Genomic DNA, 144,179 nt, shown 5'->3' on the forward strand with positions numbered 1-144,179 from the left:
CTACGGTCGCAGGTCCGAATCCTGCCTCGGGCATGGATGTGTGTGATATCCTTAGGTTAGTTAGGTTTAAGTAGTTCTAAGTTCTAGGGGACTGATGACCTCAGATGTTGAGTTCCATAGTGCTCAGAGCCATTTGCACCATTTTTTAAAAATAATCACTATAATTTTTTGCTGTCTTCGTTGAGCTTTGTACATTTCTCATAAAACGTAGGTGACTGTCGGTAGCTTTCTCACGTTATTTTCTTGTTTAATATGATGCGATTGGCGTTTTCGGGCCCTCTCTTATATCGGACCAGGTTTTTGAAAGCATGCGGAGACAATGTGAACAAATAGTGCTAACTAAAAATTAACTAAGTTAATACCAGCAGTACCACTACTGTTGCTAATAACAGTCTTAGTGTCAGATACAAATTATATTTACAAGTGAACAAAAAGTAGACTTTCTGACATAGCGGTCTATGACCGAGAGAGACTCTACCAGCTAAAACCATAGGAAAATGAGGAGGATCTGGCTGGAAAGAAGGATATGTCGGGCTAATGACTGCGTACGAGGACAAAGGTAGAGTCCGCAGCTCGTGGTCGTGCGGTAGCGTTCTCGCTTCCCGCGCCGGGGTTCCCGGGTTCGATTCCCGGCGGGGTCAGGGATTTTCTCTGCCTCGTGATAACTGGGTGTTGTGTGATGTCCTTAGGTTAGTTCGCTTTAAGTAGTTCTAAGTTATAGGGGACTGATGACCTCAGATGTTAAGTCCCATAGTGCTCAGAGCCATTTGAGCCATTTGACAAAGGTAGACATTATTGCCGTAGTATATCTGTCATTACCTGTTTTCTGAGGCTGGATATGTTATTCAGTTCTCTGATAGAATTAAGGAGGTTGTATAACATCCTGATTGCGGCTACCGAACAGGCTGAGTGATGGAATGGGACGGAGAGAATTTTGCTCTGATGGGAACGTGTGTTTCTGCCGTGTTGTTCAGACGAGAGCGTCAAAGTAGAGGAGAGGTATGAGGTCCGTGTACGTTGGTAGTAGTTGAGAAGACAGAAGGTGTGGTAATCTGAGCTTGTCTGCACGCAGTCAGGATTGCTGTGTCTATGTTGCTGCAGTATGATGTATGATCAGAGTCGAACATCTCATATCTGTCGAACGCAGCCATTCATCACAAATTCCAGGCGCTGTGAGTTTTCCTGAGAAACAACTTGCGGGATAACATCGCAGCAATCAACTGGAGCTACAACAGCTTGGTTCAAAATGGCTCTGAGCACTATGCGACTTAACTTCTGAGGTCATCAGTCGCCTAGAACCTAGAACTAACTAAACCTAACTAACCTAAGGACATCACACACATCCATGCCCGAGGCAGGATTCGAACCTGCGACCGTAGCGATCGCTCGGCTCCAGACTGTAGCGCCTAGAACCGCACGGCCACTCCGGCCGACCAATAGCTTGGATTAAGTTCCTTTTCACATAAAAAGGAAAGAGTTTTTCATATTTTTTGTAGGGAATGGAGAGATGCTGAAGCTGTGTTGCGTATTCCACCCCTGTCTTCAGCCCTACTTAGCTTTTCGTCTGGTATTATTATTGAGTTCTTTGCTGAGGGAGGCGATATGTGTCCCATTCAGGCTTAAAGAAGCTAGGGATTCGTAATATTCTGCCTCCTCTGCGACGTGGTGCATAGCTGGCGAAATGTCAGGTACAGTCGAAACTATTGCACTGCGCTTAGAGAGAAGCTTAGGCCGCTATATGGATTCTCATCGTTTTTCTTCGTGCTGATATGCTTCATGCTACTATAAATTCAAAGGATATGAAATAGATTGGTTTTGAAATAATGTAAACAACGCATATATGTGACGATTCAACTTCTGTTATCACTGATCTGTTACAAATACCACCACGTTTCTAGATTTGCGTTCGATCTACAAGTCGTCTCTTTTTTTGTTTTTTCCCTTTTTTAAGAAACACGCCGCCAGTTGTCTGTTTTAGTGTTTATTTAAGCCAATTCAGATTCCGGCCTTTTGTGCCATTTGCAAGTATTAGATTTCATGTTTCCAACATATTTTATAGGACAATTAGCATTTTGTCAAGCTCAAAGTTAACCATAAACTAAGAAAAATATTGGCTTTCCAAGAAATGTTGCATGTAAAGTCACCATCTTGTAACTAATCTAATAAAAGATGGTGATGGCCAGCTCTGAGCTTGAGAACATGTCAGGTGTTCCGCAATATATGTTACAGACGTAAAATCTAATACTTGAAAATGGCATACCGGACAGCTACAAAGCTGCAACTGCTTCGCCGTTGATGTCGTGAGCAGTGGAAAACAAAACGTTGTAAGGGTATCGTCCAGGACATCAAAAGTTGTTTAGTAGCAGTATTTATTCCATTACTTTCGTCTAAGAGTAAACGGAACTAACTTTGTGTTCGTTTGCTGCCGTCACCACAAAATCTGAAATGTTCCTAATTTTCAGTTTCTTCATTCTGAGTAGCCCCACTAACCTTATTATGCGGAAAGTATACTTGTTTTAGACTGTGCCTCGAAGAAGAACACTAATGGGTCGGCCTGAAAGACGAAGAGCTATAGATATTTTTTATATACAAAAAGTAATACGAATAATGTGGGCATTGATAATGATAATCCTGTCGTTGTTTTGAAAGATACATTTAAATGTGGACTGAACGCAATTCTAAACAATTGTTACGGCTTGATGAATTTGCTCTGCAGCTTTTGTAATGCAAATAAATTCGCAAGTGAGGTTACTTTACGTGATACACATTGTCTTGTCATAAGTTGATCTGCCGTCGTTAAGACAAAATTAATTTTTCAGCACACATTATCAAAGACACTCTTCAAATGACCGGACAGTTCAAGAAAAATCAAAGAAATATTTCGAGAATATTCGTAATACCAATGCAGTGTTTGCTATAGGTCAGTTCTGAGGTAGAAATTTCGGTTTTACGTGGATTGTATCACTATAAGACACAGGACTTTTTTTTTTATCACAGATCAGGTCCACTGAATTTCGAATTTCGACCGGAGGTGATACTATTTACCATAATATCTACATCTACATGAATACTCTGCAAATCACATTTAAGTGCCTGGCAAAGGGTTCATCGAATCACTTTAACAATAAATCTCTATTATTGCAATCTCGTATAGCGCGCGGAAAACGCGAACACCTATATCTTTCCGTGCCAACTCTGATTTCCCTTATTTTATTACAGTGATCGTTTCTCCCTTTGAAGGTGGCGTCGGAAAAATATTTTGGCATTGGGAGGAGAAACTTTGTGATTCAACTTCCGTGAGAAGAATCCATCGCAACGAAGAACGCCTTTGTTTTAATGATGTCCACTCCAAATCTTGTATCGTTTGAGTGAGACTCTCTCCCATATTTAGCGATAATACGAAATGTGCTGCACTTCAAATTTTTTCGGTGTACTCCGTCAATCCTACTGTGTCTGCTAAGGATCCCACAGCGCGCAGCAGTATTCTGAAAGAGGACGAAGAAGATTAGTGAAGCCAGTGTCTTGCTATGGGTGAGTTGTGAGGTAGAAATTTCGTTTTTATATGGGGTGTATCACTTTGATACATTGTAAGTGTGTTGCCAATAAAACGCGCGTTTGGTTAGCCTTCCCCCACAACATTTTCTATGTGTTCTTTGTTCCTATGTATTAAGTTGAATCTTCAGATTTGTCTGATTTATCGTGTAACCGAAGTTTAACAGATGCATTTTAGCGCTCACTTTTCGTTATTTAGGGTCAATTGCCAATTTTCGCACCATAAAGATGCCTTTTCTAAATCTTTTTGGAATTTGTTTTGATCTTTTGTAGACTTCAGTAGTCGATAAGTGGCAGCGTCATCTCCAAACAACCTATGACGGCTGCTCATATTCTATCCTAAATCGTTGATATAGACGGGGATCAGCAAAGGGCCTATAACACTACCTCGGGGAACGCCAGAAATCACTTCTGTTTTACTCGATGACTTTACGCCAGTTACTACAACTGTAAGGTCTCTGACGGGGAATCACGAATGCACTCACATAAATGAGACGATATCGCGAAGGGCCATCTGCGAATTTCCTTTTACCTCGTCTGTCGTTGCAAATCTCCGTCCTTTCAACGGCGTTTCCAACTTCGGAAAACAAATACCCGCAGGGCCAGGTCTGGAGATTACGGAGGATAAGACAGCACGGTGATTTAGTTTTTTGTGCAATAGCCGGGCACCAACAGGGATGAATGTGCGGGTGCGTTACTGTGACGCAAGAGCCATGAACTGTCTCGCCACATTTCAGGCCGTTTCCTGCTCACATTTTGTCACAGGCGTCGCAACACGTCCCGATACTGTAATCGATTAACAGGTTGTTCCTGTGGTACGAATTCACCGTCATGATGAACTAATCATTCAGAGTCAAAGAAAACTGTCAGCATGGCTCTGAGATTTGACCTGACCTGACGAGCTTTTTTCGGTCTTGGCCCGACCGATTGTGAAGACAACCTTCGTGTCAACATCATAAGCGCAGACCCACGTTCCGTCACCAGTTACAATTCTCTTAAGGAACATCTCGTTCTCATTTGCGCGGTCCAAAAGCTCTAAACAGATTGCGAGTCGAAAGTATTTCTGGTCTTGACTCGTGAGCCGTTGGACGATGCATTCCAAGGTTCTGTGTCAGGATTCGATGACATCATCCGACAAATGTCACATTCTTCTTCAATCAGTCAGTCAGTCTTCGATTAGCACGCACAATTTCCTTGACATTCCTGACACAAGCGTCGTCGGTATACGTCCTGAACGACGGTCATTTTTACCTTCCTTTCGACCATTTTCAGACCGTGTGAACCATTCGTAACACCGAGTACGACGTAAGCACTTACCACCGTACACTTCCTGCACCATTTGGTGTGTCTCTGTAAAGGTTTTCTTTAGTATCGCGTAAAATTCAACTCGGATGTCTTGCTCCTCTAAATCTGCCTTCGAAATTTGCAAACTGTGGGACACAACGTTCTACACGATGTAATGTTGTTACTTTAATTTTCTATGAAAGCAGTGGTGACAGACAATAAAATCGGGTTAAAAGCTGTGAGCTGTCTGGGGAAGTTAACCTTGCATTACCGCGCAACTGTTTCACCAGGTATCCTGTCTAGCTTACCAAATTCGCAACCAGACTAACATTAATTATAATCTTTTAATAGTCATACGACAACCGGTGATATATATATAAAAAAGAGAATTTAAATAAAAAGAAATAAATCAGTTTATATTTGGAAATTTATTTTAACATTGATCATTGAAATTTCAGCATATTAAACGTGAGTCATAACTAAGCTGGTGCCTTATTTAGGACTGTGAAAATGTGAGTTTGTAATCTTACGGAACACATCAAATATGGAGCCAAGATTGGGAGACTGCATACAACACTGCATTCATAAAATAACACATGAAGAACGTTGAAACATATGCAAGAAGAAATTAACCACAACCAACCGATTCAATTTTCACCCAAAGAAGTTACGTTCGTAGCACAATCCTGTCCGTCATGTAATTACCACACACTGGTATACTAAATTCATACTAACTCTCTGTGAAATCTTCCCAAAAAGAATAGCTGAGGGCTACTTTGATGATTACACCACATGCTTCACGTGGTCAACTTGGTTTACACAAAGAGTGTAACTCCAAAATAATTTTGATAATTAAAATAAATTAGATCGAAAAGCAATTTACAAAAAAAAACCTCGAACTGGTTACTAACGTCTTACTTTTAACCTGACGGGTCAAACAGTTATATAAGCACGTGGTACTGGTCCCGCAAAGTACACCCCACGTGGGTTGAAGATAAAGAAAAGTTGCTATGTTGAAAAATATTTTCAAGACGAGACGTTATAATCACACAAGCATTCGCATTTAAGATTGATCTTAGTTAGAGTTACTGATCAACACGTGGTTCCACTTTACTCACAAAGTACTGACAAAGCAACTACCGGAAAATAATCTGAACTTCACACGAGAATTACACTGCGCTGCAATTTAAGATAACATTAGATATTTTGGAGCTAAACCTGAAATAAAAGTGATTAAATTTTCAGTTAGGCTGAACTTATACCAACATGACAAGAGACGGACAGGACCATACTAAGGATAGAAACCTCTCTGCTTTTAGAAAGCGTAGCTACCTGTTCCGACGTTGGTCCTACTGTTCTCTAGCAGACAGGCTTGTCTGCTACCCTCAAGCATGCAACTAGAAATACATTTGCTCATTCATCCTCTCACACAGAAGGGAAGGGGGATGACAGTATCTTATCATATACAGTATATAAAAGAAAGCGGATGTAGGTTCCGTATGAGACTGTGAGACATGAATTACATATAAACTGTGTTTTAAAGTGTAGTAGTGTGACAGATCGTTCTTGTTTATGTGTAAAAGTAACACGTTCCACTACTCAGTCTCCTCCCAGATAGTCAGAAACGCCACAGTCAATTTAGAAGTGGAATTTATGCCGTAAATGACAACAGATTTAAGCAATCAAACATGAAAGGAATCCAACAGAGACCTTTCAACGATACAGCACTGAACAACTAACAGACGCACAATAATGAAACTTCCGGCAGTTACACATTAAACAAAGGCGCGTGCAGGGATGCCAACCGCATTTCGCTCCCACAGCCATTGGCGTGAAATTACGAATATTCCTGAATTTCTTGAGCAGACCTCGTATGAATGGATTTTAGGTTGCGTTTAATGGTATCTGGATTATTAATCGTTCTACAGTAGTTACAGCAAGTTTTATACAAACACGTGCAATTATCCAATACCAACACAAAAATGAGGGAACCATATTTTCTGTCATCCCTCTTTTAAAAGAGGTATTTTGCCTTTAAACGTTTACTCTGTCCTGTTCCACGCTCTAGGCCACTCTATGCTTTCTGGCCCATACTCAGCAGTACTTTCTGTTGAGTTACACCCCTTTCCCCAAAGCATCCATCTATCCCTGCTCCTTTTATCCTAGGTAGCTCTTCGGCAACCATGCAAATCACATACCGGCATCGTCTAAGTGTATCGTTTCAAATGCCATGTAAACTGCATCCGAAGCCAGTTTACGACATAGACTCCTGCCATTGGCTCTTCCGATCGGTGCCAGCTAAGATATTCCGAGCTTTCATGTCTGAGACGGGTGTTACGATTAATCAAGGAAAACCGCCAGTTGGGAACCGGGGCCAAAATTAGTTGGTTACTGTCGAGTTGTAATTTACAATTTCTTTATTGATTACTTCAATCATTAAGTCATTTCTTTATCACTTGACCAGGAACAGATCTAAAAAAGCTAGTAGGCACGAGTGCCTTTTCAAAACAATTTACTTTACATTTAACGGTGAAGCCATTTTACTTAAAACCGACTTTGATAAAACATTTTATAACAAATCAAAATTTTCCAAGTAATAAAATTAAAAACCTTACTTCGCCGTTAATAGCCAAGCCATTTTACTTAAAACAACTTTGATAAAGCATTTAATAACAAAATTGAAACTTTCCAAGTAATGAAAAAACAAAAAACAATTTGCATACAATTTCGCTACCGAACATATAGGGAGCCAACTTCTTTTAAACTTTGGCACAACAAGATATTAAATTACAAGAGCTCGCTAACAGGCGAAACTAGCATTTTCAAAGGATGCCAAGTAGATTAAAACAAAGTAAAGATACAGTCATTCACCTTTTACAATAACTGACAATTTTAAAGCCACGTAATTTTAAAAACCCACCAATGTAAGGCAAACTTAACCTTTTTAAACAGTGGCCAAAAACAGACTAAAATACAACCATTTAACATTTTACAATAACCAACAACTTTAATACCATGTCCTGCTACCAAAATGTCCTGGGATGGAAATAATTAACCGACCGGGTGTAAGGGCGGCCACAATTGTCTCGCCAAGGATGCTCACGCTAGAAGCGGACTAACAGACTCACAACGCCTCACATTCAGCAATCACATCGACCTCACTCGAGGCCAGGGGAGGAGGAGGAATCAAATTAGGAACCATAATCCCTGCCCAAAAGTACACTTCCTCCCAGGCAGTACTAATAAGAAGCAGAGAAGATCACTGTCTATAATTACACCGGCGACGGGGACAGGAAATCCGAACGCAGGAGGCCACAAGGCAGAAAAGACGCTGGTTGCACAAACCAAAATTCTTCAGTTAACATCTAAACCTTTAACCAACTTAACTTGCAGTTTATCAGAGAAACAGCAGGTGAACTCCGATGCAGAGGTTCCTCACACCCGACCGTGTCCACGTCGCCAGCGTACCCAACTGGGCACAATCACGCAGCCACGCGCTCTGTCACCGGAGCCCTCGTCTTCTCTGCACCCACGGCGGCGAAATACCACTCCTCAGGTTAGGCGAGTTACAAGTCCATCATTCCCGCCTCCAGACGGAGAATTTAAAGACATCCTTTGTCGCTCCCACCAAGTCGTGACTCGGAACCACAGCCGTGGCACCCGGGTGTTCACAGCAAGAGCTTACAGTCTTGTCCCCCTCAGCTCGTCCCACTCCTGTCGCACCCCCAGGATAGAGGAGGAGGATATTAGTGTTTAACGTCCCGTCGACAACGAGGTCATTAGAGACGGAGCGCAAGCTCGGGTGAGGGAAGGAATGGGGAAGGAAATCGGCCGTGCCCTTTCAAAGGAACCATCCCGGCATTTGCCTGAAGCGATTTAGGGAAATCACGGAAAACCTAAATCAGGATGGCCGGAGACGGGATTGAACCGTCGTCCTCCCGAATGCGAGTCCACTGCGCCGCCTCGCTCGGTCCCAGGATAGACCACGCGGCTTCTCGGAGCAACAGCCAACTCTCCACCGCCACTCTTGAGCAACAGATCTAATTTCTTCACTACTTTTCTTAGCACAAGTCTCAATTTCCTCACGTAATTGTACTTTAGTATCATGACATTGTGCGGCAACGGCTGTAATCTGTTCACTAAGCTGTCTGGAATTGTTATCTAATTTTTCATTAAGCTGTTGGTTGAGATTTTCGTTATTTTCATTAAGTTGTTGTTTGAGATTTTCACTAAGTTGTTTGTGCTTGTCGTCTTGTCTTTCATTCTGTTGTTTGAAATCTTCTTTAAGGTTGTCTTGTTTTTCACTAAGTTGTTTGAAATTTTCACTATATTGCAGCAATATTGCCATAATTTGATCCAACCCAATATTACCTACTCTATTCTCTGTGCTGTTTGATGGCGTATCTGCAATTGTCACGTTCTGTGTAACCATTCGGTCATTTTGTGATTCTTGAAAATGTTTGCTAATCGGATGTGCACTGTTAGTCGCTACACCGGAATCAAATGAATCTGTCGTACTCTGATTACACTGTTCATTTTCATTAGAAAAATTTGTCTGTTCGTCACGTAAATCCTGCGAACCGGGTGTGTCAAGCTGGGCAGCGCCCATTGCAACAGAACGTCCCGCATCATCAGTTGTCGTTAAATTAACAGAGGACACAATCGAATTCATTTGCTCATCATTAGCAATAAAATCATTACCGGTGATCGGTACGCATTGATTGTCTATAAATGGGGAACTGTCATTATTACACTGCGTGTCGCAAGTACTGTCGCTCAAATTATTAGAGTCGGCTATTTCACTCATTATACTTCGCGATGTACTGTTAACAGTCTTTCGCGGCATTTTTACACAAATGAAACAAAGACAATGCAAAATCCAACAAACACTATTATAACTAAGAGCAACAAATTGCCGATGATCTGTGGAAGAAAGAGTGACAAATTAGTAAATGCGTTGCGTCAAATCCTAATTATATTTAAGTAAATAAGAGCAGATATATGACTACTTATCAGAATATTCACAAAGAAATACGATCCTGGTTCGGATGTCGCCAAGTGTAACCTCCCCGCAAAAAAGTTAGTCAATATTAACTGAATAATAAAATGAGCCAACCGTAACCTCCTTGCAAAATTAAAGAATAAAAATTGCGCAAATGTAAACTCCCCACAAAATATCGTTAAGGGATGAAGATTGATCACAAACCCACAATAACATTAATTAAATAATGAACCATGAACTGAATGTAACAACTCAACAGCAATAATTAAACCTGACAAATTTTATAAGGATAGCAGTGCTGACCTACGGCCCTGTGAAATAATTAAACCAAAATTCTTACCTCAGTAAAACTGCATCTGTATCTGCTCTTATTTTTCGGCATAGCTTCGTGCAATGCTGGCTTATATTTAATTTTGATTCTTGGAGGGAATGCATAGGAAATATTATTTAGCTTGAAATGAATCTCTTTCTTTAAATGAGTTACTTTATAAAAAGTTATTATTGGGGCATCATTTTGAACAAATTAATTACAATTAACATACGTTATTAGCTGAGGGCAATGCTGCTTCATTACCTTCTACAATAATATACATGTCGTCCACCACATTTCTGACCAGACTCGTGGGCAGAGCACACCGCGGATGCATGCCGACTCGCTACACACTAGCACTGACTGACAAGGGGAGGCCGCCAATTGTGAAATTCAGATTCGATTGATACTGCGCATAATAAAAACTCATGGCCAGAGGTGTAATGTGGCAAAGCACCAAGATGCACTTCTCAGCCGTTGTCGAGAAAATCGAAAGTTAAAAGAAACCGTTGCGGTGAAATACTCTCTACGATTAATAGTTTTATACAGCGTCGTGGCGCAGCGGTAAGCGCTCGGGTTCGTAATCCGAAGGGCGCCGGATCGAATCTCGCGCCATGCAATTTTTTTATTGTTAGTTTCTTGTAATTCATATATATATATATATATATATATATATATATATATATAATGAATTGCTTATGCATGTTGATGAAGGCGGATCGCTCTCCAATTGTACCGCCTCCATTTTTCCGTTTTTTAACAGGGTGTACCAAAGCTCTCCCGTCCGCACTGATTTTCGACGATGTTATAAGCTGCGCTGGGGACCGCATCTACCTTCTTTCGAAGTTAGCAGGCAACTACGCTGTTATGCGGCGGTTCGTTTCGGCCCATTCAACATCTGCCCTTCAAGTGTAACGAGCGAGTAACGGAGTTTATATTTCATACCTGCCACAGCGAATTTGTGTTCGTGGGGTCTATATTCTAATTCGAACGTTTGACTTGCGCTATACGTATTCGTTTCGGAATATCGTTTCTACGTCTTCCGTTAACTATACGTGGTTAACATTATGAAGACAATTAATAACATTTGTGAAATACAACATTGTTTGTGGAAAACATAATGATGTTCGAAGTCGCCAGTTTTTTCACGACAAACGACTTTCAACAACTTATTATATGCATAATTGTTGCAACTGATTGCCGGGGATTATATATATATATATTTGAATAACAAAAAACCAATACCAAAAAACAAAAGTTGCATGGTGCGAGATTCGATCCGGCGACCTTCGGATTACGAACTCGAGCGCTTACCGCTGCGCCACGACGCTGTAGAAAATTATTAATCGTAGAGAGTATTTCACCGCAACGGTTTCTTTTAACTGTCGATTTTCTCGACAACGGCTGAGAAGTGCATCTTGGTGTTTTGCCACATTACACCTCTGGCCATGAGCTTTTATTATGCGCACTATCAATCGAATCTGAATTTCACAATTGGCGGCCTCCCCTTGTGAGTACAACTATCCAACTGTCTACTCCCTCTGCCGACTCGCTACACACTAGCACTGTCGTCTCGCGCGGTCAAGCGCAGACTAGCCACGATAAATAACTCTCTGGTCAGAGATTCTGTCATGCCTCGCCATCGCTGGTAATGAATACATATGAAACGTACGCGTTTCAACTCGTCATCGCTAGGCAACCAACCGGCCATCCCCCCAAAGATCTTATTCCCTTACACAAGGCTAACAGGAAGCAACGACTGGAAGATCGATAAAACCAGACACGCCGCCAGACGGGAATCTCAACAAAATAGTACGCAGCTTAACGATAAATATGAAAGAATCAATTAACGATGGAATGGCAGGACTCTTTACAGAGCGATATTTGTTGAGAGCCGACACACGCCTCAATGTCAATGAGAATTCTTTCTAATACTACGTAACTAGTAGCCCTACCAATCCAGCCCTACCAATCCACGTCACATGTAAGTACGAAACTGCTACGTTTGTTCCACTCAGCGATCAATGTGTCAGAACTGGCGTATTTCCATTGTGGTCTTTGTAACTATCGTCGCACAAAAGTTGCTAAGAGTTCAGCGGCGCACGCTCCAGCTTTCGCTAAATGTTTGGAAATGCAAGGAGATCGCTTTGAGAATTTGCTATGAACACTACGTATGTTTTATGAGAAGCACGCTGTCGGTGATTGTGTACTTAAATATTATAACTCATAGCTCTCACTGAACGCAGCATCTCCACATTCACAGGTTTTCTAGTTACTCCGGTCCTGTGGCATGAGGTGGTGAGTTTTAAACCTGCCACGTCACGCTTTCCGTCACACTGGATTATGCACTTCATCCTGTTATCAGTGTCAAACTCTGCCATGTGCTGAAAAATAGTCGTGCATAAGCCAACCACTCGATATAATACAGGGTCTCGACTATTGGGGTGAGTCTCAAATCCTGCTACGTGTACAGATCTACTTCAGTTTCTCCCTTCCAGAACCTTCATTGTGTATGCACCTGTCACAATGTTTCGCGCCAGGTCACGCCATTTTCGATCCCTTGCGTATAGAGTCTTAGAGCAAGAATCAGTCTGTGTTTTGTGAGCTGTAGTTGTGCTTAATGAGTGTGCTGATAGCAATCACTGAGAGCGCGTGAAGTGCCACATCATGTAGCCCAGGCTACGCGAGGGAAGAGCCTCGCCAATCATATCCTAAACAAATACAGAACACTGGCTTCCATGCACCCGAACCCAATGCCTGTTGCAGAGGCAACGGTGGCTGACGTTCAAAAACTGTTGATGAAGCATTTTGGTGCACAGTGAGCAAATTATACTCGCCCGCAGTGCTGTAGGCCAGTGACTGAAACCAGCAAAGTGCTTAAAAATGTGAAGAGAGGTATGGATGACTAAATGTATGAACAAAGATCTGCAGAATAGAACAACAACATTGATTTTTTGTAAAAATATAGCTTAATGCTGAACTTGTACAACCATTTACGTTTTCACATCGTTAATTCAGAGAATAGAATAAAGCATTATGTTATTAATTATGGAACGTGTACTTGCTCTGAAAAATGCTGCACACATTTTGTCACTTAGCTTCAATTTGGATTTCAAATTTGTAAATAAAGAGATAAAATACACAGAATTGTTGGCAACAATGGCTTCATATCTACGGATATTCTGGATACTCATACAGATTACGAATGGGAATTAACTTACGAAATTTGAACTTCAGTGTACTAAAGTTCAAATTTAGTATACAGGGTGTTACAAAAAGGTACGGCCAAACATTCAGGAAACATTCCCCACACACAAAGAACGAAAATGTTATGTGCACATGTGTCCGGAAACGCTTACTGTCCACGATAGAGCTCATTTTATTACTTCTCTTCAAATCACATTAATCATGGAATCGAAACACACAGCAACAGAACGTACCTGCGTGACTTCACACACTTTGTTAAAGGAAATGTTCAAAATGTCATCCGCTAGCGAGGATACATGCATCCACCCTCCGTCGCATGGAATCCCTGATGCGCTGATGCAGCCCTGGAGAATGGCGTATTGTATCACAGCCGTCCACAATACGAGCACGAAGAGTCTCTACATTTGGTACCGGGGTTGCGTAGACAAGAGCTTTCAAATGCCCCCATAAATGTAAGTCAAGAGGGTTGAGGTCAGGAGAGCGTGGAGGCCACGGAGTTGGTCCGCCTCTGCCAATCCATCGGTCACCGAATCTGTTGTTGAGAAGCGTACGAACACTTCGACTGAAATGCGCAGGAGCTCCATCGTGCATGAACCACATGTTGTGTCGTACTTGTAAAGGCACATGTTCTAGCAGTACAGGTAGAGTATCCCGTATGAAATCATGATAACGTGCTCCATTGAGCGTAGGTGGAAAAACATGGGGCCCAATCGAGACATCACCAACAATGCCTGCCCAAACGTTCACAGAAAATCTGTGTTAATGAGATGATTGCACAATTGCGTGCGGATTCTCGTCAGCCCACACATGTTGATTGTGAAAATTAACAATTTGATCACGTTGGAATGAAGCCTCATCCGTAAAGAGAACATTTGCACTGAAATGAGGATTGACACATTGTCGGATGAACCATTCGCAGAAGTGTACCCGTGGAGACCAATCAGCTGCTGATAGTGCCTGCACGCGCTGTACATGGTACGGAAACAACTGGTTCTCCCGTAGCACTCTCCATACAGTGACGTGGTCAACGTTACCTTGTACAGCAGCTACTTCTCTGACGCTGACATTAGGGTTATCGTCAACTGCACGAAGAATTGCCTCTTCCATTGCGGGTGTCCTCGTCGTTCTAGGTCTTCCCCAGTCGCGAGTCATAGGCTGGAATGCTCCCTAAGACGCCGATCAATTGCTTCGAACGTCTTCCTGTCGGGACACCTTCGTTCTGGAAATCTGTCTCGATACAAACGTACCGCGCCACGGCTATTGCCCCGTGCCAGTCCATACATCAAATGGGCATCTGTCAACTCCGCATTTGTAAACATTGCACTGACTGCAAAACCACGTTCGTGATGAACACTAACCTGTTGATGCTACGTACTGATGTGCTCGATGTTAGTACTGTAGAGCAATGAATCGCATGTCAACACAAGCACCGAAGTCAACATTATCTTCCTTCAATTGGGCCAACTGGCGGTGAATCGAGGAAGTACAGTACATACTGACCAAGCTAAAATGAGCTCTAACATGGAAATTAAGCGTTTCCGGACACATGTCCACATAACATCTTTTCTTCATTTGTGTGTGGGGAATGTTTCCTGAAAGGTTGGCCGTACGTTTTTGTAATACCCTGTAGAAGCTCCACATTTTTCTCGTTTTTCTTAAATCATTGAGGAAGTCACATGGCAGATATTGCAGCTCACCCCCCCCCCCCCTCACATGTAATTTATACTGATCTGATTATTACTCCTCGTGAGTACTTTTGACATGTCTGCCCAATAATTGTTACGCCTAGCGTCAAGGAAACTGTAGTTGTAGGATATGCATCGTTAAAGAAACAAAGTTACTAGAGACTGTTACACAGATTAAAATTAGGAAAAAAAATATCCGCAACAGAGCTCTCGAACTCGAGTGTGTTAAAGCAAAACCTGCAGAATTCCAGTCACGTTACACACACCCAACAGCCATCACGTACTTATACAGTTTTTCATCTTCAGGTGTGGCTTTCTTAACGACTGCGAACATTGAAATTAATCTCGCATGAAGATGAAAGTTTAATCATCTCGCAGGCATCAAAATTATGGGGTGTCATTTAGGTAGAGATTCTTCAAGGCGATAGCGCTGTAACAGTTCCTATGTTCTGTCATTTGCCATTAGAGTATGAGAAGGTAGTTGGCCCAGAGGATCGCCAGGTTGTTCTCCGGTAACGGCGTCTTCTCTGAGCCGATGCCTCGCAGACTGCTCAGCTCCGACACGGGAAGTGTTTTCCTGTGATCCCCTGGCAGCTGCCGCCCCAAGTTCCCAAACAGAGTTGAGACCCTCCCTCAAACCCTCTTCCGGACATCAAAACAACTTGCCGCAGTGTCTGCGTGCCCTTTCTGCTCCCAATCTGGTCCCGGCACGCTGCAACTACAGCCTCTGTTACTGTTGTAGCGACGACTGCGCGGACACAACACGTGGGAGGGGTGGCGACCGGCCCAGGACTCGCCGGGGCCGCAAAACTTTGGCAATATCGGGGGCTGGCCGGCGTCCGGCGTCAAGGCGGGCGCGCCGAGTAAAAACTTGGCTGCCGGCTTCCGGCAGAAGGGTGAAGGGCGCGGAGGAGCCCTGTGCTGCGACGGGAGGGGGGTTAGCGGGCGCAGCTGGAGCCACCTGGAGCGCGCTGGAAAGGGGTGACTGATTGGTCCGGTAGCCGACAGCGAGCGGCGCTAAACTTAGGAACCGGGCTCCCGCAGGGATTCGTACTGGGGCCGTCGTTTTCCGTACACCTGCAGATGAAGCCACAGCCTGACTGACAAACATAGTTGTCCTTCACAAAGTACGGCCAGAACAATAGGCACTTACAAGTTTATTACAGAAAATGTGATACGTTCCCTTAGAAAAATTATAAATGGCTGTGCTTAAACTGACACACTATTTTTAGCGCAACGCAATCTGACTTTTAATAATCCCTACAAAAGAATGTCCCTGACTAACAATAACCTATACCTTTCATGAATCACTTACCTCACAAAAATCTTGGTTACTCGAATTACTGCAATACAGCGATCGCCAATACTGCCAGCTAAATAAAAGATTCTAACTACTGAAGGTACTAACTACTGATAGGCATAGTTAGCAAATGAAAGATTTCGATAAAGAACAAACAATGTATTTACCTTAATAGTCTTCTAAGTCATAATATATATATCAGTTCATGACATCCAGTCTTACAAATTTACTGTCTCTGTCCAGATCGTCCGCTCTCATAACTCCGCCATCACATTCCCCACATCCACCATTGCTGGCGGCTCACCTCCAACTGCGCAACGCTACGCGCTGTTAACAGGCAACTGCCCAACACTACAATAGCCAACAACAATACAAACCAGCCACAGACTGCACACAGCACAGCCAGTGATTTTCATACAGAGCGCTACGTGGCGTTACCAATAAAAAAACCTGTACAGCCTACTTACAAATGGTCGATCATTAACTAAAGCAAGCAGTCGCTTCCAACATCTTTTAAACGAGAGAGATATCTAAAGTTCTTGGCATACTAAAACTGTATGCCAGGTGGGAGCCCGGACCGGGAACTTCCCCTTTCACGGAAATGTTCTTTAGAACTGAGCTATTCACACACTATTCGCTTCTTGCGGTCACAGCTGTACTTTGACAAGTACCTCCTTACTACTTCCAGTAGCTCGGTCGGGAAGAGCATCGCCTGCAAAAGGCAAAGTTCTGGGTTCGATTCCCCGTCCAACATACACTTTTAGGCTACCACAAAGTTTTATGAAAGCACACACTCCGCTACAGAGCGAGAGATCATTTATTAAAACAATCGTCTTCGTGAGACCATTACCGTGGAATGCAACAAACATTTTCTTAACACCTCCATCCTCCCCCCCCTCCCGCCTCCTCGGAGGCGTGTATTGATAAGTGCACTGTCGTACCATCTCTGGAGCGACCAATGGTATTTCCGGGTCGTGGTGTGTCTGGCAGTGCAGTCGGGACGCAGCAGCAGGGAAGTCGGGGACGGAGCGCCGGTGAGGCGCCGACAGCCAGTGCTCGCCGACCGCTGGCGACACACATCAACTGGCCGACGGAGGGAGATTGGAGCGGGACGACTGTTGGTGGGTCGTTCAATTTGTCGTCTCATCGGCCAACCGTCATCAGCACCTAACTGAATCTTAGAATGACAAAGAAGTTTCTTTGAACACTTTTATTACTAAAATGACGCAAAATAAAGGTATTTAATTTTTGTAGGGATTTTATTAAACCACGAAAGAAATTATTTTTCTTGAAACCGTTTACATGTATATCTTACAGAATAATGTGTACACATACGAGTAAGTAATAAATATCAAATTAAATACTAGGTGTTATATTGTGATATAAAATATGTAACAACCTCATATGTGACTAAAAACAGTAACTCTGTTTTCTTTACTTTACATTCACCATACATGTAAAATTATATGACACGCCCTATACTGTCAGCTCAAAACCATCCAAGGGCAAAGAATAAATAAGTAAATAAACGTTAAACAACTGGTACTGCTTACTTAAAACAACTTTTTTACAGGATGCTGAGGAGTCAGTTTTCATTGCATCACGAATGCTACCTCCAACCACTTCGGAAAAGAAACCTAGCAATCGACAGTGACAGCGGACAGTTGTTGTTGTTGTTGTTGTTGTTGCGGTCTTCAGTCGTGAGACTGGTTTGATGCAGCTCTCCATGCTACTCTATCCTGTGCAAGCTTCTTCATTTCCCAGTATTTACTGCAACCTACATCCTTCTGAATATGTTTAGTGTATTCATCTCTTGATCTCCCTCTACGATTTCTACCCTCCACGCTGCCCTCCAATGCTAAATCTGTGATCCCTTGATGCCCCAGAACATGTCCTACCAACCAGTCCCTTCTTCTTGTCAAGTTGTGCCACAAACTTCTCCCCAATTCTATTCAATACTTCCTCATTAGTTATGGGGTCTATCCATGTAATCTTCAGCATTCTTCTGTAGAACCACATTTTTAAAAGCTTCTATTCTCTTCTTGTCTAAACTATTTATGGTCCATGTTTCACTTCCATACATGCCTACACACCATAAAAATACTTTCAGAAACGACTTCCGGACACTTAAATCTATACTCGATGTTAACAAATTTATCTTCTTCAGAAACGCTTTTCTTGGCATTGCCAGTCTACATTTTATATCCTCTCTACTTCGAACATCATCAGTTACTTTGCTCCCCAGATAGCAAAACTCATTTAGTACTTTAAGTGTCTCATTTCCTAATCTAATTCCCTCCGCATCACCCTATTTAATTGGACTACATTCCAGTAGCCTCGTTTTGCTTTTGTTGATGTTCATCTTATATCCTCCTTTCAAGACACTGTCCACTCCGTTCAGCTGCTCTTCCAAGTCCTTTGCTGTCTCTGACAGAATTACAATGTCATCGGCGAACCTCAAAAGTTTTTATTTCTTCTCCATCGATTTTAATACCTACTCCAAATTTTTCTTTCGTTTCCTACACTGCTTGCTCAATATACAGATTGAATAGCATCGGGGAGAGACTAAAACACTGTCTCACACCCTTCCCGACCACTGCTTCCCTTTCATACCCCTCGACTCTTATAACTGCCATCTGGGTTCTGTACAAATTGTAAATAGCTTTTCGCTCCCTGTATTTTACCCCTGCCACCTTTAGAATTTGAAAGAGAGAATTCCAGTCAACATTGTCAAAAGCTTTCTCTAAGTCTACAAATGCTAGAAACGTAGGTTTACCTTTTCTTAATCTTTCTTCTAAGATAAGTCGTAGGGTCAGTATTGCCTCACGTGTTCCAACATTTCTACGGAATCCGAACTGATCTTCCCCGAGGTCGGCTTCTACTAGTTTTTCCATTCGTCTGTAAAGAATTCGTGTCAGTATTTTGCAGCAGTGGCTTATTAAACTGATTGTTCGGTAATTTTCATATCTGTCAACACCTGCTTTCTTTGGGATTGGAATTATTATGTTCTTCTTGAAGTCTGAGGGTATTTCGCCTGTCTCATATATCTTGCTCACCCGATGGTAGAGTTTAGTCAGGACTGGCACTCCCAAGGCTGTCAGTAGTTCTAATGGAATGTTGTCTAGTCCCGGGGCCTTGTTTCGACTCAGGCCTTTCAGTGCTCTGTCAAACTCTTCACGCAGTATCTTATCTCCCATTTCGTCTTCATCTACATCCTCTTCCATTTCCATAATATTGTCCTCAAGTACATCGCCGTTGTATAGACCCTCTATATACTCATTCCACCTTCCTGCTTTCCCTTCTTTGCTTAGAACTGGGTTTCTATTGAGCTCTTGATATTCATGCAAGTGGTTCTCTTTTTCTCCAAAGGTCTCTTTTAATATAGAGAACACTTGTTACTTATTACGAAATATGCTTGGAAATTTATGGTAACTTCCTATATGATGAAACTGTTGAGGTCATCGGTCCCTAGGGTTACACACTGCTTAATCCAACTAAATCACTCTAAAGACCACACACACACACACACACACACACACACACACACACACACGAGGTACGACTATAGTCTCCGACGGGGGAGCCGCACGAACCGTGGCAAGGCGCCCCCTGACTGCACGGGAGCTACTGTATCGTTACGATGGAATTCGACTCATTGTAAGAAACTTTGATGGCGAGGACAAATGTCACCCCCCTGCCCCCACCCTCTCCCCAGCCCCACCACGACGTTTTCCTGCTGACACCCAGTATGGGCGATCATGACTGTGTTGTTGAGCGCTCCTGAATCCCACACGTCGTCATCAACAGTTCGTAGTGGGAGATGCAGAAGAAAGATATTTCTTCATATTAATGGCCTTACTCACAAAACTCTAAAGGAACGCGTCTAAGAGACAGATCACCTGCTCCAGAGCCCGCAGCTCGTGGTCGTGCGGTAGCGTTCTCGCTTCCCACGCCCGGGTTCCCGGGTTCGATTCCCGGCGGGGTCAGGGATTTTCTCTGCCTCGTGATGGCTGGGTGTTGTGTGATGTCCTTAGGTTAGTTAGGTTTAAGTAGTTCTAAGTTCTAGGGGACTGATGACCATAGATGTTAAGTCCCATAGTGCTCAGAGCCATTTTTTTGAACGTGCTCCAGAACACATCTTGCGTAACTCTGACGACCCTAAAACAGGAACATTCGAGACGGGAGCGTACATTCTTTCTCCTCGTATACCTTCTGTGAATGCAGTGGTAAAGGGTCAGGGGGGTGCAAGATTCAGAAATGTACCGAGTACCCTCCGCTACATACAGTAAGAAGGCTTGCGGAAAGCAGGTGTCGATCTGATAGAGCCACTTTTCCCAGTCGTGTACAAACGCCACAGAGATCATATACAGATAGACAAGGGGAAAGTGACACGCCACTACACTGCCATATTTTGTCCAAAATACAAGTACGACAGAACGTACGAACGGGAGACAGCGGAGTGCGAAACTTGCTGTTATACCTCTGCCGCTAAGACAAAAAGACGAGATGAAATTTCCAAAAAAAATAAGCTAGTAAACGTTTTCTGAACATCCGATGCTTACTAGACCAATAACACATCCCGCTAGCGTTACTTACGCTTCAATATATGGAGTTAATACGAGCGGCGTTGAATAAGTAAGTTTCCCTGTTTTATGAAAAACATTGAATGCAATTTATCATCTTGAAATGATGTTATTGACATTTTACAATGCTTCTGCTGCTTTTCTGCACGGTCACCATTTTTTCTCAAGCATTTTTGCCAACGTCACACAAGTTTTTCAAAGCTATTTCGTACCAAATCGGGGCCTGTCCCCGTAACCATTTGTTCATTGTTTGGGTTGGAGGAACATGCGAATATCATTTAGAGCAAGATCTCGTTAATATAGAGGATCCGGGGACACTCCTCAGCTGAATCTTGTGAGCTCCGCCAGGGTCATTTGAGCAGCTTGAAGCCAAGCATTGTCGTGAAGGGAGACAACATTGCGAAAGAAACGTCCAGGACGTTTTCATTTGATGGCAGCTGGTAGATTCCTCAAGACATTACAGTACCTCTCCGCATACGCTGTGGTGTTTCGCTGCCGTTGGTAAACTGTGAAACCTCCTTGACAGTCCCTAAAGATAGTTGCCATAATTTTCCCCGCCGAATGTGTGACCTTTGTCTTTTTGGGTAATTTCAAATGGTTCAAATGGCTCTGAGCACTATGGGACTCAACTGCTGAGGTCATTAGTCCCCTGGAACTTAGAACTACACTCCTGGAAATTGAAATAAGAACACCGTGAATTCATTGTCCCAGGAAGGGGAAACTTTATTGACACATTCCTGGGGTCAGATACATCACATGATCACACTGACAGAACCACAGGCACATAGACACAGGCAACAGAGCATGCACAATGTCGGCACTAGTACAGTGTATATCCACCTTTCGCAGCAATGCAGGCTGCTATTCTCCCATGGAGACGATCGTAGAGATGCTGGATGTAGTCCTGTGGAACGGCTTGCCATGCCATTTCCACCTGGCGCCTCAGTTGGACCAACGTTCGTGCTGGACGTGCAGACCGCGTGAGACGACGCTTCATCCAGTCCCAAACATGCTCAATGGGGGACAGATCCGGAGATCTTGCTGGCCAGGGTAGTTGACTTACACCTTCTAGAGCACGTTGGGTGGCACGGGATACATGCGGACGTGCATTGTCCTGTTGGAACAGCAAGTTCCCTTGCCGGTCTAGGAATGATAGAACGATGGGTTCGATGACGGTTTGGATGTACCGTGCACTATTCAGTGTCCCCTCGACGATCACCAGTGGTGTACGGCCAGTGTAGGAGATCGCTCCCCACACCATGATGCCAGGTGTTGGCCCTGTGTGCCTCGGTCGTATGCAGTCCTGATTGTGGCGCTCACCTGCACGGCGCCAAACACGCATACGACCATCATTGGCACCAAGGCAGAAGCGACTCTCATCGCTGAAGACGACACGTCTCCATTCGTCCCTCCATTCACGCCTGTCGCGACACCACTGGAGGCGGGCTGCACGATGTTGGGGCGTGAGCGGAAGACGGCCTAACGGTGTGCGGGACCGTAGCCCAGCTTCATGGAGACGGTTGCGAATGGTCCTCGCCGATACCCCATGAGCAACAGTGTCCCTAATTTGCTGGGAAGTGGCGGTGCGGTCCCCTACGGCACTGCGTAGGATCCTACGGTCTTGGCGTGCATCCGTGCGTCGCTGCGGTCCGGTCGCAGGTCGACGGGCACGTGCACCTTCCGCCGACCACTGGCGACAACATCGATGTACTGTGGAGACCTCACGCCCCACGTGTTGAGCAATTCGGCGGTACGTCCACCCGGCCTCCCGCATGCCCACTATACGCCCTCGCTCAAAGTCCGTCAACTGCACATACGGTTCACGTCCACGCTGTCGCGGCATGCTACCAGTGTTAAAGACTGCGATGGAGCTCCGTATGCCACGGCAAACTGGCTGACACTGACGGCGGCGGTGCACAAATGCTGCGCAGCTAGCGCCATTCGACGGCCAACACCGCGGTTCCTGGTGTGTCCGCTGTGCCGTGCGTGTGATCATTGCTTGTACAGCCCTCTCGCAGTGTCCGGAGCAAGTATGGTGGGTCTGACACACCGGTGTCAATGTGTTCTTTTTTCCATTTCCAGGAGTGTATTTACATGGATATGGTGCCTGTCCGTTCAGACATGTGCGAAAGAACAGACGCCATATCCATTTAAGTATATATCTTGTCTCAGTGGTCGAATGATGGCGTCTGGTCTCATTGCCATTTGAATGCTCATCCAATCTTCCCCATAGACATAGATTAACTCCGGATGAATATCGACGGCGGGCAGTTATTTTGCTGCGAAAAAACGAATTACACAGCGCATCTCTCAAGCGGACACGCTTTCTAGTCGTAACTGCACGCTAGCTGGCGGCGTACTTGGCAAGACACTGTGGTATGCGTCGTAAGGCGATGTGCGCGTTGTCAACACGTACCGGCGGCGCGGGGTAGCCGTGCGGTCTGGGCGTCTTGTCACGGTTCGCGCGGCTCGCCACCCCCGTCAGAGGTTAGAGTCCTCTCTCGGGCATGAGTGTGTGTGTGTTGTCCTTAGCGTAAGTTAAAGTTAAGATAAGTAGTGCATAACCCTAGGGACAGATGACCACAGCAGTTTGGTCCCGTAAGACCTCACCGCAAATTTCCAAATTTTTCCGTTGTAAACACGTACCAGTCTGACTCGCCAGCCTTCACATGCCACGAGCACAATTTATTTTGCAGAGAAATAAAAGAGGGAATCTTACGTATTGGACGAATCCCGTACAATGAATTTTAAACTATTGTTTCTATTCTGAAGCTTGCTCAGGAAACAAATCACTGCGTTACCAAGAACATACACTGCAAATTTCGGTTTTGTATGATTTGTTTTCCATGTCAATCGCAAAAAGCTAAAAATGAAACACATCTTACGCCAGGTAAGACAAAATCGTAAGCAATCGTCTGTTCCTGATGGACAGAAAGTAATAACACCGTGGTTTTCTCATTCACGGATTCAAGCTGAAGGTCATTTATGGAATCCCATATTGCACTATACTGCAGTAATGAAATTAAAGAACAAATACAACAAGTAAACTGTGTCAGGTCCGTGATCAAATTTGTCTTAATACAGACAGCAAATCTGCGTCTGTGGTGCGTCATGAGACTCTCAAGTATTGTAGAGGTGATATCTTCAGCAAAATATCTTCAGGTCGTCTGTTTGCAGTGAACAGTGCTACAGCGACAAACTACAAATGCGAAGAAATTTTGCTCCCCATTTACCCGCACCAACAGTCACCGGTAGTACCGCAACCGAAACATTTCGCGTTCTGTATCGTAATGAAACAGAGATTGAAACTTTACGTCATCAACAAGAACTGGCAGAAACAGGCTTCATGAAGATTGTGGTTGCGCGTATACAATTTTAAAGGAATGTAGAACACCAAAAAATCAGTACATTGCAATATTTGGTGGGGCGAGTTACGTTTGCGGTAGCAAATTAAAACCTTCGGGAGACGCTGAGAGTAAACAAAAAGGCAAAAAATTTTCGTGACAGGCATTCCTTACAGGAGTCATGTAATAGGTTCTTCTCTTGTGAAAGAGATTCAAAAGGCTCGGCAGTATCTACAGAAAGATATTCTAGTCAACTGCAAATTTTTCTTCCTTGACATCTTATATGTTTTCTGTTTATTACAAATGAGAACTAATTTCTTTTAAATAAGAACATACGAAATGCAGCAGCCGTCGTCGTCGTCGTCGTCGTCGTCGTCTTCTTCAGTCCAGAGACTGGTTCGATGCAGCTCTCCATGCTACTCTATCCTGTGCAAGCTTCTTCATCTCCCAGTACTTACTGCAGCCTACATCCTTCTGTATCTGCTTAGTGTATTCATTTCTTGGTCTCCCTCTACGTATATTACCCTCCACGCTGCCCTCCAATACTAAACTGGTGATCCCTTGATGCCTCAAAACATGTCCTACTAACCGGTCCCTTCTTTTTGTCAAGCTGTGCCACAAACTCCTCTTCTCCCCAATTCTATTCAATACCTCCTCATTAGTTATGTGATCTACTCATCTAATCTTCAGCGTTCGTCTGTAGCACCACACTTCGAAAGCTTCTATTTTCTTCTTTTCTAAACTATTTATCGTTCATGTTTCACTTCCATACATGGCTACACTCCATACAAATACTTTCAGAAACGACTTCCTAACACTTCAATCAATACTCGATGTTAACAAATTTCTCTTCTTCAGAAACACTTTCCTTGCCATTGCCAGTCTACATTTTATATCCTCTCTACTTCGACCATCATCAGTTATTTTGCTCCCCAAATAGCAAAACTCCTTTGTTACGTTAAGTCTCTCATTTCCTAATCTAATACCCTCAGCATCACCCTATTTAATTAGACTACATTCCATTATCATCATACATTGCTTCAAATTCTTCATCTGCAGAGCTGGTTGGCATATGAACTTGTACTACTGTAGTAGGCGTGGGATTCGTGTCTATCTTAGCCGAAATAATGCGTTGACTATGCTGTTTGTAGTAGCCTACCCGCACTCCCGTTTTTTAATTCATTATTAAACCTACTCCAGCATTTCCTCTATTTGATTTTATATTTATAACCGTGTAACCATCTGACCACAAGTCTTGTTCCTCCTGCCACCGAACTCCACCAATTCCTATATGCATTTCCGTTTTTAAATTTTCCAACCTACCTGCCCGATTAAGGGATCTGACATTCCACGTTCCGATCCGTATAACGCCAGATTTCTTTCTCCTGATAACGACGTCCTCTTGAGTAGTCCCCGCCAGGAGATCCGAAGGGGGGACTATTTTACCTCCGGAATATTTTACCCAAGAGGACGCGATCATAATTTAACCATACAGTAAAGCCGCATGCCCTCGGGAAAAATTACGGCTGTAGTTTCCCCTTGCTTTCAGCCGTTCGCAGTACCACAACAGCAAGGCCGTTTTGGATAATGTTACAAGGCCAGATCAGTCAATCATCCAGACTGTTGCCCTTGCAACTACTGAAAAGGCTGCTGCCCCTCTTCAGGAAACACACGTTTGTCTGGCCTCTCAACAGATACCCCTCTGTTGTGGTTGCACCTACGGTACGGCTATCTGTATCGCCGAGGCACACAAGCCTCCCCAACGGCAAGGTCCATTTATTTCATATGAGTAATAAATAATAATAAAAAGTTGTTGTTTTGTTAGAAAATTATGAGTCATTATTTGACAGTAAATATAGGAGTTAAATGAAAGTAGGAACAAAGTTGCTGGTTCTAATGGCTCTGAGCACTATGGGACTCAACTGCTGTGGTCATAAGTCCCCTAGAACTTAGAACTACCTAAACCTAACTAACCTAAGGACAGCACACAACACCCAGCCATCACGAGGCAGAGAAAATCCCTGACCCCGCCGGGAATCGAACCCGGGAACCCGGGCGTGGGAAGCGAGAACGCTACCGCACGACCACGAGATGCGGGCCAAAGTTGCTGTCAACATGATTGGAACAAGAGACTGTTTGACCACCGGACGTTAACGCTATGTACTGAGCTACCGGCGCCTCTGTGAATTCGTGCAAAATGCTCTGCACTTAACAGTATCGCGTCTTTCTGCCTAGGAAAATTGTTTTGGGACGACTGTTCAAACACGCGTCCGGCCATCCAGACTTAGGTTTTTCTTGATTTCCCTAAATCGTTCCAGACAAATTCCGGGACGGTTCCTTCAAAAGGGCACGACCGGTTTCCTTCCCGAATCCGAGCTTGTCCTCTGACTCCAATGACTACGTTGTCGATGGTACGTTAAACGCTAATCGCCTCCGCCTCCTCCTCCTCCCCCAGCAACCAAAGTGCGAACGCATAATGGTGCTTAACAAATTCAAAAGTATCTCAGAAGCACTGTAGTCAGTTTCACAAGTACTAAAAACGAAGTTCCAACGCGGAAAAGCCCTGCATAGAGACCCGCCGACGAAATTTGGTGTCGCTGCTGACCTCTCTCCCCCTCCCCTCCCCCTCCCCTCCCCCTCCCCTCCCCCTACCCCTCCACCTACCACTCCCCTCCCCCTCCCCCTACCCCTCCACCTCGCCCTCCCCCTCCCCCTCCCTCTCCCCCTCCCCCTCCCGCTCCCATCCCCCTCCCCCTCCCCCTCTCCCTCTCCGTCCCCCTCTCCCCCTCCCCCTCCCCTTCCCCATCCCTGTACGTGCATAGAGTTAGGGAAACAGCTCCTTAAATTGTTGAGGAGAAAAGGACTTTCGCCTGTGGATCGATACTGACAACAAATCCACGCTATTTATTACTTACTACCTACGTCTGTGCTACACATTCTTCGATAGAAAACGCTGGTAATGGGCAACAATGGCAAGGTAATTACCGTCTATTCGCGAAATGCGTCCATTTGAAAAGCGGCAGCTGGTGTCGTAGTTGAACAAACTATTTGCCTGTTGTCTGTTGACGCGTAAAACTTGTTCGTTAATTTCGTACACATGTTTCCGAGCGTTTTTACTGAGTTTATTCGTGAAAGTCTGGCATTAAGCAGAGAAAAAGCAAATCCTGAATGTCGCCAGTTCCCGGAGAAATGGACAGAGCTTTATTTCTTTGCCGTGAGCAAAGATAAACCTGTTTGCATCTTAGTTAGTGAATCGCTACCTGTTGTGAAGGATTATGACATGAAAAGACACTTTCGTGCAAAGCAAGTTGCTCAAAAATAGCGTAAAGGGCAGTTGCGGAAACACAATATTAAAATATTAATTTCTGATATGGACAAGCAACGGCAAATGTTAGCAAACCGAGTATACAGTATGGCAAATCGGTTAACGCTAGTTTTAGAGTCAGTACAAAACTTGCAAATCGTTAAAACCTTCTAATATAGTGAAATAACAGTTGAAAATGTGTGCCCTGACCGGAAGTCGAACCCGGGAACTCCTGCATACGTGGCAGACACTCTATCCACCTTTATTTATTTATTTACTTTGATGTCATTTTGTTCTATATATTGTTCGTCGAATTTGTTCGTTGCGGACGTGCGATGACACTCGTTCAGGTTTTTCGTTGATCCGTTCACTCAGTTTCTTTTATTACAGAGAGCACGCAGCCCTCTGACCGAACACGCTGAGTTACTGTGCCGACTATCTGTCTGAGCCACCGAGGACACAGAGGATGATGCGACTGCAGGGACTTAACTCTGGCACGCCCCCCGTGAGACCCACATTCACAACTTATTGTCCCGCACTACATTCGTAGTGCCCCTGCACATTACACTCATTGCTCGCGGCGCTTTGCCGATTCCCACAAGAGTTCGGGCACTGTTTGTGCATCCACACAGAAGATGGTCAAGTGGCAGGCGTTCCTTATACAGGGTGAGTCACCTAACGTTACCGCTGGATATATTTCGTAAACCACATCAAATACTGACGAATCGATTCCACAGACCGAACGTGAGGAGAGGGGCTAGTGCAATTGTTTAATACAAACTATACAAAAATGCACGGAAGAATGTTTTTTAACACAAACCTAGGTATTTTTAAATGGAACCCCGTTAGTTTTGTTAGCACATCTGAACATATAAACAAATACGTAATCAGTGCCGTCTGTTGCATTGTAAAATGTTAATTACATCTGGAGATATTGTAACCTAAGGTTGACGCTTGAGTATCACTCCTCCGCTGTTCGATCGTGTGTATCGGAGAGCACTGCAACATACATCGCGTTTCTACAGAATGATCTGCCGACGTTGCTCGAAAATGTCCCACTGTAAACGCGTCGACGTATATGGTATCATTCCGCAATGAACACTAGGCTGACCCTTGACAGGATGTTCGACGGGCGTTTCATAGGACGTGGAGGACGCATAAATTGGCCAGCCCGTTCTCCTGATCTTACACCTCTGAACTTCTTTCTGTGGGGTACGCTAAAGGAGAATGTGTACCGTGATGTGCCTACGACCCCAGAGGATATGAAACAACGTATTGTGGCAGCCTGCGGCGGCATTACACCAGATGTACTCCGGCGTGTACGCCATTCATTACGCCTGAGATTGCAATTGTGTGCAGCAAATGATGGCCACCACATTGAACATCTATTGGCCTGACATGTCGGGACACACTGTATTCCACTCCGTAATTGAAAACGGAAACCACGTGTGTACGTGTACCTCACCCCTCATGGTAATGTACATGTGCGTCAGTGAAAAAGACCAATAAAAAGGTGTTAGCATGTGGACGTAATGTGCTGTTCCAGTCTCTTCTGTACCTAAGGTCCATCACCGTTCCCTTTGGATCCCTACGTAATTCGGTGCTCTCCGATACACACGATCGAACAGCGGAGGAGTGGTACTCAAGCGTCAACTTCAGGTTACAATATCTCCGGATGTAATTAACATTTTACAATGCAACAAATGGTACTGATTACGTATTTGTTCATATGTTCAGATGTGCTAACAAAAGTAACGGGGTTCCATTTAAAAAACGTAGGTTTGTGTTAAAAAACACACTTCCGTGCATTTTTGTATGGTTTGTATTAACTAATTAGGCCGGCCGAAGTGGCCGTGCGGTTAAAGGCGCTGCAGTCTGGAACCGCAAGACCGCTACGGTCGCAGGTTCGAATCCTGCCTCGGGCATGGATGTTTGTGATGTCCTTAGGTTAGTTAGGTTTAAGTAGTTCTAAGTTCTAGGGGACTAATGACCTCAGCAGTTGAGTCCCATAGTGCTCAGAGCCATTTGGACCATATTAACCAATTACACTAGCCCCTCTCCTCACGTTCGATCTGTGGAATCGGTTCGTCAGTATTTGATGTGGTTTACGAAATATATCCAGCGGTAACGTTAGGTGACTCACCCTGTATATATAAGCAAACAGTTTCACAAACAGAAACTTTACCGCTTTCTGGCACTACAAGGGAAGGCCACCACGTTAGGGGTCAGAGATTTACTTAAAACTTTTTTTGCACTTTTAGTATTCCATTAAAAACAACATAATGTGTAAGCAGTAAGGTGTACTACTCTGGCAATTCGGAGGAAATTACAAGGCTAAGTTTTACGCATGTATTATGTACTGGATGTACCTGTGCTCAGGTATTGTGCATGATAGTTTGTGGTGCCATGTGGTTAGCGTTCACGTTACGTAAGACGAATGTGTATGAGATGTCTGTTCGATTCCCGCTCAAACGTAAGTGTTCATATTTGTTTTCATCTCCGGTCATTTTATTTACTTTATTTGACATTTGAAATATAAAATAATTTTAAAAAGCCACGTGTATTTCGATAAACTGAATTTCATGTTATCTAACTACTCATTAGTTGTAATTAAATTTAATTATTAGAACAACCATATTTATATCGACAAGTAAACGAAGAAACGCATAGAGTTTTACTGAGAATGTATGCCTGTCGTGATTTGCGAAATCCCTTATCCATGCAATCTGGTAAGGTACGCAGACCTACTTTGCACCTCGATGCTTCGAGCAGCAGACACAGAGGCAGCCCCCATCTGGCAGTTAACCTGCGTAGTGGTGAGACGTTGCTAATGTAGCAGGAACGAATAGTGTAGGTGGAAGTTTTTTGAATATCAAAGAATTTACACGTGTACTGCAAGAATAAAGGTTGGAACCGGAGCCGAACCATCGCCTCGTAGAACCTCGTCTCACGAAGCTCGAACGCCAGTCACTTGACGACCACGGACTTTATGCTCTGGTACCTAGGCGCAGATACATCAGTTACATAACAGACGCGTAAAACTTCTCCTGCGATTTTCGCTCAATTGTCAGAGTAGTTCACCTTATTAGCTGTACGTTACATTGTTTGAATGGTGCACTAAAGGTGTACAAAGCTTGAAGTAAATCGGTGATCCCAACGTCGTGGACTCCTCGTCTTAGAGTACTGCTTCAGGAGGTTCTTATGCTTATCGCGTTATTTGCGAATGTCAATAATAATGTGCATGCAGAAAAATGCCATGGTCCTAAAAGCTATGCAGGAACTGTTGTGGCGTAACAAGACAGCTACGCCACACTGAAGTAGCCGAAAGGCACGCGTAATCTCAAGTAGGCTAGATAGAGGTCTGAAACAGGATACTTATTAATGTTATAAAGAAAAGAACGTAGCTACTAGAACACTTAACTTTTATATCGTCCTTTGGTATACAGCATTCTTGATGATACAAGTGAGACTCTATCTTGAGGTACATGCAATGTTACAAATGGCGCCTTGCTAGGTCGTAGCCATGGACTTAGCTGAAGGCTATTCTAACTGTCTCTCGGCAAATGAGAGAAAGGCTTCGTCCGTGTAGTCGCTAGCAAAGTCGTCGTACAACTGGGGCGAGTGCTATTCCGTATCTCGAGACCTGCCTTGTGGTGGCGCTCGGTCTGCGATCACACAGTGGCGACACGCGGGTCCGACATGTACTAATGGACCGCGGCCGATTTAAAGCTACCACCTAGCAAGTGTGGTGTCTGGCGGTGACACCATAGGAACAGTAAGTAATACAAAAAAATGGTTCAAATGGCTCTGAGCACTATGGGACTTAACATCTATGGTCATCACTCCCCTAGAACTTAGAACTACTTAAACCTAACTAACCTGACATCACACAACACCCAGTCATCACGAGGCAGAGAAAATCTCTGACCCCGTCGGGAATCGAAACCGGGAACCCGGGTGTGGGAATAAGTAATACAATACAGTATCAATTAGCACAGTAAGAGCTCTTAGATGCCTACATGTATTCACAATGTCGGCAACCGAAGTAGAATGATCACTGATGACATTAAAAAAGCTTTGTGTAATCATCTTACCACATTCTAAGTATTTACGAATGATTTGGAGGAGAACGCTGATTTTTCAAGCACGACTCGGTTAGCAATTAGTGATAGATATGTTAACTACGACACAACCGCGTGGGTCGCCGGAAAGAGTTTCCATTGCATCGGTGCGTACCCCATATTGGTTTCTGGGACGTGTCCATTCAGCCATCTGGACAGTGGAATGCCATTTACGACGTATTAACGTGAAGCAACACAACACCCAGTCTCCGAGCGTAGATAATCTTCGAACTGGCCGGGAAACGAACCCGGGTGCCTCCGTTTAGCAACTCGTCGAACTGACTGCGCAGTTACCGAGGCGGACTATCTCATGAACATTTAAATCGGGGACGCTATAGTTCTAACTTTGCGTGCTAGGAGCGCTGCTGTCGCGGCACGTGTCGAGGCTGCCTGCCAGCTTAAGGGATAGCGCTCTCTTAACGCATGAAAAATAGGCGATTTTCGTAATTTTTTCAAGTGAAATGAAAAGTTTGTTATGAATTGGAGTAGGAGGGAATAGAATGGAAAGGAAAGTAAAGCGAAAGGATTATTGGTATTCAGGACTTCGTGCCGTATCAGCGGCCACAAGTGGAGATGTTTGCCGGTTCAAAAAAATGGTTCAAATGGCTCTGAGCACTATGGGACTCAACTGCTGTGGTCATAAGTCCCCTAGAACTTCGAACTACTTAAACCTAACTAACCTAAGGACATCACACACATCCATGCCCGAGGCAGGATTCGAACCTGCGACCGTAGCGGTCGTGCGGTTCCAGACTGTAGGGCCTTTAACCGCTCGGCCACTCCGGCCGGCATGTTTGCCGGACTAGAATTCGAACGCGGGGTATCCTGATTACTAGGCATGTCCAAGCGTTCATTTAATTCATATAAAATAAAAACTAATATCAAAAACGGCGATATAGTTTTATTCCTAACACTTCTGTTTTTAAAACAAATCATTTTTGTGTGTAGACTCAACGGTCCTGTCGCCACTGTACCAGATGGAAGAACCTCTTGCAGCCAGAACATGGGTCATCAGCCGAAATTCCTGAAGCCTTCTTATTGGTCCTGTAACAAAATTATATTCTGTAAGACATTTTCAGCATATTTTCTGTCAGCATACATAGTTTAATAGGAAGATATTTAGTTATAACAAAACGGTGATGTGTTGAAACAGATGTCATTTCTTTTCGCTCACAAAAGTTTGCACCGATAATAGACTTCCGAAGATATCGCAACGCGGCTACGCGCGCTATTAGAGAATGCAGTTCAAAATCGTATTTAGCGTTCTCAAGCTATGTTTCCCGCCAGTTTGCTCAAATGGCTCTGAGCACTGTGGGACTCAACATCTAGCCGTAGCGGTCGCACGGTTCCGGACAGAAGCGCCTAGAACCGCTCCGCCACACCGGCCGGCTCCCACCAGTTCGAAAAGTACGGTTTCGAGAAAAACGCGTATAAAGCTTCCGATTAAATTTTTTTTGTAGTTACGTTAAACAAGCCTCTAGTAAGGAAACCTACCAGGTCCAAAGTGAGGTCCTCCTCCGTCTTCTCCGTGGCCTTGGCGGCCCTCCGTGCCTCTTCGGCAGCTTCTGTCATCAGCTGCTCTTCTCACTCGATACGCGTTTCGTCCGCTTTTGCACAGAAGTAGAAACATGAAACTTCCTGGTAGATTAAAACTGTGTGCCCGACCGAGACTCGAACTCGGGACCTTTGCCTTTCGCGGGCAAGTGCTCCACCATCTGAGCTACCGAAGCACGACTCACGCCCGGTCCTCACAGCTTTACTTCTGCCAGTATCTCGTCTCCTACCTTCCTAACTTTACAGAAGCTCTCCTGCGAACCAATCTACCAGGAAGTTTCATATCAGCGCACACTCCGCTGCAGATTGAAAATCTCATTCTGGAAACATCCCCCAAGTTGTGGCTAAGCCATGTCTCCGCAATATCCTTTCTTTCAGGAGTGCTAGTTCTGCAAGGTTCGCAGGAGAGCTTCAGTAAAGTTTGGAAGGTAGGAGACGAGGTACTGGCAGAAGTAAAGCTGTGAGTACCGGGCGTGAGTCGTGCTTCGGTAGCTCAGTTGGTAGAGCACTTGCCCGCGAAAGGCAAAGGTCCCGAGTTCGAGTCTCGGTCGGGCACACAGTTTTAATCTACCAGGAAGTTTCATATCAGCGCACACTCCGCTGCAGAGTGAAAATCTCATTCTGGTAGTAGAAACATGTTGGTTAGATATGAAGTTAAAAAAAAAGTTCAAATATGTGTGAAATCTTATGGGACTTACTGCTAAGGTCGTCAGTCCCTAAGCTTACATACTACTTAACCTAAATTATCCTAAGGACAAACACACACACCCATGCCCGTGGGAGGACTCGAACCTCCCCTGGGACCAGCCGCACAGATCTGAAGTTCGAACACGTTCATAATTTCCGTAAAGCCTCTTCAGCCGTCTTAGAAAATACAAGTCGATTGTTCCACAAAATTTCAGGAGAACTGCCGGATGTTTGTAACTTCTTGCCACAATATTTCGCCGCTGAGTCTTCTGGCCATCTTCAGGTGATACTGGCGAAAACTCCCCGGTATTTAAGGCCCCTCCGGCACATGCGTGGTGGATTAACTTGGCGTTGCGTGTGCGCAATTTGAGAGCATTAGATTCTGTTGCGCCGCGCGCTCTCCGTGGTTAAGACTCGCGGCATCGATATCAATTCGATTGTCTTCTCACGGTTCCATCACAGAACTACGCCGACTACGGAGGACCCGAAGTTCTTCGGCGATAGGATTCCATGCCGGATTTAATCGAAACCCGCCATCTCGAGTAATATGAGACTCACTGTCAGACAGCCGTGTGTCCACGGATTCCTTAATCCTACAACTCCCAGAGTTAGATCGTATTGTAGAACATCAGCGGCATACTCGCCTTCTTCAGCCTTGTAAGTCTATCATCGCTGAACACCGGTTTTTCACTGCTCATGTCATGAATTACAATGAGAGAAATATTGGGGCCCATACGTCTAACTTCTGGAGTTCTAGGATTAAAGAATCTGTGGGCATACTGCTGTCTGACAATGAGTCTCGTATTAATCGAGACGACGGTTTCCAAAAAATCCGGCATCGAATCCAATCGTCGAAAAGCTTCGTGTCTTCCGTAGCCGGCGTAGTTCTGTGATGGAACCGCGGGATGACAATGTGATAGAACCGGTGCCGCGAGTTTTCACCACGGAGGGCGCACGTCGCGGCAGAATGGAACGCGCTCAAGTAGCGCACGCGCAACGCAAAGTGAATCCACCACGCATGTGCCGGCGGGGCCTTAAATACCAGAGCTCACTGTGTTTTTCCCGGTATCACCTGAAGATGCCCAGAAGACTCAGCGCCGGAATATCGTAGCAGGAAGTTACAAACATCCGGCAGTTCTCTCGAAATTTTCTGGAACAATATGTACGCCGGGAAAGTTTTAAATCTTACATGTCGACTATTTTTTTCCCGGTTTGTATGGTTTTCGGAGGAACTTTCTCACTAATCACCTTGGAACTCGATAACGGAATTTCTGACGAACTTCGGATGAATACAATAGACATCCACGAGAACATTTTAATCCCACAATTAAAAAAAATGTTTTCTTTTTGATTTTGAAAGAGGTCTTCCGTCTTAAGTACGTGTGTAAGCTTATCAGTCCGTCGCTGACAAAGAAGACTGAAACCTTCTTTCCTTCCCGTCTGGGCAAGCTGTGCAGTGACTAGAGTACATGTAAAGCTTACTGGGACAGGGTAGTACAATGAAGTCGATAATTCGATCGTAATATTGGTATTTTAATTTGATATTCCCCACAACTGACAAAATTTACAAAAAAAATGTGAATTTCTTTGTCCACCCACACACTCCTGACAATGGCACATTAACAATTTGCAAGCTGCGTTGATAAATACTCGGCACCTCGCAAGGACATCTTCTAGATCGAGAATATTAGGTACGTTGTTGGATGTGGTTAGGCGTTGGTGAAAATCTCGCTTCTGAGCACACAAAGAGCTCTAACCGCAGAACTCTGCACGGAACACGCGTTGGTGCAGTGCTGCCTTACAGACCGTATATCTCCTTTCGAAGACGATGGCCAAGACGCCGCCCCGAAGTCCGTACCGCTCGATGGCTGAAGGCGAAGTCGTCTCTCTCCACAATTCTCCCGTCTGCCACGCGTACGAAAACGCGGCGGAAGAATACTCAGTTTCGGCCAATGTCGAACGCTCTATCATCGCCGAAATCCCTCCACTGAGATCTACCCAATGATCGAGTAGGTCATAACGCCCCTAGGCAAACGAAATTCCCGTCTTCGCCACGTGTTGCCCAGCACAGGTGGTTTCGGATGTAGGGCTGTCCCCAAAAGCTCCGTATTGTCCCGCGTTTTCGGTGACCGCTACCTGCCGCCCACGGCGACCCGGCGAGCTACGTCCATCTGCAGACACTATATTCCACAATTCTCAACTTCCGATGCTTTTCACCAACGCATTTAGTGGCTCAATCCTGCAGGCGTGCAGGGAGTATTGCTCGAGAGAGCCTCATATTTATGATAATTCAATAGAGTAATGATCTGATGCCCTTGCCAGACCCTTTGTTATTAATACTAATGTTGATAAGCTAACGTGTTAAGTGCCCATGTCCTGGCACCATACACGTGTATCAGGCCGGCAGGTTGCCAGTGGTTCCCGAATGCGTGCTGATATACTCTCCCTTTACAGAGAGACGGTTGTGTACTCACCTCTGGAGTAGTGCGCGGTAAGTTGGCAGTCCTGGCGCGGGCACCCACGGCGCACCTCCCGGGTCGCCGTGGCTCGCCGCGGCCTTCCCTCGGCGTGCCTTCCTTTCGTAGCGCGGCCCGCTATCTGCACGGCTGACGTCAATGGTAGCCCTGGTGGAGCAGCTTGCGCAACCGCCGCCATCTCTCCGGGGTCACACCGGGACACGGGCCGCGCGATCGCCCGAGCGCCGTGCGCTGTGCTGTGCGGGCAGCCTGCTCGCCTCTCTGCAGGCGCACCTTGCCACACGCAGCGCCGACGGAGACATATCGTTCTCTGACATAGGCATATTGCACTGCTTCTGCACTGTCCTGTCACGTTGTAAGATGGCAAGATCTATGCGCCTTACATGAAGTCATAAGATATCACCCAACCCACGTTCAGCGAACAGTAGGGCTGAACAAAAATGACTGACAAGGCACAATGCATCTTGTAGAGGGCATAGTATGGGCGTATTGAATTAATTAATGTCGGGTGATGGTTTTAAAGTAATTCACACGACATGAAAACTTACTGGAGGCTAGTTTATCCCAGGGAAGTATTCAGAGTTGATCGTGGCCGGCCGGGGAGCGGCGAAGGGAAGCGACAATAGGCAGCTTACGGCGGCTCAAGCTCTGAGAAAGCGGTAACAGGGCGCGGCCTCCAGCCGCCTTAAGATGGGTGTCAGTGAGTGGGTGGTTGACCCCGACTCAATGCTGGTGTACCGGGAAACAGACAGAGAACTTGTATGCCTGTTGATAAATGTCCGTCCTCCCGTTTTCAGTGAAACATGCGAGAAAGCCGCGCAAAGCTACGGTGGAGCGGTCAACAGAGGCCAAAATATGCGTGTTCGTGACTATAGCAACTTCACGCTGAATTCACAGCCCGCAGAGTCTGAAGTAAATCGGGTGAACAGCGACAGAACGAAATACGCCGGCCTCCAATGGGGACATAGGACCGAGGAATTTGAAGTACTCTCCTGAGAGTCAGAATTCCGGAAAAATTGGGGGTTTTGTGCAGACGCTAACCTTGATGGGTCGCCTGGGAGCACTTAAATAGCAGAAGTTGAGAGGAAGGGATATTTTGTGGGAATTTGTTCACTTCCCAGAGCAGGCATTGGTCGGCACTGGGAAGCGACGCATAATTAACGTGGCTTGCACTGCAATTGGTGTAAGTGATTTTGCTGGAGGGGAAACAGAGGCGAAGAGCGGACTGGCAGAAATCTCAGTAGAGGTCTTCCGTTCCCAGCTTGCCTAGAGTGCGGACGTGTCATTCTTTACTCAGCTTGCCTGAGAAAGAGTGAGCATCTCTGCAGTTTAGGACTTAGCAAACGGAACGACTCAACTTGGAGATAGGAAGTTTTGGTTCACCTATGTGCTGAGCAAGATAGCTAGGAGTGAATAGACGAGCGCAGCCTTGCAGCACCATGAGGCCGGCCGACGTCCGCACAACGATGACGCCCTGCCACGCTGAATTTGGTGATATTGCGCTCGCTCCGGCTGCTGATTAATTTGTTGGATCATGTCGGCAAAGTTTCCACGAGGGTTTCATGAGCCGTGTATTGTAGAATTCTTCTTGCATTTCGTATTACGCCTTGGTCAGTCGATAGGAATTAATTTTGATTTATCGCACTTTACTCCACGTAAACGCAATTTATTACCACTCCCTGTTAGGAGAGTCATGTAATATGATGAAGTTCGTGAGTTCAAATAAATTTGTACTAATCGATTGCATCTGTTTTTAATCAAGTAGTTGAAATCCCAAGTCATTTCCTTAATTAATTTTATGTTCAACATTTGCATCTGATGTTCAATAGCTGACTATAACATCAATGTGCACCCCTTTTTAATTAAAAGTGATCAATTCTGAATCAATTAATGTCAACACTGCCACCGCAGTTCAATCAGGAGTCACAGGGCCTTATTACTTTCTTTGCGTTATCCGATATTGCTGCAGTCTTGTACTCTCTGTTGATCTGTTAGTCAATTAGCTGGGGTGAACACACGCCAAAACCAGATAAGTGGCGGGTGGGGTGTTACAGCGTTAATGTAATTGTCTGTTAAAAGCCTGCTGAGGCCGCTGCGAGACGTGTAAGAAGAGACTCAGTGAGGTTCTGCAACGTGGCGTCAGGGATTAGGCCCCATGCCGACTTCATTGCTGTGGGCAGACAGGTCACATTTCTCGGTTGGGGGTCTATGGCACTAACAGTCCGGTCGGTTCCACAGATTCTCGACTAGGTTTACAACGGCGAAGTTTACTGTCTTAGGGACTACGGTAAACTAATCTTGGTGCTCCTGCATGGGGGCTTAATTAATAAGAAAAGACTAATATTAATGAATAAATGCAATAATTCTAGTAGCTGTGTGACCGGTTACGAAGTCTCGTTACCGGTTGGCCCTGAGCAGTATTAGCACGCAATCTCATTGCATTAAATAAAAAGAAAGAATGACAAGGAATTTCCATCAACACAATTGATTAATTAAGTCCCCTGCAACTATAAAAGCTACGAAACAACGAAGCTCAAGTGTAACTGTTCTGTGTGTGGTAGTGTGACTCGACGTACATGTATCTGGCTCGGTTCTTTCTCAATGCGACAAAATATGTTAAACACCATTTACAATGAACTAATCGGAAAACCAGAAACACTGTAACTGCACATAGAAACCAGAATTAAAAGTCTAATAAATGAACACGTGCCAGATGCTTTGTTGACTATACCTGTGAGCAAGAGGGATTGTGATTAAAGTAAACTGTAATACCTTTTTACCTCATTGACGAAAATATTCCATTACACCAGCATCATAAATCAAAAGCCCGTCTCCTTTCTCAAATATATTCTGACAATTGCAACTTCTTCCATCTATACATTACACCTACCGAACAGCGTCTACTGTCTCGCCCAACAGGACAACTGCCGTCGACATCCTCTGAACTACTACTGCCCAGTGTAGGCGGCGGAATAATAACCTTTGGAGCAGTCTCTGGCACTGTGACTCAGTGTAGCCACCTTTCACCCTTCGTGCCACGGACGTATACTGCGAGCTGTGGGACACGTCGCGTCGTCTCTGCAGACCATAATGTATGCAGGGTGCTTTCAGAAGTTATATGCTGGGCACACCATCCGATGGAGCATCAAGCGTGATTCATCTGAAAAGGCGACCTGTCGCCACTCGGTCAAAGTCCAGTTGAGGTACTGGCGCGTAAATTCCAGCCTTGGTGGCCGATGAGCAGCAGTGAGCATGGGTGAATGAACCAGGAACTTACTCCTAAGGCCTGAATCAAATTACAAATCTGGTCCGACACACTGTAATCACGTACTTGATTAAGTGAGGAACGGTATCGAATGCCTTCGAGAAATCAATGAACTTGACTCTCTGCCATCGCCTCTCCTAAAATCTGACATTTCGGCGTCCATGCGATACTTCAAAGCAGTAACCCTTTTACGTTCTTCCGCGACGAAGCCAATACGGAAGACTGAATTCGGCATTTCGGTTTTCTCTCTATAATCATACGTTCTGGTGACGATGCTGTCAACTGAAAAAGACAATTCTGCGGGAATTACAGTATGAAATGAGTATCTAGAAGTTCAAACGTCCCCTTAGAAAAATTAATGAATTACTGTGCTGGTAAACCCCTTACGTTATTCGATTTTCAAACAGCTGAGCGAAGCTGAACGTACTCAGACGTTTCTCTCTTTACTTATTCTGATCATCACTAAACTGACGCACAATATTTTTAGCGCAACGCAATCTGACTTTCAATAGTCCCTACAAAGGAATGGCCCCGACTAACAATAACCTATACCTTTCAAGAATCACTTACCTCACAAAAATCTTCGTTACTCGACCTACTATAATACAGCGAGCGCCAATACTGCCAGCTAAATAAAAGATTCAAACTACTGAAGGCACTAACTGCTGATAGGCATAGTTAGCAAATGAAAGATTTTCGTAGAGAACAATCAATGTATTTACCTTAACACTGTTCAAAAGCCCTAATATATATATAACAGTTCATGACATCCAGTCTTACAAATTTACTCTCTCTGATGGACAAACGTCCAGATCATCCGCTCTCATAACACCTCCATCTCACTCCCCACATCCACCACTGCTGCCCGCTCACCTCCAACTGCGCAACAATACAATAGCGAATATTACAACAATGCCAACCAGCCACAGACTGCACACAGCACAGCCAGTGATTTTCATACAGAGCGCTACATGGCGTTACCAATATAAAAACATAAACAGCCTACTTACTATGTAACAAATAAGGTCTGCTATATGAGCAACAAAGTAGTTGACGATGACCCAAGTAGAAACTACATAAAAATGGTTCAAATGTCTCTGAGCACTATGGGACTTAACATCTGAGGTCATCAATCCCATAGACGTAGAACTACTTAAACCTAACTAACCTAACGACATCATACACATCCATGCCCGAGGCAGGATTCGAACCTGCGACCGTAGCATCAGCGCGGTTCCGGACTGAAGCGACTAGAACCGCTCGGCCACAGCAGCCGGCACTACATAAAATGAAATGTTGTAATAGCAAGGAAAGCTTCTCTTAAACGAAAAATTTGTAACATCTAATCTAAATTTAAGTGTTCGCTTTTTTTTAGGATAATGACTAAAGTGCAGCCCTGAGCGGTAGTGAAATGTGGACGATAAGCAATTAGATGGGTAGATCGACTGATTAGGACAATGATTGATACTGCAGAGAGAAACAAAAGTTCATAGTAGAAATTAAACAAAGGAAGGGTTCGTTTGATAGGACCCATGCTGAGACATGAAGAAATCGTCAAGTAACGGAGGGAAGTCCCTGGGGTAAAAACTGTATAGGGAGAACACTGACTACAGCGTGCAGGTTCAAATAGACGTAGGTTTCAGTAGTTATACAGAGATGAAGAGGTTTGCGCAGAACAGAGCAGCGTGGGGAGCTGCAGAAAACGAGACTTCAGACCGCGACAGTAACAGAAGCTTGTCATATTCCAAATGCATTCTGTAAGCTACAAATTTCCATCGTAATTACTGAAAAGAATTACGTAATGTTTTCTACGGAATATAAAATAAAGTTTTCTTCCAAGTCGTCGCCGCGTCACGTTAAATTTTAGCCATATAGTTTGTTTATGAAATGTACGTCAATTCAGGACAATTCGAAAGCTTCCCAACATGTTACACTTGTCAAAGTACTAAGGACTGCAGTGTGTTCATTGCGACACTATCTAAAGGTTACTGTTAGTGCGTTGGCTCTTCCAAACAGTATCCCACATTAGCAAACAAAAGGCGCCTCGCACATTAGGTACTTGGGCTATGCAGGCTCTATTTAAAAAAGAAGAGATCGATGTCACAGGGTCGAGCCGTGTATGTCTGCTTTCATGCCCCACAGCTAATCGCTGCAAATAATCACCAGTAACTGTGATCCTGCAGTGAAATATTCTATGCATTGGCTATATGTACGAGTTAAAATACACAGAAATAGAGATTAAAAGTTAAGTGAATAATTCAGTAAGAAAGATTCTATTCTAATTCCTGTAATTGATGTAGACGATAGCGAATGTTTGACTATGTTGACGGAACCGCAACCTCGCATTTCCAGGCACCGCTTCATCACTATCAAAGAGAAGTCCTCGAAGATGTTCTTCACGTTTTGGAGACAGATAAAAAATCGATGACAGCGAACGCAAGGCCTCGGACTGTTGCAGATATCCCATCGCTCATGTGTGGTTTGGTATTCTCATGATGAACAAGAGGTTGCGCCACGTGTGGACGAACTCTTAGAATTAGAAATTCGATTACAGCACGTTGTTTACCACGCACCATCATAGCTGCCATGTTACACGCTAGCATTCGGAGACCGCTGGGGGCAGAGGGCCGCAAATACGTAGACATGAGGAATAACGATGTAGAACGATAACATTTGTTTTGTTTACAAAGCTGTAAGAAGTTTCACATAAATAATAGGAGGTATTACTTTTAGCGGGCCTTACTGTTGACGACCTACCTAATTATCTAATGCCAACGGCCTTGCCGCAGTGGTAACACAGGTTCCCGTCAGATCACATAAGTTAAGCGCTGTCAGGCTGGGCTAGCACTTGGATGGGTGACCATCCGGTCCGCCGGGCGCTGTTGGCAAGCGGGGTGCACTCAGCCTTTGTGAGGCAAACTGAGAAGCTGCTGGATTGAAGTAGTGGCTCCAGTCTTGGAAACTGACACACGGCCGGGAGAGCGATGTGTTGACCACATGCCCCTCCATATCCGCATCCAGAGACGCTTATGGACTCAAGATGACACGGCGGTCGGTCGGTGCCGTTGGGCCTTCATGGCCTGTTCGGGAGGAGTAATTATCTAATGATGATGTACGGCATGGTGAGGCTCTTCGCAGGGGATTCTGCTATAGGAAGGTTGCATACCCAGAAAACTACACCGAAATATAGGAAGATCTGCAGAGGGTGGATGGCAAATGCAGGGCCTTGCAGATGAACGTAAATAAATCTAACGTGTTCTACAGGAATAGACAGACATTCACTGCCGTTTCATTAGGCTTTTGGAGCAAAAAACTATTGAAATTAGTAATTACCGTTAAATATCTCGAAGTATCCATGCAGGATGAACTAAAGCGAAATGATCTGATAAAGCTAATTCCAGGAAAAGCGGATGCCACACTGTATTGTTTCCCATTCTGGGAACCCAACCATGTTGGATTAATAGAAGAAATCGGGGGTATCCGACGAAGAGCTGCACATTTCGTCACAGGGTAGATTAGTAAGCGCGAGGGCAGACGCCGCAGGAGGTGCGTTGCCTAACGCTGCGGGATGTACTGCTGCAATTCTGACTGCGTACGTTTCAGTGGGAGACGGACAACATGATACCTCCTCCCACAGCTGACTCCCGAAATGACAACGAGAAAACGAGGGAAATTAAAGCACGTATGGAGAATTTGTAGTAGAAGTTGTGCTCTGCATCACGAAAGACATAGCCTGACCAAGAGCCATCAATTTTCTGCTGGACTAATATAGGGCAGACACGCCCATTATCAGCGGATCTTATATGTATGTACTGTTTTCTTACCACACTCCGAAGACATTCACCAGTAAGACATATATCGTTATTATATCCCAGTGGCAATCAGCTTATATGTTTCAACATTGTGTAACTATGAGTGATGATGTGCTCCACACCTAAAGATTATTCCACTCTATAAAGGGTGTTTATAATTAAAGTTACAAAATGTTCAAACGTGTGTGAAATCCTATGGGACTTAACTGCTAAGGTCATCAGTCCCTAAGCTTACACTCTACTTGACCTAAATTACCCTAAGTACAAGCACACACATCCATGCCGGAGGGAGGACTCGAACCTCCGCCGGGACCAGCCGCACAGTCCATGACTGCAGCGGACCCTAGACCGCCCGGCTAATCCCGCGCGGCTTAAAGTTTGTTTCCAAACGTTGGAAAAAGAGAATTAATGCTAAGAATTCAGTGAAATGAAATGTGAATAGAATATTATCGAGGGAGGTGAAACTATACGAAAAGAAAGAACTGTGACTGACGTCCGAACAACAGGAACTTACATGCATTGAGAATAGAAAATAGTACAGTGAGAATGGCTAGCTACTAGCCGAATTCTGGAATTACCTAATAAAATCTAGGAAAGTGCGACTGATTTCTGCACTCTATAGTTTATAACACAAAAAGACTTATGAAAAGACTCGCCTCTAGCTGGCTCTTCCAGCGCACAAGATGCAAAGTAATAGACGCGGTTCTAGGCGCTTCAGTCCGCAACCGCGCTGCTGCTACGGTCGCAGGTTCGAATCCTGCCTCGGGCATGGGTGTGTGTGATGTCCTTAGGTTTAAGTAGTTCTAAGTTCTAGGGGAGTGATGACCTCAGATGTTAAGCCCCACAGTGCTCAGAACCATTTGAACCATTTCTGAATAGACGGCTGTTGCTCAGTTTGCGTCTGACGTGAGACTGTCCTCATGACTGTCTCAATCCCGAATCGCGCGCTGCTGGTAAAACTCTTTTAGAAGAACGGCGACTGTGAGCCAGTATTTCTGCCGAAGTTGTGGACAATGAGAGTGTTAAAAATTGCGTTGGTAGGGTATCTGAAAAGCGTCTTGTAACGTCCCCACAAAATTTCATTCACATTTAGTGTAACCTCAAAACAGAAAAATTCCTTAACCTCTCAACGGTAAAAAATTATTATGTCGTTCACATACAGTGTAACGTCCTAACAAAACATAAATTCAGTATCCTGGTAATAATACAATGTAACTAACCTCTCAATTAAATTGTCGCTCACTTATAACTTTTCAATAATTGACTGTGAATTTAACCTGGTAGATTATGGACGTCAGCAGTGCTGCGTCATGGCCCTGAAAGGTTATTCTGAATAAAAAAGAAAAATTCTTACCTCAATGAAGACGCCGGATAACGCATATATATCTGCTCTTACAATAATTTTTTCTGGCACAGCCCTGTGCAATGCTGGCCGATAGATTTGTCATTTATGAAAGGAAGCAACTGATTTTTCTTTTGCAATAATCGGGATGATCATGGATGGGAGAAATTAGTAAATTCTTTAAATTGAAATGAATGGTTGTTAAAAATTACTTTATATGAGAAAGATTATTATTAGGACATTTTTAAAACATTTACATGGGACTTCAGATAACATTACTACATATGCGCGAGGCTGCTTTTTACCTTATACAATAATACTCAGGCTCCGGCATCGCTGCACCACGACCGGGCCAGCCAACACGATACACCAGACCAGAGCAGAGCAGACTCCAGACTAGCAACAACTTACTGCTAGAGCTACACAGTTCCTACTGCAGTCAACACTGCTCTCTAGTCTGAGATTCTCTTATACCTTGCATATCGCAGGCAGCGCATGAGCAATACATCGAAATTACATCTGCTCGGACCTCTTACAGTCTGGAGAAAATGATTACCAAATTCGAAAAAGACAGGTTGTGTTAGAGCGTAATGTGGCAAGAGGGAGGACAGCTATTGACCAGACATCAGTACATGTTGTCAGAACATTGGCGGAGGGGTCGAGTGGTGGTGTGCAAATTTGCAGTGGATCGGGAGTTTCCCGAACTTCGCGCATGCCTGTGAGCACTGTGCATAAAATTCTACGAGACAATCTGCGTTGCTATTAACTCAAAATTACCCACGTTCAGGAGTTGGTTCATTCCGAACTGACCTGCCGGTAAGACAACCGTTTATTCTAGAATTTATTGCTCTGGTGCAAGTGGACAGTGAATGGCTGTGGAACGAAGCCCATTTCCATCTCCAAGGACACGTCAATACACAGAATTACAGAATTATCGGCAACGGAAAATCCGTTCACTCATCAGATGGCACCGCTTCATTCTATAAAGATGAGAGCGTTGTCTCGTTGATGGTAAGGTTCACCGCAGGGACATATTTTGTCGAGGAAATGAATCTTGCGGCTACTGCAACCTGCTCCGTCCTGGTAATCGCTATGAGAGTCTTTTGCGCAGCAACGTCATTCCAGTCCCTCAACAGCGCGTACGTGTGGGCAGGATCGTTTTTTACGCAAGAATGCGCTACATCGTACAGTCAGTGAAGCGAAGCGGCTGCTGCAGAGGCATTTCGGAAATGCTAGAATTATCAGCCGTCATTTTTTTTTACAGATATGGCGTCCAGAGCAACTGATTTTAATCGACGTGACTTCTGGTTGTGGGGTTATCTGAAAGATGTGTTCAGTGCTCCAGTTACGAACGTAACTGAATCGAAGGCACGCTTTGTGCAACGCATTGTCAACCTGACCCCTGAGACATTCCGATCTGTTGGCGAACATGCTGTTTCTCGATTTTGGCTTGTGGCAGAAAGTGCAAAACATACTGGACATTCCTTGCGCCAGTCTCACCAATTCCAGTCTTGCTTTTTATGCGGTTTTTGTCCCGAGGACAATTTGGACCGTACTTTTCGCTTCCGATGTGGTACGACCTTGCCATGGTGCATAGGCACACTTAACAGTGCCACAATTGTTGAATGCTGAACATGTGCAGTCATGGACACTGCACACTGCGGTTGGATTACTGTGCAACTCACGCCATAGCCATCTTATTGAGATTAATCTGTGATTTGCAGCCGAACCCGTTTACGCTAAGGTGCTTACAGCGCCATCTAGTCAAAAAATTTTGTTAAATGTTTTGGTTTCCGTAACGTCTGGCGCCTCTTCCATAATATTCATATTTGATGTCAATCTAACCAGCGCCCCCCTTTTTACACTGTTTTGAAGCTGGAACTTCACGTAATGACTCTGTATATAATGCCATACAATGAAGAGCGAAAGAAACATTTACACCTGCCTAATATCGCGTACGGCCTCCGCGAGCACGCAGAAGTGCCGCAATGACGTCGCATGGACTCGACTAACCTCTGGAGTAGTAGGGTTCAAACGGCTCAAATTGCTCTGAGCACTATGGGACTTAACTGCTGAGGTCATCAGTCCCCTAGAACTTAGAACTACTTAAACCTAACTAACCTAAGGACATCACACACATCCATGCCCGAGGCAGGATTCGAACCTGCGACCGCAGCGATCTCGCGGTTCCAGACTGTAGCGCCTAGAACTGCTCTGCCACTCTGGCCGGCGGAGTAGTCGGGGATTGCCGCTGTCTGTAAATATGTAAGACCTCGAGGCGATGGATAGCTCTTCTGAACATCACGTTGAAAGACATTCGAGATACGCTCAATAATGTTCATGTCTGGGGAGTCTGGTAGCCAGCGGAAGTGTTCAAACTCAAGAGTGTTCCTGGACACACTCTGTAGCAACTGTGGGCGTGTGGGGTGTCGCATTGTCCTGCTGGAATTGCCCAAGACCGTCGGAATGCGCAATGGACGCGAATGGCTGCATGTGATAAGACAGGATGTTTACGTAAGTGTCACCTGCGAGAGTGCTATTTACACGTATCAGGGGTCCCATATCACTCCAACTGCACACGCCCCACAACACTACAGAGCCTCCCCCAGCTTGAACAGTCCCGTGCTGACGTCCAGGGTCCATGGATTCGTGAGGTTGCCTCCGTACCTGTACACGTGTATCCGCTGGATAGCATTTCAAACGTCCGACCAGGCAACATGTTTCCAGTTTTCAACAGTCCAATGTCGCTGTTTATGGGCCCAGGCGAGGCGTAAAGTTTTGTGTCGTGCAGTAAACAGTACACGAGTGAGCGTTCGGCTCCTAAAGCCCATATCGATAATGTTTCGTTGAATGTTTCGCACACTGGCACTTGTCCATGCCGCAGCATTGAAATCTGCAGCAATTAGCGGAAGGATTGCACTTCTGTCACGCTGAACGATTCTTTTCAGTTGTCGTTGGTCCCTTTCTTGCAGGATCTTTTTCCGGCCGCAGAGATGTCGGAGATTTGAAATTTTACCGGATTCCTAATGTTCACGGTATGCTCGTATGGGAAAATCCCAACTTCATCTCGGAGATGCTGTGTCCCACCGCTCGTGCGCCGACCATAACACCACGTTCAAACTCACTCAAATCTTGATAACCTGCAGTTGTAACAGCAGTAACTGATGTAAGAACTCCGCCATGCACTTGTCTCTTACGTAGGCATTGCCAACTGCAGCGCCGTATTCTTCCTGTTTGTATAACTCTGTCTTGAGTACGCATGCCTGTACCAGTTTCTTTGCCGCTTCAGCGTATATGCATACAGAGGGTTAACGTCATTTGTCTTTCCCATGCACCATTAACGAATCGAACAGGTAAGAGCATAAATGACAGTGGTATCACAAGTACTACTATCTCCTACCCACTGGGGAGGAGGGGGAGGGGGTAGAGGGGAAGGGGGTCCGCGGAATTTTCGTCCAGATGTTTGTGTACCACGAGTTTCTGCGTTCCTTGCTTGCCAGAAAGAAATGTCTATCGGTGATAGGCGCGTGGCAACGGAGCGGGAAAGTAATCTCCAGGGCTCTGCTGTGCCGATAAGTGCAAATCTCCCGGCAGTTGCGGCGAACCGTATGGACTGCTAGCGTAACGGAGGTCAGGTGACGTATCAACGAAGTGGTGCGTCTCGGTGGTCCGCAAACAAAGCGCCTTGCTGTACCACTGGCGGTTCTTTACAAAGCGTGTGGGACACGTTATCAAACAGCGTGGGGCGACTGTCTGTCTGTTGGTCTGTCTGTTTGTTTGTTTATTTGTTAGGTGCTGTAGGGCGATGCGGCAGGTCCTGCGACAAAAGGCGTCTGTTTGTTTGTCGCTAATCTATAGCACCAGTGCGTGCCGGTTGTAACTCTGTTGTTCGGTTGACAGGTTTCAAAGATAAGACGAGATTAGGAAAAGTACTACATGACATACTATCGGGTGATCGGTAAAGTACACCCGTGCTGACGTAAGGTCTCAGATATCCTGCTGTTTCAACTGTCAGTTAGCCAACGTCTAAATAAAATTTGTACTGTTAGAAGCCAAGGTCGCTTGATGTGAAGTAGTTTTTCATGACCAGTTTCGACATCGACGAGCTGTCATCAGATTCTCAGATCTCCTAGAAAAATAACTACATATCAGTCTCGTCGACTAAATGAGAACACGCTCCAATTACAATAAAAAAACTCCACACTTGTTTGTCAAATATGTAGAAGTTGTTGAATAAAATATCCATTGCACCAGTAAGGAGTACAGGGGCAAAAACAGGTACATCAGTAAAGATGATGCATCGACCACAAACTACACTCCTGGAAATGGAAAAAAGAACACATTGACACCGGTGTGTCACACCCACCATACTTGTTCCGGACACTGCGAGAGGGCTGTACAAGCAATGATCACACGCACGGCACAGCGGACACACCAGGAACCGCGGTGTTGGCCGTCGAATGGCGCTAGCTGCGCAGCATTTGTGCACCGCCGCCGTCAGTGTCAGCCAGTTTGCCGTGGCATACGGAGCTCCATCGCAGTCTTTAACACTGGTAGCATGCCGCGACAGCGTGGACGAGAACCGTATGTGCAGTTGACGGACTTTGAGCGAGGGCGTATAGTGGGCATGCGGGAGGCCGGGTGGACGTACCGCCGAATTGCTCAACACGTGGGGCGTGAGGTCTCCACAGTACATCGATGTTGTCGCCAGTGGTCGGCGGAAGGTGCACGTGCCCGTCGACCTGGGACCGGACCGCAGCGACGCACGGATGCACGCTAAGACCGTAGGATCCTACGCAGTGCCGTAGGGGACCGCACCGCCACTTCCCAGCAAATTAGGGACACTGTTGCTCCTGGGGTATCGGCGAGGACCATTCGCAACCGTCTCCATGAAGCTGGGCTACGGTCCCGCACACCGTTAGGCCGTCTTCCGCTCACGCCCCAACATCGTGCAGTCCGCCTCCAGTGGTGTCGCGACAGGCGTGAATGGAGGGACGAATGGAGACGTGTCGTCTTCAGCGATGAGAGTCGCTTCTGCTTTGGTGCCAATGATGGTCGTATGCGTGTTTGGCGCCGTGCAGGTGAGCGCCACAATCAGGACTGCATACGACCGAGGCACACAGGGCCAACACCTGGCATCATGGTGTGGGGAGCGATCTCCTACACTGGCCGTACACCACTGGTGATCGTCGAGGGGACACTGAATAGCGCACGGTACATCCAAAGCGTCATCGAACCCATCGTTCTACCATTCCTAGACCGGCAAGGGAACTTGCTGTTCCAACAGGACAATGCACGTCCGCATGTATCCCGTGCCACCCAACGTGCTCTAGAAGGTGTAAGTCAACTACCCTGGCCAGCAAGATCTCCGGATCTGTCCCCCATTGAGCATGTTTGGGACTGGATGAAGCGTCGTCTCACGCGGTCTGCACGTCCAGCACGAACGCTGGTCCAACTGAGGCGCCAGGTGGAAATGGCATGGCAAGCCGTTCCACAGGACTACATCCAGCATCTCTACGATCGTCTCCATGGGAGAATAGCAGCCTGCATTGCTGCGAAAGGTGGATATACACTGTACTAGTGCCGACATTGTGCATGCTCTGTTGCCTGTGTCTATGTGCCTGTGGTTCTGTCAGTGTGATCATGTGATGTATCTGACCCCAGGAATGTGCCAATAAAGTTTCCCCTTCCTGGGACAATGAATTCACGGTGTTCTTATTTCAATTTCCAGGAGTGTATATCACATCAACCCATCTTGGCTTCTTATAGTACAAATAATAACATTACATGTGTAAAATATAATGGAAAGGCTAAACCACGGGTGAGACCAGGAAGACCGTGCGATGCCGTCCGACCGCCATGTCATCCTCCGCGGTGGCGCAATTTAGGTGTGGTGTGGAGCGGCATATGGTGAGCATACCGCTCTCCCAGTCGCCGTCGGCTTTCTTGACCATCGAGCCACAATTTCGCACTCAAGTAGATCCTTAGCTGGCGTCACGTAGTTAACACCCTGTTCTAATTTTCCCACCAAGCACAGATCCACGGCAGCGAAGGGAATTGAATCCAGGTATCCCGTATGCCAGTTACACGTGCTGACCACTCAGCAGCGAGTAGCCCGATCAAGGAAGGAAAATTAGGGGAATAATCAATATAGTAGCAAATTTTAGTACAGTTGCAAGGGGGAGTACCATGAACAACATACTGAAACTCCTGGTCAGTGACGGGTGAGCACTGGGGCGTTTAAAGGTCACATTTTTACGTTTTCCTTGAATAAATGGAAAACAGCTGCGTCTGGTGAAAATGATTCCCAGTGGAAAATTAAACTACATTAGAGTTCCTTCAAATTGGTTCTGTTCATTTTTTTTTCTCTGGGACTGATTGCTTCCGCGTTTCGTGGGTGGAAGCGTCGCACATTAACTACTGCGTTTCAACGTCATAAAACTAATGTGCATTTTCAACTTCTCGCGACACGCAGCCGTGCAAATAAAATTTCATCCACTGACATTTCGGCCGCGTATCGTCCGGTCATCCTCAGAGTGAGTCAGAAGACTGGCGACAAGATGCCAAGCGCGGCCTTGTATGCTCCATCGCGGCGGTACTGCGCGTGCGCGTCACAGATGCTGGACGGCGGCAGAGAAGTACTCTTACACATGCGCCGCCTGTGGCGAAGTCTTAAGAATTCTCTGCAGTTTCATTAGCCCAAGGGCCGGATTCCATGCTTTGTCCAAATTAAAACCACTATCTCTATTTATTAAACTATTAGCTAGTCTAATCCCTCTAGCTTTCTTGAAGACAGATTCCCAAAAGGAAGAGATCGATGTTAAAATCTTCTCATCACTGTAATTCACGGTATGCAGTGTATCAATACAATGTTCGGCCACAGCTGACTAGTCTGGCTGTAATAAGCGTGTGTATCTGCGATGCTCCACACCTCTCTCATGAGCGGAGCGTGTTGTTTGACCTGCCGGTCGAAGTGGCCGTGCGGTTAAAGGCGCTGCAGTCTGGAACCGCAAGACCGCTACGGTCGCAGGTTCGAATCCTGCCTCGGGCATGGATGTTTGTGAAGTCCTTAGGTAGGTTTAACTAGTTCTAAGTTCTAGGGGACTAATGACCTCAGAAGTTGAGTCCCTATGAACGACTGCTCACAAGTTCCGCAAAGAATCTGATACACACCCGCTTTACGAAGCTGTAAATCGTCCTTCACAGAGCCGAGTAGAGCTGCAATCTTCGTGGGGAGCCGGAAGATCACCTTAACACAGTGTTCCTCAATAGTACGGCCTATCTTCGAGGAAAGAGCACCCCACATAGGGCAAAACCGCCCTAAATCTGAAGAAATTACCATCTTATTCCCCATCACATACCTCCATTCTAGGTTTCACATCGAATGCTTTACGAATTATTTGCGGCGAAAATCGATTCGATTTAAAAATGCTCTTGAGATATCTGAGCTGTTGTTGCAAATCGTCTTTATCGGATATACAGTGCGCCCTATGCACCAAGGTCTTAAGGACACCTATGGTGTGTGAAGGGTGATGGCAGCTGCTGGCATGAAGATAGAGATTTATGTATGTTTGTTTCCGATATACGGCATGTCCTAATGTGCCATCAACTTTAAGGCGAACGACATCATCCAAAAATGGGACGCAGACGTCTTTTTCTATTTCCATTGTAAATTTGATGCTAGCATGGATGGAATTCAAATGGTCAAGAAATAGATGTAGTTCATCGATCCCTTGCCGCCATACCACTAATGTGTTGTCCACGTACCTCCAGAAGACCGTTGGTTTAAAACTTGCTGAGTCCAGTGCCTCGTCCTCGATGTCTTCTACGCATAAATTAGCCGCCAGAGGCGAGAGGGGGCTTGCCATGGCAACGCCATCAATCGGCTCGTAAAATTCACCATTAAACTCAAAATAAGGCGATAAAAGCACATGTTCAAATAAGGCCGCAAAGTTCTTATCAAAATGTTGGCCGATAAGAGATAAAGAGTCCTTTAAAGGTACCTTGGTGTATGATGATACCACTTCAAAACTAACAAGCACATCCGGACTATTTAGCCTGACATTGCCAAGTCCCTGAATAAAATCCATGGAATTACGAATGTGGTGGCTACATTTTCCTACTAATGGTTTTAATAAGGAAGCTAAATATTTGGCAGAAAAGTACGTTGGTGAACCAATAATATCGTGTACGTCTACCGCTAGCACGCAGACTTGCCGTAACACGACGTAGCTTGGACCCGAGTAACGTCTGAAGTAGTGCTGGAGGAAAATGACACAATCAATCCTGCAGCAAGAGTACGAGGGGGCCATTGGAAGTGTTTGAACTCGGAAGTGTGTTCCTGGAGCCACTCTGAAGCAAATTCGGATGTATGGGGTGTCACATTGGTCCTACTGGAATTGCCCAAGTGTGTCGAAATTCACAATGGACATGATTGGATGCTGGTGATCAGACAGGATGCTTACGTATGTGTCATCTCTCAAAGTCGTATCTAGACGTATCAGGGGTCCCGTATAACTCCAGTTGCACACGCTCCACATCATTACAGAGCCTCCAGCGGCTTGAACAGATCCCTGCTCACACGTATGGTCCATGGATTTGTCAGGTTTCATCTGAGCTCGTACAGGTCCATCCGCTCGACACAATTCGAAACGAGACTCGTGCGACTAAGGAACATGTTTCCAGTCATCAACAGTCCAATGTCGGTGTTGACGGGCCCAGGCGAGGCTTAAAGCTTTGTGTCGTGCAGTCATCAAGGGTACACGAGTGGGCCTTCGGCTCCAAAAGCCCATGTCGATGACATTTCTTTAAATGATTCGCAAGCTGACACTTGTTGATGACCCAGCACTGAAATCTGCAGCAGTTTGCGGAAGGATTGCACTTTTGTCACGTTGAACGATTCTTTGCAGTTGCCGTTGGTCCCTTTCTTGTAAGATCTTTCTCCGGCCGCAGCGATGTCGGAAATTTGACGTTTTACTGAATCCCTGATATTCGCGGCACACTTGTGAAATGATCGCACGGGAAAATCTCCACTTCATTGCTACCTCGGAGACGCTGTGTTCCATCGCTCGTGCGCAGACTGTAACACTTCGTTCAAACTCACTTAAATCTTGATAATCTGTCATTATAGCAGCAGTAACCGATCTAACAACTGTACCACATACTTGATGTGTTACATAGTCGTTGCCCACCGCAGCGCCGTATTCTGCCTGTTTACATACCTATACCAGTATCTTTTACATACCTCTGTATTTGATACGCATACCTATACCAGTACCTTTGGCGCTTCAGTGAATAAGCCGCCCAAGGACTCTACATAACGTCTAACGTCAAGAAACTAATCGATTTGCTCAATTTGTCTGGTCTTGAGGAAGCGCGTAATGTTTAAATTCAGACGCCGTACTGTAGCACAGGTACAGTATGCCCGTCCTTCCAATAGGCATACGGTTTGTCACTAGGCCAAGGAATATCCTGACCAGTTGACCCCTTATTTGTGATCAGTACAACCCGAGATAGGAACCCCTGAAAAGGTGGATTTTGCACACTGCTTTTTGATACATAAATCTGCCGTGCACTGTCGTGCATGGACCGACACCGCGTAACTGTAGAGTGGCGATGACGTAGGAGGGTATTTCGGAAAGTAAAGATACACCGTATGCCAGAGGAACAGAAGACTCTTGGTGAGCAAGTTGGCAACACTGGTGTTAACCTTAAACCATTAGCTTTCTGCTCGCGGTCGTTGGGCAGTTGAACGTTGCTTCTGGTTGGAGTAGGTCGTGTTTAAAATGGCTGCGCCGATTCAGAATCCCGCCAAACGCAAAATGCGCTCCGTCATACGTTTCCGTCATGCAAAAGGTCAGCAACCAGCGGATATTAACAAAGAAATTGTTTCTGTTTATGGGAACATTATGAATCGACAAAATGTAACGAGATGGTGTCGTCATTTCTCTGAAGGTAGGACCGATGTTCATGACGAACAAAAACAGGTCGGCCATCTGTGATCTCTGATGCCCTTCCTCGGAGAACGGAGGAAGCAATTCGTGCGAACAGACGTCTCACATTGAAAGAATTGCATCAGATCATACCGGACGTGTCAAAGACAACTCTTTATGAAACTTCGTGGCAGATTAAAACTGTGTGCCGGACCGAGACTCGAACTCGGGACCTCTGCCTTTCGCGGGCAAGTGCTCTACCAACTGAGCTACCCAAGCACGACTCACGCCCCGCCCTCGCAGCTTTACTTCCGCCAGTACCTCGCCTCGTACCTTCCGTCCCGAGTTCGAGTCTCAGTCTGGCACACAGTTTTAATCTGCCAGGTAGTTTCATATGAGCGCACACTCCCCTGCAGAATGAAAATCTCATTCTGGAACTCTTTATGACGCTGTGACTGAAGTTAGGGTATGGGATATTGTATGCGCGCTGCGTTCCAAAACTGTTAACGGAAGAACACAAAAAGAAAAGGATGGGCTTTGCATTCGACTTTCTCACACGCTATGCTGAAGCAGGTGCTGTTCCTTGATCACATTGTGACAGGTGACGAGACGTGGCTTTATCGCCATACACCTGAATCCAAGCAACAATCAATGCAATTCACCAAAATCCAAGAAATGCAAAAAGGTCAATTTCAGCGAAGAAAAGCATGGCTTCTGTTTCTTGGGACAGACAAGGCATTCTTCTGTCGGATTTTATGCCTCCTGAAACGACAATTAATGCTGCTGCATATTGCCAGACTTTGAAATGTCTTCGAAGGGCAATTCAAAACAAACGCAGGGGAATGCTGACAAGTGGAGTCCGCTTGCTGCATGACAACGCTCGGCCTCACACAGCGCTCGTAACAAACGCACTAATCAAACAATTCAAATGGGACGTACTGGACCATCCGCCATACAGCCCGGACCTTGCGCCCACCGACTTCCATGTATTCCGTTACCTGAAACATCTTGGAGGAAAATCATTCCACGACGATGAAGAGATCAAAGATGAAGTTGAAACGTGGTTCCGACAACAGGCGGCAACCTTCTATGACGGTGGGATACAAAAGCTAGCGCACCGACTAAACAAATGTTTGGAAAGCGGGGGTGATTATGTCGAAAAATAACAAATAATCCGAAACTTCCTGGCAGATTAAACCTGCGTGCTGGACCGAGACTCGAACTCGGGACCTTTGCCTTTCGCGGGCATCATATAATTACCGACCAATCAGAGGCCATCCGTGGGCCTATGAGGTCGCCACAGAAGGAGTGTTGACCTGACAAAGACGGTTGAGGTAATCACGAAAGTTTCAGGTTTTACCTTGAACTGACGATCAACACAAAAAATGTACTTCCCAAGGCGCCGTAATACATGAAGCCAACTGGAAACTCAACGGCCATGTTTTGCAACGTCAGGTTTTGTAATACTGGTCGTCTGCTAGCAGGAAATCATACATCTGTTTTTCCTGTACAGTTGTGTTTGCTGCTGCTAGTCGCAGAAGGGATTCATTTCGGGAAATGATTCCTATTATGAGGTGCGTTGTGTTTTATGTCATCTTAAGAGTGAAATTTGCGAGGTGCTGCATTATTTTGGTGGCATCACTGTAACATAAACAAGTGAATTTTTGTATAAAACATTCTCGGTCTCCTTGCGGCGTCAGTTCCACGTAAACTCTGAAGCTTTCGTGATTACCTCAACCGTCTTTGTCAGGAGCAAGTGAGGTCAACACTCCTCCTGTGGCGACCTCATAGGTCCGCGGATGGCCTCTGATTGGTCGGTAATTATATGATGCCGTCGCAGGTGATGCCAACGTCTTAACTGGTGGGCCACCACTTCCGTGGTAGTGTAAACACTATAACGAATGAAACTTCCTGGCAGATTAAAACTGCGTGCTGGACCGAGACTCGAACTCGGGACCTTTGCCCGCGAAAGGCAAAGGTCCTGAGTTCGAGTCTCGGTCGGGCACAAGGTTTTAATCTACCAGGAAGTTTCATATCAGCGCACACTCCGCTGCAGAGTGAAAGTCTAATTCTGGAAACAAATAATCCAGTTAATAAGATGAAACTGACGTTTTCTAAATAAATGTTCTATTTAAGGACTGCGAGCCATTGTATCTTTACTTTTGGAAATGCCCTCGTATATTGCTATTTTGTAAGGCCAGGGCCGAGGAGAAGTGTACAGGGAGGCATTCATTCAGACCCGCACCTGCCTGGTGCGTGCGTGTGTGTGTGCTGTGTGTGTTTGGCCGGCGTCAGCAGACGGGCAGGTAGTTTGTGTATTTTGACTGCCGCCCCCGCGCTCGTCGCTTGTTTTGACTCGCACCTCTGGCGGCGGGGCCAGGTGTTTGGCCGAAATAGATAGAGCTGTCAGCGCCCGTGTACACACGCCAGGAAACGGGGAAACAACGGAACGAGAATGTCCGGCCGGGGCCCCGGGCTGGGCAGTGTGACGTCCAAAGGCGAAGCAGTTCAGGCCGCACTGTCCGGTCCAGGTGCAGGTGCGCCAGAGTGGTGGGGGAAGCGGTTGGGTACCACTTGTGGCGTGAAAAGTGGTGGCCGGGGTCGATCGGATTTGTTGTTGTTGTTGTTGTTGTTGTGGTCTTCAGTCCTGAGACTGGTTTGATGCAGCTCTCCATGCTACCCTATCCTGTGCAAACTTTATCTCCCAGTACCTACAGCAAACTACATCCTTCTGAATCTTCTTACTATATTCATTTCTTGGTCTCCCTCTACGATTTTTACCCTCCACACTGCCCTCCAATAATAAATTGGTGATCCCTTGGTGCCTCAGAACATGTCCTAGCAACAGATCCCTTCTTCTAGTCAAGTTGTGCCACAAACTCCTCTTATCCCCAATTCTTTTCAATACCTCCTCATTAGTTATACGATCTACCTATCTAATCTTCAGGATTCTTCTGTAGCACCACATTTCGAAAGCTTCTATTTTCTTCTTGTCCAAACTACTTATCGTCCATGTTTCACTTCCATACATGGCTACACTCCATAAAAGTACTTTGAGAAAAGACCTCCTGGCACTTAAACCTATACTCGATGTTAACAAATTTTTCTTCTTCAGAAACGCTTTCCTTGCCGTTGCCAGTCTAAATTTTAAATCATCTCTACTTTGACCATCATCTGTTATTTTGCTCCCCAAATAGCAAAACTCCTTTACTACTTTACGTGTCTCATTTCCTAATCTAATTCCCTCAGCATCACCCGAGTAAACTCGACTACATTCAATTATCCTCATTTTGCTTTTGTTGCTGTTCATTTTATATCCTCCTTTCAAGGCACTGACCATTCCGTTCAATTGCTGTTCCAAGTCCTTTGCTGTCTCTGACATAATTACAATGTCACCGACCTCAAAGTTTTTATTTCTTATCCTACTCCGAATTTTTCTTTTGTTTCCTTCACTGCTTACTCAATATAGAGATTGGATAATATCGGGGAGAGGCTACAACCCTGTCTCACTCCCTTCCCAACCACTGCTTCCCCTTCATGTCCCTCGACTCTTATAACTGCCATCTGGTTTCTGTACAAATTGTAAATAGCCTTTCGCTCCCTGTATTTTATCCCTGGCACCTTTAGAATTTGAAAGAGAGTATTCCAATCAACATTGTCAAAAGCGTTCTCTAAGTCTACAAATGCTAGAAACGTTTGTTTGCGTTTCCTTAATCTTTCTTCTAAGGTAAGTCGTAAGGTCAGTATTGCCTCACGTGTTCCAACATTTCTACAGAATCCGAACTGATCTTCCCCGAGGTCGGCTTCTACCAGTTTTTCCATTCGTCTATAAAGAATTTGTGTTAATATTTTGCAGCTGTGACTTATTAAACTGACAGTTCGGTAATTTTCCCATCTGTCAACACCTGCTTTCTTTGGGATTGGAATTATTATATTCTTCTTGAAGTCTGAGGGTATTTCGCCTGTCTCATTCATCTTGCTCACCAGATGGTAGGGTTTTGTGAGGACTGGCTCACCCAAGGCCGTCAGTAGTTCTAATGGAATGTTGTCTACTCCCGGGGCCTTGTTTCGACTCAGGTCTTTCAGTGCTCTGTCAAACTCTTCACGCAGTATCGTATCTCCCATTTCGTCTTCATTTAGGTTCATAAATTTTTCTCTAGGGCGGTAGTGAATGGAACTTGGAAGATGGCGAACCACTGAAGTTATCATAATGTACGATTCGTTTGTCACCCAAGAATTAATAGATTAGATATTCAAACTACTCAACAATCCTAGAAGTACTCAACAGTCTACGATCGGCAGTCAGACACATACTTACCAGTTTAAGAGTCGCTCAGCTGTCTAGAATTTATACAGCACTGTAATAATGTATGGCTTAGCAACTACCGTACCCATCCAGGTGCTGCTCAGGAGCTACTCGGCAGTGTAGGAACTACTCACTAGTTGTGGAGCTACTCAACAGTCTAGGAACCACTCACTAGTCGAGGAGCTACTCAACAGTCTAGGAACTACTCGACAGTATAGCAAGTGTTTGACAGTCTAAGGACTAGTCCTCCGTCTAGGAGCTACTCAGTAGTCTAGAAACTACTCCGCAGTTGAGCGGCCACATCTGGGTGACTGCTCTACAACTCTTACTTAAAAGCCTGACAGGGGGACTTCCGAAACAACTTCAGCTACTATTCCAAAGTTCCACTCTTTAAGAAGGCATGAGAAAAGTGAACGCTTAAATCTTTCCGTGGGAGCTCTGATTTCTGTTACAATATTGCAACTATCATTTCTCCTGATTTTCCAACGGCCTTGCCGCAGTGTTATCACCGGTTCCTGTCAGGTCACCGAACTTAAGCGCTTTCGGGCCAGGCTACCACTTGGATGGGTGACCATCCAGTCTGCCGAGCGCTGTTAGCAAGCGGGCTGCACTCAGCCCTTGTGAGGCAAACTGAGGAGCTACTTCAGTGAGAAGTAGCGGCTTCGTTCTCGTAAACTGACATACGGCCGGGACAGCGGTGTGTTGGCGACATGTCCCTCCATATCCGCATCCAGTGACGCCTGTGGGCTGAGGATGACACGGCGGCCGGTCGGTACCGTTGGTTCTTCATGGCCTGTTCGGACAGTGTTTAGTTTTCAGTTTATGTCTTTTGATGTAGCTGACGACAGTAAAATGTGACATTCGGAAGAGAAATTTATTGATTGAAATTTCGGGAAAAGAGAAACGTCTTTGTTTTAATGCTTGCCATGGCAACGTACTTACCATATCAGTGACACTCCCTATTTCGCGAGAAGACGAAACGAGCTAACCTCCTTCGAACCTTTTCGATATCGTCCTTCAATCCTCTCCTACTGTCCAGCAGTACTGTAGTACAGCACGAACAAGGGTAGTGAAGGCAGCCTCTTTAGTAGACCTGTTGCATCTTCTAAGAGTTATGCCCATAAAACGCAGTCTTCAGTTTGCCTTGCCCGCAACGTTAGCTATGTGATTGTTCCAATGTAAGTTGTTCGTAATTGTAGTTCCTATCTATTTAGCTGAATTACGGTGGTCAAAATTTGTGTAATTTGTCGTGTAGTCGAAATTTAACTGCCATACGAAAGTGGATGACTTCACACTTTTCTTTATTCAGAGACAGTTGCCACTTTTCGAACCTATACAAATATCGTGTCTCAGTCATTTTGCAACTGTTTATCATCCCGTGATGACTTTACTAGACAGTAAATTACAGTATCATTTGTGTGTAATAGTGGTGCTCAGATGGTCTCCAGGATCGTTTAGATGGGTTAAGAAGAGCAGATGGCCTATAACAGTTCCTTGATTAATGCCTGATATCACTTGGGTTTTAATTGAAAATTTTGCGTCGATTACTGCATACTGTAACCTTTCTGGCAGGCAATTGCAAATTGAGTCCCACAACAGAAGAGATACTCCATAGGCATGCAATTTGTTTAGAAGACTCTTGCGAGGAATTGTGTCAAAAGGTTTTTGTGAATCTAGAAATATTGAATCAACTGGCGAGTCTAGGATCTATTGAACAGTGTAGTCGTTACTCAACAGCCCAGGAGCTACTACTCACAAGGGAACCTCCCCATCGCACCCCCCTCAGATTTAGTTATAAGTTGGCACAGTGGATAAGCCTTGAAAAACTGGACACAGATCAATCGATAAAACAGGAAGAAGTTGTGTGGAACTACGAAAAAAATAAGCAAAATATTCGAACTGAGTAGTCCATGCGAAACATAAGCAACATTAAGGATATACTGAGGTCAGGAGCGCCGTGGTCCCCTGGTTACCGTGAGCAGCTCTGGAGGGAGAGGTCCTTGGTTCAAGTCTTCCATCGCGTGAAAATTTTACTTTCTTTATTCTCGCAAAGTTATGATCCGTCCGTTCGTTCATTGACGTCTCTATTCACTGTAATAAGTTTAGTGTCTGTGTTTTGCCACCGCACAGCAAAATCGTGCGATTAGTAGACGAAAGGACGTGCCTCTCCAGTGGGCACCGAAAACATTTGCTTGCAAGGTCATAGGTCAACCGATTCCTCCAGAGGACAACACGTCTGATATATTCTATACGACACTGGTGACGGCATGTGCGTCACATGACAGGAATATGTTGTCGACCTATCTAACTTGTACACTTGGCGAATGGGTAAAAAGATTCTTCTACCTTGCCGATTTAGGTTTTCTTGTGGATGTGATAATCACTCCCAAAAAAGTGATGAAAACATAAGAGTTTGTCACATGAACTGCAACAAATGAATGCAACAGTTTCACAGTCGCACGTTTTCAAATTTTTCCGTGTGTAGACCGTCAAATCCTGCATGTGTCCAAGCAAATCTGAACATGTCCCGGAATTTTGGAGAGCGAAGTTGATTATGTTTGAGTGCCTTAACTTTTATAATAGTTTGAAAATAAAAAATTTTTCACACGAGGGAGGCTTGAACCAAAGACCTTTCGTTTCGCAGCTGCTCACGCTAACCACGGGACCACGGCGCTTCAGGGCATACAGTGCCATTGATGCTGCCTATCTTGCGCATGGACTACTCAGTTTGTATATTTTGCTTATTTTTTTCATAGTTCCACATAACTTCTTCCTGTTTTATCGATTGATCTGTGTTCAGTTTTTCAAGGCCTATCCACTGTGCCAACTTGTAATTAAATCTGAGGGGGGTGCGATGGGGAGGTTCCCTTGTCAGCTTAAGAACTGCTCGGTACTCTAGGAGCTACTCAGCAGTGTAGAAGCTAGTAGGGAGTTGAGGAGCTACTCAGCAGACTACGAACTACTCTAGAGCACAGTACTTAACCTGTGGTCTATAAGTTACATGTTAGGTGATTTTCCGTGAGCTCTTTAACTGTCTGAGACTTACATGGTAGTCTTGGACTTACTATATGAATCAGGAATTACCTGACAGTCGTGGAACTACGCAGTGCTAAACAGTACTACACCCCAACTGCGGTTAAACACCACTAGCTGATAAGTGTGCTAGAAACTACATCGTGTCCTTATAGTTGCAGAGTAACGTTGTGAGATTACATATTCTTCGACACCCTGCACACAACACATATTGTGGATAACTTCCCAATTCCTCACACTTTTTACGTTCTGAATATCTTACATTTGTAAATAACAAATTAACAACATACCAGTACGTACTGTAGCCTTCAGTTGCAACTTTCAGAGTGCAAATATGTTTACAGATAACGCATATCTACTGTTGACGAATTACTATGTACCGTATTCAAATGCGTAATTGTGCAGACGTGTTAATTTAATTTGGAAATTAGGGTCCTAGTATTTCACTATCCAACTTAAGATTTATTTTTAAACAGATCGTCTGATGATGACTTACTATGAAGTCGACGTTGGTTACGATGCCATTTGTGATACACAAAACAGAGAAATATAATAAGACATTTTGAATACAAGGTGTAGTGAAATGCAGAAATTGATGGAATATCGTCTGCGACCCCACCCTGGTAATAGTGTCTAAACAGACACTAACGAGCACCTTATAAACACACCTGGCTCCACTAGTTTTTATTTAGGAACAATAAATTGCAAATCACTTGTATCCAAGCATGCGTAGTTTTAAGTCGAGTTAAGGAATATCAAATGGAATACAGTAGAGATGTCAGAAATTCAGCAAAAAATTAAACACACAATTACAGTATTGTAAAAACATTAACAGAACTGCAGTTGTTTAAAAAATAAAAATTAGATTCATTGCAAACCCCTGAAGTACGTGCCCACATTCTGAGGTGGTTGATGTAACACGTAAGTAAAGTGCAGTCAAATCATGTGTGACGGATATCGCCAAACTGGTGTAAGGCTGCATGCCCTCGATATATACTTATTCTGAACCTAGATCCTCCTGCGATTGATATTTAGTAGTTAAAATGTCGAAACTCTGAGAATTTTAATTATTTCTTCTGGTTCTCCATCTTATCTTCTGAGCTACCAAGCGACATCCCTATCCAGCCAAAAAATGGTGGAACCCCAAATGTTACAAAACGTATTTAAATATTTGAAGGGTGAACCCATGTTTAAATTGACAACTTTTTAAATAGCACTTGAATTGACCCAAGTTTTGAATGTTATTGTTTTAAGTCAACTTTGATCCATTTCATTAAGTGGAACTAAAAAAAATGCTGACATTGCTAATTTCCGGTTACTGCTTTCATTTCAGAGGGACTGTTATCTTTAAGATTCACATGGTGTGAATCATTCATACAAGTGCTGGTGCCTGATAACTGATCGCAATAACTCGTGAAACGGTACACGTTTCACAGTACACCCACGTGGTTTGTGCAGACGCAGTTTTCTAGGCATCGTGGCCAAGTTGCAACAATATCACATCACACAATCATGAACAGTTAACATTCTTTAAAACAAACATGAGATCGGATAGTTAGTGATGTTGGTAGCCCAACAAACTCTGATGTTCAACCATGTGGTTGGCTACCCACGGACGAAAGATACATAAAGCAAGGAAAATTTACGAGAAGGCAAAGCTATTGATATTTAGGCAAATGAAAGCTTATACAGGCACAGCTGAAGGCTCACTTTTTATCGACACCTTTGTGTGGCGCTCTTCCGGCGGATCCAAGTCTGCTGTAGAAATTTTCTAAAGGAAAAATCTGGCAAAGTTTTGCATTCCTTGCGGCGACAAGGCAAAACAATCTTTCAGAGCTGAAAAGCGAGACCAAAAGCTAACAGCTCTCCTCTCGCCAAGTAACGACGCGCCACGCGGTCAGTCTAACTCACCCTTCTTCGACTGGAGCACAGCTGTGGACGCTTCCCGTACCGGCGGCAGACTGCCTCCTTTTCTCCTCTCCAGCCTCCCCCACGCTCCGAGAGTTGGCTGTTCTGTACACCTGCTGCTGAATCTGACTTTCTGCAGCAGACTACGCCACCGTCTAGCAACGTGACACACAACCACATTCATTCAATCACACCACTATGATAATTATGAGAAAAGAGAAACAAGGAAACGAAAGACAATGTTAGAAAAAATGGGCTACTGGACTAATAAAAGGTGGCTACTGGACCCTTTCTAAGGGACCTATGGATTTTGGTGGGCTACAGAACAATTACGTGATTATAATTGATACTGTTCTGAGTTTTTGTTTTTATCAAAATATGCATGTACAATGGAAAACATAGTTTTACAACAAACAACTCCTTTGCCCCCTCTCTGTGTCCACCTCTTCCTCTACCTCTGTTGTCCCAATGTCATTGTCAGGGATTTTCTCTACCTCTTGATGGCTGGGTGTTGTGTGCTGTCCTTAGGTTAGTTAGGTTTAAGCAGTTCTAAGTTCTAGGGGACTTATGACCACAGCAGTTGAGTCCCATAGTGCTCAGAGCCATTTGAACCATTTGAACCCAATGTCATTGTCCATCCCCTCCACCACTACTCTCTCTGGCCATGCCTTCCCTGGTCTCGCTCTGGCCGTACCTTCGCTGGTCTCGCTCTGGCCGTGCCTTCGCTGGTCTCGCTGTGGCCGTGCCTTCGCTGGTCTCGCTCTGGCCGAGCCTTCGCTGGTCTCGCTCTGGCCGAGCCTTCCCTGGTCTCGCTCTGGCCGTGCCTTCCCTGGTCTCGCTCTGGCCGTGCCTTCCCTGGTCTCGCTCTGGCCGTGCCTTCCCTGGTCTCGCTCTGACCGTGCCTTCCCTGGTCTTGCTCTGGCCGAGCCTTCGCTGGTCTCGCTCTGGCCGTGCCTTCCCTGGTCTCGCTCTGGCCGTGCCTTCGCTGGTCTCGCTCTGGCCGTGCCTTCGCTGGTCTCGCTCTGGCCGTGCCTTCGCTGGTCTCGCTCTGGCCGTGCCTTCGCTGGTCTCGCTCTGGCCGAGCCTTCCCTGGTCTCGCTCTGGCCGTGCCTTCCCTGGTCTCGCTCTGGCCGTGCCTTCCCTGGTCTCGCTCTGGCCGTGCCTTCCCTGGTCTCGCTCTGGCCGTGCCTTCGCTGGTCTCGCTCTGACCGTGCCTTCCCTGGTCTCGCTCTGACCGTGCCTTCCCTGGTCTCGCTCTGACCGTGCCTTCGCTGGTCTCGCTCTGGCCGTGCCTTCGCTGGTCTCGCTCTGACCGTGCCTTCCCTGGTCTCGCTCTGGCCGTGCCTTCCCTGGTCTCGCTCTGGCCGTGCCTTCGCTGGTCTCGCTCTGGCCGTGCCTTCCCTGGTCTCGCTCTGGCCGTGCCTTCGCTGGTCTCGCTCTGGCCGTGCCTTCCCTGGTCTCGCTCTGACCGTGCCTTCCCTGGTCTTGCTCTGGCCGAGCCTTCGCTGGTCTCGCTCTGGCCGTGCCTTCCCTGGTCTTGCTCTGGCCGTGCCTTCGCTGGTCTCGCTCTGGCCGTGCCTTCCCTGGTCTCGCTCTGGCCGTGCCTTCGCTGGTCTCGCTCTGGCCGTGCCTTCGCTGGTCTCGCTCTGGCCGTGCCTTCGCTGGTCTCGCTCTGGCCGTGCCTTCGCTGGTCTCGCTCTGGCCGTGCCTTCGCTGGTCTCGCTCTGGCCGTGCCTTCGCTGGTCTCGCTCTGGCCGTGCCTTCCCTGGTCTCGCTCTGGCCGTGCCTTCGCTGGTCTCGCTCTGGCCGTGCCTTCGCTGGTCTCGCTCTGGCCGTGCCTTCGCTGGTCTCGCTCTGGCCGTGCCTTCGCTGGTCTCGCTCTGGCCGTGCCTTCGCTGGTCTCGCTCTGGCCGTGCCTTCGCTGGTCTCGCTCTGGCCGTGCCTTCGCTGGTCTCGCTCTGGCCGTGCCTTCGCTGGTCTCGCTCTGGCCGTGCCTTCGCTGGTCTCGCTCTGGCCGTGCCTTCGCTGGTCTCGCTCTGGCCGTGCCTTCCCTGGTCTCGCTCTGGCCGTGCCTTCGCTGGTCTCGCTCTGGCCGAGCCTTCCCTGGTCTCGCTCTGGCCGTGCCTTCGCTGGTCTCGCTCTGGCCGTGCCTTCGCTGGTCTCGCTCTGGCCGTGCCTTCGCTGGTCTCGCTCTGGCCGTGCCTTCGCTGGTCTCGCTCTGGCCGTGCCTTCCCTGGTCTCGCTCTGGCCGTGCCTTCGCTGGTCTCGCTCTGGCCGTGCCTTCGCTGGTCTCGCTCTGGCCGTGCCTTCGCTGGTCTCGCTCTGGCCGTGCCTTCGCTGGTCTCGCTCTGGCCGTGCCTTCGCTGGTCTCGCTCTGACCGTGCCTTCCCTGGTCTCGCTCTGGCCGTGCCTTCGCTGGTCTCGCTCTGGCCGTGCCTTCCCTGGTCTCGCTCTGGCCGTGCCTTCCCTGGTCTCGCTCTGGCCGTGCCTTCGCTGGTCACGCTCTGGCCGTGCCTTCCCTGGTCTCGCTCTGGCCGTGCCTTCCCGGGTCTCGCTCTGGCCGTGCCTTCCCTGGTCTCGCTCTGGCCGTGCCTTCGCTGGTCTCGCTCTGCCCGTGCCTTCCCTGGTCTCGCTCTGGCCGTGCCTTCGCTGGTCTCGCTCTGGCCGTGCCTTCGCTGGTCTCGCTCTGGCCGTGCCTTCGCTGGTCTCGCTCTGGCCGTGCCTTCGCTGGTCTCGCTCTGGCCGTGCCTTCGCTGGTCTCGCTCTGGCCGTGCCTTCGCTGGTCTCGCTCTGGCCGTGCCTTCGCTGGTCTCGCTCTGGCCGTGCCTTCGCTGGTCTCGCTCTGGCCGAGCCTTCCCTGGTCTCGCTCTGGCCGTGCCTTCCCTGGTCTCGCTCTGGCCGTGCCTTCCCTGGTCTCGCTCTGGCCGTGCCTTCGCTGGTCTCGCTCTGGCCGTGCCTTCCCTGGTCTCGCTCTGACCGTGCCTTCGCTGGTCTCGCTCTGGCCGTGCCTTCCCTGGCCTCGCTCTGGCCGTGCCTTCCCTGGCCTCGCTCTGGCCGTGCCTTCCCTGGCCTCGCTCTGGCCGTGCCTTCCCTGGTCTCGCTCTGACCGTGCCTTCCCTGGTCTCGCTCTGGCCGTGCCTTCGCTGGCCTCGCTCTGGCCGTGCCTTCCCTGGTCTCGCTCTGGCCGTGCCTTCCCTGGTCTCGCTCTGGCCGTGCCTTCCCTGGTCTCGCTCTGGCCGTGCCTTCCCTGGTCTCGCTCTGGCCGTGCCTTCCCTGGTCTCGCTCTGGCCGTGCCTTCGCTGGTCTCGCTCTGGCCGTGCCTTCCCTGGTCTCGCTCTGGCCGTGCCTTCGCTTTTCTCGCTCTGGCCGTGCCTTCCCTGGTCTCGCTCTGGCCGTGCCTTCCCTGGTCTCGCTCTGGCCGAGCCTTCGCTGGTCTCGCTCTGGCCGTGCCTTCCCTGGTCTCGCTCTGGCCGTGCCTTCGCTGGTCTCGCTCTGGCCGTGCCTTCGCTGGTCTCGCTCTGGCCGTGCCTTCGCTGGTCTCGCTCTGGCCGTGCCTTCGCTGGTCTCGCTCTGGCCGTGCCTTCGCTGGTCTCGCTCTGGCCGTGCCTTCGCTGGTCTCGCTCTGGCCGTGCCTTCGCTGGTCTCGCTCTCGCCGTGCCTTCGCTGGTCTCGCTCTGGCCGTGCCTTCGCTGGTCTCGCTCTGGCCGTGCCTTCCCTGGTCTCGCTCTGGCCGTGCCTTCGCTGGTCTCGCTGTGGCCGTGCCTTCCCTGGTCTCGCTCTGGCCGTGCCTTCGCTGGTCTCGCTCTGGCCGTGCCTTCGCTGGTCTCGCTCTGGCCGTGCCTTCGCTGGTCTCGCTCTGGCCGTGCCTTCGCTGGTCTCGCTCTGGCCGTGCCTTCCCTGGTCTCGCTCTGGCCGTGCCTTCCCTGGTCTCGCTCTGGCCGTGCCTTCGCTGGTCTCGCTCTGGCCGTGCCTTCGCTGGTCTCGCTCTGGCCGTGCCTTCCCTGGTCTCGCTCTGGCCGTGCCTTCCCTGGTCTCGCTCTGGCCGTGTCTTCCCTGGTCTCGCTCTGGCCGTGCCTTCCCTGGTCTTGCTCTGGCCGAGCCTTCGCTGGTCTCGCTCTGGCCGTGCCTTCCCTGGTCTCGCTCTGGCCGTGCCTTCCCTGGTCTCGCTCTGGCCGTGCCTTCGCTGGTCTCGCTCTGGCCGTGCCTTCGCTGGTCTCGCTCTGGCCGTGCCTTCCCTGGTCTCGCTCTGGCCGTGCCTTCCCTGGTCTCGCTCTGGCCGTGCCTTCGCTGGTCTCGCTCTGGCTGTGCCTTCGCTGGTCTCGCTCTGGCTGTGCCTTCGCTGGTCTCGCTCTGGCCGTGCCTTCGCTGGTCTCGCTCTGGCCGTGCCTTCCCTGGTCTCGCTCTGACCGTGCCTTCCCTGGTCTCGCTCTGGCCGTGCCTTCCCTGGTCTCGCTCTGGCCGTGCCTTCGCTGGTCTCGCTCTGGCCGTGCCTTCCCTGGTCTCGCTCTGGCCGTGCCTTCGCTGGTCTCGCTCTGGCCGTGCCTTCCCTGGTCTCGCTCTGGCCGTGCCTTCCCTGGTCTCGCTCTGGCCGTGCCTTCGCTGGTCTCGCTCTGGCCGTGCCTTCCCTGGTCTCGCTCTGGCCGTGCCTTCGCTGGTCTCGCTCTGGCCGTGCCTTCGCTGGTCTCGCTCTGGCCGTGCCTTCGCTGGTCTCGCTCTGGCCGTGCCTTCCCTGGTCTCGCTCTGGCCGTGCCTTCGCTGGTCTCGCTCTGGCCGTGCCTTCCCTGGTCTCGCTCTGGCCGAGCCTTCGCTGGTCTCGCTCTGGCCGTGCCTTCGCTGGTCTCGCTCTGGCCGTGCCTTCCCTGGTCTCGCTCTGGCCGTGCCTTCGCTGGTCTCGCTCTGGCCGTGCCTTCGCTGGTCTCGCTCTGGCCGTGCCTTCGCTGGTCTCGCTCTGGCCGTGCCTTCGCCGGTCTCGCTCTGGCCGTGCCTTTGCTGGTCTCGCTCTGGCCGTGCCTTCGCTGGTCTCGCTCTGGCCGTGCCTTCGCTGGTCTCGCTCTGGCCGTGCCTTCGCTGGTCTCGCTCTGCCCGTGCCTTCCCTGGTCTCGCTCTGGCCGTGCCTTCCCTGGTCTCGCTCTGGCCGTGCCTTCCCTGGTCTCGCTCTGGCCGTGCCTTCGCTGGTCTCGCTCTGGCCGTGCCTTCGCTGGTCTCGCTCTGGCCGTGCCTTCGCTGGTCTCGCTCTGGCCGTGCCTTCGCTGGTCTCGCTCTGGCCGTGCCTTCGCTGGTCTCGCTCTGGCCGTGCCTTCGCTGGTCTCGCTCTGGCCGTGCCTTCGCTGGTCTCGCTCTGGCCGTGCCTTCCCTGGTCTCGCTCTGGCCGTGCCTTCCCTGGTCTCGCTCTGGCCGTGCCTTCCCTGGTCTCGCTCTGGCCGTGCCTTCCCTGGTCTTCCTCTGGCCGAGCCTTCGCTGGTCTCGCTCTGGCCGTGCCTTCCCTGGTCTCGCTCTGGCCGTGCCTTCGCTGGTCTCGCTCTGGCCGTGCCTTCGCTGGTCTCGCTCTGGCCGTGCCTTCCCTGGTCTCGCTCTGGCCGTGCCTTCGCTGGTCTCGCTCTGGCCGTGCCTTCGCTGGTCTCGCTCTGGCCGTGCCTTCCCTGGTCTCGCTCTGGCCGTGCCTTCCCTGGTCTCGCTCTGGCCGTGCCTTCCCTGGTCTCGCTCTGGCCGTGCCTTCGCTGGTCTCGCTCTGGCCGTGCCTTCCCTGGTCTCGCTCTGGCCGTGCCTTCGCTGGTCTCGCTCTGGCCGTGCCTTCCCTGGTCTCGCTCTGGCCGTGCCTTCCCTGGTCTCGCTCTGGCCGTACCTTCGCTGGTCTCGCTCTGGCCGTGCCTTCGCTGGTCTCGCTCTGGCCGTGCCTTCCCTGGTCTCGCTCTGGCCGTGCCTTCCCTGGTCTCGCTCTGGCCGTGCCTTCCCTGGTCTCGCTCTGGCCGTGCCTTCCCTGGTCTCGCTCTGACCGTGCCTTCCCTGGTCTCGCTCTGGCCGAGCCTTCGCTGGTCTCGCTCTGGCCGTGCCTTCGCTGGTCTCGCTCTGGCCGTGCCTTCGCTGGTCTCGCTCTGGCCGTGCCTTCGCTGGTCTCGCTCTGGCCGTGCCTTCCCTGGTCTCGCTCTGGCCGTGCCTTCGCTGGTCTCGCTCTGGCCGTGCCTTCCCTGGTCTCGCTCTGGCCGTGCCTTCCCTGGTCTCGCTCTGGCCGTGCCTTCCCTGGTCTCGCTCTGGCCGTGCCTTCCCTGGTCTCGCTCTGGCCGTGCCTTCCCTGGTCTCGCTCTGGCCGAGCCTTCGCTGGTCTCGCTCTGGCCGTGCCTTCCCTGGTCTCGCTCTGGCCGTGCCTTCCCTGGTCTCGCTCTGGCCGTGCCTTCGCTGGTCTCGCTCTGGCCGTGCCTTCGCTGGTCTCGCTCTGGCCGTGCCTTCCCTGGTCTCGCTCTGGCCGCGCCTTCCCTGGTCTCGCTCTGGCCGCGCCTTCCCTGGTCTCGCTCTGACCGCGCCTTCCCTGGTCTCGCTCTGGCCGAGCCTTCCCTGGTCTCGCTCTGGCCGTGCCTTCGCTGGTCTCGCTCTGGCCGTGCCTTCGCTGGTCTCGCTCTGGCCGTGCCTTCGCTGGTCTCGCTCTGGCCGTGCCTTCGCTGGTCTCGCTCTGGCCGTGCCTTCGCTGGTCTCGCTCTGGCCGTGCCTTCGCTGGTCTCGCTCTGGCCGTGCCTTCGCTGGTCTCGCTCTGGCCGTGCCATCCCTGGTCTCGCTCTGGCCGTGCCTTCCCTGGTCTCGCTCTGGCCGTGCCTTCCCTGGTCTCGCTCTGGCCGTGCCTTCCCTGGTCTCGCTCTGGCCGTGCCTTCCCTGGTCTCGCTCTGGCCGTGCCTTCCCTGGTCTCGCTCCGGCCGTGCCTTCGCTGGTCTCGCTCCGGCCGTGCCTTCCCTGGTCTCGCTCTTGCCGTGCCTTCCCTGGTCTCGCTGTGGCCGTGCCTTCCATGGTCTCGCTGTGGCCGTGCCTTCCCTGGTCTCGCTCTGGCCGTGCCTTCGCTGGTCTCGCTCTGGCCGTGCCTTCGCTGGTCTCGCTCTGGCCGTGCCTTCGCTGGTCTCGCTCTGGCCGTGCCTTCGCTGGTCTCGCTCTGGCCGTGCCTTCGCTGGTCTCGCTCTGGCCGTGCCTTCGCTGGTCTCGCTCTGGCCGTGCCTTCGCTGGTCTCGCTCTGGCCGTGCCTTCGCTGGTCTCGCTTTGGCCGTGCCTTCGCTGGTCTCGCTCTGGCCGTGCCTTCGCTGGTCTCGCTCTGGCCGTGCCTTCGCTGGTCTCGCTCTGGCCGTGCCTACGCTGGTCTCGCTCTGGCCGAGCCTTCCCTGGTCTCGCTCTGGCCGTGCCTTCGCTGGTCTCGCTCTGGCCGAGCCTTCGCTGGTCTCGCTCTGGCCGAGCCTTCCCTGGTCTCGCTCTGGCCGTGCCTTCCCTGGTCTCGCTCTGGCCGAGCCTTCCCTGGTCTCGCTCTGGCCGAGCCTTCCCTGGTCTCGCTCTGGCCGTGCCTTCCCTGGTCTCGCTCTGGCCGAGCCTTCCCTGGTCTCGCTCTGGCCGAGCCTTCCCTGGTCTCGCTCTGGCCGTGCCTTCCCTGGTCTCGCTCTGGCCGTGCCTTCCCTGGTCTCGCTCTGGCCGTGCCTTCCCTGGTCTCGCTCTGGCCGTGCCTTCCCTGGTCTCGCTCTGGCCGTGCCTTCCCTGGTCTCGCTCTGGCCGTGCCTTCCCTGGTCTCGCTCTGGCCGTGCCTTTCCTGGTCTCGCTCCGGCCGTGCCTTCCCTGGTCTCGCTCCGGCCGTGCCTTCCCTGGTCTCGCTCAGGCCGTGCCTTCCCTGGTCTCGCTCTGGCCGTACCTTCGCTGGTCTCGCTCTGGCCGTGCCTTCCCTGGTCTCGCTCTGGCCGTGCCTTCCATGGTCTCGCTCTGGCCGAGCCTTCCCTGGTCTCGCTCTGGCCGTGCCTTCCCTGGTCTCGCTCTGGCCGTGCCTTCGCTGGTCTCGCTCAGGCCGTGCCTTCCCTGGTCTCGCTCAGGCCGTGCCTTCCCTGGTCTCGCTCTGGCCGTGCCTTCCCTGGTCTCGCTCTGGCCGTGCCTTCCCTGGTCTCGCTCTGGCCGTGCCTTCCATGGTCTCGCTCTGGCCGTGCCTTCCCTGGTCTCGCTCTGGCCGTGCCTTCCCTGGTCTCGCTCTGGCCGTGCCTTCCCTGGTCTCGCTCAGGCCGTGCCTTCCCTGGTCTCGCTCAGGCCGTGCCTTCCCTGGTCTCGCTCTATCCGTGCCTTCGCTGGTCTCGCAATGGCCGTGCCTTCGCTGGTCTCGCAATGGCCGTGCCTTCGCTGGTCTCGCAATGGCCGTGCCTTCCCTGGTCTCGCTCTGGCCGTGCCTTTGCTGGTCTCGCTCTGGCCGTGCCTTCCCTGGTCTCGCTCTGGCCGTGCCTACCCTGGTCTCGCTCTGGCCGTGCCTTCCATGGTCTCGCTCTGGCCGAGCCTTCCATGGTCTCGCTCTGGCCGTGCCTTCCCTGGTCTCGCTCTGGCCGTGCCTTCCCTGGTCTCGCTCTGGCCGTGCCTTCCCTGGTCTCGCTCTGGCCGTGCCTTCCCTGGTCTCGCTCCGGCCGTGCCTTCCCTGGTCTCGCTCTGGCCGTGCCTTCCCTGGTCACGCTCTGGCCGTGCCTTCGCTGGTCTCGCTCTCTCTTTTCCACCAGCCCACCTGCTCTATGCATCTTCTCCTCCTTCCCTCTGTATGTCCATTTTCTCCTTCTCCTGCTCTGTGGGCCCACCCCTGTATGCATCTCAGCCTGTCCTCATCCATGCTCATCGGCACATATATTATTATAGTGTGAGTAACTTAAAAGCTGAAAATTAATAAAGAATTTCTGCATAGGAGGCAGACCAAGCGACCCTCCGATTACCGATCTGTACCCTTTCCAGCGCACCAACAGCTGCCAGGAACGTACAATAACAGAAACGGCTCATGCCTCACCCTAGCCACACCAGAGATGCTATGTTTTCGAAAGACTTTGCCATCTGGAGCTCCCACTTACGTCACTTCCTTTTCTGGTGAAGCCCTGTATATCAGCCTACACATATTTGAAGCAGATTGGTGATGAGGGATAGGCACGGTCCACTTGTCATACTATACACGCACGCCCGAATTTGAAGATGACGTAATGCACGGCGTCGAAGAGAACCTGTCAACGATTACTCGAAAAATTAATTGTGCGACTCTATCAGTCACAGTATCGTCTGGGACGTTCTGACTGTGCAGCAATTACGTCTGTAGAGTCTTGTACCACAAGGAAGCAAGGGAGAGAACGTTGTTATGCGTGGCCAGTATCCTGTTTCTACAACACAAATGCACACGTGGATTAATAAGGTTACATGAACAAAATTTACTTAACTCGAACAGAGTCCATGTGTTTTGGTACAAGATCATCAGTAATATTCCCACTACAGTCACTAATATGGCCGCTGTGTACTGGCGTACCATGTGATGAACTAAACCCGTTCTGTGAGTGAACTGACTGACACTGAACTGGATCAGTGATTCATTGAGTGAGTGAGGCGCTCCAGTCAGCGGCGACAGCCTAAATACGTGCTGTCCAGTGGGCGTTGGCGGCGTGTCGCTTGTGGGTGTGTCTCTGGCCTCTCTCGTGACTGGGGTTCTTGATCCGGCGCCCGCTAATCAATCTCCGCACTTCACCTTTTCTGACTGGTCTTCTGGCGACAGCTTATGCCAGCACAACATCCATACCAGTTACAAAGTGTACACATATGGGTCCAGCCGATTTTCCACAATGTGTTGCCTACTGCAAGTGGTTCCTGCACTGCTGCATCGACACACCCCTGTCCCCACGTCGAGCTCTATTCACAGATGAATGTAAGTTCACTTGGGACTCTATTCTGAATTTGCAAACTGCTATGTGTTGGCAGACGAAAATACTTGTGCCACACATGTTCTGGGATTTCAACACTGGTTTGGCACTGAGGTGCAGGCAGGTATTCTGGATGGTCAAGTGATAGGGTCATACCTGCATACAAGCTAACTGGTCCTGTATAGTCCGCAGCGCGTGGTAGTGCGGTAGCGTTCTCGCTTCCCACGTCCGGGTTCCCGGGTTCGATTCCCGGCGGGGTCAGGAATTTTCTCTGCGTCGCGATTACTGGGTGTTGTGTGATGTCCTTAGGTTGTAACCTCCCCACCGTAATTTTAAAAGAAAAAAAGAATGACAATACTTAATAGAAATGGGAGCCGAGTGTAACCTCCCCACAAAAATTTACATGAATGACAATATTATTTAAGAATGCTAATGGTCATTGCTCTATGCGTAACCTGCCCACAATGAAATGTACTGACAATGGGAACAAAAATGTGAAATTCGCATTCTGACTCAAATATAAATTCTTCACCAAAAAATTAAAGTCCATTCAGTGACAAGAAAATTCAATTAAACCGAAACATCGGTCTTTGGCCCTGTGTAAAACAATCAGAATTAAAGTCTTACCTCAGAATAACTGGATGTCAAATTTCTGCTCTTATTTCTGCGCACGGCTTGGAGGAACTGCATTGCAAATAATAATATTCCTTTTTTCTGTGAATTTACTGAAATTTTTCTTCAAAAGAAGTGGAATGAAATGGGAAGTGCAACGAAATCTTTAGTTCAATAAAAAAATTAAATTTTTGAAAAAATGCTTTTGAAATCAAAATTATTATTGGGGGACTTGTTAGAGATTGATTACAATAAATAAGTTTTACATTGTCTAATGATTATATTAATTAACAGTGTACCTCATTCAGCATCTTGACCAGTGTTGCCGACCGCCTACATCACACAACCGCACTGCGCTGCTACTACTGACCGACCGCTCTGCATGACGACTATTAGCGTACTGCACTGCACGACTACACAGAGCTACAGACTCGCAACGACTGCCGACAGAGAACTGAGAACCGCTCGCAACACTCGCGCGGTCAAGCGCAAACTCTCTGGTCACAGATGCTACAATGCCTCGCCATCGCTGCTATGTTACATACGTGTTTCATAACCCTCCACTGGGGGGGCAAAAATTTGGCAGCGATGGTGAGTCATTTGGACTTGCCAAGCGCGGCAAAATTTTTCTTTAATTAACAAAATTCTTCAACTTACAGAATATTTAAACGTTGTGCACACGCACTAAGTACAAAATATATCAGACAAAGACAAAATGTGAGTACAAAACATAGTAGCAAATCAGAAAAAATGCATATACAAATTATTTGACAGATAACAAAGTGCACAGGCACTGAAAAAATTCTTTAGCATATTCAGAACAAATAAACAGACTGGTAAGAAAAAATATCATGATGACAAGTGACATAAGTGTACTCGCATTGGAGTTCAGCGAATCGGAAAATGTATAACCTATGAACATAAATGATGTTACCAAAAAAAATTTTTTTCTTTATGTGACAAGAATCAGGATAGGAAAGGGAAGGATTGCATCATGGTTGTAGCACTTTAGATTGTACACAGCTGTTCTGAAAGTCCATATCTTTCCACAGAAGTACAACACCAAGTGACACAACTTGAAGTTCTTTTCCCATCAGAATTTATCAGTGTAGCCAAGACACTGAACTGTCGTAGTAATGTTCCATGTTTTCATTTTGGCAGTACATTACGTACACCAAACAGTGGAACCATAATAATGTCTTCATCGCTCACGGTGGTGGACAGCATGTCGTGTCAACACCACTCTCTTACAAGGCACACCAACGTAGAATTAGTGCAAAACCAAATATAGTGCTCCATGATCACTAGGATAAACAGGACAAATGGACATTGCAATAATTCAGGGTAGTTAGCTCATGAGGTGAAGGACATTATGTCACATACCATTGACAATTACAGTCTTCATTAGTAGTTTGCGGCATTCATAGCCCAGTTATTGAACATTTCTGTACTAAGTATGCAGTATTACAGAAAAATGTTCATTAATTGTTTTACATAGAATCAGTAGCCTTCTTTTCCTGGTTACAAAGTATTATGAAATAATCGCATTCTTTTCAGTTACAGAGTATAATTAAGAATCATTAACCTTCTCCTAATTACAGTTAATTAATCATTCGTCATTCCAATAATAATCATTAGTCTTCTCCTAATTACAAAGCATTATTAAACAGTCACATTCCTTTCTGGTTACAAAGTATCAACATTGGAAACAAGAGCTAATCAATGGCATAATTAATAACAATTCGTGGAGTGACATTAATTATTGGCACTCAGTGGCCAGCAAGTATTGAATAGAATCATCATTCAGTATTATTCAGATTATTACGAAGTCATTATTAAAAATCAGCTAATTAGTCATAGCATTAATAATCATGGGCATTATAAGTACTCATTACAATAAACAGTGTTCCTCATTCAGTAGTATTCAGATCATTACAAAGTCATTATTAAAATCAGTTAATTACAATCAAAGCATTAATAATCACAGGCACTATAAGTAGTCTCATTACAATAAACAGTGGCAGTTATTAGCTAGTGACAAAGCATTATCTTAAATATATACCTTTTTTTTGTCTCATTAAGAAGTCATTACTCAAGTGACGTACTATTCAGAGCTAATCAGTATTATTCAGAATTGTCTCAAACTGGTGTCACTATTTGGGACTGGTAATACCTTTTTTTTTTTTTTGTAAGCAATGCATTGCGTTGGGATCGATAATTAATTGCTGAGGCATAACACTATTTGCTTTTGACCTATTGCTGCAAACGAGGATAGGTAACGTCATTCGTCATGAGTCAGCTGTAGCAAGGTTATGTAACAAGGCAGTATATGTGATCACATTTATAAATGATAAACACAAATGGGTAAAAATACAAAAAAATGCAAGTACTAGAACAGGTATAATAAGTAACAGGTTTAGCAAGTATCATGAAAAACTTCTCCTGGAAAAAAATACAAAATGGATTATTGACCTGAAAGAAGAAACGCACACTATGCTGAAAAGTAGTGAACGTCGAATTAACAGGTAGTGAAATGTGTATAAAAATGTGTTCCATAGCTGTCCTTTCCAAAACTTTCCGTCATCCTACTATGCAATATAACACCTGCTGTCAAAACAAACTGCAACAAATACTTAAATAACTACATAGCATAAATATAAAACTTCAACATTATCCTCATCTGTAAAGAAAAAACTTCATTATCAATCACTTCATTATCCACATTATCATAACTTCATTATTATCATCACCTGTAAAGAAAAACTTCATTATTCATAATACCATATCCTTCATCATTATTCATCAGTATTCATTATCATCTGCAAAAAATCACTTCATTACTCATTATACAACTATTCCTTATCTCTAGCATATTTCATCACTAAAACTAAGATGTGTAGTTCAGTCTGACAGCCTGCATCAATCACCTTGTATTCTGAAAGAAAAATTAGTTAAGACTGCTATTCTATGATGAGTATTGTATATTCTTGTTAATGTTTGTTAATCCTGATCCATTTACTCTTCCTCATAAAGTTATTGCATCTCCTTTCGTTTATTCCGTAGGTGAAATTCCCATTTCTGTTGGATTTATTTCTTACATACATCATTTCTTTCTGAAATTGATGAACAGAGATTAATGTCTTGCATTTAAATCATATACCCACTAAATAATGACTGGTTTATGGTAACATACTTAAGCATACAGCATAACATGACAGAAAACGTAATATGTCAAAGACATTGACAGTGTTCAGATGCAAAATATACACAGAATAATACAATGCAGCAGCAAAAAAAAAAAAAATGTGAAACAGTCACGATGTTGAGATGTCATAAGGCAAAAAAAATGTCAAAGTCGACTGGTGTGTGTTATATCTTAACTATTTCATAGTGCATACAAACAAAACTGGAGTACAATCATATACACAAAAAAGTGGAAAATGTGCACGGTCTGATGTGTAACGACAAGAAAAGCGACCTGCTAACCTTACCTTGCCGGGCACTTGCCAAGAAAAAATACGATAATCATCAGTAATTAGTCACGTGAAATAATTGCATTAGTAAATGGCATCATAGTGTGTTGAATCATACAGTGGTTTCACTCAATAAACGGTTTAATGTTTGAGATATGGTGATTGCCTTTCGATTTTCTAGTTCTCAAAGTTTCGACGTGTACAACATTGGGGTGAGGGATGCTGCGAATCCGATACGGACCTGCGTATAGAAGTTCAAATTTACTGCACTTACCTTTTAATTTGCTGGATAAATAGTGTGTACGTACTAGTATCTTCTGTCCAACGTGAAAGTCACGGCGTGTACAAACCTGTTTTTGCTGTCTTCTCCGGCGCTCTGCGGCACGTTTGATGTTGTTCAGCGCAATGTCAATTATTTCGTGGTGTCGTAATCGACGAGATGTAGGAAATGTTATTAATTCTTTAATTTTGTTAGGTGGTTCAGCATTTTTCAGTATAACAGACGGAGATAGCATAGTGGATTCATTTGGAATGGAATTAATTACATCTTGGAATGAGAGTATGTGTGTATCCCAATCAATATGTCTTTTGTGGCAGTATATTCTACACAGTTTACCAATTTCTTTCATTAATCTTTCACAGGGGTTCGAAGAAGCGTGGTACTTGGATATATAGATCGGAGAAATGTTTCTAGCTCGTAACATGCGTGTCCATACGCTACTACGAAATTGTGATCCATTATCAGAAATTACTTTCATTACATGCCCTACATGAGATAGAAAATGTTTTACAAATGCTTTCGAAACAGTTTTAGCAGTAGCTTTGCGTAACGGAGTGAAAGTAACAAATTTTGAAGTGAGCTCAACAGCGACAAAAATGTAGCAAAAACCTCTGTTAGTTCTCGGAATCGGACCAAAAATATCTACTGCGGCCATATGTCTTAATTTAACAGGTATAATGGGATATAAAGGAGGAATATGTGAAGTGGTGTCTGATTTAGCTTTCTGGCAAATTTTACAAGACGCTAAAACTCGTCGTATACGTTTTTCCATGTTAGTAAAATAACAGTTCTGTCTCAGTATAAGAAAACATTTTCGTGCTCCGTAATGTGCGTAGCTTAAATGAGTGTACCAAATTAATTTGTTGACCAGTTCGTCAGGAATGCATAATAACCAATTGTTGCTGTCAGGATGAGAGCGGCGAAACAGAATGTCATTGCGTACAGTGTAGTGGTTCCTAATCGTTACATTATTCATATCTAGCCAAAGGTGTTTAATTTCTTTCCACACGTTGTCTTTATTTTGTTCTTGTGCTATGTCCTGTAATGACGATGAAATAAAGTTTTCAAATGCAACTTGCTGAATGTACATGACACTGAAATTTGTTTTGCAGAAGTTGGTTGCTACGTCTTGCTGATTGTTGCCGAGAGAACGCGATAGTGCGTCTGCTATAACATTTTGTGTGCCGGGAATGTGAACTATTGTAAAATTAAATTCTTGTAAATAAAGTTTCCATCTGCTTAACCTGTCGTGAGTGAGTTTAGCCGAAAGTAAAAATTGTATCGCTCTGTGGTCTGTGTAAACGGTGGTATGTCTGCCATAAAGAAAGTGCCGAAATCTCGTAAAAGCCCATACAACACATAATGTTTCCAATTCTGTAACAGAGTAATTTCGTTCAGCAGGTGACAGAATGCGACTTGCAAATGCGATGTTTTTAATTACTGTAGAACCGTCTTCTTCAATTTCCTGGAAAATGTGTACGCCTAAAGCGGTATTGGAACTGTCAGTGGCAATGGAAAAATTTCTGGTAAGATCTGGGTGCGATAAAAGTGGTGCATTCAACAAAGCATGTTTCAGGTTCATGAATTCAGAGTGTGCTTGCTCATCCCAAGACCAAATACTGTTTTTACCTGTTAATTGGCATAGTCTAGGCGTGTCTAAAGCAGAATGGTGAATAAATTTACGAAAAAAGTTAATTAAGCCCAAAAAACTGCGTAATTGCTTCATCGTCGTAGGAACGGTAATGTCACGTAGAGCTTGAAGTTTTTCGGATCAGGTGCAATGCCTTCTGCTGAAATTACGCGTCCAAGAAATTTTATGGAAGTTTTGCCAAAGTGCGATTTACTAAGATTAACTGTAAGTCCTTGTGCATGAAAAGTTTGCAACAGTTGTTCAAGAATCAGATTGTGTTCGGACCAGTTAGCTTCTGCGATAAGAATGTCGTCTACATACGTCGTAATTCTGTCTTTAAGTTCTGTCGGAAGTATAGTGTTCAAACCGCGAATAAAAGCTGCAGAAGAAATAGTTAAGCCGAACGGTAGTTTGCAAAATTGATAACAGTCGCCGAAACAGAGAAAAGCTGTATATTTTCTGCAGTTCGGATGAAGTTGAATTTGCCAAAATCCCGATTTCAAATCTAGTGTAGAATAAATAGCTGTACCATGAAATTTCTGTAAAAGTTCCTCTAGTGTCTGTGGTCGATCTGTTTCGTTAATAATAATGTCATTAATGTGACGTGAATCAAGTACAAGGCGAAGTGAGCCATCTTTTTTCTTAACAATATGTAGCGGGTTTATGTACGGACTAACTGCTGGTTCAATAATTCCTTGATCAAGCATATCCTGCAATTCTTTTTTAACCTGTTCTCTGTGAATGTATGGAATAGGATAATGCTTTGCTTTAAATGTGTCGTGCGGTTTGACTTGAAATTCATACATAAAGCCGGACATAGTACCAGGAATGTTGTCAAAAACTGGAGCTTGCTGTAAAAGAATTTTGTGTAACTGCGTTCGTTCGTCGTCTGTAGTTGCACTGCTTTGTCTAATTTTATCGGAAATCATTTGTATTACTTCGTAGTCCATTTCGTCTGGAGTATTATAGTTGTGTACGTACGTATCCGTTAATAATGTGGGATTACAGTCTATGTCACGTGTTGCGGAAATGACCTCTGTGCGGTTGATTGTTTGTTCTTCCGCAGATAATGAGTGCTGAAATTCTAAAGCAAGTTGTACATTTTCATCCTTTAACATTAAATAAGAATTCTGAAAATCGATAACTGCGTCGTGTTGTACCAGAAAATTCGTGCCTAAAATAACGTCTGTTGTCAATAAAGGAACAATCCAAAAATTAGAGTGAAACGTGTGACCTGCGATACAAAATGATAAATGCGTCTGTAATTTAACGTCTACTCCTTTACTCGGTACTGCTCCTTTCACTTTTGTTTTGCCTAAAGGTAATGTCGGATAGGTATTCTCTTTGTTGCACTCATTGAAAGTCTCCTCATTTATTACTGATATTGGTGATCCGGAATCAATTACTGCTGAGAATTTCGATGAACCAATTTTAATTTCGATAACAGGATGTGAAATGGTTTTCTGAATAACTGGTCTTTCCTGTAAAAGAGTGTCTCTGATGTCGTCAAAAGTAATTACATTTTCATGAACAACATTTTGCGTGTCTAAAGTAGTGCTTGTATTATTGGAAGATGCGATCTGTGCAGTATCTAGTCAGATTCTATCTGACGCGTTATTATTATTAGGAGGATGTTGTGGCATTTCGACTATTTGAACTGTCCTATTACTTCTTCCAGACGTATTACGTTCTGGATGGTACCTACTGTCGGGTTCATTCATGAGAATAGGTCCTTGTTGATTATTTTGTTGCTGGTGAGACCGACTGTTATTATATGTACGCTGATAATTCTGCTCATCGTTTTTACGCCTGTCGTGATAGTCATTCCTATACGGTGTATTGCGATAGGAATTGAAATACTGTCTTCTTTGTACGTAATTGTTTCCTTGTTGCCGCGCGTTACTATTTGTTGGATCTTGGGCTATATGCGCACGCGGCGGAACATTAAAGCTTGGTTGACCTTGTAGACTGCATTGTTGGTTAGGTACGCCAAGCGGCTGACTTTCATGCTATTGTGGTGTAAAGGTCTATTGTTACCAAAAATGCGCTTGCTGTTAATTTTATACATACTGATGATTACGATTTTATCTGTTATTAAAATCACGGCGGTAATTCTGGAGTGCTTAATAAAATTGTCACATTCGGTAAAGATTTGTCATATCCGGTTTTCATTACATATTCTTAATCCTAGATAGAGCAATAGTTAAAGAGCTGTTTTGATAGATATAAAGGATAGTAGAAGAGAAGGCAGCAGTGCAGAAAACTAAAGATGAAACAGCACTACTACAGCTCGGGGCCCTATGCTCGCTACGGCACATATTCATTAAAGCGTAATGAATCCCCTGAGGTCTTTTACGCACTGCAAATAAATTTTAGCTTTCGCGTTGCACGCAATAGCGGTAAAAATTCAAAAGCAAATAGTTGTATCCATGTTAATTCAAATTTCCTCATTACAGGCAATGCTGATGAAAATGCTATAGCTAATTGTCGCCTCAGGTTCAAAGTTAGTTTCTTCATTACAGGTAATAGCGGTGAATGTACAAAGATAAATTGTCGTATACAGTGCAAAGCGTGTGCCTGTACGCTGTCATTATTACTTTCTTTACATTTTCCGGCGGATAAAAATTGCTCGTAATCTACGTTCTCGTCATTGAATTTGAAAACACGTTCGGGTTTGTGTGTGAATCTGTTCGTCTGTGTCATTCCGGATTTCCAGTTGCATAGCTTTTCACATTTTAAGTAGCGTGGCTTTTCGGATTTTAATTCGCGTAGTCTCTGTAAATTGTTCACATTATACACGCTGCGTGAGTCAGACAAATGTTCGCAAGGTGGCGGATTCTGTGACGTATTAGTGACTGAAATAGTTTTCAACTCTGTTACTGTAATACTTTCGTCAATCTGGTTGTCGTGTCGTGCAAATTTCTCGTCATCTTCCGTATTCGGAGTGTGTGAAACTTCCACTGACTCTAAATTAATTTCGTCGCGAATCTGTACTGCGTTTTTAGGGCATTGTTCGGTGACTGCATTAATCTCGTGTATCTGTGTTACGTTTGCTGAACATTGTTCGGTGACTGCAATAATCTCGTCTTTATGTGATTCTGTTGTGCCTACACGTGTGCTACTTAATTCCTGTGCAACAGTGCCAACTTCTTTATTACTGTTTTTAGCACAAGCCTCAGTATCATCACGTAGTTGTTCCTTACTGTCCTGACATTGCACGGTAACAGCTGTAATCTGCTCACTAACTTGTTTGTTCTGTTCTTTACGGTCGTCTTGTTTTTCGTTTGTGAGATCGACACTTTTATCAATTGTTTCGCTAAGTTGTTTGTAATGGTTGTCAAAAATTTCATCAAGTTGTTGTTTGAGTTTTTCATTATCTTGTTTGTTATCTACACTCTGTTGTTTGACCTGTTCATTAAGTTGTCTAAAATTTTCGTTCTGTTCACTAAATTGTTGTTTGAAATCTTCACTCTGTTGTTTGGAATTTGCAGTAAGGTCGTTCTTAAACTGTAGCATTATTGCCATAAATTGATTCACATCAAAAGTAGCAGTTGCATTCTCAGTGCTCTGTGATGGAGTACATGCAATTGTCACGTTCTGTGTGACCATTTGGTCATTCCGTAACTTACAAAAAGGATTATCAGTCGGACCTACACTGTCACTCACTATTTCGGAATTAAATAAATCCGTCGTACTTTGTGTATCCTGTTCATTTTCATTAGACAAATTTGTCTGTACATTACTTGGATTTTCTAAATCGGGTGTGTTAGGCTCGGCAGCGCTCATTACTATAGACCGCTCCGCGCCATCAATTGTCGTCAAATTAACAGACGAGACAATTGAGTTCGTTTGTTCATTATGAGGGTAAAAGTCATCATTAGTGGTTGGAATGCACTGATTGTTAGTGAACGCAGGATTGTCATCATTACGCTGCGTATCACAATTACTATCGGTAAAGTCATTTGAGCCGGTAATTTCGTTCGTAATACCTCGCGATACACTATTCACAGTCTTTCGCGGCATTTTTACAATAGTCAAAATTTTTCACAAAACAAATAAACACAATGCAAAAGCAACACACAAATACAACAAAGCAACAAATTGCCGTTGACCTGTAGAAGGAAAGTCACAAGATTAGTAAAAGCGTTGCGCCAAATCCTAATTATATCTAAGCAAATAAGAGCAGATATCTGACTGTCGTTCAAAAGACTCTCAACGAAATACGATCCTGGCAGGGTCGCCAAGTGTAACCTCCCCACCGTAATTTTAAAAGAAAAAAAGAATGACAATACTTAATAGAAATGGGAGCCGAGTGTAACCTCCCCACAAAAATTTACATGAATGACAATATTATTTAAGAATGCTAATGGTCATTGCTCTATGCGTAACCTGCCCACAATGAAATGTACTGACAATGGGAACAAAAATGTGAAATTCGCATTCTGACTCAAATATAAATTCTTCACCAAAAAATTAAAGTCCATTCAGTGACAAGAAAATTCAATTAAACCGAAACATCGGTCTTTGGCCCTGTGTAAAACAATCAGAATTAAAGTCTTACCTCAGAATAACTGGATGTCAAATTTCTGCTCTTATTTCTGCGCACGGCTTGGAGGAACTGCATTGCAAATAATAATATTCCTTTTTTCTGTGAATTTACTGAAATTTTTCTTCAAAAGAAGTGGAATGAAATGGGAAGTGCAACGAAATCTTTAGTTCAATAAAAAAATTAAATTTTTGAAAAAATGCTTTTGAAATCAAAATTATTATTGGGGGACTTGTTAGAGATTGATTACAATAAATAAGTTTTACATTGTCTAATGATTATATTAATTAACAGTGTACCTCATTCAGCATCTTGACCAGTGTTGCCGACCGCCTACATCACACAACCGCACTGCGCTGCTACTACTGACCGACCGCTCTGCATGACGACTATTAGCGTACTGCACTGCACGACTACACAGAGCTACAGACTCGCAACGACTGCCGACAGAGAACTGAGAACCGCTCGCAACACTCGCGCGGTCAAGCGCAAACTCTCTGGTCACAGATGCTACAATGCCTCGCCATCGCTGCTATGTTACATACGTGTTTCATAACCCTCCACTGGGGGGGCAAAAATTTGGCAGCGATGGTGAGTCATTTGGACTTGCCAAGCGCGGCAAAATTTTTCTTTAATTAACAAAATTCTTCAACTTACAGAATATTTAAATGTTGTGCACACGCACTAAGTACAAAATATATCAGACAAAGACAAAATGTGAGTACAAAACATAGTAGCAAATCAGAAAAAATGCATATACAAATTATTTGACAGATAACAAAGTGCAGAGGCACTGAAAAAATTCTTTAGCATATTCAGAACAAATAAACAGACTGGTAAGAAAAAATATCATGATGACAAGTGACATAAGTGTACTCGCATTGGAGTTCAGCGAATTGGAAAATGTATAACCTATGAACATAAATGATGTTACCAAAAAAAATTTTTTTCTTTATGTGACAAGAATCAGGATAGGAAAGGGAAGGATTGCATCATGGTTGTAGCACTTTAGATTGTACACAGCTGTTCTGAAAGTCCATATCTTTCCACAGAAGTACAACACCAAGTGACACAACTTGAAGTTCTTTTCCCATCAGAATTTATCAGTGTAGCCAAGACACTGAACTGTCGTAGTAATGTTCCATGTTTTCATTTTGGCAGTACATTACGTACACCAAACAGTGGAACCATAATAATGTCTTCATCGCTCACGGTGGTGGACAGCATGTCGTGTCAACACCACTCTCTTACAAGGCACACCAACGTAGAATTAGTGCAAAACCAAATATAGTGCTCCATGATCACTAGGATAAACAGGACAAATGGACATTGCAATAATTCAGGGTAGTTAGCTCATGAGGTGAAGGACATTATGTCACATACCATTGACAATTACAGTCTTCATTAGTAGTTTGCGGCATTCATAGCCCAGTTATTGAACATTTCTGTACTAAGTATGCAGTATTACAGAAAAATGTTCATTAATTGTTTTACATAGAATCAGTAGCCTTCTTTTCCTGGTTACAAAGTATTATGAAATAATCGCATTCTTTTCAGTTACAGAGTATAATTAAGAATCATTAACCTTCTCCTAATTACAGTTAATTAATCATTCGTCATTCCAATAATAATCATTAGTCTTCTCCTAATTACAAAGCATTATTAAACAGTCACATTCCTTTCTGGTTACAAAGTATCAACATTGGAAACAAGAGCTAATCAATGGCATAATTAATAACAATTCGTGGAGTGACATTAATTATTGGCACTCAGTGGCCAGCAAGTATTGAATAGAATCATCATTCAGTATTATTCAGATTATTACGAAGTCATTATTAAAAATCAGCTAATTAGTCATAGCATTAATAATCATGGGCATTATAAGTACTCATTACAATAAACAGTGTTCCTCATTCAGTAGTATTCAGATCATTACAAAGTCATTATTAAAATCAGTTAATTACAATCAAAGCATTAATAATCACAGGCACTATAAGTAGTCTCATTACAATAAACAGTGGCAGTTATTAGCTAGTGACAAAGCATTATCTTAAATATATACCTTTTTTTTGTCTCATTAAGAAGTCATTACTCAAGTGACGTACTATTCAGAGCTAATCAGTATTATTCAGAATTGTCTCAAACTGGTGTCACTATTTGGGACTGGTAATACCTTTTTTTTTTTTTTTTGTAAGCAATGCATTGCGTTGGGATCGATAATTAATTGCTGAGGCATAACACTATTTGCTTTTGACCTATTGCTGCAAACGAGGATAGGTAACGTCATTCGTCATGAGTCAGCTGTAGCAAGGTTATGTAACAAGGCAGTATATGTGATCACATTTATAAATGATAAACACAAATGGGTAAAAATACAAAAAAATGCAAGTACTAGAACAGGTATAATAAGTAACAGGTTTAGCAAGTATCATGAAAAACTTCTCCTGGAAAAAAATACAAAATGGATTATTGACCTGAAAGAAGAAACGCACACTATGCTGAAAAGTAGTGAACGTCGAATTAACAGGTAGTGAAATGTGTATAAAAATGTGTTCCATAGCTGTCCTTTCCAAAACTTTCCGTCATCCTACTATGCAATATAACACCTGCTGTCAAAACAAACTGCAACAAATACTTAAATAACTACATAGCATAAATATAAAACTTCAACATTATCCTCATCTGTAAAGAAAAAACTTCATTATCAATCACTTCATTATCCACATTATCATAACTTCATTATTATCATCACCTGTAAAGAAAAACTTCATTATTCATAATACCACATCCTTCATCATTATTCATCAGTATTCATTATCATCTGCAAAAAATCACTTCATTACTCATTATACAACTATTCCTTATCTCTAGCATATTTCATCACTAAAACTAAGATGTGTAGTTCAGTCTGACAGCCTGCATCAATCACCTTGTATTCTGAAAGAAAAATTAGTTAAGACTGCTATTCTATGATGAGTATTGTATATTCTTGTTAATGTTTGTTAATCCTGATCCATTTACTCTTCCTCATAAAGTTATTGCATCTCCTTTCGTTTATTCCGTAGGTGAAATTCCCATTTCTGTTGGATTTATTTCTTACATACATCATTTCTTTCTGAAATTGATGAACAGAGATTAATGTCTTGCATTTAAATCATATACCCACTAAATAATGACTGGTTTATGGTAACATACTTAAGCATACAGCATAACATGACAGAAAACGTAATATGTCAAAGACATTGACAGTGTTCAGATGCAAAATATACACAGAATAATACAATGCAGCAGCAAAAAAAAAAAAAAATGTGAAACAGTCACGATGTTGAGATGTCATAAGGCAAAAAAAATGTCAAAGTCGACTGGTGTGTGTTATATCTTAACTATTTCATAGTGCATACAAACAAAACTGGAGTACAATCATATACACAAAAAAGTGGAAAATGTGCACGGTCTGATGTGTAACGACAAGAAAAGCGACCTGCTAACCTTACCTTGCCGGGCACTTGCCAAGAAAAAATACGATAATCATCAGTAATTAGTCACGTGAAATAATTGCATTAGTAAATGGCATCATAGTGTGTTGAATCATACAGTGGTTTCACTCAATAAACGGTTTAATGTTTGAGATATGGTGATTGCCTTTCGATTTTCTAGTTCTCAAAGTTTCGACGTGTACAACATTGGGGTGAGGGATGCTGCGAATCCGATACGGACCTGCGTATAGAAGTTCAAATTTACTGCACTTACCTTTTAATTTGCTGGATAAATAGTGTGTACGTACTAGTATCTTCTGTCCAACGTGAAAGTCACGGCGTGTACAAACCTGTTTTTGCTGTCTTCTCCGGCGCTCTGCGGCACGTTTGATGTTGTTCAGCGCAATGTCAATTATTTCGTGGTGTCGTAATCGACGAGATGTAGGAAATGTTATTAATTCTTTAATTTTGTTAGGTGGTTCAGCATTTTTCAGTATAACAGACGGAGATAGCATAGTGGATTCATTTGGAATGGAATTAATTACATCTTGGAATGAGAGTATGTGTGTATCCCAATCAATATGTCTTTTGTGGCAGTATATTCTACACAGTTTACCAATTTCTTTCATTAATCTTTCACAGGGGTTCGAAGAAGCGTGGTACTTGGATATATAGATCGGAGAAATGTTTCTAGCTCGTAACATGCGTGTCCATACGCTACTACGAAATTGTGATCCATTATCAGAAATTACTTTCATTACATGCCCTACATGAGATAGAAAATGTTTTACAAATGCTTTCGAAACAGTTTTAGCAGTAGCTTTGCGTAACGGAGTGAAAGTAACAAATTTTGAAGTGAGCTCAACAGCGACAAAAATGTAGCAAAAACCTCTGTTAGTTCTCGGAATCGGACCAAAAATATCTACTGCGGCCATATGTCTTAATTTAACAGGTATAATGGGATATAAAGGAGGAATATGTGAAGTGGTGTCTGATTTAGCTTTCTGGCAAATTTTACAAGACGCTAAAACTCGTCGTATACGTTTTTCCATGTTAGTAAAATAACAGTTCTGTCTCAGTATAAGAAAACATTTTCGTGCTCCGTAATGTGCGTAGCTTAAATGAGTGTACCAAATTAATTTGTTGACCAGTTCGTCAGGAATGCATAATAACCAATTGTTGCTGTCAGGATGAGAGCGGCGAAACAGAATGTCATTGCGTACAGTGTAGTGGTTCCTAATCGTTACATTATTCATATCTAGCCAAAGGTGTTTAATTTCTTTCCACACGTTGTCTTTATTTTGTTCTTGTGCTATGTCCTGTAATGACGATGAAATAAAGTTTTCAAATGCAACTTGCTGAATGTACATGACACTGAAATTTGTTTTGCAGAAGTTGGTTGCTACGTCTTGCTGATTGTTGCCGAGAGAACGCGATAGTGCGTCTGCTATAACATTTTGTGTGCCGGGAATGTGAACTATTGTAAAATTAAATTCTTGTAAATAAAGTTTCCATCTGCTTAACCTGTCGTGAGTGAGTTTAGCCGAAAGTAAAAATTGTATCGCTCTGTGGTCTGTGTAAACGGTGGTATGTCTGCCATAAAGAAAGTGCCGAAATCTCGTAAAAGCCCATACAACACATAATGTTTCCAATTCTGTAACAGAGTAATTTCGTTCAGCAGGTGACAGAATGCGACTTGCAAATGCGATGTTTTTAATTACTGTAGAACCGTCTTCTTCAATTTCCTGGAAAATGTGTACGCCTAAAGCGGTATTGGAACTGTCAGTGGCAATGGAAAAATTTCTGGTAAGATCTGGGTGCGATAAAAGTGGTGCATTCAACAAAGCATGTTTCAGGTTCATGAATTCAGAGTGTGCTTGCTCATCCCAAGACCAAATACTGTTTTTACCTGTTAATTGGCATAGTCTAGGCGTGTCTAAAGCAGAATGGTGAATAAATTTACGAAAAAAGTTAATTAAGCCCAAAAAACTGCGTAATTGCTTCATCGTCGTAGGAACGGTAATGTCACGTAGAGCTTGAAGTTTTTCGGATCAGGTGCAATGCCTTCTGCTGAAATTACGCGTCCAAGAAATTTTATGGAAGTTTTGCCAAAGTGCGATTTACTAAGATTAACTGTAAGTCCTTGTGCATGAAAAGTTTGCAACAGTTGTTCAAGAATCAGATTGTGTTCGGACCAGTTAGCTTCTGCGATAAGAATGTCGTCTACATACGTCGTAATTCTGTCTTTAAGTTCTGTCGGAAGTATAGTGTTCAAACCGCGAATAAAAGCTGCAGAAGAAATAGTTAAGCCGAACGGTAGTTTGCAAAATTGATAACAGTCGCCGAAACAGAGAAAAGCTGTATATTTTCTGCAGTTCGGATGAAGTTGAATTTGCCAAAATCCCGATTTCAAATCTAGTGTAGAATAAATAGCTGTACCATGAAATTTCTGTAAAAGTTCCTCTAGTGTCTGTGGTCGATCTGTTTCGTTAATAATAATGTCATTAATGTGACGTGAATCAAGTACAAGGCGAAGTGAGCCATCTTTTTTCTTAACAATATGTAGCGGGTTTATGTACGGACTAACTGCTGGTTCAATAATTCCTTGATCAAGCATATCCTGCAATTCTTTTTTAACCTGTTCTCTGTGAATGTATGGAATAGGATAATGCTTTGCTTTAAATGTGTCGTGCGGTTTGACTTGAAATTCATACATAAAGCCGGACATAGTACCAGGAATGTTGTCAAAAACTGGAGCTTGCTGTAAAAGAATTTTGTGTAACTGCGTTCGTTCGTCGTCTGTAGTTGCACTGCTTTGTCTAATTTTATCGGAAATCATTTGTATTACTTCGTAGTCCATTTCGTCTGGAGTATTATAGTTGTGTACGTACGTATCCGTTAATAATGTGGGATTACAGTCTATGTCACGTGTTGCGGAAATGACCTCTGTGCGGTTGATTGTTTGTTCTTCCGCAGATAATGAGTGCTGAAATTCTAAAGCAAGTTGTACATTTTCATCCTTTAACATTAAATAAGAATTCTGAAAATCGATAACTGCGTCGTGTTGTACCAGAAAATTCGTGCCTAAAATAACGTCTGTTGTCAATAAAGGAACAATCCAAAAATTAGAGTGAAACGTGTGACCTGCGATACAAAATGATAAATGCGTCTGTAATTTAACGTCTACTCCTTTACTCGGTACTGCTCCTTTCACTTTTGTTTTGCCTAAAGGTAATGTCGGATAGGTATTCTCTTTGTTGCACTCATTGAAAGTCTCCTCATTTATTACTGATATTGGTGATCCGGAATCAATTACTGCTGAGAATTTCGATGAACCAATTTTAATTTCGATAACAGGATGTGAAATGGTTTTCTGAATAACTGGTCTTTCCTGTAAAAGAGTGTCTCTGATGTCGTCAAAAGTAATTACATTTTCATGAACAACATTTTGCGTGTCTAAAGTAGTGCTTGTATTATTGGAAGATGCGATCTGTGCAGTATCTAGTCAGATTCTATCTGACGCGTTATTATTATTAGGAGGATGTTGTGGCATTTCGACTATTTGAACTGTCCTATTACTTCTTCCAGACGTATTACGTTCTGGATGGTACCTACTGTCGGGTTCATTCATGAGAATAGGTCCTTGTTGATTATTTTGTTGCTGGTGAGACCGACTGTTATTATATGTACGCTGATAATTCTGCTCATCGTTTTTACGCCTGTCGTGATAGTCATTCCTATACGGTGTATTGCGATAGGAATTGAAATACTGTCTTCTTTGTACGTAATTGTTTCCTTGTTGCCGCGCGTTACTATTTGTTGGATCTTGGGCTATATGCGCACGCGGCGGAACATTAAAGCTTGGTTGACCTTGTAGACTGCATTGTTGGTTAGGTACGCCAAGCGGCTGACTTTCATGCTATTGTGGTGTAAAGGTCTATTGTTACCAAAAATGCGCTTGCTGTTAATTTTATACATACTGATGATTACGATTTTATCTGTTATTAAAATCACGGCGGTAATTCTGGAGTGCTTAATAAAATTGTCACATTCGGTAAAGATTTGTCATATCCGGTTTTCATTACATATTCTTAATCCTAGATAGAGCAATAGTTAAAGAGCTGTTTTGATAGATATAAAGGATAGTAGAAGAGAAGGCAGCAGTGCAGAAAACTAAAGATGAAACAGCACTACTACAGCTCGGGGCCCTATGCTCGCTACGGCACATATTCATTAAAGCGTAATGAATCCCCTGAGGTCTTTTACGCACTGCAAATAAATTTTAGCTTTCGCGTTGCACGCAATAGCGGTAAAAATTCAAAAGCAAATAGTTGTATCCATGTTAATTCAAATTTCCTCATTACAGGCAATGCTGATGAAAATGCTATAGCTAATTGTCGCCTCAGGTTCAAAGTTAGTTTCTTCATTACAGGTAATAGCGGTGAATGTACAAAGATAAATTGTCGTATACAGTGCAAAGCGTGTGCCTGTACGCTGTCATTATTACTTTCTTTACATTTTCCGGCGGATAAAAATTGCTCGTAATCTACGTTCTCGTCATTGAATTTGAAAAAACGTTCGGGTTTGTGTGTGAATCTGTTCGTCTGTGTCATTCCGGATTTCCAGTTGCATAGCTTTTCACATTTTAAGTAGCGTGGCTTTTCGGATTTTAATTCGCGTAGTCTCTGTAAATTGTTCACATTATACACGCTGCGTGAGTCAGACAAATGTTCGCAAGGTGGCGGATTCTGTGACGTATTAGTGACTGAAATAGTTTTCAACTCTGTTACTGTAATACTTTCGTCAATCTGGTTGTCGTGTCGTGCAAATTTCTCGTCATCTTCCGTATTCGGAGTGTGTGAAACTTCCACTGACTCTAAATTAATTTCGTCGCGAATCTGTACTGCGTTTTTAGGGCATTGTTCGGTGACTGCATTAATCTCGTGTATCTGTGTTACGTTTGCTGAACATTGTTCGGTGACTGCAATAATCTCGTCTTTATGTGATTCTGTTGTGCCTACACGTGTGCTACTTAATTCCTGTGCAACAGTGCCAACTTCTTTATTACTGTTTTTAGCACAAGCCTCAGTATCATCACGTAGTTGTTCCTTACTGTCCTGACATTGCACGGTAACAGCTGTAATCTGCTCACTAACTTGTTTGTTCTGTTCTTTACGGTCGTCTTGTTTTTCGTTTGTGAGATCGACACTTTTATCAATTGTTTCGCTAAGTTGTTTGTAATGGTTGTCAAAAATTTCATCAAGTTGTTGTTTGAGTTTTTCATTATCTTGTTTGTTATCTACACTCTGTTGTTTGACCTGTTCATTAAGTTGTCTAAAATTTTCGTTCTGTTCACTAAATTGTTGTTTGAAATCTTCACTCTGTTGTTTGGAATTTGCAGTAAGGTCGTTCTTAAACTGTAGCATTATTGCCATAAATTGATTCACATCAAAAGTAGCAGTTGCATTCTCAGTGCTCTGTGATGGAGTACATGCAATTGTCACGTTCTGTGTGACCATTTGGTCATTCCGTAACTTACAAAAAGGATTATCAGTCGGACCTACACTGTCACTCACTATTTCGGAATTAAATAAATCCGTCGTACTTTGTGTATCCTGTTCATTTTCATTAGACAAATTTGTCTGTACATTACTTGGATTTTCTAAATCGGGTGTGTTAGGCTCGGCAGCGCTCATTACTATAGACCGCTCCGCGCCATCAATTGTCGTCAAATTAACAGACGAGACAATTGAGTTCGTTTGTTCATTATGAGGGTAAAAGTCATCAATAGTGGTTGGAATGCACTGATTGTTAGTGAACGCAGGATTGTCATCATTACGCTGCGTATCACAATTACTATCGGTAAAGTCATTTGAGCCGGTAATTTCGTTCGTAATACCTCGCGATACACTATTCACAGTCTTTCGCGGCATTTTTACAATAGTCAAAATTTTTCACAAAACAAATAAACACAATGCAAAAGCAACACACAAATACAACAAAGCAACAAATTGCCGTTGACCTGTAGAAGGAAAGTCACAAGATTAGTAAAAGCGTTGCGCCAAATCCTAATTATATCTAAGCAAATAAGAGCAGATATCTGACTGTCGTTCAAAAGACTCTCAACGAAATACGATCCTGGCAGGGTCGCCAAGTGTAACCTCCCCACCGTAATTTTAAAAGAAAAAAAGAATGACAATACTTAATAGAAATGGGAGCCGAGTGTAACCTCCCCACAAAAATTTACATGAATGACAATATTATTTAAGAATGCTAATGGTCATTGCTCTATGCGTAACCTGCCCACAATGAAATGTACTGACAATGGGAACAAAAATGTGAAATTCGCATTCTGACTCAAATATAAATTCTTCACCAAAAAATTAAAGTCCATTCAGTGACAAGAAAATTCAATTAAACCGAAACATCGGTCTTTGGCCCTGTGTAAAACAATCAGAATTAAAGTCTTACCTCAGAATAACTGGATGTCAAATTTCTGCTCTTATTTCTGCGCACGGCTTGGAGGAACTGCATTGCAAATAATAATATTCCTTTTTTCTGTGAATTTACTGAAATTTTTCTTCAAAAGAAGTGGAATGAAATGGGAAGTGCAACGAAATCTTTAGTTCAATAAAAAAATTAAATTTTTGAAAAAATGCTTTTGAAATCAAAATTATTATTGGGGGACTTGTTAGAGATTGATTACAATAAATAAGTTTTACATTGTCTAATGATTATATTAATTAACAGTGTACCTCATTCAGCATCTTGACCAGTGTTGCCGACCGCCTACATCACACAACCGCACTGCGCTGCTACTACTGACCGACCGCTCTGCATGACGACTATTAGCGTACTGCACTGCACGACTACACAGAGCTACAGACTCGCAACGACTGCCGACAGAGAACTGAGAACCGCTCGCAACACTCGCGCGGTCAAGCGCAAACTCTCTGGTCACAGATGCTACAATGCCTCGCCATCGCTGCTATGTTACATACGTGTTTCAAGGTTAGTTAGGTTTAAGTAGTTCTAAGTTCTAGGGGACTGATGACCGTAGATGTTAAGTCCTATAGTGCTCAGAGCCATTTGAGCCACTTAACATCTGAGGTCATCAGTCCCCTAGACTTAGAACTAATTAAACCTAACCTAATGACATCACACACATCCGTCCCCGAGGCAAGATTCGAACCTGCGACCGGAGCAGCAGCGCGGTACCGGACTGAAGTGCCTAGAACCGCTCGCCACAGCGGCCGGCTGCCCTACTTTATTTCCTCAAACAGAAGTGGATGAGCTAAACATCTGATCTGAAATCTTCGTAGCATGGAAACGGTACGTTTCCAGACATGTGTTCCTATTCAAAATGTTCTGTACTCACTCCCCTTTATCAGTTCATAACGAGAATTTCCGAAAGCTCTGTATATCGTTCAGTCGATGTATCGATACTTTAGCATGTTTTGGCATCTCCAGCCTGGCTTAGCACAGGACGTTAGAGGTGGTCTGCTGTTCTACTGGCTGTCGACAATACCATTACACCGTCGCAGTTGCTGCCGCTTGCACAGTGACTTCTGCTGATTAAGCGGACCGCTTTGCGACACCCGACACCGGCTGTGAGCAGTATTAAAAAGGCGCTGTTTTGAGAAGCAGCGAGTGCGGCTGCTACGTTTGATCAGCGCTCGTAAACGCGGGGCTGAGAGACGGCCGTTGCCCGGCAACCGGTGGCGGCGCCTTCAAAGGCGGCCGCGCCTACACCTGTTGCGCCGGTCGCTCCGCGGGCCGACTTTTACTGCCGCCTCTCGCCCGGCACGGCCTCTTAAACTCTTTCGCCGATACTGGAAATAGAGGCGCCAGACAGCCGCACTTTGAGCCCGTGCACAACGGGACGATTTAACTGGGGCGATTCTTAGTTATATACAGCCATTTGTTCCCTGGAAGACGCGACGCAGCTGGCACGGCTGCTGTTTACGTTAGCGCTGCGTGCCTCTCCATTAGCACCACGTTGCCGACGTCGGGGAGTTGCGGCAACCGCTCGCGTATTAACAATGAATTATCGTAATTGATCTTCAGCTTACCCCATACAGCTACACGGTCCAATCAGATTGTGGTCATCGCCTACGTTCCAAGCCAACGTGCAGCAATCACTCACAGATGGCAGGTGACAAGACTAACAGTAAAAGGTCAAAGAGTGTAAAGCGTGTCGGGTGGACGAGGAAAATAGTGCAGTTTGTATCGTGATGCGGAAACGGGGCGATTTGTCTGACGTCCAAAAGAGCATGAACAGTGGATTTCGGGAGAAGGATGGGTGCATTTCCGGAACGGCCAGCTTTGTAAACTGGTCGCCTGCCGCCGTAGTTAAAGCATACCGTGCCCGGTTTAGTGGCTCTACCCAAAATAGGCGCCAAGGCTATTGTGGTGTATGTAACACCTAGAGCGCCTCTCGGTATTGAAAAAACAAAAATAGCTTCCAAATTAGCACCCATGTCCTTAAAACATAAATTCACACAATGACCCAAGTCTCTCCACAAGTAGTAATTACGAAAAATAAATAAAAAACAAATAGAGGGAAATATCTAGTATGGAAAGCAAAAGAAAAGAAAAGGAAAATTTAATTATAAATTTTAGAAACGTGGGAAGGGGAAAAACAGTAGAAAATATTAAAATATTAGTTACTCCAATACGTAAGAAAATCAGTATTATAGAACGAAGGTCTGGGACAGCAAAGATAGTTTTTATTAAAGTATAAATAGCCATACGTTGTAATTACGATACTCCAGTCTCTAGTCTGCTCTAGTTCGGAAGTTATTTAGGATGTACAGCTTTAGAGAACAACAATTGTGACTTTATTAAACGGGGATCAAGAATAGATCGTGACGAGATTGTTTTTGAGGATTGTCAATTCAAGACTTTCATTTGGACATGTATCAGATTAGATAAACGGGAAGGTGAATAGTAATCTCTTTGGCTTTAATGTCAATTCGTGTGAATATTAAAACGCTTTACTGAATTGAGAATTTTAACCGGATTCGGACTTTGAATTGTGATAGTGGGAAACTTTAACTTCACGCGACTAGTGATCATAGTTAATGACAGATTGCGGATATTAAAGAGAAATAACTTATTTACCGAAAGTGACAGGATATTATCCAACATCTCTGATGCTAGCAGGAATCATACTTAGACATCTAATTAAAGAACTTCTTTGAATGAGATCGTATGAGTGAACCTATTTATTAATAATTCTTGTCAATAAACTGACGTTGTTAATTTGAAACATAACAAACGTCTTGAACATTAATTTAACTTAGATTAATAAGCGTTAAGGTTACGTGATCTATGCCAAGAACAAACCAGCGATTCGTGTCTAAAACAATTGAACGAAAGGTTGAAGTATCGTCGTCTGTAAACATTGATAGTAAAGCTACTAAAGATTTTTTCTCTCAGAGTTGGGAAGACTACAAGTGTAGTGTCCCACGTTTAACATTGGGTTTTACAAGTAATCAAACTGATACTTAGCCGGGACAGTATTAAATAAAAGTAAAACCCTTCAATGGCAGTCAGTGTGTAAAAAAAATAAAACCAAACTTTCACCCATTAGACGAAAAAGCGAAAACAGGAAAAGGGCTGCTACATGCACCACGGGCCATAGGTGACAGCTGTGAACGACGGCTGCAAAGATATGCATGGGCGAATAGACGTGTAACTGCTGAGCGACTGACCACCCAGACGAACCAAATGACTACCATCGGTCTCTCCTCAATGGCCCTTCAGCGAATTTTGTTGCGTATGGGCCTTCGCAGAAGGCGCGTGGGTCACACACCCGTGCTGACTACTGTTCATCGGCGACTAAGGCTGGAATCTGTACGCCAATACCTCAGCTGGACTCCACTGAGTGGCGACAGGTGGTCTTTTCAGATGAATCACATTTTATGCTCCATCAGACAACAGGCTGTTAGCGTGCACAGCGTGACACGTCTGAAAGCAAAGGGTCCCGGAGGAGGGAGTTTTACGTTCTGCGGAATGAGAGCGATCTCTTGATTGTGGAAGGCCCAGTGGATCAGCACTACTATGCAGCTATCTTAGCGGACCATGTCATTGGTAAGTTGTTGCAACATTGGTTTTATATACACAGATTCCTCAGTCGCACTTCTAGTTCGAGTTTTTCATCGGCACAATGGCATCTACCAACACGACAATGCAGCGTATCACATAGCTGACAGTAGACGAGCGTGGTTTTAAGAGCACCAGGATTAGTTTACCGTACTCCCCTGGCCATCAAACTCCCCGGATTTAAACACATTCGAGATTCTGTGGGACTACCATCACCACGCTGCTCGCGGCATGTTTCCCAACCGAGAAACCTACTGCAGCTTGAAACGTCCCCTTTCAACAATTATACAAGACTGTGCTTAAACTGACACACAATATTTTTTTTAGCGCAACGCAATCTGACTTTCAATAATCCCTACAAACGAATGGCCCTGAATAACATTAAACTATACCTTTCACAAATCACTTACCTCACAAAAATCTTCATTGCTCGAACTACTGCAATACAGCGAGCGCCACTACTGCCAGCTAAATAAAAGATTCAAACTACTGAAGGCACTAACTACTGATAGGCATAGTTAGCAAATGAAAGATTTTGATAGAGAACAAACAATGTTTTTACATCAATAGTGTTCAAAAATGATAATATATATACAGCAGTTCATGACATCCATTCCTACAAATGTACTGTTTCTGATGGACACACGTCCAGATCATCCGCTCTCAAAAATGCGCCATCTCACTTCCCCACATCCACCACTGCTGGCGGCTAACCTCCAACTACACAACGCTACGCGCTGTTCACATCCAACTGCCCAACACTACAATGGCAGACAACAATGCAAACTAGCCACAGACTGCACACAGCACAGCCAGTGGTTTTCATACAGAGCGCTACGTAGTGTTACCAGTAAGAAAACCTAAACAGCCTACTTACATTGCCCCCATGTTCCCCACAAAAATTTTTACGAACTGTTTTGGGCACTGGCCAATGCATATTTGTTAAAAATTTTTCACAATTACAGTAACAAAGAAATCAAATGCACACACTTATTGATACAATGTTGGTCAAAAGCTAAAATTTTCTCACAGTCCATAAAGACAGTCCTGATCATTCACCACAGTAAAATTGCAATGTTTTTTTTTCTCAAAGTCTGAGCAGTAAAAGAGAATGCACACGGAAGTAGTGGATTTCCATGCAGTCTTGAAGAAGTAGTGTTGTCCTTCCAACGGAAAGACAGTCTTGACTCTTGACACGCAGACAGCTAATGACCCACAACAGAGCAAACCCACAGCAGAGTCAGTCGAAGTTGAAGAATGTTGGTTGGTAGGTCATCACAGAGCAGATCCACTGTAGTCCTGGTAGAGTGTATGGTATTGGTGGGCCACCAGAGGTGCAGACCCACTGCAGTCCTTGTAGAGACGGCCAGCAGCCATCTGTTGCGACTGTGCTGGTGCACAATCACCATTGAAGAGTCTTGCGGAGAATATAGAAAGTCCATAAACAACTCACAAACCACTCACAAAGTTTTTGGAATTATCCTTAGAACCAGCAATGCTGTTAACCAGTCCCTTGCTGAAATATCAACACACGTGCAAACACTGTCCCTACTTCTCACATATTGTCCATATACTGTGACCAGCAGAAACGTGTGCAGTGAAATGTAACTTACAAGTTACTTAATTTGATGAACTGGTGTCAATTACAATATTATAACATAAAAATACAATAACAAAGGTACAAAATACATCATTAAAGAACATAACAATACAGATAACATTTGTAGTAAAACAGGCTTGACAAAAGAATAGAAATAAACATGTACATCAGTGTTACAAGAATTATGACATAAGTACATACATAAAAGATGAGAATAACTTTTGAAACATCACCTTCACACATGAGCATTAAAACAAAACAGAGTAAATAATGTTTAAACATCTTTACAAAGTAAATAACATATTATCAGAAAAATTCTACAACATAACTCTTATTAGTTTAACACATCAGGACAGGAAAAACACAAATACACAAGAGTACACAAAAACATAGCAGAATAACACAGGAGGAAAGGACAGGGTTTGTTTTCAGTGTAACATTTGGCACTGCAGTCCAACCCAAAACTTCATTCCATAGATCTTTCGTCTTATTTCAACATTTGTTTCCACCAAAAAATCCAATCCAAGCATGCTTTCTGTATTCTGTTCACATCCTCTTTAAAAAATAGTTTTTCTCCACTGTACACTACTTTTTTTGGCCAAACCATTTCCTTATAGCTTGTCAATGCACTTCTTCCAATTCATCACAACTCGTTTTCTTATATAGCCTACCCTATCTTAAGCTAACTTAAATCTACTGAGCTCAGATGCTAAACTAAGGAACGAGGCAATGCAGCAGCACAAAACAATTAACGCAAACCGCAATGACAAAAAATGCAGATTTTCAAAGTAAGCAGCATTATAGAAATTAGCAAAGCAATTGCAATATTACAACTAATATGAGGCAATGTGCAGCAAACAAGAAAAATAAATCAGTAGTAAACTGGCTTAGCAGAGTAACACAAATTAAAATTCATAAGCACTATGCCTGGCAAACAGCTGCAGCAAATGCAATAACTTATATCTAAACATGACAAAGCTCAAGCAGCAAAAATATTACAGTAAAGACAACGATGCAGATAAGGGAAATGTATATTCACATCTTTATATCTATGTAATTAAAGTGGTGCAGCACAAGAACTAATTCTACAAAATAAATTACCAAGTACTTGAAAAAAAAATTATGTATGCAGTTCCTGTGAAGGGAAATGGCTTTTTGTGCTGCCTCACTTTTTTTGGAATTATGTTATAAAATTATTCTTTACTGGGTCTGTAGACAGAAAATAGTGATATTAGTACATCTATTAATTTTTACTTTAACCAATGCTGCAGTGCAGCTAGAAGCTAGATATTAAACAAAATGAGCAAATCTCTCAACAAGAAAGACAATAGATGTAAAAATGTTTCTCATCATTTCATTAGGCATTTTAGTAAATATCATAAATTAAGAGCTCCACAGTGTAATCATATGTTTTCAAGTTTGAGCGTGTCGTATTTGCGATGCTTTCTACAAATGAATGTCAATAGCGAGGTTAATGGCCTCTTTTTTTTCCACTTGTGCCTCTGAAAGGCACACACTAATGCTTTTTTCCAGGCAACTGTCGTGCAGCTGGGTGCCCGCCACGCAGTACGTGAAGGTCACTTAACTTTCTTAGCGAAATATTTACGACACCAGTTCGCACTACAGTGACAGTCTCAGATAAAGATTTCACAGGTCGAGAATTTGCGTTGCAAATCTGTAGAAACAAAATCCTGTAAATATGTTGTTGTTGTTGTTGTGGTCTTCAGTCCTGAGACTGGTTTGATGCAGCTCTCCATGCTACTCTATCCTGTGCAAGCTTCTTCATCTCCCAGTGTCTAAAAAATTTTTGCCAGCATAGTGATACATTCACGCATTTACATACATTTCATAACTCTTAAAGTACGATTCTCGGTTTCCAACATCCTTTTTCACAAACCAGAGTCCCTAACCACTACTCATTATTCCTTGCTTTACTACACATACACATATTCGTAGACACTTCTTCAATATTTCATCATAATAAATACATAGCATAATCAAATTCCTCATAAAGCATCAGCTTATTGATCATAAACATACCGCAACAGCATAATACACATCTTCATCATAACATCATCAAACCTCAGCCAAATCTCAAAATCATCGTAGCTTCCTTCAATAATTTCAAAACCTAAAAACAATTCTCTGCTCATTTCAATAGTGTCATCTACCTCAAACGTACTTTAAAATCATGATCCCATACCAAATACATAATTCAAAGCTTTCATAGTATTACAATGGTTCCGAAAAAATAAGAACAGTTCACGAAGTACAGACAAAAAAAAAATTTCATAAGTGTGAAGTTATCCAACTGTGTAATTGCGTAAACATATGTCACTGATGTAGTAAAATAAATATTTGTCTCTCTCAGTTAAATGATCAGATAGCTGTGTAAATATGGTACCGATGTATAAGCAAATACCATATTAGCTAGGGCTCCTTCTGCTTGCCACACACATGGTACACAAAGTAAGCGTGTACCCCCCTGAGGATTAATGTAATTATACCCTCACGTGTTACAGATTACAGCAATGGAATGAAATGTATCACAGAAAACTTTCTTTGTAATTAAAAAATCTTTAAAAATAAATGTTTTAAGTACAAAATTAATCACTCAAATACGTGTACTGTAGCGCTAAACTGTGCATCTTGTTGTAAGATAATCTCTGTGGAAGTGTCGTAGTTATCATCCTCAGTAAGCAAAGTTCTGCTGAAATCAACATACTTACCTCATCATAAACGAAAGTGAAATGCTTTGCGTATAGATATCGTAGTTAATACATACCTTACCGTGATCAAGAAAGTACTATAATGTAACGTATTGTTGTGCTACGAAAAAGGCTGTCTCATTGTAGCTATACCACAAAAGTTACTACTAAAACATGTTTTACTTTCCAGAATAATTCAGAAAAACTGTGAAGATATAAAACAGAAACACCGCAAAAGCAACATTGTAAATGGTCACTCATTAGTAGCGTCGTGATAAAATCGTGTAGCTGTCACATAAACCAACCACTGTATCATCTGGTATCTCACAGAAAGTACTTTAAATCCAGAATGTATTATCAAGTAAACCAAAATGTTACATTAAAATCTCATTAGTAGTGCCAGAATATGTTCTAAGTATGTAAGCCTGATAGTCCTTACGTAATCGTGCAACTAACAAGCAAGAATGTACAAATAACAACACTGTGTCGTCTGTTCACTATAACAATCCATTCGTAATTTCTGTTTAAAAATGTTCCCTACGTTCTAGGCTGGATAGTTAACTTCAAAACATTGTTGCATGTTAACAGTTTCTCAGTGCGACAAATTGTACTAGTAGCGTGAAGTAAAATGTTTTATGGCAAAGACTAAGTTAAAAAACAGATTATCTCTCAATAAATGGTTTTACAGGTGAAATGTGGTGCAATCGTTTACCCTTTCTAGCGTGCAGAGTTTCAACTTCAAAGCATTTATCATGTTGTTAAGTGGTGGAGAATTTCTTCCTGAATCGTAACTGCGCGCTGGACCGTTGCGTCTGAAGTTATTCTGTCTCCCTTGATAATAGTTATTTTGGTTCCCATATTGTCTGTTTCTCTGATTGTCTCTGTGATAGTCATTCCTGCGGAGAGGTGATCTTTCCCTGTAATTATTACTACTCTGCCAACGGTTGTCATACGGGTGGTGTCTGTTTTGGTCATGATTTACGTTGTAAGAATAGCCTTGTCGTGTCCATTTATTATTTCTGTCATCGCGGAATTGTGACGGATGTGACCTGTAATTGTCGTGTTCCTGTTTTCGCGTTCCGCGAATGTCAGTGTCAATTTCTAATTCTTGTAAGAGTCCCTGAAAACCTTCAATGTCGTCTTTGCAACGTCCTGCCAAAATAATATGTCGTAAATGTTCAGGTAATCTGATTAAGCAAATGCAGATGAGTTCTGAGGGGCTGTATGGGTTTGACAGATACTGATTCTTGTGCAACATGTCTTCAAAATATTTCACAAGACTGGAAAATTCAGATTGTTCAAAGTGTTTCATCATCATGATGCTATGTTTTACTCGGTCTTGTGTGGCTTGAGACCAATATGCTGAGAGGAAGGCATGATAAAACTCTCCTTCACTGTGACAATCGTGAATGACCGATCGCATTCTTACAGCTTCATCCTCTAAGTAGCCACACATAAATTCTAATCTGTGCTCTAACGACCAGTTGGGAGGAAAACAATGAGAGAATTGTGTCTAACTTTTGAAGATTTTGTCCCATTTGTTTCTGATTTTGTTAAAGTGTTGTGTCTAACTTTTGTAGCCTTTGTCCCATTTGTTGCATTAATTGTAATAACAATGCACTGAAACATGTTCCTCAGTGCTATTCGGCAGTGCATTTCAACCGGCAATATTCGCATTTTGAAAAGCGGAAAAAGATTGTGTCCTGTCATTTCGGATTCCTGAGGCGAGCTGTTGCCGACCGATCGATCGATAATGCTTCCCTGTTCACTATTTGTTTCACTGTCTACGCCATTATTTGCCGCCCGCTCCATTTCCCTATGCACTGTTACCAAATTACTACTTTGAACATTAGTTAATTCATTACTCGGTGGCGCTAACACACTGCTTTCGTCTTCACTGTCATTTCTCAGTTTACTTTGGAGCCTAGTATTACGTTTTACACACGCCATTATTGTCACAGTATTTCACACGATAACACAGAAAAGCACAATTTGAAGAGCAAAGATAGGGGAATACATTAACATAGTACTGAAAATAATATCTAGTTAATTACCAGCGCAGCTGCGAAATACTTTGTGCAAATCTACACGCATGCCACAACTGTTTTACTGTACAAGAATGAAAAACTACAACTACAAAGGAAATTCTCTCTACAATTACGCGCTAGCAATAAACAAAGGCTGCACTACTTGCACAAACTACAAGAAAAAATCAGGAGATTCCAGTGCGGTATCCTCGGCTAAGGGTCAACATATGAAACGTCCCCTTAGAAAAATTGTACATGACTGTGCTTAAACTGACACACAATATTTTTTTTTAGCGCAACGCAATCTGACTTTCAATAATCCCTACAAAAGAATGGCCCTGAATAACATTAACCTATACCTTTCACAATTCACTTACCTCACCCAAAAATCTTCGTTACTCGAACTGCTGCAATAGAGCGAGCGCCACTACTGCCAGCTAAATAAAAGATTGTAACTACTGAAGGCACTAACTACTGATAGGCATAGTTAGCAAATGACAGATTTTGATAGAGAAAAAACAATGTTTTTACATCAATAGTGTACAAAAATGATTATATACAGCAGTTCGTGATATCCATTCCTACAAATGTACTGTTTCTGATGGACACACTTCCAGATCATCCGCTCTCAAAAATGCGCCATCACACTTCCCCACATCCACAACTGCTGGCGGCTCACCTCCAACTGCGCAACGCTGCGCGCTGTTCACATCCAACTGCCCAACACTACAATGGCAGACAACAATGCAAACCAGCCACAGACTGCACACAGCACAGCCAGTGATTTTCATATAGAGCGCTACGTGGCGTTACCAACATAAGAACCTAAACAGCCTACTTACAAGCTGGCCACGGCCCTGGAGTAGGGGTGGCTCTAGACCCCTGTCGATACCTTCCAGTACCTCACTGACTCTTGCTGCACGGCTCGCATAGGTCCTCGCTGCACACAGTAGTAGTTCAGGCTTTTGGCAGGTAGTCATATTAATGTGACGGGGCAGTGTATGTTGATTGATTTTTGAGGTTCTTCAGTCCGAAGGCTCTGCACGGTAGTCTGTCCTGTTCAACCCTTTGTATCTATATAACTACTGAATCATACATCTATCAGGACCTCGTTACTACAGTCAACATTGGATATGAATCAACGATGTCTATTCTCTCTGACCCCCCCCCCCCTTTCGAATTTCTCACTTTTACCAAATTGACGATTATGTCCTAACAAAGTACCCTTCGCTTAGTCCATTTGTCTCATAAATTTGTTTCCTGCATAATTCCATACAGCATCTCCTCATTAATTGTATGATCTCCCCATCTAATCTTACACATTCTTCCGGAGCACAGCATTTCAAAAGCTTCAGTTCTTTACCTCTCTGAGGTGTTAATCGCCCGCGCTTCACCCCCGAAAACGTTTACGCTGCAAAAAAATATTTTATTAAAGTCTTCCAAACTTCTAAATCTATATCAGAAACGCATTTCTTGCTACTGCTTCTTTGCATTTCATATCCTCCGGACTTCGATCAGCGTCACTCATTTTGCAATCCAAATAGCAAAACCCATTTGTTAGTTTTAGTGTCTCCTTTCCCTGCCTAGTTTCCTCAGCATTGTCTTTGTTTTACAATGTGATGAAATTACGATGTCACCGACAAATCTGTCAAAGCTTTTATTTCTTCTGTCTGAACCTTAAGGCCCTCTCCAAATGTTTCCATAGTTTTCTTTAGTACTTGCATAATGTGCAGACTCAATAACAACAGGGATAGGCTGCGACAACGTCTCCATTCTCAACCACGGTCCCCATTTCATGCCCTTCGACTCTCACAACAGAGTAAGTATTTTATTCATCTCACATCGAGAATTTCAGATACTATAGTTCAGTCAAAATTGTCAAAATCAGTGCTAGAAATTGTATAAACTTGGGTTTCATTCTTTTAACCTGTCTGCTGACGTAACTCAGAGTAATATGGTCTCGCTTGTTCCCATATATCTAGGAAACTCACACTAATAAACCACGAAGTCCGCTTTCACCAGTCTGTCCGTCTGCCTGTAAATAATTCGTGTTTGTATTTTACAACCATGGCTCATTAACTTACATAAAATGTAGAAATAGTAGTATGTCATTCTTATTACAATTTTACACACACACACACACACACACACATACAGAGAGAGATGGGGGGGGGGGGGGAGAGAGAGAGAGAGAGAGAGAGAGAGAGAGAGAGAGAGAGAGAGAGAGAGAGAGAGAGACAGAGAGAGACAGAGAGAGAGAGGATCAAAACAGTTTAATTATTTTGAAATTCAACTGTACAAGTACTTTCTTGATTTAGATGTACAGGCTGACAATTATTGAACTATATGAAAAAAAAGTAAATTAGTTACAAACTGCGGCGTACACAGACTTTATTCAACATGTAAACGTCACTACAGATATTCGGATTTAGGTTACGACATGTTCGATCTGCTTGCCATCATTGGCGATGCTGTGGAGCAGAGGAATAGCGAAATTCTTCATGATCCGGTGAAGAGTCGAAACAGCGATGCTGTCTATGACCTCCGAATGGCTATTTCCAGCTGAGCAAATGTTTTGGGGTTATTACTGTACACCGTGTCTTTAATATAGGCCCACAAAAAGTGAGATATGTTCAGATACGGAGAATATGGCGACCAATCGAGGCCCAAGCCAGTGGCTTCTGGGTACCACAGAGCCAGAATACAGTCCCCATGCTTTACATCAAACACTCTCCTGCTTCGATGGGGTCGAGCTCCGGCTTGCATGAACCACATGTTGTCGAAATCAGGGTCACTTTGGATAATGGGGATGAAATAATCTTCCGAAACCTTCTCGTACCGTTCGGTAGTCACCGTGCCATCTGACAACATTGCACCGATTTTTCCGTGACTGGACACTGCACACCACACAGTCACCCGTTGAGGACTAAGAGATTTCTAGATCGCAAAATGCGGATTCTCAGTCCCCCAACTGCGCCTTATTTGCTTATCGAATTGTAAATTGTAAATTTCTGTTAAGATCTGATGGGACCAAACTGCTTAGGTCATCGGTCCCTATGCTTGCACACTACTTAATCTTAAACCCATGCCCGAGGGGGGACTCGAACCTCCTACGGGGGGAGCCGCGCGGACCGTGGCAGGACCCCCTAGACCGCGCGGCGTTTTTCCTTATTGACGAACCCATGCAACTGAAAGTGGGCTTCATCACTAAAGCAAACCGAAGTAAACCGTACCAATACCCATCAAGTCCCACTGCCATCCATGCAGTTTGAACGTCCTAAGGAAAACCTCTCAGAAGCTGTGGCGATTTTATTTCATATAGTTCAATAATTGTCATCTGGTAGGTATTACATGAGTCCACTTGCGGCAACAGCAAATCTGTAGAACGTGTTGAATAATCTGTGCTCTCCGTATACTCAAAACAGAGCCATCACACAGGATGCTGACAGGTTAAAAAGCTTCATCACAAGTTCGCATGAAACGACTGCAGGACTTCGCTGTAGTCTGCTGGTGCTCATCACGATGTGTAAACCGGCGGAGCAGTTTGCAAAAACGTCCGAGGTTATAACTGAGTGTGGGCATATGGGAAGAGATGTACTTAGATGCTGAAAGGGCAGGTTTTTGAGACAGTGCAGCATACTTATTGGTAAGCTGATCCAACACTGGTTTTATATACACCGATTTCTCAATGACACTTCTAGGTGACCTTGTAAATGCTCCAATATCTATTCTGAAAATGGGGGTTATGCTTTAGGATTTCAGCTTACACAGTCCATCTGCTGCATTTGAGTCGTTATAGTTTCATCAGGTTATTACTTTTGTGTGTGGAATGAAGGGACGGAATCAATGCACTAATCAGGATGTCACTAATTTCCTTTACTTAAAGAGAAGTGTATTCTATCTTTTTTAGAGGGAAGTATACACATCCATGACAATGCCGGATCTAGCACTTATAAGTGGAGATATTTCTATTGGTGACTGAAGATGGTGTAATGAACAACATTATATCAGTATTTACTTCATTTGGAGCCGGCCGTTGTGACCGAGTGGTTCTAGGCGCTTCATTGTGGAACCTCGGGGCTGCTACGGTCGCAGGTTCGAATCCTGTCTCGGGCATGGATGTGTGTGATGTCCTTAGGTTAGTAAGGTTTAAGTAGTTCGAAGTCTAGGGGACTGATGGCCTCAGATGTCAAGTCCCATAGAGCTATCTGAACCATTTTGAACAAGATGGAAAAACCAACGTGAGTTTTGCAAGGATTCGGTGTCGGTTTGTTCAGCTTGAGCGGCTCTGCCCTGAATGTGCTTTTCCGTACGTGAAGAGCACTCGCAGAGTTCGAGCGCAGTGTCCTTAGCACGTGACCGGACACCTTCAAAGCCGTCTGCCGCGGGCTGAGAGACGCTCCGCTCTTAAATGTCTGCCCGTGTTGACGGCGGCCGCAGTCCCACCACACGAGACCAGACTAGGCCGCAGCTGAGCGCTGCACACCTGCCGCACTCCTCGGCTGCCCAGACGTTTACTGCCGGCGCGGTGTATTCTGGGACCGCACTCCGCTCCACCAAGCCCGCTGTCTCTCTACCTGCTCTGAGCAAAGTGCATTCCCTGCCCGTCCTCGCAGAGGGCGTCCGCGACCGGCAGTTATCCACGTTTGTAGTTCCTGCTTCTTGTTAAAAGCTGAGTACAGCTAAGAATGTCTACGTAAAACTGCCCTAATTAAAATCCCACTAATAAACTGCGTGACTACCACACTCTATGTCTACTCCACCGACTCCTCGTCGCGCAAGCACCCCAGTACCTTGCTTCAGAGATTAAAAACCTGTCATGTCATCATAATCGAAACACGAGGTCACTCTTATTTGGTATCCTAACTGTGCCCACTCACAAAACAAAAACTTTTGCAAACTCCTTCTCAGTTGCCGCTGTCCGCCTCTGGAACAAACTGCCCCTTACCTTGCGCAAAATTCGATCTCCTGCTGCTTTTAAGAAGAAGTTGAAGCATTTCCTACTATCATCCACATAAAGTTCTCCCCTCATCTGTCAAATAGCAAAGCTAGCGTCTCCTATCTTGCTCCTGAGATGCCTTCCTCTACATCTATCTCTATTAGCCACGCAATCTTCTTTTCCTTTATATTTCCTTAATTATGTTTCATCATGTCTCTATTCTTCTCCTCCCTTCACCATGAGTCTCCCTCATACTCCCTGCTGCCAGCACTCCTATCTAAAATCTGTCTCTTCAATAATGTCTAATTATAACAGTACTTGTAACCTAAGAATATAAACTCTATATGTATGTATTTTTCCAGGTGTACCTTTCAAATTGTTTATTTCACTTTTTGTACTAGATGTAGTTTAACATGCCTACTAAAACAAATGAATGTAAAATAAGTAGAATGCCTGGTTAGATGTAAGAGGGGGCCTGATGGCCCTAATCTTGCCAGGTTAAATAAATAAATAAACTGTGCACGCTGGCCCACGAAACTTTTACTTTAACGCTGTCTGACTTTACCATAAGAACACGTTGACACAGGGATCTGATTTTGTCCATCCCAAATGTGGAAATGTTTTTTATTTATTTTATTTCACTTTGAAAGCCTGCAACTGTGAAAACAATGTGTTTATAATTAACTTTAGTCCGTGTTGCGGCTCGCGTTAGTGCCGTTTCTAGGTTGGTATCGTTTCTTCTTGTGTTCATTGGCGCCACTCCGTTGGCAAGCGTTGTCTGTCCGCTAGTGGCAGCAGCGGTGGTTATCGATATCTAGTAACGGTGGTACTATCTTTGGGGCGACGTTGTGGTGTTTCCGTGTGGTGTGAGTCGCCATTTCGGTTGGGGACTGACGAGCAGCCAGGTCCGCGCAGCATCTTCTGGTTCTGCGGGCGTCTTCTGGTTCTGCGGGCGTCTTCTGGTTCTGGGGGCGTCTTCTGGTTCTGGGGGCGTCTTCTGGTTCTGCGGGCGTCTTCTGGTTCTGCGGGCGTCTTCTGGTTCTGGGGGCGTCTTCTGGTTCTGGGGGCGTCTTCTGGTTCTGCGGGCGTCTTCTGGTTTTGCGGGCGTCTTCTGGTTCTGCGGGCGTCTTCTGGCTCTGCGGGCGTCTTCTGGGTCTGCGGGCATCTTGTGGTTCTGCGGGCGTCTTCTGGTTCTGCGGGCGTCTTCTGGCTCTGCGGGCGTCTTCTGGCTCTGCAGGCGTCTTCTGCCTCTGCGGGCATCTTCTGGCTCTGCGGGCGTCTTCTGGCTCTGCGGGCGTCTTCTGGCTCTGCGGGCGTCTTCTGGCTCTGCGGGTGTCTTCTGGGTCTGCGGGCATCTTGTGGTTCTGCGGGCGTCTTCTGGTTCTGCGGGCGTCTTCTGGTTCTGCGGGCGTCTTCTGGGTTTGCGGGCGTCTTGTGGCTCTGCGGGCGTCTTGTGGTTCTGCGGGCGTCTTGTGGTTCTGCGGGCGTCTTGTGGTTCTGTGGGCGTCTTGTGGTTCTGCGGGCGTCTTGTGGTTCTGCGGGCGTCTTGTGGTTCTGCGGGCGTCTTGTGGTTCTGCGGGCGTCTTGTGGTTCTGCGGGCGTCTTGTGGTTCTGCGGGCGTCTTGTGGTTCTGCGGGCGTCTTGTGGTTCTGCGGGCGTCTTGTGGTTCTGCGGGCGTCTTGTGGTTCTGCGGGCGTCTTGTGGTTCTGCGGGTGTCTTGTGGTTCTGCGGGCGTCTTGTGGTTCTGCGGGCATCTTGTGGTTCTGCGGGCATCTTCTGGTTCTGCGGGCGTCTTCTGGTTCTGCTCACCCGACACTTTTTAGTCCGCTTTTGTGCTCTGGTTGTAACAGGTTGGTCAGATCTCAAGTTGGAGCATGTCCATAATGCCTGTCAGGCGGTCTTTGAAGCTACATGCTGTCATATTAGCGGCGTTGCCGAGTCTGTTTTTCCCGCTGTGATGGTTTTCGGAGACACCTTGTCCAAATGACCTTGCAGCTCAGTTTCGTATGAAAAAACAGAAAGCTCACATATGTTCTTAGAAAAAATGTGCAAGAGAACATTAGTGTTATGTTAAATCGAAGTTGTATTGTACATTAAATGTTTCTTTCCTTGGACCTTGTCCCACTTCAACGCAGGGTCAGCTGTCAGTCTTGTTATTACGGATTTGAGACAGTGTTATTGACAAGGGGGGGGGGCGCGGATGCCCGCCCTGCCGCCACCCTGAACGCCCCCGCCCCCCACCGCCTGGGACGGAAGTAGTGTACCGCAGCTGTCTGCATTTAGTGTAAGCCATGAATTAGTGGCGAACGTCTGCAAATGCATGAGAGTCGTGTAACTGAGCTGGAACGTTGGGACTGAGTTGTTTATATTTCCCCACCTCCGCGTTGCAAATGTTTTGAGTGAAATGCCCAGTCGATGCTCTGTTGTTTTCACGTCAATTATACCAACATTCAGAGTTGTTTAGTTCTCGGGGTTTTGTAAAATTCCTGGGTTCATGTCTCCTTGCTGTGCAGCCTATTAAAAGGATTGCGGACAACTCCCAAATAAATTCCAAAATACGGTGCAGTTTTAATACCAATATATTTCCAGGACTCTGGTGTCCGAGTCTTGTGAACTGTACCGGCTACATCACATGTACCCGAAGTTGACATCAAACGACACAGAGTACACAACAATCAGCCTACAATACATTTGCTCGCAACCCTAGCCAAAAAAACGAGTGCCTCAAGGCGCCTGCTTGACCTCTATTTATACTTTTGTTAACAATTACCTACAATGAAAATTACAATTTTATGTAAAATTACAAGTTAAACCGAATATGAGCTACACATTGCTAAAAATTTACAATCTCAGTGCTGAACAAGGTGAACCTATTTTCAGCTTAGTTACGAGTTAATATAACATTTCCTGACCAATTATGTTACAGGTAACAATTACATTTCTAAATTTGTTTATAACAAATCAACTAGTGCCTGAATTTTAGTGCTGACATATATCGGAGATTCAATTAACATGCTTTATTTATATGTTCTATTTAAATAGCTGTAGTAATTTTATAATGATAGGTTTACTGGTATATCCTGACCTTCTGCTACATTTCTTTCCATTAGTTACAGTATTAATTTCACATTTATATTGTGTTTTTCACATGAGAACAATGTTAATCAGCAAAGCATCGTTTTCGAATTATATGTACACTGAAATAGTGGTTATTTTTGTATGTAATTAGGAAACAGGTCACTTTACAATTGAACAATTATGACTGGTGTTTATCTTTAATGATCTCCGAGGGGTTCTGATAGGTAGAAATAAGATACAGTAACATTTCAGGACCCCACGTAGCTGGATGTGGAAAACCGCTTAAAAACCACATCCAGGCGGGCCGGCATACCGGTCCTCGTCGTCAATCCACCGGGCGGATTCGACCCGGGACCGACACACGTACCCGAGTCTACGAAGCAGTGCATTAGTGTTCTCGACTACCCCGGCGGGTGTTGTATCTTACATCAAATATAGGACGTTAAATACAGAAACATAAATGACAGTTTCTGAATTACAGCAGTACTGACTCATTCTACCAAACGGTAGAGAAATAAATCGAGAAGTTTGTAAGAATCTCACTTGACCAACGACAATGTAAAAGAATGAAAACCAATACGCGCGAGGTGTGTGTGTGTGTGTGTGTGTGTGTGTGTGTGTGAGAGAGAGAGAGAGAGAGAGAGAGAGAGAGAGAGAGAGAGAGAGAGAGAGGCCGGGGGGGGGGGGGGGGGGGAGAGAGAGAGGCGGAGAATACGAAGCACATCAGTATGTTTCGTTGGAGAATAGTGGTAAAAATAAATGTAGGTAGGCATTTCACGTTAGTTACATTCTAATGTAATTCCGTGTCACACCCCTCATTGTTACACCTCCCTAACTGCGCATTATTGTTTATCCTAGGACAGCTCAGATATAAACCAACGTAAGTGTTTTCACGAAACGTTGCAAGTCGTCTGATTACGAAATGTGGTGATTTTAAATTAGTAACGGCATTTTTTTAGTACTTGTATGTATGTATGTCGGTATTGAACTGGGGACCTAGAAACGGCGGCGAGGCTTCGTCCCCGCCGTAGCCCTCAGTGGTTCACAACCCCACAACAGACCATAGCAGTCCACCCACCCCACCGACGACCCACACTGAACCCAGGGTTATTGTGCGGTTCGGTCGCCAGCGAACCTCCCCGGAAACGTCTCTTACCAGACTAGTGTAGCCCCAATGTTTGAATGGTAGAGTAATTATGGTGTACGCGCACGTGGAGAGTGTTTGCGCAGCACTCGCCGACATAGTGTAACTGAGGAGGAACAAGGGCAAACAGCCCGCATTCGCCGAGGCAGATGGGAAACCGCCTTGAACACCATCCAGAGGCTGGCCGGCGCAAGGGACCTCGACACTAATCCGCTGGGCGGATTCGTGCCGGGGACCGGCACACCTTCCCGACCGGGTAGCAGCGCGTTAGACCGGGCGGCTAGCCGGGCGGGCCACTAATTACATTCATTTCATGTCTGGAAAATTTCTTTTAACGTTTTCCAGCTCAGTATTGCAGTACTTCCAGTGGTTCACCCTTGTCAAGCGATGGAGTGGGCCGTTGTAGTAGGTGTTCCATGTCCTGGATTTGACCACAGTCGCATTTCCTGTCCCCTTCGTCTTTGAGGCGCCATTTAACTAGATTTGTTTTGACTACAAATCTTCCAGCACCTCGTACTGCCGCCGGGAATCTCTTGTGAGGCACGGCGGTTCTATGGCGGCTTACGTAGTTACGTACTAAGGAATCACTTCCCATATGTACGTCTGCCATGTCCACACGAAGCACCATATAGAGGCGACACTCATCGAAGCTTTCTTCAATTTTTTTATGTCCGCTCGTGTAAAATTTTTCGGGATTCAGGATGTAATAATCCAGCCGCTTTATGTAGTTTCTCAAGTGGTGTGGGTACAACCGCTCACTTGACGAAAGGTCTGTTCCTAAAGACTGGAAAGTAGCACAGGTCACACCAATATTCAAGAAAGGAAATAGGAGCAACCCACTGAGTTACAGACCCATATCTCTGACCCCAATTTGCAGTAGGATTTTGGAGCATATACTGTACTCGAACATTATGAATCACGTGCTAGAAAATGACTTATTGATAGACAGCCAACACGGATTCAGAAAATATCTTTCTTTTGCAAAGCAGCTGGCTCTTTATTCCCATGAAGTAATGAGTGCTGTTCACAGGGAGATTCCACATTCCTAGATTTCTAGAAGGCTGTCGATACCGTTCCTCACAAGCGACTATTAATCAAATTGCATCCATGTGGAGTATCGTCTCAGTTGTGTGACTGGATTCATGATTTCCTCTCAGAGAGGTCACAGATGATAGAAGGTAAATTATCGAGTAGAACAGAAGTGATACCTGGCGTTCCGCAAGGTAGTGTCATAGCTCCTCTGCTGTTGCTGAGTTACATAAATGATCTGGGTGATAATGTGAGCAGCCCGCGTAGATAGTTTACAGATGACGCTGTAATTTACCGTCTGGTAAAATCATCAGACGATCAATTCCAGTTACAAAAAGATCTAGAGAGAATTTCTGTATGGTGTGAAAAGTGGCAATTGGCACTAAACAAAGAAAAGTGCGAGGTCATCCACATGGGTTCAAAAAGAAATCTGATAAATTTTGGATATACGATAAATCACACAAATCTAAGGGCTGTCAATTAGACTAAATACCTAGGAATTACAATTAAGAGCAACTTAAATTGAAAAGACCACAGAGATAATATTGTGGGGAAGGCGAAACAAAGACTGCGCTCTGTTAGCAGAAGACGTGGAAGACGCGACAAACCTACTAAAGAGACAGCCTACATTACACTTGCCCGTCCTCTGCTGGAATACCGTTGCGCGGTATCGGATCCTTACCACGTAGGACTGACGGAGGACATCGAAAAAGTGCAAAGAAGGGCAACCCGTTTCGTGTTATCGCGAGTTGGGGTGACACTCACTGAAACAAAGTCGGTATTCTTTGCGGCGAGATCTGTTTACGAAGTTTCAATCACCAACTTTCTCTTGTGAATACGAAAATATTTTGTTGACACCTGCCTACGTAGGGAGAAACGGTGGTCATAATAAAATAAGAGAAATTAGAGCTGGAACGGAAAGATTTAGGTGTTCATTTTTTCCACGCGCCATTCGAGAGTGGAATGGTAGAGAAGTAGCATTAAAATGGTTCGATGAACCCTCTGCAGAGTAACCATGTAGATGTTGATGTAGATGTTTCATGCCGCCTGTTAATCAATGGCCGTAGCTCGTCGTGTTTGGTCAGAAGACCGTCAACACTCTCTAGATAGATAAATAAATAAATAAAAACCTGACTGAAGTCTTCACCAATGAAATTTGAAGGATGTCATGCGGCATTCGCCGCACAGTGTACAGTAACAAAAAATAGAGGAGTAACAAAAAATAGAGGAGTAACAAAAAATAGAGGAGTAACAAAAAATAGAGGAGTAACAAAAAATAGAGGAGTAACAAAAAATAGAGGAGTAACAAAAAATAGAGGAGTAACAAAAAATAGAGGAGTAACAAAAAATAGAGGAGTAACAAAAAATAGAGGAGTAACAAAAAATAGAGGAGTAACAAAAAATAGAGGAGTAACAAAAAATAGAGGAGTAACAAAAAATAGAGGAGTAACAAAAAATAGAGGAGTAACAGATACGCAGAACGGAAAAAAAGAAAAGATGAATTCGACGATTACTGTCAGACCATCGAAATTAAACAGCGTTGGGTGTGGTGAGTACTTGGATGAGTGACCGTCCGGCTCGTGTCAGGCGATCTGGGTGGCTAATTCATTCCCTCAAATTTTCCAGAATGTTCTTCAAAACATTCGAGAAGAATTGTGACATGACATGTTGTCATCCAAAAAAATCCATCCCAGTTTGGTTGCAAATGGCCTCCAAGTACCCGAACATCACAATTTCGAGTCACTGATCGGTTCAGTTGGACAAGAGTACCCAGTCCGATCCGTGCAAACACAGCCCACACCATTACGGAGCCACGCCAGCTTGCACAGTACCTCTTGACCACTTGGGTCTATGACATTGAGAGGTCTCCAACCCTACCATAAGCTTTTACCAACTGAAAACTGGACCCATCTGACCAAGCCACGGTTTTCCAGTCGTCTAGCGTCCAACCGATACGGTTAGGAGCGCAGGAGAGGCGCTGCAGGCGATGTAGTGCGGCTAACAAAGGCACTCGCGTCGAGGTGTGCTGTCGTAGCCCATTAACGGCCACGGATACGCTCATCGTACCTCCCACACTGATTTCTGCGGTTGTTTCACACAGTGTTGCTTGTCTGTTAGCACTGACAGTGCTACGCAAACTCCGCTGTTCTCGGTCGTTAAGTGAAGGGCACCTGCAACTGCGTTGTCTGTGGTCATGCCTGAAGTTTGGTACTCTCGGCACACTCTTGACACTGTGGATCTCAGTTCCCATCGTGCAGCTGTAATCATGTCTGAAAACTTTCCACATGACTCATCTAATGACTGCTCCACCAATGCACTGCCCTTTTATACCTTTTGTACGCGATACTACCGCCATATCGCTATCCCATGACTTTCCTCATCCCAGAGTAAATTTGTACATTACGATCTCCTTTCTGAAAGTACGACTGTAGTGTAGCCTCGTACGGAACTGAAACAACGAGTCAGACGAGAAGATCAAATGGTTCAAATGGCTCTAAGCAGTATGGGACTTAACATATGAGGTCATCAGTCCCCTAGAACTTCGACCTACTTAAACCTAACTAACCTAAGGACATCACACACATCCATGCCTGAGGCAGGATGCGAATCTGTGACTGTAGCGGTCGCACGGTTACAGACTGAAGCGCCTAGAACCGCTCGGCCACAACGGCCGGCAAGTAGAAGATTTCGAAACTTGTCGCTATATGAGAGTAGCGAAGATTAGGTCGGTTGACCGATTAATTAGATACCAAGTACTAAACTGAATTGGGGAGAAAAGATACACTGGCATAGACTGACTTCCAAGGAATAATGAGTTATCAGGCACATCTTACAGTATCAATGAACCGACAATCGGGAATATGACGGGGTAAAAACTGTAGAGGGAGACAGAGATTCGAATACAATAAGCAGGTGTTATTCGTAGATGAAGAAGAGTAGCTTGGAGAACTGCATGTAACTAATCTTCACGCTGAGAACCACATCAACAAAGCCAACTAGCCTCTTGCATTCCAATACTTCAAGGCAGTAGGCGGAAAGAGCCGGAGTAGACCAGATAAAACGGCCAGCTAACTACAAGGATATGTCGTGCAACTGTATTGCAGCTGCTTCCAAGGACAGAAAACTGCTTTAATTACTGGTGAATCTTCCGGAATGTATGGTCTCGCAACCTTTTCGTCCAGAGTTGCGCTGGACATCTTCGGAGGTGCTTTGAGTTTCGCTGAGTCTTGCAGTCTGACGGGTCGGATGTCGGAGAGGGACATAAATACTGTGAAAAAGGGACGCGGTGCAATGTCACAGATGATGGGTAGAGATAATACTTCTCAAAGACAGAACTTAACTGTGATTGATGAAACCTCTGACGGATTAGCTGACAAGATTCATCAACGAAACGAGGAGGACCTACCACATATACATATATACGCCGCAAGGAACGTTGAGATATGTGACGGAGGGTACTTTACGTAGATGTTTCACTTCCCCTCCTTCCTGTCGCGAGCGTGTGGGTGCTATTCTGTCATTCCGCGCAATGGATTAATCTGAGGCTCCTGCGAGATGCAATTTCCACCCCCACACTACTTCAGAAGTCAGACGCTCCTAACGTTCTAAAGAGAAATGCCTGAAAAACTTTCAGCAATAAATACCTGCTGGAGTCGTCCACTGTAAGGAAATGACACAAAAATTCAAAAACATTTTCTATGTAACTAGTGGGATACTTGGGTACTGGAGTAGTGCTATTTAGTGTAACAAAAACATGAAGCTAACGAAAATTATTTCATTTTGCAAAGATTCTGAGAAATCACAATGACACTTTTAGTTATGAACTGAACAATTTATTTCCGGGTTCTTTTCGGAATGTGAAGTTACCTCTTAAGGATAGGATTCGCTAATGAAATTTCTATACAAAGTTTAAGAATGGCTGAGAGCCGCGGCTACTCGAATAATTATCCGTTAGAATGTTGCTAGGTACGGTCGAGGCTGTCGCGTGTGAAATGCAGTGAAGTGTATTGTTGTGGAGTAAATATGGGGCTCGCAATAGCTGTAGCGCACAATACCGTAAGCTGCGATGACTGCTGTCTGTGCCACTCGCTGCTGACAAATAAGATAACTCTCGTTCTGTCTGGATTGACCTTCGCCAATCAAACTCTGCCTACGCCTTGACGAAGTCAAGGACTCCTATTCGCCCCTAGTCTACCTATTGGCGTGGTACACCTGTCAGATAACCAGTCCACCGTGATGCCACTCACAAATTCGTACACAGGCGTTTAACTATAACTCTGTCTGTTCACACCGCACAATGAGTGTGTTGGCCAACACAGTGAACAATGCTTAATCGCAAGGACTCAATATAGAGTCGCACTTCGATTCGCTCTTGACAGAGGTGCTCTCCCAGTGAAGTACTGAGGAGAGACTTGTTCCTCACTCCAAGAGCGACAACGGAATGGCGCCTCTCCACTCCAGACCTGAAGGGGCATATCTTTTGGTCTCTTCCATTACTCCTTCAGCTCAAGGCGTCAGGAATATCGTCTGCCAATCAGCATTGCTCTTCTAAAATGGGAGAATGACGTTTCGTTTAAGGCGACCAATCCAGAAATCTGTAGCTTTGGCGTTTGCTGTCTCCCTGTGAAAAGCTCTGAAACTCCATGCTATATTTGTAAAGAACGCGTAGGCTGGGCGCTCCCACACAATCTAGCGGAATTTGCTTTTAAGCCGAACACGGGGTTGTCCTTTTACTCGGGCAAACGCTGTCTACTCTACGGGCGGTCGCTGGCCGACGTAGATAGGTTGGACCGACCTCCTGGCGTGCGGTTGCTCTCCCGAACTAAAAGCTCCTGTGACCGTCGTGTCTGGAATGTGTGTGTGTATGCCAGCGTCGAGTATTTCAACCATGGTGCACTTACTTGTTATTTGCATACCGTTCACATGAATTCATACAACATTGACTTTATCTTATCGAGTTTGGATTCGAATGAAGCGTCTTGATGTGCGGAATATGATTGTGAGGGCGGAATATGTAAGCAATGAAGGTCAGGAGACAACGACGTCTGACACTGTTCCAGTTACCATTAGGAGTAGTTTCCAGGAAGAACGACTGCGGGTAAGCCTCCGTGTGGGATCGAATCTCTCTAATTATATCTTCATGGTATTTTAGCGAGATGCATGTAGGAGGCAGCGACATATTTGTTGACCCTTCTAAGGACGAACGCTTCTCAATGGTAAATCACACCATGAGACAAAATGCCTCTCTTGGAGCGTCAGCCACTGGAATTGGCTGAGCATCTCCGCGACGCTTTCGAGCTCACTAAATGGACCTGTAACGAAATGCGCTGCTCTTCTTTGTATCTTCTCTATTTCCTCTGTCAGTCATGCCTGCTATGGATAGTAGGATGACGAGCGCTGTGCAAGTGTTGGTCGATCGACTGTTTTGTAAGCGACTTGCTCTGTTGATGGACTGCATTTCCTGAATATTCTTCTAGTGAATCTGTCTGGCGTCAGCATTACCCGAAATTAACTACATGTGGTGACTGTAATTCCAATCCCGTCGTACACATACTGTTCGATAATTTATGTAAGTAACTGCATTCCGCTGATCATCTGCTTTCATCTAGTCACACGACAACGGTTTTTTGTGGGTGTATCCGCCATACGTTACATTTGAATATGTTTCGTGTCAGTTCCCAGTCCCTGTAAGAAGCGTCAGTCCTCTGCAGGTCTTTTTGCAATTCGCCAAAATTTTCCAGCTTTTCCACTACTTTGTATACAATTTTCTGCGTTATCTACTCGGTTGTTTACACTTACTGTGAAAAGTGATAGTCCTATAACTCTCTCTTGGACCAGACCCGAAATAACTTTTGTACCCGATGGCTCGTCTCCTTTCAGAATGACATGCTGTACTCTATTAAGATAGTAACTGTTTTCGAAATGACTGATACCAATGATGACCATGCAGGTTCTCTAGAAAGAAATGAAATTAATCGAAACCCTCCTCTGCCAACAGGTGTTGTTGATATACCTCAATGTGGAAAGCTGAAAACGTGTGCCCCGACCGGGACTCGAACCCGGGATCTCCTGCTTACATCCCACCGAGCGCACAGAGGACAGTGCGACTGCAGGGACTGTCTCGCGCACGCCTCCCGCGAGACCCACATTCTCACCTTACATGTCCACACACTACATCCATAGTGTCTCTAGAGAAGCTGCATGGTCTTCATTGGTATTTGTTCTCTCAGAACAGTTACTATCTTCATATACTTAAAGGCTACCCGGCCATTGACCTCCTTCCAAGTGACTCACCATCGCTGCCAACAAATTTTTACCCCCCCCCCCCCCCCCAGTGGAGGATTATGAAAGACGTATACATTACCAGCGATGGGCGAGGCATGACAGAATCTCTGACCAGAGAGTAGTTTATCGTTAGCTGTTGCTAGTTTGCGCTTGACCGCGCGAGTCGACAGTAGTGTGTAGCGAGTCGGCAGTAGTAGTAGTCGGTCGACAGTAGCGAGTGGACGGTTGTACTGAGCGGGAGTCGGGATGCGTCGGCGGTGAGCTCTTCTCGCGACTCTGGTCAGGATTCTGGACGATGAGTATTGTTGTAGAAGGTAAAGAAGCAGCATTGCGCATATCTAATAATGTATGTTAATTGTAATTAATTTGTTCAAAAAATGCCCCAATAATAATTTTTTTATAAAGTAACTCTTTTAAAGAAAAACATTCATTTCAATTTAAAGAATATTTCCTATGCATTTCCTCCAAGAATAAAAAAAAATATATATATACGCCAGCATTGCACGAAGCTGTGTCGAAGAATGTATAATTAAGAGCAAATATAGATGCAGTTTTTATTGAAGTAAGAATTTTTGTTTTTTTTATTCAGAATACAGGGCCGAAGGTCAGCGCTGCTGTCCTTATAAAATTTATCAGGTTACAGAAACTTTTTTATTATTTTTGGTATTTAGAAATTTTCTATTTCGAACTTGACGTTAAATGAAAAATGAATTTTGTGGGAATATTAAGTGTGAATGCATTCTTTGCATAGAGACTATAAGTCGGAGCCAATTTTGTTCAGAGGTTACAATATATATAAAAATTCATTTAATTTAATAATTGTATTGGGAGGTTACACTTGGCACATATTTTCATTTTCAACGATATTTGTGGGGAGTTTACATTTGGCACAATATCATTGACTTCATTTCTGTGGGGAGGTTACACTGGGCAAATATCCTTTAGGACCATTACGAATGTAGGTTGTGGACAGTTGGGCATGTGGGTCTCACGGGAAGCGTGCACGGGATAAGTCCCTGCAGTCGCTCTATTCATCTGTGTCCTCGGTTGTGCGTTTGGCATGTAAGCAGGAGATCCCGGATTCGAGTCCCGGCCGGGGAACATATTTTCGACTGTTCCCATCGAGGTATATCAGGAACACCTGTTGGCAGCTAAGGATTTCGATTAATTATCATTTCTATGTTGTACTCTGTTTGCGAGAAACTCTCCGCTCAAGTCCCACAGTTGTTCGGATACTCTGTACGGTCGTGTTTTGTTCACTAGGTGACGGTGCAGAACTGTATCGAAAGCCTTCCGGAAGTCAAGGAACATGGCATCTACCTGGGTGCCGGTATCTACCGCTTTCTCGTGGACGAACAGGGCGAGCTGGGTTTCACACGTGATTGTTGTCTTCGAAACCCATGTTCATTCCTATAGAGAAGATTTTCAGTCTTCAGAAATATCATAGTAAGCGAAAACGAAACATGTTCCAAACTTCAACTGACCGACGTCTGGGATACAGACCTATAGTTTTGTGCCTGTGTTCGGCGACGCTTTTTGAAAACGAGAATGACCTCCGCTTTTTAGCAGTTGTCGGGAACACTTTGCTCCACCAGCGACGTATCGTACACTGCTGCTAGAAGACGCGAAAGGTCTTTCACATATTCTATGTAAACTCGTATTCGTATCCTGTCAGATTCAGTGGTCTTCCCTCTGTTGAGCGGTCTGTGCTGCTTTTCTATCACATTCTCACCTCTGAAGATCTCCAGCGCAACTCTGCACGATACGTGAGGAATGAAAAAGTTTCGCGGACCACGATCATACATATACATCTACATGGTTACTCTGCAATTCACACTGAAGTGCCAGGCAGAGGGTTCATCGAATCATTTTCATACTACTACTCTACGATTCCACTCTCGAATGGGCGTGGGAAAAAGGAACACACAAATCTTTCCGTTCGAGCTCTGGTTTCTCTCATTTTATTATTATGATCATCATTTCTCCCTATGTAGGTGGGACTCAACAAAATATTTTCGCATTCGGAAGAGAAAGTTGGCCATACAAATTTAGTAAATAGATCTCGCCGCAAATAAAACTGCCTTCTTTCAGTGACTGCGACCCCAAATCGCGTATCATATCAGTGACACTCTCACCCTATTGCGCGATAACACAAAATGAGCTGCCATTCTTTGCACTCTTTCGATATCCTCCGTCAGTCCTACCTGGTAAGGATCCCACACCGCGCAGCAATATTCCACAACAGGACGGACAAGTGTAATGTAGGCTGTCTCTTTAGTGGGTTTGTCGCATATTCTGCCAACAAAGCGCATTCTTTGTTTCGCCTTCCCCACAATATTATCTATGTGGTCTTTCAATTTAAGTTGCTCGTAATTGTAATTCCTAGGTGTTTGGGCGAATTGACAGCCGTTAGATTTGCGATTTATCGTATACCCTAAATTTATCGGATTTCTTTTAGTACCCATGTGGATGACCTCGTACTTTTGTTTAGTGCCAACTATCTCTTTTCGCACCATACAGAACTTCTCTCTAGATCATTTTGTAATTGGAACTGATCGTCTGATGATTTTTACTAGACGGTAAATTACAGCGTCATCTGTAAACTATCTACGCGGGCTGCTCACATTATCACCTAGATCATTTATGTAACTCAGCAACAGCAGAGGACCTATGACACTACCTTGCGGAACGCAGATATCACTTCTGTTCTACTCGATGATTTACGTTCTATCACTACGAACTGTGACCTCTCTGAGACGAAATCAAGAATCCAGTCACACAACTGAGACGATACTCCATATACACGCAATTTGGTTAACAGTCGCTTGTGAGGAACGGTATCAAAAGCCTTCCGGAAATCTAGGAATATGGAATCGATCTGAGATCCCTTGTCGACAGCACTCATTACTTCATGGGAATAAAGAGCTAGCTGTGTTGCACAAGAACGATATTTTCTGAATCTGTGTTGGTTATGTATCAATAAGTCATTTTCTTCGAGGTAATTCAAATGTTCGAGTACAGTATATGCTCCAAAATCCTACTGCAAATTGAGGTCAGTGATATTGGTCTGTAATTCAATGGGTTACTCCTATTTCCTTTCTTGAATATTGGTGTGACCTGTGCTACTATCCAGTCTTTAGGAACAGACCTTTCGCCAAGTGAGCGGTTGTACATGATTCTTAAGAAAGGCGGTATTGTGTCTGCATACTCAGAAAGGAGACTGATTGGTATACCATCTCGGCCGGAATACATGACTTTCTTAAGTGATTTGTTTCGCAACACGTAAGATATCTGTATTTGTCACTCATGCTAACAGCTGTTCTGGTTCCGAATTCTGGAATATTTACTTCGTTTTCTTTCATGAAGGAATTACGGAAAACTGTATTTAGTAACTCCGCTTTAGTGGCACCAGCATCGGTAACATTTCCATCGCTATCGCGCAGTGAAGGTATTGACTATTTTTTGCCACTGGTGTGCTTTACATACGACCAGAATCTCTTTGGGTTTTCTACCATATTTTGAGACAATGTGAAACGTCCCCTTTGAAAAATTATTAATGACTGTGCTGATACAACCTCTTACGTTATTTAATTTTCAAACAGCTGAGCAAAACTGAACGTACTCAGACATTTCTCTCTTTACTTACTCTGATCAACACTAAACTGACACACAATATTTTTAGTGCAACGCAATCTGACTTTCAATAATCCCTACAGAAGAATGGCCCTGACTAAAAATAATCTATACCTTTTGTGCATCACTTACGTCACAAAAATCTTCGCTACCCAAACTACTGCGATACAGCGAGCGCCAATACTGCCAGCTAAATGAAAGATTCTAACTACTGAAGGCACTAACTACTGATAGGCATAGTTAGCAAATGGAAGATTTTGATAGAGAACAAACAATGTATTTACCTTGATAATGTTCAAAAGTCATTATATATATATATATATATATATATATATATATATATATATATATATATACACTCCTGGAAATGGAAAAAAGAACACATTGACACCGGTGTGTCAGACCCACCATACTTGCTCCGGACACTGCGAGAGGGCTGTACAAGCAATGATCACACGCACGGCACAGCGGACACACCAGGAACCGCGGTGTTGGCCGTCGAATGGCGCTAGCTGCGCAGCATTTGTGCACCGCCGCCGTCGGTGTCAGCCAGTTTGCCGTGGCATACGGAGCTCCATCGCAGTCTTTAACACTGGTAGCATGCCGCGACAGCGTGGACGTGAACCGTATGTGCAGTTGACGGACTTTGAGCGAGGGCGTATAGTGGGCATGCGGAAGGCCGGGTGGACGTACCGCCGAATTGCTCAACACGTGGGGCGTGAGGTCTCCACAGTACATCGATGTTGTCGCCAGTGGTCGGCGGAAGGTGCACGTGCCCGTCGACCTGGGACCGGACCGCAGCGACACACGGATGCACGCCAAGACCGTAGGATCCTACGCAGTGCCGTAGGGTACCGCACCGCCACTTCCCAGCAAATTAGGGACACTGTTGCTCCTGGGGTATCGGCGAGGACCATTCGCAACCGTCTCCATGAAGCTGGGCTACGGTCCCGCACACCGTTAGGCCGTCTTCCGCTCACGCCCCAACATCGTGCAGCCCGCCTCCAGTGGTGTCGCGACAGGCGTGAATGGAGGGACGAATGGAGACGTGTCGTCTTCAGCGATGAGAGTCGCTTCTGCCTTGGTGCCAATGATGGTCGTATGCGTGTTTGGCGCCGTGCAGGTGAGCGCCACAATCAGGACTGCATACGACCGAGGCACACAGGGCCAACACCCGGCATCATGGTGTGGGGAGCGATCTCCTACACTGGCCGTACACCACTGGTGATCGTCGAGGGGACACTGAATAGTGCACGGTACATCCAAACCGTCATCGAACCCATCGTTCTACCATTCCTAGACCGGCAAGGGAACTTGCTGTTCCAACAGGACAATGCACGTCCGCATGTATCCCGTGCCACCCAACGTGCTCTAGAAGGTGTAAGTCAACTACCCTGGCCAGCAAGATCTCCGGATCTGTCCCCCATTGAGCATGTTTGGGACTGGATGAAGCGTCGTCTCACACGGTCTGCACGTCCAGCACGAACGCTGGTCCAACTGAGGCGCCAGGTGGAAATGGCATGGCAAGCCATTCCACAGGACTACATCCAACATCTCTACGATCGTCTCCATGGGAGAATAGCAGCCTGCATTGCTGCAAAAGGTAGATATACACTGTACTAGTGCCGACGTTGTGCATGCTCTGTTGCCTGTGTCTATGTGCCTGTGGTTCTGTCAGTGTGATCATGTGATGTATCTGACCCCAGGAATGTGTCAATAAAGTTTCCCCTTCCTGGGACAATGAATTCACGGTGTTCTTATTTCAATTTCCAGGAGTGTATATATATATATAACAGTTCATGATATCGAGTATTACAAATTTCCTTTTTCTGGCGGACACACGTCCAGATCGTCCGCTCTCAAAACTCCGCCATCCCTCTCCCCACATCCACCACTGCTGGCGCTTCACCTCCAACTGCGCAACGCTACGCGCTGTTCACATCCAACTACCCAACACTACAATAGAAAATATTGCAACAATGCCAACCAGCCACAGACTGCACACAGCACAGCCATTGATTTTCATACAGAGCGCTACATGGCGTTTGTTGTTGTTGTTGTTGTGGTCTTCAGTCCAGAGACTGGTTTGATGCATCTCTCCATGCTACTCTATCCTGTGCAAGCCTCCTCATCTCCTAGTACCTATTGCAACGTACATCTTTCTGAATCTGCTTAGTGTATTCATCTCTTGGTCTCCCTCCGGTACTAAATTGGTGCTCCCGTGATGCCTCAGAACATGTCCTACCAAACGATCCCTTCTGCTAGTCAAGTTGTGCCACAAACTCCCGTTCTCCCCAGTTCTCTTCAATACCTCCTCATTAGTTATGTGATCTACCCATCTAATCTTCAGCCTTCTTCTGTAGCGCCACATTTCGAAAGCTTCTATTCTCTTCTTGTCCAAACTAGGTATCGTCCATGTTTCACTTCCATACATGGCTACACTCCATACATATACTTTCAGAAACGGCTTCCTGACACCTACATCTATACTCGATGTTAACAAATTTATCTTCTCCAGAAACGCTTTCCTTGCCATTGCCACTCTAGATTTTATATCCTCTCTACTTCGAACATCATCAGTTACTTTGCTTCCCAAATAGCAAGACTCCTTTACTACTTTAAGTGTCTCATTTTCAAATCTAATTCCCTCACCATCACGAGACGTAATTCGACTACATTCCGTTATCCTCGTTTTCCTTTTGTTGATGTTCATCTTATACCCTCCTTTCAAGGAGGGCGTTACCAACATAAAAACCTAAACAGCCTACGTACAAATGTTTCATTGTGGGAACTATTAAACGCATCTCGCATTGAAGCCCTCACTAAACATCGAACTTCCGTGAAACTTTGCCGGTCTTCGGGATTTTGCGTTCTTCCGAATCTGGCATGCTTTTTTCGTTGCTTCTGCGATAGTGTTTTGGGTACCAGCAGCTGAGACATTAGGTCGTGAAGGCCTTCAGTGTACGAAAATACTTGTTTGTTGGCCGCTTGGACAGTGGCCGAGTACATATGTGCACAGTGCGTTCGTTGCTGGGCACTGGGTGTCTCCATGGTGCCCTCCCCCGCTCTCCTCCCCCCAGGGCGCCCGTCTATATCCGGCGCCTCTCAGCCGCCAGGTGCGGAACGGAGCTCTGGCTGTGCCCGTCTGGCGGCTGAGGAATCGCACGAGGCCACTAAACTCGCCGTCTTTACGGCCGCGCGTCGCGTGTTTCGTCTGCGGAGCCGACTCCCTAAGTCCCCCTTCTCTCTCTTTCTCTCGAAACGGCTCCCGGAAATAGCGACCGGAACGTGGTGTAGCGTCACCTAGCTTGTAGCCTAGTAGCGAGCCCAGCCACTCCGCACCCTCTCCCAGCTGCTCTGCGCTACTCGGAGCATCGGCCCAGCACGTGAGTACCTCGGAGGAACGTTTGCTGTAGAACCGTGCAAATCGCGATATTTGTTGGGATTAGAGCAAGGTCTGGTTCCAGCCGTCTCCTTTCAACCATGGCATCATATTCCGAATAAAGTGGATAGTTTACACGAGTTACTACGAAAACCACAGATTACATTTCATAACAGGTCGATTACATTGTTTAAGATGTCGACCCCAACATATACCAGTTGCGCTCGAAGACAGACAGAAAACACACGGAGTCTTTCAATCAGCTGGTAACATAAAATTAATAGGAGAATCGCGAGAACTGGGTTTTTCTTTTGGGCGGATACAGCCAAAAAAGAATGTTAATAAAGCTGAGATCATTCCAAGCAACCAGAAAAGGAAAAAACCACGCACGCGAGTTCCTCTAGAACAGGGGTTACCAACAAAATTTTCTCGAGGACCCCCTCATCGAGTATGACTGGTACCTTGTCATATCACAGGTTCAAGTACCTAAAAAAGCCAAATTAAGTCTTTTTATACGTTTTTTATTTTTGCTACTTAGAAAAAACATTGACATATTCATTTTTGAAAAAAATATTGAGCTTAAATTATTTTCAATTTAGCCATCATTAAATTTTTGATTATTGATCAAAATCTTTGTCTTCAAATCCGGGTGTTTAGTATAACAAACTCCTTAAAAAAATAAAAATTGAGTATGAACTGAAAATGACAGAAAAAAATTAAAACTGAGTATATTGGTATTTCAAGTATACTACACTTGAGATCGCATTGAGTCGACAAGTGTGAAAAATAAGAAAACACTAATTTCATACGAGGTAGTCTTTATTTGAAAAAATACAGCTACAACAGAGTACTCCATCAGTATACAGTTAATTTTAATTTTCCGTTCTTAATGAGATTAGTTCAATCTCATCTATGAGTCCATTATTTCTGAAATATTAGATTCCATATTTGAAACTTTCACTCTGAAATCCGACCGCATGTCGAGCCGATTCCCATATTTGTTTTTCATGGAACACATGGAAGAAAATGCTTGCTCACATCGATATGTGGTAGCAAATGGAAGGATTTTTTTCATTGCCTTATCTCCAAGTTTCTCGTAGTCCTTGCCTGCTGATGCGCTAGAGTGTGCTAGTGTCAGTTGGCTCTAGGAAGACGCTAGACGCACAGGTTAGCGTTCGCTAAAGCTCTGTTCATGCAGGAAGCGGCCAAAACAAAAAATCTGTTATCATACGAAATATATATTTTTTTTCTAACAGCATCTTGCGGACCCCTCTGGCATAGCTCGAGGATCCCTGGGGGTCCGCGGACCAGCTGTTGGGAACCACTGATATAGAATAAACGGAACGAAAATATAGAAAAAGAAGAAATTGGAATCGAATAATTGGTCTGATCTACAGATCAAGTGAAGACTCCGTCACCAGCCACCTACCTCCTCCTCCTCCCTCGCTACACACCTCACAACCCCACGCTCCCCTCCTCCACATACACACAAAAGAATGACGTACCAGTAATCGAAAAAAGTTCACAAATACGCTCAAAATAGATCGAACAAAAAGATGCAAGACACAAACAGTTGGAATCGAATAATTCGCTTGACCTGCTAGACCAAACGAAGACATTGACAGCAGCCACCTACGCGCACCTACACACACACACACACACACACACACACACACACACACACACACACACACAAAAGAATCCCATACCGGTAATCGAAAAAAACCATACACAAATACCCCCAGAATGAATCGAACAAAAAATACAAGGAACAGACAGTTGGAATCGAACATTTCTCTTGAGCTCAAAGGGAGACAGGGATGAAAGTCAAACCTCTACAAAAGAACGGAAAATAGCACACAATAATTCCTCCAGGATAAACAAAAACAAAATATAAAAAAGAACGCACAAATGGAATCGCAGCGTTTACTGGATCATGTAGCTGAAACTAAGACTGGAATACACGACACTCCGCAAAAAAACAACCACATAATCCAGAAAAGGCTCACACGAATTCCTCTAACATAAACTAAAAAAAAAAAAAAATCGCATCCAATTGTATTATACGCTTGACCTACATAGCCGAGACGTAGATAGCGACACCAGACACACCGCCACAAAACGACGACTTTATCGAAAAGTTGGAACCAAACTCCGAACCAAAATTTACTGGTTAAAAAGCGAAAGCAAATAAATAATTCGTATATACCAAAGACTCGATCCCATGCAACTAAACGATTACTACAAAACCACATAAAAAAAATCACCAAGACAGAGAGCGACAGACAACAGTAACATGATACCTATAAGGAGTCTCGATTTTATATGCGCAACGCCTCAGATACACAACATTAGAAATAAAACATCCAAATATTTGTCTAATCCAGAAATAAAAGGAACATCAATAGTGATTGCACTCACGATTATTTGAGCTAAACGCTTAGGTTCCTGGATAACTTGCCACATTACAGAAACAGTCAGTAACTGTGGGAAACAACATAATACTGATACTCACAAATAGCTTCACTCGCAAAAATTTAACTTGCGCTCTTAAGTCTCCGAGGCGCGCGGGGTAGCCGCACGGTCTAGGGCATCTTGTCACGGTCCGCGCTGCTCCCTCCGTCGGAGGTTGGAGTCCTCCCTCGGGCAAAGAGTGTGTGTGTTGTCCTTAGCGTAAGTTAGTTTGTCAGATTAAGTAGTGCATAAGCTTAAGGACCGATCACCTAAGCAGTTTGGTCCCATAAGACCTTACCACAAATTTCCAAAAAAATTCTTATGTTCCTGCCTAACCTTTTCCTTGGGAATCATACCAAATACTGAAACAAACAATCACATATTTCTTAGAAAAAATAGAAATATAGTCATTACTACTTGCTCTATCGACAATTTAGACTGTGCTCTGAGGTTCCATTCAAACAACGCTCTCGTGCATCACAATATATTTGGAATAAACAGGAAAGTTTACAAACACCATAGATTACACCATTAACTGTTCGTTTTGTTTCTTGATTTCGGTTAGACACCATTCAGTCATCGCTGGATAATCAGACTAGTAACTAAGACAAGCACAGACAGAATTTGATAAGACTGCGTACATCCTTCACAACGTAAACTCACAACCTCACACAGTACGCCATGGGTCAAAGCACATGGGTTGAATCGGACCATGCATTTTATCCTATTTATTTGTATATCGTAAGTGCCTTCGAATTTTTTATTTATGTTCAATGGGACACAGTCTTTGCGTTCTGTGGGTAGCGTGGATAAAATACAGGAAGCAAAAGGCTGTGTAGAGCTGGTGCGGAAAAAAATGAAGACAATAGTGGAGATCCAGAATGAGATTTTCACTCTGCAGCCGTGTGTGCGCTGATATGAAACTTCCTGGCAGATTAAAACTGTGTGCCCGACCGAGACTCGTACTCGGGACCTTTGCCTTTCGCGGGCAAGTGCTCTACCATCTGAGCTACCGAAGCACGACTCAAGCCCCGTGCTCACAGCTTCACTTCTGCCAGTATCTCGTCTCCTACCTTCCAAACTTTACAGAAGCTCTCCTGCGAACCTTGCAGAACTAGCACTCCTGAAAGAAAGGATACTGTGGAGACATGGCTTAGGCACAGCCTGAAGGATGTTTCCAGAATGAGATTTTCACTCTGCAGCGGAGTGTGCGCTGATATGAAACTTCCTGGCAGATAAAAACTGTGTGCCGGACAGAGACTCGAACTCGGGACCTTTGCCTTTCGCGGGCAAGTGTCCAGTACTTGAAAGAAAGTATACGTCACACCCATACGCAGGATGGGAGGCAGCAGTGACGACAAAACTACCTACCATCATCGTTCACATCCATTTGTTGTGAAATCTTAGAACGTATTCTGAGCTCAAATACAGAACAGAATGACGTCCTTCATACAAACCAGCACCAATTTCGACAACATCCATCATGTGAAAAACCCAACTCGCATTTATTCTTCCATGACATGCTGAAAGCCAAGGCTCAAGGTAGTAAGGTAGACACAGTATATGTCGATATCAGAAAATCAGTTGACTCAACGATCGTATGAGGTGTGAAGCGATGTTTTTGGCTGGATGGAGGATTTTTGCAAGTTATCTGGTCACACAGCACACGTCCAAGCATTAGCAAAGTCCTTATGTAGCAACATCCTGCCAGTCGTCATAGCAGCAGAACTGATGACTTCTGTGGGCTGTTTCAGTGTTCTTGGCAGTGGGCGTACGTCAACAAGGTCCTTAACGTACTCCCCACCCCCAAAGGAAAAAGTCACAAGGCGTTGAGTCAGGCGACGTGTAGGGACCAAGGGAACAGAGCTCCATCATCTCCACTACGCCCAGTCCAGCTAAGCGGAAGTTAGTTATTTACTTAGCGACGGACATAGATGTGCCAAAGAGTGGGAGCCGTTGTAAGGTGGCTATAATTTCGCAGCTCACAAGCACTCATCCACGTACTTTGCCGTGAACTACAACCACTATTAGGTATCATTTGATAAGGTGTAAACCTTAGATATGAATATTTAAAGCAGACACTCTCACGTTGTTGCGATTACCCTTTCCAGATAATGAGAATTTCATCTTTCGAATGTGCAGCTCTTGTTCTTTCACAGAGGTGCTGAAACATCTTTTGTGTCAAAAGGAAAAAGTCTTTTCAAAAAGGCGGAACCTATATCCTATAATGGGAATTTCTATTGTCGCTGAATATCAGCTTGGAGGCGAAATATTCATCCTCTGCTGCTTCCCGAATTGTGATGCAAAACTGAAGGCGCGGTCTGTAATTTTTCGCTTTCTATTGTTGCACGAGCTGTAGACGGTACGATCTGAAATGTACCTACCCACCGTCGCAAAATCTTGCACAAAGTTTGTTGCGGTGATAAATTTTCGTGGCTTGCGTGGACCGTAATTTTTTTTTTTAGACTGCGTAGGAAACTTTCCCTCATTCTGTGCATCTAGCGCTCATGCTTGACCGGTAGTTTTCTGTTCACTGTACCTAAATAGTCGGTACCAGCGCTCAATCGCACAGTGCTCTGTTTACATGGTGACTCTTTCTATAATTCCTTCTGAATACACGAAGCATTGCCGTAACAGATAAACGTTTCGCATATTCCAATAAACAAAAAGTCTTTCCTTGCTGTATTGTCATTTCGCCAAGCCACTGTACAGTACTTGTAATGCCAACTGCTGGGCAAAGTGCAAACTGCCGGTGATTTTTCAGTACTACTAATGCAACCATCATATTTGTACATACTCTGAAAAAAAATGTCTGATGAATAAATAACCTACAGCAGCATTTTGTATGATGATGATGTATCTAGCCTTGTACATAACTGAATAAACAGTACCTTTCTTAACTCAGGGATTATTTACAAAGAACCACTTCGGAATTTCCATGTATTGCTCCTTCTATTGTTGCAGCTCTTTTGTGCTCGGCTATTATCGTATTGAAGGGGCGCTAATTCTGCTTTGTCGGAGTGAGTCGGAATGTCATTTATGCGCCGCAAGAACAGGAGTGGTCAAAGAGATGAACCCTGTGGTACACAAGTAGTAATTTGCCCCAGCTAAGAAGAGCTGTATGAGCTATTCAACATGACCCTTCAGTTCCTCTCTGTTAAATCTGAGGTAAACTGCTTACTCATTGTATTTCAAATCCATAAACGCTTAAGTATATCGACATCTACATCGATACTCTGCAAACCGAATTTCAGTGCCTGGCAGAGTGTTTATCGAGCCACCTTCACAATTCTCTATTATTCCACTCCCGTATAGCGGGCGGAAAGAACGAACACCTGTATCTTTCCGTACGAGCCCCGACTTCTCTTATTTTATCGTGGTGATCGTTTCTCCCTATGTAGGTCGGTGCCAACAAAATACACTCCTGGAAATGGAAAAAAGAACACATTGACACCGGTGTGTCAGACCCACCATACTTGCTCCGGACACTGCGAGTGGGCTGTACAAGCAATGATCACACGCACGGCACAGCGGACACACCAGGAACCGCGGTGTTGGCCGTCGAATGGCGCTAGCTGCGCAGCATTTGTGCACCGCCGCCGTCAGTGTCAGCCAGTTTGCCGTGGCATACGGAGCTCCATCGCAGTCTTTAACACTGGTAGCATGCCGCAACAGCGTGGACGTGAACCGTATGTGCAGTTGACGGACTTTGAGCGAGGGCGTATAGTGGGCATGCGGGAGGCCGGGTGGACGTACCGCCGAATTGCTCAACACGTGGGGCGTGAGGTCTCCACAGTACATCGATGTTGTCGCCAGTGGTCGGCGGAAGGTGCACGTGCCCGTCGACCTGGGACCGGACCGCAGCGACGCACGGATGCACGCCAAGACCGTAGGATCCTACGCAGTGCCGTAGGGGACCGCACCGCCACTTCCCAGCAAATTAGGGACACTGTTGCTCCTGGGGTATCGGCGAGGACCATTCGCAACCGTCTCCATGAAGCTGGGCTACGGTCCCGCACACCGTTAGGCCGTCTTCCGCTCACGCCCCAACATCGTGCAGCCCGCCTCCAGTGGTGTCGCGACAGGCGTGAATGGAGGGACGAATGTAGACGTGTCGTCTTCAGCGATGAGAGTCGCTTCTGCCTTGGTGCCAATGATGGTCGTATGCGTGTTTGGCGCCGTGCAGGTGAGCGCCACAATCAGGACTGCATACGACCGAGGCACACAGGGCCAACACCCGGCATCATGGTGTGGGGAGCGATCTCCTACACTGGCCGTACACCACTGGTGATCGTCGAGGGGACACTGAATAGTGCACGGTACATCCAAACCGTTATCGAACCCATCGTTCTACCATTCCTAGACCGGCAAGGGAACTTGCTGTTCCAACAGGACAATGCACGTCCGCATGTATCCCGTGCCACCCAACGTGCTCTAGAAGGTGTAAGTCAACTACCCTGGCCAGCAAGATCTCCGGATCTGTCCCCCATTGAGCATGTTTGGGACTGGATGAAGCGTCGTCTCACGCGGTCTGCACGTCCAGCACGAACGCTGGTCCAACTGAGGCGCCAGGTGGAAATGGCATGGCAAGCCGTTCCACAGGACTACATCGAGCATCTCTACGATCGTCTCCATGGGAGAATAGCAGCCTGCATTGCTGTGAAAGGTGGATATACACTGTACTAGTGCCGACATTGTGCATGCTCTGTTGCCTGTGTCTACGTGCCTGTGGTTCTGTCAGTGTGATCATGTGATGTATCTGACCCCAGGAATGTGTCAATTAAGTTTCCCCTTCCTGGGACAATGAATTCACGGTGTTCTTATTTCAATTTCCAGGAGTGTATTTTCACATTCGGAGGAGGAAGTTGAAAATTGGACTTTCGTGAGAAGTTTCCGTCGCAACAAAAAACGCCTTCTTTTAAGGAGGTCCAGCCCAAATCCTGTATCATTTCTGTGACACTCTCTCCCATATGTCGCATTAATACAAAACGTGCTGTCCTCCTTTGAACTTTTTGGATGTACTCAGTCAGTCCTATCTGCTAAGGATCCCACACCGCGCAGCAGTATTCTAAAAGAGGACGGACAAGCGTGGTGTAGGCAGTCTCCTTAGTAGGTCTGTTACATTTTCTAAGTGTCCTGCCAATAAAACGCAGACTTTGGTTAGCCTTCCCCACAACATTTTCTATGCGTTCTTTCCAATTTGTTCGTAATTGTAATTCATAGGAATTTAGTTGAATTTACGACCTGTATTTGACTGATTTATCCTGTAACCGAAGTTTAACGGATTCCTTTTAGCACTTATGTGGATGACCTCACACTTTTCGTTATTTAGAGACAACTGCCACTTCTCGCACCATTCAGATATCTTTTCTAAATCATTTTGCAGTTTGTTTTGATCTTGACTTTCCGTCAATTACCACGAACTGTGTGACCTCTTTGACTGGAAATCACAAATCCAGTCACATAAGCATGCGATTTCACTGTAAGCCGCTTGTGAGGTACAGTGTCAAAAGCCTTCTGGAAACCCAGAAATACGTAATCGATCTGAAATCCCTTGTCAATAGCACTCAACACTTTATACGAATAATGAGCTAGTTGTGTTTCACAAGAACGATGTTTTCTAAACCCATGTTGACTGTGTGTCAATAGACAGTTTGCATTGAGGTAATTGATTATGTTTCAACAGAATTTATGTTCCAGAATCGTGCTGCATATCGATGTTAACGATATGGTCCTGTAATTTAGCGGATTACTCCTGCTACCTTTCTTGAATACTGGTGTGACCTGTGCAACTTTCCAGTCTTTGGGTACAGATCTTGCGTCGAGCGATGGTTGTATATGATTAAGTATGGAGCTAATGCATCAGCATACTGGGAAAGGAACCTAATTGGTATACAGTCTGGAGCAGAAGACTTGCTTTTATTAAGTGATTTAAGTTTCTTCACTACTCCGAGGATATTTACTTCTATGTTACTCATGTTCGCAGCTGTTCTCTATTCGAATTCTGGAATTTTTACTTCGTCTTCTTTTGTGAAGGCATTTCGGAAAGCTGTTTTTAGTAACTCTGTTTTGGCAGTATCGTCTTCGATAGTATCTCCATTTCAATCGCGCAGAGAAGGCATCGATTGTTTCTTGCCGCTAACATACTTCACATACGACCAGAATCTCTTTGGATTTTCTACCAGATTTCTAGACAAAGTTTCGTTGTGGAAACTGTTATAAGCATCTTGCATTCATGTCCGCGACAAATTTCCATCTTCTGTAAAAGATCGCCAATCTTGGGAATTTTGCGTCTGCTTAAATTTGGCATGTTTGTTTCGTTGTTTTAGAAACCGTGTTCTGACTCGTTTTGTGTACCAAGGAGGATCAGCTCCGTCGTTTGTTAATTTATTTGGTATAAATCTCTCAATTTTTGCCGATAATATTTCTCTGAATTCAAGCCACATGTGGTCTACACTTACATTTTAAATTTGGAATGAGTGGAGATCGTCTGTCAGGAATGCGTCAAGTGAATTTTTATCTGCTTTTTGAATAGGTTTATTTTTCGTTTATTTTTGTAGGATTTTGGAGTTGCACTATTCAATCTCCCTACGACAACTCTATGTTCACTAATCTCTGTATCCGTTTTGATGGTCGCTATTAACTCAGGATTATTTGTTTGCTAAGAGAATGCGCTTAGCACGTTTTCGGATGACGTTTTATCCATATCTCCGGAATTAAACATGTATTTTCGCCAACATATCGAGGGTAAATTAAAGTCACCACCAAATATTATCGTATTAGTCGGGTACGTGTTTGAAAACGAACTGAAGTTTTCTTTTAACCTTTCAGCAACTGTATCATCTGAATTGGGAGGTCGGTAAAAGGATCCAATTACTAATTTGTTCCCCTTGCCAACAATGATCTCTGCCCATAATAACTGACAGGAACTGTCTACTCCAAAGAAAATAAGGCGATATGCGCAATGAAATGCCTCGGACGCATCACAGAATATCCCGGCAGGTGAGTGTCGGAATGGTGGTGAGCAGTCTGTGAGGCGCGGAAAGGCCGCTACAGTTCTTGAGTCATCGTGGCGCTGGGTGACCATTCCACCTGCTTGATATCTCCCGCCATTAACTGCGTCACCTTCGGACGGCACGGGCAGTTTGTCACTGGCAGTCTGGCGTTGAGTGTGATGTTAGCGTGGTGAGTAAGCAGTGGGGCTGCGATACCTGGGTACCAGACTAACGCTCCGGTCTTCAGTGCTGACTCACTACACGCACACACGTCGTGAGTAAGCAGCCGCTGCCGACACGAGACAGCTTGTCACCACGGGATGACATAAGCCCACCTGAGGCCTCTCGATATTCTGACCCGTACCAGGGGAACTAGCAAGTGATTGCTGAACGATGGGGCGTGTGATTGGCGGCTCACAGAGATACCTGCTAGTGGTGTGGTGAGGTAGGAAGCGGCCTTCGACCATAAATATAGTAGACTGGCCCTGACGTCATTTTCGTGGCTCCAACATCTCTGGGCTAAAATCACGTGAATGTTGGCAAAACATGGTTGTTTCGTGTTGCGCTTATGGCTGTACTCAGCGTTTTGTCGGGGGACATGGCATTACATTTCACGTGTAAGTGTTTCTACGATAGTGCAGATGCGTTTATTGAAATCTGCTGAAGTGACTTTTATATGTTTTTTACACTTGAAATAGAGTATCACGTAAATTAAAGTGTTGAAAGTGATGCCTGTAAAGTCAGACTCTTATTACATTTTGGAAAGTATCTGTGATAATTCGGTTACAGAAGTAAGTATAACTGTTTCTCGTTCCTACTCATAGGTACCCTAAGGATGAAAACCGAAGGCACCTTTGGATACAGACCCTGAAACGGAAAAACTTTAAGCCATCTGCACGTACGCGCCTTTTTCCATATACAAGTGAGATTATAATAATGTAAGAGCACCTATAGTCGACACATGAAGAGAATTTTTTTCTACCTTCTAATGCTATTAAATAAATGTAGGCTCCAAAATTATTTTCTCAAACTTCAAAGTCTCACCTTTCATCTAAAATATCATTTTTTTAAACTGATAGTCTAAACTTTTGTAAAAATAGTAGGAACTGAACTTTTGAAGTGCGCCTAAAATTGATACTCTAAAATGGACCTGCTCCTAAAGTCGACAATTTTGGCACCTATAGTTGACATAATTCCCATATCCCATTTTCTTTTATAAGTGACTAGAGCTCAAAACGCGGGGAATCCAATATTTAAAGTTTTGACACGAGCCCACTCTTACTGTTTAAAAGAATTTTAACGACATTTTACTTTAATTGACTGTTTATAGTAATTTCGTCCCGCTGCCCACCAGAGGGGCGTTCGATGTATTTGTTAGATTTTATAAATGGTACTATGAACAAATCCAGGTCAAATGCAGTTCTGACATAATTTTTCGCAAATAAAACAGTAATTTCTGTTGGAGGCGTTTGGCAGTCCATTGTTAAATTTGGGTAAAATACGATACATACAGACCGCTGATTTGAAATCCTGCCACGTTTTGCCAACAGTCACGTGGTTTATGTTGGAGCCACACCAGCCCTATAGCTTCTGCACAGCAAGACCAGTGTACTAGTATCTATGGTCGAAGGGAGCAGCTAAGCAGCCCTCTGCCCTGGACGCTTCATCCCTGTCGCTGCCCGTTCTAAGGTTACTACTGCTGTTCAGTAACGATAAAGTTCGTAGATGAATTATCAGTATTGCGTATTATTTGCATACCACATATACTGCTACGACATAAATATTATAGTAGTAATGGTGGTAGAAAACAGAAAAGAAACATCGGTTCAACTTGTCTTTTTGTGGGGTCACTGTGAAGGGGCAGCTACACCACAATTAGATACTCCAAAAAAGAGGTTCACCCTTGCTATGAAATCGGTAAATTACTTTTGACGTCAGAGAAACTCAAATCTCAGCCGGAGTTGGGCACTGAAATAAATCCAATGGCGACGAGTGGAAATTTTTACCGGGCCGGAACTCGAACCCCGATTTTCCGATTTAAGAGGGCAGTAGCTTCAAACGCTTCGATTATCACAGCACGCTTTCGGTCCAAACGAAATTCTCAGCTTGCTGTACACCACACATGTAGCGACCATTGTCCGCTATCCTCGTTGCTCGCAGCTTCACCCAATTCCCGCAAGAGGTCGGACGTAGTGTGCATCTGCATGTGTGTATACAGGGTGATCCATTGATAGTGACCCGGCCAAATAGCTCACGAAATAAGCATCAAACGAAAAAACTACAAAGAACAAAACTCGTATAGCTTGAAAGGGGAAACCAGATGGATGGCGCTGTGGTTGGTCCGCTAGATGGCACTGCCATAGGTCAAACGGATGTCAACTGCGTTTTTTAGAATAGGAACCCCCATTTTTATTGAATATACGTGTAGTACTTAAAGAAATATTAATGTTTTAGTTGGACCCCTGACTACCAAAGACAATTTTCAAAGATTTTGCATTGACATTAAAATGTAAACCAATTCTTTGGTACATTAAAAAGTATAGATTCATGCTTTATTGCAGAATATGATCTGTGTTAATATTTTTTGTTGTCTTAAACAATTCTGTTTTAATTACATATAAGAATCACTGGATGACTAACCATTTCGGAGTTACCGTAACTATATCTTTCTGAATATATACAAAATTCTCATATAATCTCCAGATAGGACAAAGGAATGTTAAATACCGTAATTCATGCCGGTACAATAAGCTCCCTGCCAAAAACAGAGATAGGTGCGAAATTATACGAAACGTTATCGGTAATTTCAGTTGATGAAGCGAGTATCCATGAATTCAGTAAGGATTAAAGGGCATCAACCAACAGTCCTTACACAGTGCTCTGTATTATTGGCCGTTTCAAAAATATTGCCTAACCAGTCCACTACATTAACTTGCCATGTCGTGTTGCTTTTTTCGCCGCTTACCGCCTCCCGTTTTCTTTTCTTTTTATTTATTTATTTATTTACGACACCAGTGCCGGAGAGAGAGAGAGCCTAGTTTAACAGGCAGTCAAATGAAAATTAGACAGGTCGAAAGCAGGAAGTAAACTAGAATGAGATTTTCACTCTGCAGCGGAGTGTGCGTTGATAGGCAGTAAGTAAACTGTTCATTAGTTCAAAAGTAATCTGCATAACTGTTAATCCATGTAACCTACTCTGAAACAAGATCAATGCCTTCATGTAAGAATGTTCGTAATTTTTATTCCCCACAGCCCCCCCCCCTCCCCGCTGCACTGTTTACCTCCACACTTCCCCCCTTGACCAAAGTGACGATTCCTTGAAGCCTCTGCATGCGTTCTATCAACTGATCCCTTCTTTTACTCAAGTTGTACCATGAATGTATTATCTCAACAATTCGATTCAATACCTTCGTTAGTTATTCTATGTATCCATCTCATCTTAAGCATTCTTCTGTACCACCATATTTCAGAAGTTTCAATTTTCTTCTTGTGTGAACTGTTTTTCGTCTATATTTTACTTGCTTACAAGCCTACATTGGACCATAAATACTTCCAAGGAAGACTTCCTAAAGTTTTAATTTGGATTCGAAGTGAACAAATTTCTCTTATTCAGAATGGGCAGCAACGCTAATTTCAAAGACAAACTGAGAGATAGAAGAAATCCAAAAGATAAAACGAGAACCGATTAGAAAGTTTTAGGTCCAGATGGAGGCAGAGAGCAAATAAAATTCTATGGGCACTTCAGAAGGATGGAACGAACCAGATTAACTAGACGGGTTATGGAATTTTACGAAATTATCAGTAAAGCTAAAACATAAGCAGTAAAACTGGTTAGTGAAGTAAATGAGGGAAACCGGTATAGCACAACTTGATGTACTAGATGTAAACTTTTAGGCGGAAAATTGACGACTGGACAGTTGGCCTGTCAGGAAAACCCAACAAGGCCGAAACGCCTTCGTGTGACTATTACAATGAGCACATTCCGAGAGAGGGACAGTAATGTGAACACGAAGAAAAGCTAAAACAGTATTCTGAAAACACTTTGTGTATACTCCATGGTCCAGCAGGGTCCAAACGTGAACAATATTAATAATAATAAAATTTATTCATCATTTGACCATTTTGTACAATGACGTAGATAAGCAGATTTCTGAAGTGGTTTACAATCTGGTAAGTAGAATGGAGATTATAAAAGTATCGTATGGACACAAATATGTCTCAGTATGTACACGTTTAACCAAAGTTTGCGTAGTAAAACGAAAAAGATGACAGCGCGCGCGCGCGCGCACATACACACAGTTTTCCAGCGTTGCAGTTTTGTCATACTTGTTGGGTAACTGTAGGCTTACTGCTCGCTGTAAATTATATACAAACACTCTTTTTAACTGAAATTGGGGATTGTTTGGGGTTGTTTTTGGATGAGAAGACCAGACAGCAAGATCATCGATGTCATCGGATTAAGGAAGGACGGGGAAGGAAGTCAGCCGTACCCTTTCAAAGGAACCATACCGGCATTTGCCTGGAGCGATTTAGGGAAAACTAGGAAAACCTAAATCAGGATGGCCGGATGCGAGATTGAACCGTCGTCCTCCCGAATGCGAGTCCACTTTGCTAGCCACTGCGGCACATCGCTCGGTAACTGAAATTTTTGCTACGTTCATTTCTACGTTTGTGTACTCTGTTACCTCTTTTCGTTTCTGACATTTATTGCGAAAACGTAGCGTGTTAATACTGAGTACGTAATACATTTATGTCTAACAATAAAATGATAAGCCGTCAGGTGGCAGTAAAGTGTTACTGGCTACTGTGTGTACAACGTATTTTGAAACGTAAGAACTTAGCATTGAACTAACTGCGTATTCCTTCTTTGCAGGTACGTGGAATAACGAGCACCGAGCAGTTTTCTAGGTATGTTTATTTGTTTAGTACTTTCCATTGAATACAGATACAATGACCTTGATATCAGTATCTGCTGAAATCTAACCCTACCTGGCAATTATTCATATAGTAAAAGTAATTTTGACGACACACCAGCTCCTCCGATGTTTTTTGCAAGTGATTGGTTTCACAGCCAAGATGAGAACTGGTACTACAAGAACCGGAGGTTGGTTTAAGCACTAATGCTGTGACAGTTGGAGATAGACATGTATATCTCGATGTAAGTATATCTGTCCCCCCCCATGAACCATGGAAGATGCCGTTGGTGGGGAGGCTTGCGTGCCTCAGCGATACAGATAGCCGTACCGTAGGTGCAATCTCAACGGAGGGGTATCTGTTGACAGGCCAGACAAACGTGTGGTTCCTGAAGAGGGGCAGCAGCCTTTTCAGTAGTTGCAGGGGAAACAGTCTGGATGACTGACTGATCTGGCCCTGTAATACTAACAAAAACAACCTTGCTGTTTTGGTGCTGCGAACGCCTGAAAGAAAGGGGAAACTACAGCCGTAATTTTTCCCGAAAGCACGAAGCTTTACTGCGTGGTTAAATGATGATGGCATCCTCTTGGGTAAAATATTTCGGACGTAAAAAAGTCCCCCATTCGGATCTCCAGGTGGGGACTATTCAGGCGGACGTCGTTATCAGGAAAAACAAAACTCGCTTTCTCCGGATCGGGCATGTAGGGTAGAAAATGTAAAAAACGTAAATTGGTAGGTTAAAGTTAGATATAGTGGGAATTAGTGAAGTTCGGTGGCAGGAGGACCAGGACTTGGTCAGGTGAATACAGGGTTATAAATACAAAATGAAAGAGGTAATGCAGGAGTAGGTTGAATAATGAATAAAAAAATATGAACGCGGATAAGCTACTACGAAGAACATAGTGAACGTATTATTGTGACCAAGAAAGACACGAAGCCCACGCCTACCACAGTAGTAAAAGTTCATGTGCCAACTAGCTCAGCAGATGATGAATAGATTGAAGAAATCTATAATGCGATAAAAGAAATTATTCAGATAGTCAAGGGAAACAAAAAGCTAATAGTCATGGAGTACTGATATTCGATAGAAGGAAAAGGAAGACAATTAAAAGTATTAGGTGAATATGGGCTCGTAGAATTTTGCACAGAGCACAACGAAACCATAGGTAACGCTTTGTTCAAGAATCATGAAAGAAGGTTCTATACGTGGAAGACGGCTGGAGACACTGGAAGGTTTCAGATAGACTATACTCTACTGGCCATTAAAATTGCTACACCAAGAAGAAATGCAGATGATAAACGGGTATTCATTGGATAAATATGTTGTACTAGAACTGACATGTGATTACATTTTCACGCAATCTGGGTGCATAGATGCTGAGAAATCACTACCCGGAACAACCACCTCTGGCCGTAATAGCGGCCTTGATACGCCTGGGCATTGAGTCGGAGCTTAGATGGCATGTACAGGTACAGCTGCCCATGCAGCTTCAACACGATACCACAGTTCATCAAGAGTAGTGACTGGCGTATTGTGACGAGCAAGTTGCTCGGCCTCCATTGACCAGACGTTTTCAGTTGGTGAGACATCTGGAGAATGTGCTGGCCAGGGCAGCAGTCGAACATTTTCTGTATCCAGAAAGGCTCGTACGGGACCTGCAACATGCGGCCGTGCATTATCCTGCTGAAATGTAGGGTTTCGCAAGGATCGAATGAAGGGTAGAGCCACGGGTCGTAACACATCTGAAATGTAACGTCCCCTGTTCAAAGTGCCGTCAGTGCGAACAAGAGGTGACCGAGACGTGTAACCAATGGCACCCCATACCATCACGCCAGGTGATACGCCAGTATGGCGATGACGAATACACGCTTCCAATGTGCGTTCACCGCGATGTTGCCAAACACGGATGCGACCATCATGATACTGTAAACAGAACCTGGATTCATCCTAAAAAATGACGTTTTGCCATTCGAGCACCCG

The 144,179-nt window shown here is 44.7% G+C and overlaps 1 protein-coding gene across 1 annotated transcript; it reads right to left on the reverse strand.

Moving 5' to 3' along the window:
- Positions 1–15,770: 15,770 nt before the first annotated feature.
- Positions 15,771–111,038, reverse strand: LOC124718652 (filaggrin-like). The gene is made up of 4 exons (XM_047244280.1): positions 110,180–111,038; positions 64,703–72,013; positions 36,408–36,683; positions 15,771–16,117 (listed from the first exon to the last, which is right to left on the reverse strand). The coding sequence occupies exons 1-4, from the start codon at positions 111,036–111,038 to the stop codon at positions 15,771–15,773; spliced, it is 8,793 nt and encodes a 2,930-aa protein (XP_047100236.1).
- Positions 111,039–144,179: the final 33,141 nt, after the last annotated feature.

Source organism: Schistocerca piceifrons, chromosome 10 (genome assembly GCF_021461385.2).
Source record: "Schistocerca piceifrons isolate TAMUIC-IGC-003096 chromosome 10, iqSchPice1.1, whole genome shotgun sequence".
Classification (NCBI taxonomy): domain Eukaryota; kingdom Metazoa; phylum Arthropoda; class Insecta; order Orthoptera; family Acrididae; genus Schistocerca; species Schistocerca piceifrons.

Bases quoted from the DNA above. Each gene is read 5' to 3' on its own strand.
- LOC124718652 (XM_047244280.1), bottom strand. From the start codon at position 111,038: ATGCCCGCAGAACCACAAGACGCCCGCAGAACCACAAGACACCCGCAG. The intron at 72,014-110,179 runs GTCAGTCCCCAA...GAGCGAGACCAG, and splicing joins CTGCGCGGACCTGGCTGCTC to CGAAGGCACGGCCAGAGCGA. The intron at 16,118-36,407 runs GTGAGTACACAA...CTTCATCTGCAG, and splicing joins TACCGCGCACTACTCCAGAG to GTGTACGGAAAACGACGGCC.